Here is a 118291-nt window from a genome sequence, read left to right as displayed (position 1 = left end):
GAATGATTCTATTTGTGACTTGTCTGGAACTCGCCCGGGTATAAATTGAGTCGGGCCCTAATTTGGCCAACTTTGAAAAGGAGCGTTTTGGTCTTTGTTTTGAAATCAGTGGTCCTAAGTCATCCGTGACTGGAGAGATGGAAATATGATATTCATTGAAACCTAACGAATCCCCATTTAATATAAGACCACTTTGACAGTTTAAGTTCGTAACTATCACAAAATGAGCCATTAGTTTTGCATTACCTTTATTTTGATAAAACCTGTATCTTTAACATTTTTTGTTAAATTTGAAAATATTTGTACATAACCACTTATTGCTGTGCCGTTTTGATACCCATATCAATTGTAGATACATGTATATATATAATATACAATTTTGACATTTTTATGTAAATAAATCGATTTGGTAATTGAAATCTCGTAAATCTTGCATCGTTTGTTGTTTTGTGAAATTGATCAATAAAACAATTAAATACTATAAGATCGCCCATAGAGGAACAGCTGACGATAGCAAAACGCGCGTACCGCTATGCGGGCGACCATATCAATAAAATAGGAAACGCGCGTACCTCTAGGGGCGACAATTAATAGTCGCCCGTAGCGGTACTGGCCGCTGGGGGCGCCCATTAATAGTCGCCCCTAGAGGTACTGAATGACAATAGAAAAACGCGCGTACCGCTGGGGGCGACCGTTATTGTCGCCCCTAGCGGTATATATTAACGCGCGTACCGCTGGGGGCAACCATTTTTGTCGCCCCTAGCGGTAGTACAGCTGGGGGCGACCATTATTGTCGCCCCTAGCGGTATATATTAACGCGCGTACCGCTAGGGGCGACCATTATTGTCGCCCCTAGCGGTATACCGCTGGGGGCGACCGTTATTGTCGCCCCTAGCGGTATATATTAACGCGCGTACCGCTGGAGGCGACCATTATTGTCGCCCCTAGCGGTAGTACAGCTGGGGGCGACCATTATTGTCGCCCCTAGCGGTATATATTAACGCGCGTACCGCTAGGGGCGACCATTATTGTCGCCCCTAGCGGTATACTGCTGGGGGCGACCGTTATTGTCGCCCCTAGCGGTATATATTAACGCGCGTACCGCTGGGGGCGACCATTGTTGTCGCCCCTAGCGGTAGTACAGCTGGGGTGACCATTATTGTCGCCCCAAGCGGTATATATTAACGCGCGTACCGCTGGGGGCGACCATTATTGTCGCCCCTAGCGGTATATATTAACGCGCGTACCGCTGGAGGCGACCATTATTGTCGCCCCCAGCGGTATATATTAACGCGCGTACCGCTGGGGGCGACCATTTTTGTCGCCCCTAGCGGTATAACGCTTGTACCGCTGGGGGCGACCGTTATTGTCGCCCCTAGCGGTATATATTAACGCGCGTACCGCTGGGGGCGACAATTATTGTCGCCCCTAGCGGTATACAGCTGGGGGCGACCGTTATTGTCGCCCCTAGCGGTATATATTAACGCGCGTACCGCTAGGGGCGACCATTATTGTCGCCCCTAGCGGTATACCGCTGGGGGCGACCGTTATTGTCGCCCCTAGCGGTATATATTAACGCGCGTACCGCTAGGGGCGACCATTATTGTCGCCCCTAGCGGTATACTGCTGGGGGCGACCGTTATTGTCGCCCCTAGCGGTATATATTAACGCGCGTACCGCTGGGGGCAACCATTTTTGTCGCCCCTAGCGGTAGTACAGCTGGGGGCGACCATTATTGTCGCCCCTAGCGGTATATATTAACGCGCGTACCGCTAGGGGCGACCATTATTGTCGCCCCTAGCGGTATACCGCTGGGGGCGACCGTTATTGTCGCCCCTAGCGGTATACCGCTGGGGGCGACCGTTATTGTCGCCCCTAGCGGTATATATTAACGTGCGTACCGCTGGGGGCGACAATTATTGTCGCCCCTAGCGGTAGTACCGCTGGGGGCGACCGTTATTGTCGCCCCTAGCGGTATATATTAACGCGCGTACCGCTGGGGGCGACCATTATTGTCGCCCCTAGCGGTATAACGCTTGTACCGCTGGGGGCGCCCTTTTTCGCCCCTAGCGGTATATATTAACGTGCGTACCGCTGGAGGCCACCATTATTGTCGCCCCTAGCGGAAGTACCGCTGGGGGCGACCATTATTGTCGCCCGTAGCAGTACTGGCCGCTGGGGGCGACCATTAATAGTCGCCCGTAGCGGTACTGATCGCTGGAGGCGACCATGAATAGTCGCCCCTAGAGGTACTGAATGACAATAGCCTAACGCGCTCACCGCTAGGGGCGACAGTCGCCCATAGCGGTACTGACCACTGGGGGCGACCATTAATAGTCGCCCGTAGCGCATTGCATTACCTTTATTTTGATAAAACCTGTATCTTTAACATTTTTTGTTAAATTTGAAAATATTTGTACATAACCACTTATTGCTGTGCCGTTTTGATACCCATATCAATTGTAGATACATGTATATATATAATATACAATTTTGACATTTTTATGTAAATAAATCGATTTGGTAATTGAAATCTCGTAAATCTTGCATCGTTTGTTGTTTTGTGAAATTGATCAATAAAACAATTAAATACTATAAGATCGCCCATAGAGGAACAGCTGACGATAGCAAAACGCGCGTACCGCTATGCGGGCGACCATATCAATAAAATAGGAAACGCGCGTACCTCTAGGGGCGACAATTAATAGTCGCCCGTAGCGGTACTGGCCGCTGGGGGCGCCCATTAATAGTCGCCCCTAGAGGTACTGAATGACAATAGAAAAACGCGCGTACCGCTGGGGGCGACCGTTATTGTCGCCCCTAGCGGTATATATTAACGCGCGTACCGCTGGGGGCAACCATTTTTGTCGCCCCTAGCGGTAGTACAGCTGGGGGCGACCATTATTGTCGCCCCTAGCGGTATATATTAACGCGCGTACCGCTAGGGGCGACCATTATTGTCGCCCCTAGCGGTATACCGCTGGGGGCGACCGTTATTGTCGCCCCTAGCGGTATATATTAACGCGCGTACCGCTGGAGGCGACCATTATTGTCGCCCCTAGCGGTAGTACAGCTGGGGGCGACCATTATTGTCGCCCCTAGCGGTATATATTAACGCGCGTACCGCTAGGGGCGACCATTATTGTCGCCCCTAGCGGTATACTGCTGGGGGCGACCGTTATTGTCGCCCCTAGCGGTATATATTAACGCGCGTACCGCTGGGGGCGACCATTGTTGTCGCCCCTAGCGGTAGTACAGCTGGGGTGACCATTATTGTCGCCCCAAGCGGTATATATTAACGCGCGTACCGCTGGGGGCGACCATTGTTGTCGCCCCTAGCGGTAGTACAGCTGGGGTGACCATTATTGTCGCCCCTAGCGGTATATATTAACGCGCGTACCGCTGGGGGCGACCGTTATTGTCGCCCCTAGCGGTATATATTAACGCGCGTACCGCTGGGGGCGACAATTATTGTCGCCCCTAGCGGTATACAGCTGGGGGCGACCGTTATTGTCGCCCCTAGCGGTATATATTAACGCGCGTACCGCTAGGGGCGACCATTATTGTCGCCCCTAGCGGTATACCGCTGGGGGCGACCGTTATTGTCGCCCCTAGCGGTATATATTAACGCGCGTACCGCTAGGGGCGACCATTATTGTCGCCCCTAGCGGTATACTGCTGGGGGCGACCGTTATTGTCGCCCCTAGCGGTATATATTAACGCGCGTACCGCTGGGGGCAACCATTTTTGTCGCCCCTAGCGGTAGTACAGCTGGGGGCGACCATTATTGTCGCCCCTAGCGGTATATATTAACGCGCGTACCGCTAGGGGCGACCATTATTGTCGCCCCTAGCGGTATACCGCTGGGGGCGACCGTTATTGTCGCCCCTAGCGGTATATATTAACGCGCGTACCGCTGGGGGCGACCATTGTTGTCGCCCCTAGCGGTAGTACAGCTGGGGTGACCATTATTGTCGCCCCAAGCGGTATATATTAACGCGCGTACCGCTGGGGGCGACCATTGTTGTCGCCCCTAGCGGTAGTACAGCTGGGGTGACCATTATTGTCGCCCCTAGCGGTATATATTAACGCGCGTACCGCTGGAGGCGACCATTATTGTCGCCCCCAGCGGTATATATTAACGCGCGTACCGCTGGGGGCGACCATTTTTGTCGCCCTTAGCGGTATAACGCTTGTACCGCTGGGGGCGACCGTTATTGTCGCCCCTAGCGGTATATATTAACGCGCGTACCGCTGGGGGCGACAATTATTGTCGCCCCTAGCGGTATACTGCTGGGGGCGACCGTTATTGTCGCCCCCAGCGGTATATATTAACGCGCGTACCGCTGGGGGCGACCATTTTTGTCGCCCCTAGCGGTATATATTAACGCGCGTACCGCTAGGGGCGACCATTATTGTCGCCCCTAGCGGTATATATTAACGCGCGTACCGCTGGGGGCAACCATTTTTGTCGCCCCTAGCGGTATAACGCTTGTACCGCTGGGGGCGCCCTTTGTCGCCCCTAGCGGTATATATTAACGCGCGTACCGCTAGGGGCGACCATTATTGTCGCCCCTAGCGGTATACCGCTGGGGGCGACCGTTATTGTCGCCCCTAGCGGTATATATTAACGTGCGTACCGCTGGGGGCGACAATTATTGTCGCCCCTAGCGGTAGTACCGCTGGGGGCGACCGTTATTGTCGCCCCTAGCGGTATAACGCTTGTACCGCTGGGGGCGCCCTTTTTCGCCCCTAGCGGTATATATTAACGTGCGTACCGCTGGAGGCCACCATTATTGTCGCCCCTAGCGGAAGTACCGCTGGGGGCGACCATTATTGTCGCCCGTAGCAGTACTTGCCGCTGGGGGCGACCATTAATAGTCGCCCGTAGCGGTACTGATCGCTGGAGGCGACCATGAATAGTCGCCCCTAGAGGTACTGAATGACAATAGCCTAACGCGCTCACCGCTAGGGGCGACAGTCGCCCATAGCGGTACTGACCACTGGGGGCGACCATTAATAGTCGCCCGTAGCGCATTGCATTACCTTTATTTTGATAAAACCTGTATCTTTAACATTTTTTGTTAAATTTGAAAATATTTGTACATAACCACTTATTGCTGTGCCGTTTTGATACCCATATCAATTGTAGATACATGTATATATATAATATACAATTTTGACATTTTTATGTAAATAAATTGATTTGGTAATTGAAATCTCGTAAATCTTGCATCGTTTGTTGTTTTGTGAAATTGATCAATAAAACAATTAAATACTATAAGATCGCCCATAGAGGAACAGCTGACGATAGCAAAACGCGCGTACCGCTATGCGGGCGACCATATCAATAAAATAGGAAACGCGCGTACCTCTAGGGGCGACAATTAATAGTCGCCCGTAGCGGTACTGGCCGCTGGGGGCGCCCATTAATAGTCGCCCCTAGAGGTACTGAATGACAATAGAAAAACGCGCGTACCGCTGGGGGCGACCGTTATTGTCGCCCCTAGCGGTATATATTAACGCGCGTACCGCTGGGGGCAACCATTTTTGTCGCCCCTAGCGGTAGTACAGCTGGGGGCGACCATTATTGTCGCCCCTAGCGGTATATATTAACGCGCGTACCGCTAGGGGCGACCATTATTGTCGCCCCTAGCGGTATACCGCTGGGGGCGACCGTTATTGTCGCCCCTAGCGGTATATATTAACGCGCGTACCGCTGGAGGCGACCATTATTGTCGCCCCTAGCGGTAGTACAGCTGGGGGCGACCATTATTGTCGCCCCTAGCGGTATATATTAACGCGCGTACCGCTAGGGGCGACCATTATTGTCGCCCCTAGCGGTATACTGCTGGGGGCGACCGTTATTGTCGCCCCTAGCGGTATATATTAACGCGCGTACCGCTGGGGGCGACCATTGTTGTCGCCCCTAGCGGTAGTACAGCTGGGGTGACCATTATTGTCGCCCCAAGCGGTATATATTAACGCGCGTACCGCTGGGTCGACCATTGTTGTCGCCCCTAGCGGTAGTACAGCTGGGGTGACCATTATTGTCGCCCCTAGCGGTATATATTAACGCGCGTACCGCTGGAGGCGACCATTATTGTCGCCCCCAGCGGTATATATTAACGCGCGTACCGCTGGGGGCGACCATTTTTGTCGCCCCTAGCGGTATACCGCTGGGGGCGACCGTTATTGTCGCCCCTAGCGGTATATATTAACGCGCGTACCGCTGGGGGCGACAATTATTGTCGCCCCTAGCGGTATACAGCTGGGGGCGACCGTTATTGTCGCCCCTAGCGGTATATATTAACGCGCGTACCGCTAGGGGCGACCATTATTGTCGCCCCTAGCGGTATACCGCTGGGGGCGACCGTTATTGTCGCCCCTAGCGGTATATATTAACGCGCGTACCGCTAGGGGCGACCATTATTGTCGCCCCTAGCGGTATACTGCTGGGGGCGACCGTTATTGTCGCCCCTAGCGGTATATATTAACGCGCGTACCGCTGGGGGCAACCATTTTTGTCGCCCCTAGCGTTAGTACAGCTGGGGGCGACCATTATTGTCGCCCCTAGCGGTATATATAAATGCGCGTACCGCTAGGGGCGACCATTATTGTCGCCCCTAGCGGTATACCGCTGGGGGCGACCGTTATTGTCGCCCCTAGCGGTATATATTAACGCGCGTACCGCTAGGGGCGACCATTATTGTCGCCCCTAGCGGTATATATTAACGCGCGTACCGCTGGGGGCGACCATTTTTGTCGCCCCTAGCGGTATAACGCTTGTACCGCTGGGGCGACCGTTATTGTCGCCCCTAGCGGTATATATTAACGCGCGTACCGCTGGGGGCGACAATTATTGTCGCCCCTAGCGGTATACTGCTGGGGGCGACCGTTATTGTCGCCCCCAGCGGTATATATTAACGCGCGTACCGCTGGGGGCGACCATTTTTGTCGCCCCTAGCGGTATATATTAACGCGCGTACCGCTAGGGGCGACCATTATTGTCGCCCCTAGCGGTATATATTAACGCGCGTACCGCTGGGGGCGACCATTTTTGTCGCCCCTAGCGGTATAACGCTTGTACCGCTGGGGGCGCCCTTTGTCGCCCCTAGCGGTATATATTAACGCGCGTACCGCTAGGGGCGACCATTATTGTCGCCCCTAGCGGTATACCGCTGGGGGCGACCGTTATTGTCGCCCCTAGCGGTATATATTAACGTGCGTACCGCTGGGGGCGACAATTATTGTCGCCCCTAGCGGTAGTACCGCTGGGGGCGACCGTTATTGTCGCCCCTAGCGGTATATATTAACGCGCGTACCGCTGGGGGCGACCATTATTGTCGCCCCTAGCGGTATAACGCTTGTACCGCTGGGGGCGCCCTTTTTCGCCCCTAGCGGTATATATTAACGTGCGTACCGCTGGAGGCCACCATTATTGTCGCCCCTAGCGGAAGTACCGCTGGGGGCGACCATTATTGTCGCCCGTAGCAGTACTGGCCGCTGGGGGCGACCATTAATAGTCGCCCGTAGCGGTACTGATCGCTGGAGGCGACCATGAATAGTCGCCCCTAGAGGTACTGAATGACAATAGCCTAACGCGCTCACCGCTAGGGGCGACAGTCGCCCATAGCGGTACTGACCACTGGGGGCGACCATTAATAGTCGCCCGTAGCGGTACTGACCGCTAGAAGCGACCATTAATAGTCGCTGAAGGCGATTAATCAATCAATATTTGTTGTATTGAAGTGAAATTATATCTAATGGTTGTTCGTTATAGGTCACATAAATCTATTGAGTTAAGGGAGAAATGATAAACAAAAATATTATAATCAAAACAATGTAGCGTGTTAAGCGCGAAAAATGCAAGGCAAAATATCAGGATTGTTGTTTAAGTTAAACACTAAGTTCTTTCTGTCCTATTATATTTCCATTGAAAAAAAGTATAGTATTAAACCGCTGGTACTGGTAGAAAAGAAAAGTTTAGTCGAAAGTGTTTGGGTAAAATGCCCTTAAAAAAAAAGTCAAGCAAAGGATGTTCTTTGGAATTTCTTGGGTTATTGCACAATTTTTTTTAATGGAAAATAACAATTCATAATATGGTTTATACAAGGGGCTATACTACCTATACTCGGTAGTGAGATCAAAAATGCACAACGCATGCAGCCCTACATTCTTTCTTTCTTTCCCCACACAGCATCACCGCCGTACACAGCGCTTAAACAACGCGCGCACACATTGACCGCCATACGCGTCATCCAAAATGCCGGAAAACGTTCGGCGAATCATTTATACGGTAAAACCTTTAAAAATTCATAATACTTACAGTGCATGCTCGGCAATGACATGAAACTTATCTACATGTATCAAGGAAAAGGCTGATAACAACGAAATAAGGAATTGAATTAGATAAACAGCGACAAAACGAAGCAGTTGGGGAGCAAATGTTGTACTTTGGTGACGCAGAGAGCACACGTACGGAAGAGGCCGAAAAGTTGTGCTCGGGCGAATTACATCAACGCCTATGTAATTATTCCGCCACCAATTATATATTCATCGCCTTCAAATTATAAACAAACCTTTACAAAGAAATAAATGTGGACCGAAGACAATCTAACGAATTGCTTAATAATTCTGTGCCCGTACAATTATCTATAAATGATAATATGGACCTACATTGTGTAGCGTAGCAACAAAACCGCCGCGCAAACAAATCGGTGTGACGAGCGAATGCAGACCCAAATACGATAATTACTGGGTGAGCTAGATAATATGAACCAGAGGGTCGTGTCCCAAATCAGTTGTATTAAATTTAGTGTTTAAGAGTTTCTTTTGAAATTAAATATGCTTCTTTATGGCATAACGACCAATCAACAAATACAGTTTCAATTCATCACATTAAGTATTTCTTGAGTTATAGTGCCCACGAGTTCGATGTTTTTGTTCCAAGTAAAATTGACTTTAATTTGGATAGAATTTTTCGGTCTGACTCAATTTTGGTTATATTTAATTTAGTGTAGAATATACTTAGAATGGCATAGGTACATAGGGACCGTATTTTTGAGTCCCCTTTTATTTAAATTCTGCAAAATATGAACATTCTCAAAAAAAAATAGTTATACTTTTCAGAATTCAAAATTTGAATATTCTCAAAAAGAATATTTCAAAATTCAAATTTGCAAGGGATTTACCTTATTTTTTTTGTGTTTAAATTTACATTCCCCAAATTTCCGATTTTTGTCATCTTTCTTATTGTTTTGTGGACTTTGGACTTAAATGTAGACAAAAAAAAACAATTGAAAAGAAAAACCCTGGGAAATGTAGACATTTCATACACATCGATTTCGTCACAACAGATATTATTTCTTTACAAGCACCACTTGATTTATTCAAATCTAATTCAAGAGAAGAGACGAAAATGTTTAATTTGCATAATAAATACACCACAGTGTGAGGACTGCTTCCAGTGCTGTATCAATAAGGCCCACAAATGTTTTAAACAACTGTTTGTGTCCATTCATTTCCCAGTAAATAAAATTAAAATACATGAAAGGATTGAAAAATTGCGAACAAAACAAAGGCTTTCCTGCAAAAGCCAAAAACAGGAAGACTGGCAGCAATTGTGATTAGAAATTGCAGTCAATGTGAACAAAATCTACAAATTAGCCTGATGACCATGTCCTAAAAATGAAGAAAAGAAATTACGCTTTCCTTAAATATTTTAACACCAAATAAGTAGTCATTGCCTACAGTTAAATATTCCTTTCTCTGTACACCATGATTGTTATCAGCTAAAACACCTCCAGAAATACTGTCTCAAGCTTAGAAACAATTCACAAATGACAAATTGGAGGTATCAGACATCTTCTAAATCACTGTGTTGAGCGCGAAGAATTACCACCTTAGGAGTTGACAAATATTTTTTAAGCCTGTGAACGGTAAAATTTGGACTCTGTGGAATACGGACTCCTTAGTTGTATTGCGAAGTGAAGATATTTACAACAGTGACACATGTGTGTAGTCTGTGGAATATCCCCTTGCACTGCAAGGGTCTATGATATGTGAGCAGATTCGGCGATTAATTATGCAAAACAAGACTGCATCTTGACCTCAAGATTCTGACCATTCAGCGGGCGCCTTGTATATCGGGTCTCCAGTAACTCATTGTCATAGACATGTAATAATACCTAGACACAACATCTATTTTTAATATGCTTTTATGTCGTGAATTGTGTTAGCAAAAATACGCTGCATCACGCAGCCTGTAACGATATGTTACACGATGTGCGAATGTCCTGTGCTTCGAAAGATCATCACATACTTAAATAACACGCGTAATGCGAACGCCCTGTTGTGCACCCATGTCACGTCCACGATGAGCGTTCGCGTCTACACACGCCACATTTTGCTAACAGTTTTGAGAGCCAATGTCGTGTCTAGGTTTTACTAGATCTCTATGCCCGTTCTTGTATTACAAAAACATGGCATCCAAATTGACCAATCAACAGCTAAGTCCACATTTCTGATCAAATAGACGTCACAGTTTTTGTAAAGTCGTCTCAGAGTGGCTGGCACGCGGGGCCGCATAAATTTGCATGCTTAGATGTATCAGACGTTGGACCGTAGACAGAGATGGCTCCATCGGACAACAGGTGATACTCAGACTATCACATGTGAGGTTGAGAGTCAATAAGTAAAAGAGACAAGATTTCATAGAAGTCCAAATTACATATGACACCGGTATGAACTATTTGGCTACCGCTTGTGATACTACATGCGGCTATTGAAGCGGCTTAAGCCTTTTCCCATAGCCCATGTGTTATGCCTAGCCATAGCCGAGTTAAGTGCCCTTGTAAAACCAGTTTCACACATATTCATGAGGTTTTCATCAAAATAATTTGCTAGTATTTGATTAAATAGACCATTGATATCCAGCAGCATATATTTTTGTGAAATTTCATTTAAAAACACAAATTTAAGCACAGTCATTTTAACCAGACAATTCTACAAAAATAACCTTCGAATCCCTACTTTACATTGAGAACAATTACCTAGTGTCATTAACGATGCTAAATTGTAAAAAGTAACATTTTCTCATACAAATGAACAAAAAATAAAGAAATATATAAATACAGGTTGAAAACCCAGTACAGAACTAAAACAGAGAATAAAATAATATTATCTACTTTTATGGTACAGTAAACGTTTTGAACCGTTACTATTGTTTAAAAAGCTCACGACACGATTTGACCAAAAATTTATACGACATAGTTTTGCCTTAGTTTGTAGTGAATAGTTTTTCTTTTAAAATGCAATATATCCCAAGCTGTTTTTGCACGATAATTTGTTTTCATTCAGGAAGCAATATCTAAACAAAGAGTGACTAAAAAAAATAACAATAATTCCCCCAAAAGTCAACGAAATATATTAGCGGTGATACTCAGGAAATCTGACAAACAAGGGAACATGTATAAATAACCGTACAACAATATTAAGCGTTGGCAGTGTTTATCGATAGATCCATCCCCGTTACTTTGCGTCTTTTACCAACTTTCGTTTGATCTTTTTTTTATCACTAGAAATAACTTGAAATGATCAGATGTACAGTGACCTTAATCTTCTTCCATGATTTCATCTTGAAAAATCCATAAAAATATGACTCCTGTATATGTTAAATATTTGTAAGACTTATATCAATTAAAAAACAGGTGTATTTTTTCAAGTGTACAAGTATTTGCAGAAATCAACATCTGTTTTTCAGTCACTTCATACTTTATACTCATACACAGTTATTATTCAGCGTTTCATCAACCCTAACTCCCTAGGCATTTTTTCTAGGATGCTACCTCAATCCTCAAAAATCCTCCGACTGCCTTTATGCCAAAATTGCATACAGCCTCAATCCTGCAAAATCCTCCATTATTTGAGTGTGGTACTTGGAGGGGTGACCACTGCCTCAATCCTGCAAAATCCTGCAGCAATCACTGACAATATGTAGAGGCAGAGCCAGTGACATCCTGGAGCAGTGCGGAGGATTTCCAGTATAATCTAGGCCTAAAATTATGCACGGCTGAGCATGAACAACACAAGGTTCGGCCCAAGACCTTGACACAGTGCATCCTCCATAATCAGCCACACACTTGCAGAATCCTCAATTTTGCAAAGAGGATTTTGGAACGTCAGTGTTAAGGAAGCAATTCCTGCTTTTCCTGAAATGTGTTAGTTCCATGTTTTGTAACGAAAAATAGGGTGGATGTCATTCCTTAGAATACTGAAACAAGTCTAGGGTCATGCACTTTGCCCTCTGACCCCTGACCTAGTTCCATTTGAAAATTTAAAAATATTTCTTCACCGAGAACGAATATCAGAAACTGACAGCATAAATATGTTTTATCTCGATCCCTCGCATTACAAAGAAAAAGTAGACTTTCCTAAAAACTACTCCTACTTTATATTGTAACATTAAATAGAATATTAGTTTTAAATACGATAAAACTATTGTTTATGCTAAAATCAACATATATGTCATGAAGTGTAATCCACCATCTCATTTCGTACTCAAATTAAGCCTCCATATCCGATTTTAAAAGAAAGAAATGATAAAAACTTGGCGATTAAAATGCGTATTCCCTAAATAGCACCGCTGTAAAACAAACAAATAAGGTCTTTCGACCTTAGTACCATAAACACATACATTTGTCATAATATATATAACAATGTCCCTTGAAAAGATAAATCCACCCCCCCAAAAAAATGTTTTTCACCTTGCCATGGCAAGACATTCTTCCATTCATGATTTTACTTGTTAGTTGGAGAATTTCCAGTCGCTTACCAGAGCGACAGAGTTTTTAAGAAAATAACGATACTTAAAAACTTCGCGGCTGAACAGAAACTTACCAATTAAAACAATTATGTACAAAGTGACTTGCAAATGTCCATGTATCTTGCTTCGTTTAAAATAAACTAGTTCCACATTTTCACACTAATCTACATGAAGTTGGACATCGCTAAATCTCAAATGAAATTGTTTAATCTTAAATCTTTCATTTATCTCCGATTTCAAAAGTGAATGAGAAAGATAAATTGCAACTAATGCCCTTGCTTTCAAACTTGGGGCTTTAATAGAATGATCAGTTTTATATATTGGAATAAACAGTTAATTTGTTGACAAACAATATACATGGACACTTTTGGAGACCTGCCGGTCTTAAACCCAGGTGTCTCCCATTGAAGACAATACAAACTCTATGTACTGTAGCACCACCCAGCAGTCTATAACCAGGGCCCTGACTATACATCCACAGAAAAAGCAGAAAAGAATTTTCCAACATCATAAATTAAAACAAGATCACAACAAACTTTCAAAAATGAGTGCATTTCAGACCAAAAAATGAGTTTAATTCGAAGCTGTGACTAGAATTCTTTCCACCGGCGTATAGATAAGAGCCCTCGTTAGATCATTAAAATTACATTTAAAACAAAGTTTGTTTATTTCTTTAAATAAAACAAACTTAAACCACAATAAAAACCTGCAGTAGGATAATACACAACATTTAAGAGTAAAAGTTCCTATCTTGATAGGAACGAGTTTCTGAAAAAAAGGAAAATTACTCCAGGTGATGAACGTGTGTTTTGCCGTCTTATCATCAAATATGCCGATTTTTGGGGTGTTTTTTCCGTTCCTTCCGGAGGGATTTCAACTGCAAGAAACAAGGAGAAATGACAAATTAAAAGTGAAGATAAAATGCAAAGAACAGACAGTGAATACCACCCTGAATAAGTGCCGGGAAACATCACTTTAAAGTTTCCTCACTCACAGCAGAAGCTGAGTTGCAAATGACGCGGATGCAACGTGGCTGAGCTGAGGGACGTAAAGGTGCCTCAGGCTGCCACCATACGACCCATTGACCTACTTGAGATCTGGCGGATACAATAAGAGGGTGCTGTTTGATTTGAGTCAACTCTTTCGTACATACCCTTACTGAACAGCGCCCTCTATTGTTCCCATCATATCTCAAATAGGAAAACGTCTGACCACAGAGCACAGCCAGAGATCGAAAGTGTTAATTTTAGCAGAGGAGGAAAACTGGAGAAATCCGGAGAAAAATCCTCGTGGCACAGGAGAGACGCAACGAACAACTATACTCATGTATGTTCCGTGCCGGGAATCGAACCTGGGCCACAGTGGTGAGAGGCGAGCTCTTTACGCATAGCGCCACCCATGCCAGGAAGTGGGTTTCCAATTTCCATTTGGAGATACAGGCAAACATAGGGCCACTTCATCACATCACTTCATCACACATCTTGGTGTTCCAAGTTCCATAATTTTTGAACTAAAGATGGTACCAGCATGCAGTTTTCACAGCAGTAGTGCTGAGATTGTGCTCTTTTCAAATTTGTAATATAAAACAAATTGACCAGGGTCGACTCATTTAGCTTGATCGCATCACAAATACTCAGAACGATGTTTTCAAGGCTGCTTTTTTGACATAACAGAGATGACCTGAGCAGCTATTCTTACCTGCTTAGACATTTCACTGATCGTTGATTGCATGGTCTGGATGGTGTCTTGTAGATCAATCACCACGGTTTCCAGATACGTCGTCCTCTCATCCAGGTCAAGCTCCTCCAGGATTGTGGTCGTCGTTTCTTCTTCAGTCGCCGATGCTTTCATCCCTGACGGAGCGATGAAGGATTTGTGGCGGTTCTTGTCTGGACGGTGGTGTTTTGGGGTCGAGGTGTTGGTCCATTGTGAAGGAGCAGAAAACTTGTCCACGGAACGACGTGATCGGGACACGCTACCAACTGTCAAACTGGACACAACCAGATCTAAAGAAGGAAGGAAAAAGATAATCTTCAGTAAAAATATGACATTTCTATTGTAACTTCAATTTTAAATAATATCCTATAACAGACACATGATGTTTATTTAAAGGTAACATACAACGTTTGCTTTTGTTGTAACTTTTCAGAAATGGATGGATTTGAGGGTTGGTATTTTATAACACGTGTGGTCTAGCGGTGGAGCACAGGATTCATGATCGTGAGATTGTGGGTTCGAGCCCCGTCATGGCCATGCGTGTTGTGCCCTTGAGTAAGGCGCTTTACCTCAATTACTCCTCTCCATCCAGGTGTTAAGTAGGTACCGGCATTATTCAATGCTGGGAAGGTAACAGACTCGCTGTGGAGGAGGTGTGGCGATCCCCCCACAGCAGCATATGAGTCTGGCCCAATCGCTAATGAAAGAGAGATGGGAACTCCGTTCCTGTGAAAACAGGTTCGTCCCCTTTACCTTTACCTATTTTATAACAAATATTGTTACAATGACTTGTTTAAAGTTTTGTGTTCAAAGATGCTGGAAAAACCAAGAATAAAATGCTGTTCTTGTAGTCTGGTTCCCTGACCCTACTTTAGAAAAAACGGAGCAATTTATACACGTCGGGGAATTGTCAGATCAGGGAACCAGACTAGCTGGCTTGCCCCGTTCACAGATGTGTAACCGATTGAAAACAAAATGTGGACTAACTAAATTTGGTAAATTGAGGGCAGTATTTGAAGAAACTCAGTGTTTTTTCCAACAACGGCCGGTTGACCATCGTTGGATTTTGATACAAAAATTCAACTTTTCTTGAAAATGACAGCACACCAGGTGCTATGATTTCACAGGATGCTTGAGACTATTATTCACTTACAGTCAAGTAAGGTTTTTCATAATAATTTTGGTAGTTTTATTTTTTGATGTTTGCAAACGTTGTAGAATACCTTTAACACAAGACAATCGTTAAAAGAATCAAAGGAACCAGCATAATGCTGTTATTGAAAAGAACTGGAAAGAAGGTGACAGTCAACATTTTGTTTACAAAACTTAAAGGACACAGATATGAAGTGAAGCATGTGGCTTACACATGTAGTAATAACAACAAACAAAACTACCAATGGAAATTATGGTAAGTGAGTACACCATGCAAGCTTTACAAATAAGCTTCATTATGCATTTTTTGGGAAGCGTATTGTGAGAATTTTTTCTTTAGTTATTAGCGTTAGCACCCAAATAAGTAAGTAAGGACTTAACGCATTCTAAATTCTCTCTCATTGAATGAGTTTAAAGGCAATATACAAAATTGTTTTGGTTCAAAAGTGAAACAAACTTTATATAAATGGAGCTCATTCTTGAGGTAGACATGATTTTTCACTGATAAATTTGTATTCTTATTGAGTCTGATAAGTGTTTTAATTATTCTTAAATGCTCTTTCTTTGGTACCCAATTTTTCGAGCTTAGCTGAATTTTGTTCAAGTACACACACAAAAAAGCCTGATATTTTGATCTTAGTAAAATCTTGTTCAGGTTCTAAATATTTAAGCAGATTTCTTGCAGCAAAACTTCCAGGATTTCTAGATATGGCTGTCCTGAATATACCGAGTATTCGAATATTCGATCATCAACTGAATATTCGACTAGCTTTTTGTTGCTTTGAATATTTAAAAACAAAACAAATTATGCACATACACACACACGATTGTGATGAACTTGATCATAAAGTTGCGGCGTTTGATTGTCAGGTGCCACTTTTTTTGTCAACGGTAACTTTCTTGTCGACAGCGGTTCAGTGTCCTTTTAGCAGGTTAAAGCCCTTGACAGTTATAAAATACTTACTGCAAAACACTCCATATCGATCGCCGCACGCAAATTTCAAATGGCGCGCTCTGCATGCAACTTTTGACCGGAGCAACACGCAGCTGCAGCTGGCAGTTTTGAATATCCGAATATTCGGTCAAATAATTTTTTGAGTAAATGAATACTAAATTATTCGAAAGTGGACAGCACTAGTGCTGGGTGGCACTTATTTGCAACATATTTGATTATGAGTAAGTTGTGGGGCCAGACTAGGGAAATCCGGTCATTGAAATGACCGCCTCGTGTCGAACTGAATCATCACGAGGATCAGAAAGGATCAGAATCGATGGAAGGTCAGAAATTGTATAATTGGTTTCCGAGATGACCAAATATAGACTGAAGATGATACCTAGCTTGTCAGGATGTTCTTTAGGGGGTGCCACCCTGGCAGAGACTGAAATTTCCTCAAATAAGGCCATTGGGCACTTGAGAGCAGCCCCCCCTCCGGCACACCTCCACGCAAGTGTGCATTTGCCTGCAATCCGAGACCTCTATTGGCCCTCTTTTGTTTGTACTTCAACTCATTTCAGGAAGACCTCCCATATGTTTTGTACACAAATCCAAATAGGGGATCTCTCGGGAATTGGGGACCCTATTGTCCTCTATTGTTTAACTTCCCCTATTGAATGCAGAAACACACTCCCCCCTGCACACCCTCCCCCACCCCCTCCCCTACTCAAATGAATTTAGAAGCCATGCTTGCAGCTTCAAATGAATTGATTTGAATTAATTGATAAGATTTCTGTCAAAAGGCTAATACGAGTGGCCAGAAAAGAGACCCCCCCCCCCCAAAAAGTTATGGGGGTGTGGCCAGTATGCAAACTGGTGAGAATGGACAATAACTTGAATCAAGTGAATAAAAAAATATCCACAAGAAAAAATGGCCACACTACAACAAACATGTTCCATAGACTTAAGACAAAAATCTAAAAAGTACATATACAAGTTTCAACCCCCCTTCCACAAATTTTGTTTGTTGTTTTTTAACAAGCCTAAATAATGAAAAACCATGGTTATTTTAAGAAATACCGATTATGCTTGGCGAAACTAAACCACAAATAAGATCTTTTTTTTTCGTGACTGAGATCAAATCCCAACCAGCCGGTAAACAGGAAGTCATGGTGAACCATACTCAACTAGACAATCTAACCACATAACCGCCCATCGGCCACTAAGCCGGCTCGTCTATTATGACATAACATCCTCAATTCGGGGACCCTCCCTACGTTTACCGGGGCTGGAGGGGGCGTGGCTACCGGAGATTGGGAGGGGGAGTGTGTATGCATTTCCGTGGTGTCTGACTCTGACGCTGAATGAAACGACAGCTTTTCCTGTCAATTATCTCTGGACAATTAAGCCTTTTCCTTGAGTGTGTAAAACCATAACCTGAGGACTTAAATCTAAAATTAGCATGTCTCCAAGCACACCTTATTGTAATACTAATAGCACCCGACAGAGGTGTTTGTATCGATGGAAAAACGAAGAAAAAGAAAAGACTTGAGATACTTTTTGAAAACAGGAAATGGTTAGTTGGTGGGAGGACTGGAATTGTGGCTGATGTTTGGCCACAAGTTAAAAATAAAATGGAGGGTTCTGTTCTTGAACAGGCACAGTATGTGTAATGCCAAAGCTTGGTACTTATATCAAAATAATGTAAAAGTTGTACAAAGCAATTGGGGAACTGCCATTATAGGGCCGGATAGCTCAGTTGGTAGAGCCCCGGAACGGCAATCCGGAGGTCCAAGGTTCAAACCCTGCTCCAGTCAATTTCTTTGTTCAACTTTTAAAATATTATAATGCAGCTAGTCAGTTTCCCTTTGTAAACTTGAAGAAACCAATATGACACCCAAAAAAGAGAGAAATATTTGCAACAGTTTATAAAAAGACAACATTTTTAGGAAATTGTTGATGCAAAAACTTTCGAATATTTCCACACAGGGCAAAGTGCAGTGAGCAGAACACAGCTGACTTGGGTTGTGCAGGTTGTGAGTTCTCCGCAGTTGTAATTTTATGGTGGAAATCCACCAAAATGAATGCTATCAACTTCAGAAAAAAGTTGTGCTTCTTTATACTAAAAGAAATATACAACATTTGCTTTTGCTGTAATTTTCACAAATATGGATTTGGGGGTTAGTATTTATAGCAAATATTGTTACACTGACATGTTTGAAGTTTTGTGTTCTTGAATGCTGGAAAAACCAAGAAAAACAATCATGTTCCTTTAGTCTGGTTCCCTGACCCCACTTAAGATGAAACAGAGCAATTTATAGACGTCAGGGAATTGTAAGGTTACGGAACCAATGTAATCACATGTGTGTAATCAATTGCAAACAAAATGCGGACTGGATATATGGTAAATTGTGGCCAGTATTTGAAAAAAACAGGCCAGTTAAAATACCACTTTTCCTGAAAATGACAGCACACCAGGTGCCATGATTTTACAGGATGCTTTAGACTGTCATTCACTAACAGTCCAGTAAGGTATTTTATAATAATTTGGTATTTTTTTTATGTTTGCAAATGTTGTATACTCTCTTTAAGAAAAAAAGTTATGCTTCTTCAGAAAATACCTGCTATAACGACTGCTATTAGCAGCAAATTTACATTTATTTTATGTATTATAAAAGCCAGTACCATTTCACACAGAGTAAACGAAGCACAAAAAGCATTTATTTTATTTGGGTGTTGCAAAATGCAAAGCTGTTAAGTAAATGAATCTGATGCACCAAAGCAACCAATGAAGGGGTGTAAGGCAATCCCCGCCCCCATTTCACCCCTCTCCTTTACATGAATGGGTTTTAGAATCAACAACTGAAACAAAATAACACACAATGTGTTAATGAAATTAAACATTATTTACCGAAACCATGATTATATACTTGTTAAGCTGCTGACTGAAAACTAGCATGCCTTGTGATTTTACTACAACTAATAATTATCAAAAAATAAAAGTTACCAAATGATTCATTCGTTTTACTTCTAAGAAAATATGAATAAATTCTAACTTTACAATGATATATTTTCTAGTGATTTCAGGCATGACTATATATGAACAAACTATGGAACAAAATAAGTGTGAAAATGAAGATTAACAAAACTAATGTTTATTATTGCACAGCCACCACTGAAAAGAAATATGGACTCTAGCAAAAATAACACTGGAAAATTTATATCACCATGGAAACGTGGACTACGCTGAATAGTTCCGGCAAGTGCTGTATCTGTGAGTGAATTAACATGTGGAGTTGACTAATATAAGTATGACCGAAATCTGCTAGTACTTATTCTTGAGAGCGTTTACAAGGTATTTATAACTTGAAGTGAATTCCTGCTTACTAAATGAAACCTATCTAAGCATAGTGGGCCAAAATATTAGATTGTAGAATTATGACATTGTTTAATAAGACTGTGTTCTGTTTTCTACATTTTGGTTCAGTTCCCGAGCCATAATTAACTCACATTTTCAATAATGTCATTAACCCTCCTATGCAAACATACATTCTGTGCAAAGTTGTCCTTTCAGTCAAAATCAATCAAGTGACTGTTTTCAACAGTTAAGAGCTCCCAGCCTACATAAAGCAGGATTGAATGGCTGTGACTGTTTGTGTAACTTGATACAGCTATGCTTTGACTGTAGGTGATTGATAAGCCAGCTGTGCCTACCACTTGCCTGCCTTTGTCTGTTGACTAAATTTGACTAGTCACAGTGCTTGCTTGAAATATGATCTGACTGTTGGTGACTAGCCTGGGTAAAAGGCATGGCAGGGGAAGAGGATTGATTTTTTGTGACTGTCTGTGACTGTTAGAACATCGGGAGGGTTAAGCAACAACCCCAACCCCTTTCTGTTTTGTTCAGATATTCATAACACACATAAATGTAAAATCGATGAACAATAATTATTCCATATCTTTTAATCAACTCTTACAACATAAGACCATTTTCCCAGCGACTTTTCCCAGGTATTACGCCCCTCTGAACGAGCGGAGATTTCTGTCACCGGGGTGTGGTACATGAACAGCCACATGAACAACCGAACGGGGGAAATATATCATTATAACGAGGGCCACACTATCAAACGCAGCACATTCAAGGCCAATTCATAGCATACTTGACAAATATTTTTAAGTTGAGGCTGTTTTGTGAATTTCTCTGATAACTTGCTGAATCATAGAGTGACTAAGGTACTTTTGCTAAGTGGGTCATTCTATAAATCCAGGGTCCAAAGTGTGGCATTTCTATCCTGTCCCTGTTACCTTGGTTTTTTTTGTTATATTCAGGTATCATTAGAAATAAGTTCAAGCTTATTTCTTGGGTAGGTCGTCTGCTTCACATAATTACTCTTGGAGAAAGACTGCATTAAGGAGTGCATCCAGAATTTGCATAATCATAGAGTCATCAGTCTTTAATGCCCATTCATAAATGCTGTTTTTCGTTGAAAAGTGTAATAATGTAGGAAAATATCTGTTTTGTAAATTTTCAATTCTTGTCACTTGCTCAGGCTCTGTTTCGAATTCATGATGGGTCCAATGCATTTCTGAGCTTCGTACAGATGGATTCCTTATACTTTTTTGAGTTTCACCTCCCAAAAAAGATTATTTTTTTTCAATCGCTATTTATCATTTTCCTAGCAAAATATTTTAAATGAGATATCAAACGAAAAAGCCACAAACGTTTATATTGAATTCTTTCTCTGCAAAACTTGAATTTAAAATACACTGAAAATTCAATTAGAAATTTCTTTTGGGGAAGAGCACAGAGCACGCATCTTAAGCACAAGAACCACTGTTTCTTGGCAAACAGCCTTAACTTGTCAACACTTTCCAAATTCTAGGTCACTTGGACAGAAGCTTGACATTATAAGATTTGACGTCTTGGCAAACTGGGCTAAGGATGATTTTTGAGTGTGGGTCATACACAAACTAGGGCTGGCGTTGACATAACAACGGCAGCTAAAAATAAACGACGAGGATTTACATCAAGGAAACTGCCATACCCTGGGGCCATAAAAATGGCACAACAATCTTGCACTGAAGGATTTTTTTTACACAAACGACGACATATATTAATGAATATAGAAATACCTGGAATATAGACAGATTTTTAAAAGATGCAAAAATGAAAATCCGGATTTGTCTTCAATAATTGTTTGTATTAACTTATCAATATTTTAATTTTTGATTTTTAATTTTTTAATTTTTAATTTTTTAATTTTTTAATTTTTTAATTTTATTGTAATGTAATTTTTTTTTTGTAGGGCGGGGGTCGGACACTTGCAAAATCAACAGCAAAAATACTTTAAACATTCTTCCAAATACCTAATGCTATATTTTCTGATAAAAAAACTATTCCAAAGATATTCGAAGGAACACTACCAATCATGGATTTAGATTAAATAAAAAAGTTTTAATTTTATGCCATAAATTCAGAACAATTTTATCAATTGAAAAGAACTGAGAACGCAAAAGATACATAACTTGCCACATTTTTGGATGAACTTGATTTTATAATTGAGCATAATAACTAACAAAAACACCTCGTTCTTTGTCTAAAGAAGAAAATAGTATGTCTTACCTTCCGGGCACTCGGCCCACATTCTGAGGTCGATGGATGGAATATCATGGCATTGTCTGAAGTCAACCGGGTAGTCGTTCTTGTGAAAGAGATCTTCAGGAATATTGTGGAGGTAATCGGCGTTGTCGCAGACGATACGAGCCAAGGAAATCTGCTTGATCTGCGTCAACTGATCGGGCTCAAAGGTACCTGGGTTCTCGTACCAGAATCTGGAGAAAAATAAGGCAAAAATAAGGCTTTAGGACAAACTTTACTTGTTAGAGGCACATGACAGAGAAATAGAGCACTACTTTTTTTTTAAATGTAGGGTAGATAATTTGTAATTTGCGCATTTTGTTCGTTTGAAGCAACAAAAGTGCACAAAATCTACAGACAGTTGTTTAACAACTAACCTGATGAACTTTAAGCTCAGAGAATGCTATATATTCCGAAAAACAATATTCTAGGATCCCGATTTCAATTCAAAATTGCTGAGTCATGATTTGAATTACCCCCGAAATCAGCATCTGGGACACGTTCTCATTCAGCCGATTGCAGCTACGCAATGTCATGCACGCACTCAACTGACGAATAATAGCAACCAGGTGCGTGTGTGTCGTGTCAACGCTTGCGTGCACTCATTCATAGATTCGCCGAATTTCAAACCAACTACTAACTGAAATTCCCAAAAATGCGTGCTTGACGCATCTTTGGAAATGACCTTCTTTTATTGTTAACACCACAGAGAAACTGTAAACACCACAGAGAAATTTAAAATAAAATTCAAAGAAGCTAAAGCTATTGAGGTTGTGTCTTTGGCGTTTAAATAATATTGACTTCCTTTTGAATGGGCCCAACAAAAATTGTCCACCTAATTTTTTGACGTCGCATTTTGTGAGAGGCATTTACCCCACGTCTGCCTAGTAAACAAAGTAAATGCATAGATGTCTATTTAAAACTTTTTGCCCACTGCACTTCCACTTAATTTAATGTAAAAATTAAGACGCAGTCATTGTGATGTCATGAAAATTAGGTTTATAACATCAAGCAAAGGAAGGAAAGTTTAAAAAGGAGCTTATCAACTCGACATGATCAATTAATAAAAATTTCATTTTGTAAAGCTAAACCGATTGCTTGAAAAGGAACAGAATTACATGTAGTTGAGAGAATATGGAATGCATACCTGTCTCCCGCACGCAGTCGTTTCATTTGCAATGCCAATATACAAGTGAACGTGGGACCTAAAAGGGCGCCCTCTACGGGATCCTCAGCTAAACCGGCCACGAAGAGATCCACGTTGCCCGGGTGATGGTAGAGGTTCTCCAACTTGCTTCTGACGTCATCGTTGGAGATTTCCTCGCGGAGATCATCAAAAGTCTGAGCGGCGGACATGTTGCAGAAGACTCGCCAGTCGTTGTAACCGGGCAGGGCGTGGTCGCGCCCCCTTTGGATGTTCAAGGAGGCGAGGTCAAGGGCGATCTCGTGGGCCATTTGGAAGAGACGTTCCGTTAGCTCCGTGTTCATCATCTCATCAGGTTTAGGTTCCTTGAGAGGAGAGGTGTAGAGTCCCCGCAGGATGGGGTCGATACCGCCTTCCTCTACGATGCGGTAAGGAGAGAAGAACGCTTTGTGTAAGGGGAGATCTCCCAGCTCGATGGTCTGATACGTTGAGTTTAACCTCCTCAGGATAGGCTGGATTAAACTGTGTCCAAATCGGAATGCTGCCGTTGCGAAGACGTTGACAATTGCAGCATTGGTCTTTGGATTGTAACCGTTGTAGGAACCTAGTAAGTCCATACCCTGTGAGCCGAGGACCTTAGGTAGCCAGTGACTGTACGAGATGTGTTGCATGGAAGCACCGATGATTTTTCTGGTCTCCTGGAAGATTTTCTCGCCGTCCCAGTGTGGGTTGATCTTAAGGAGTTCATCGGCGATACGGTTGTGCTCACGGAACCACAGCGTGTGTAAGGACAGTAGGCCGAGTTGTTCGTTGTTACGGAAGTCACCGGCGAGGAAACACGGGATGGGGCTTTCGTTCACATCACGCTGGCAATCGATGGGCGTATCGCGATTGAAGGGAAGAAGACGTTTCCCGGATGATTCGACAATCGGTCCTGCTTTGAGACGGCCCAGATTATTAGTGTAGTCCCTGAGATTATCAGCTTGTCCTTTCGTGCTGCCGTAAACATTAGAGCCGTCGATGTACGACGTGATTTGATTGATCTGCTCGCGCGGCATGACGGAATTAAAAAACACCGACGTGCTGCCGCTACCACAAACCGCGCTAGACCGCGTAAACTCCATACACTGCATGCGTCGGATACGCGGATCATCGTCAGGTACGTTGATCGGGAAACACGGTGGCTGGTTCTCGCAGGTATCCTTACACTCCACGCCGTCGCTGAATCGCGCGCGACTCAGACTGGTCACGGTGAAATCCATATCATGGTCTAGGAACTGACCCCACTGCATCAACATATGGGAGAACTTATCGCTGTTCGTAACCGTCGCTGTGGACATAACCTCCAACGATACTTTGCGGACACTAGGCTTGGGGTGACCATTATACAGATGAGACTGATTCCAACCAACAGGTGTGTTAAACCCGTTCTCGTAGATGGGTCTGAGGAGTCGTCGGAAGGGTGTCAGCGACGCCCCCCACTCAGGATTCTGCAGGTTGTTACAGGTACCGTCGTGGGTACGGTACTTGCGATGGTAGCAGATGTCTGAGCAGTTGACGATCTTGGAGTGGGTGGTGCAACCGGACAGGTTGGCAATGAGATTCAGAAACGGCCGAGATACCAAGTCATCATAGGTGTACTCTGTAAAGTGGACGAAAGAGAGTGAAAAATTAATGCGAAATTGGTGTTAGAATCACCAAAACTACAGCGCAATATTATTGTTACTGAATATAGGCCATGTTACATTTGTTTACAAAGTTGGATGTTGCGGCCAGATTCTCTTCTGCACTGCCTGTATATCTCTTGAAAAGTGATTGGTGTAAAAGTGGCAACATAAACTGTTTAATGTGGGCAGAATAACATGTAAAAGATGCTGAAATGTTTAAGTTGCCTCTCGGTTGCCCGTCAGTTGCGTGTTGGTATGATGTCACAGGACATATGTGCGGCGTGCTCTGGCAAAATGAGATGGAACTTGGCACAGGCCATAGTGGACAAAAATGAAAAAAAATTTGTAGGGGCGATTTTTTTTTGATTTTCAGATTTAATGATATTTATAACCTTTGATATGTCTAGTACACATATTTTATAGAAATAGTATAAAAATTGTTGAATGAAAGTGTTTTAAAGGTAAACCAAATGGCATCTTTCACTTGCAGGACTACAAAACTTGAAACTTTCAGGGCCGTTTTCTCAGTATTTTACTTTTTTGACATGTCAATAAGTATTAACTTTAAACAGCCATAACTTGTCAATGGAATGCCCGATTGAAGTGCAACAAACAGTATTGTAAGGAGAATTATATTCTCTTTCCTAATACCTGCAAACCCTCATTTCTACCTCCGCCCAGTTCTGTCTCATTTTGCCAGAACGCCCATGGTCTGTACATGGTTAAGTTAAAGACATTTCGATACACGATTTCCACTAAGAGTGGAATCTGTTCTTAGGAAGAGAAAAGAATACTATCCAATATTCCAGATGGAGTTGTGTTACAATGTAAAAAAACCCTCAAAACCAATTTAACAAAAAGTATAAAGGAGAAGAAAAGTACAACCAACCCAAGAATAATATTGGCAACCCTGCATCTGGCAAGCAGATGTACACTTGGTTCTACACTTGAACAATAAAAACCTTGACAAAAGCACAGTAGGTGGCCGGAGAGATTTTACGTCCACACTGAAAACAAGGAATGATTTTTATGTTCACAGTGGCACCAAGGAAAACAGAAGATGTGACCCTTGAGAGGCACCTCAATTTTTACAGCTTTTTGGCTGGAAAACCAATGTGTGTGTTTTTAAAGGTAGAGTACATCATTTGTAGCTATCCAAAAAGTAACTGACAAAAATTATTGTTGAAAAGCATACTTGGTTTAAAGATAGTAAAGGGACTAAACTCCCTGTGAAATTATTGTTTCTGGCATGCTGTAATTTTGAACAAAACAATAAAAGGTCATTTTTAAAGATGCGTCTAAAGATGCATTTTGGAAATTTCCAATAGCAGTTCGTTTTTAATTTGACGAAGCCGTGAATGGGTGCACGCAAGCGTTGACACGATGCACACGCATGCATGGTTGCTATTATTTATCGCTTTATTGCGTGACATCCTTTAGCTGCAGTCGGCTGCAAATGTGAACCTGTCTGGACACTGATTTTGGGCGCAATTCAAAACATGACTCGGCAACTTTTGAATTAAAATCGAGATCCTAGAATATTGTTTTGTCGGAATATACAGCATTCACAGAGCTTAAAGTTCATCAGGTTAGTTGTTCAGCACCATTCTTTAGATTTTGAGCACTTTTGTTGCTTCTAACGCAAAAAAATGCACAAATGACAAATGATGTTCTCTACATTTAAAAATTAATGTAAAAGACTAAAATAACAAAACCGCTAACAATGTACCGAAAAAGTCAAAATATTACTCATGAATACCCAAATGGGACTAAGTCTTTTGATGCTACTGTGAATGAATGAGAGATTTGGATTTATAGAACCACCCAGACTCAAACACTAACACTGAGGTCAAAGGTCGACTGAAGGTCAGGGGTCAACCAGACCTGGAGACACAGCTACAGATTTATGTCAGAGACAGTAACGGAAACAATCAAGGAACTAGCTACTTCCTGGGGAGTTGCCGATACTGAGACGTTTAATAGTCAATCCTGATGCACCATCATGCTGAGAGAATTATGCGAAGAACCGAAAATTGAACTTGGCATGCTTTTATCCCCTAATGTGATCCCGATAAAATGAAGGAAACGTGGACATTATCTGTGACTAATAACATTACACAAAGATGTATCTTGCAAGCAGAAAAGGAACTCACAGAAACACTCATCACTTGTAAATGTTTCCTGTCATGCATGCTACATGTACGTAGATCAAAAAATGAACTTCTTGACCACAGAAACAAACTGAAACACAGAAAGGAAAATATCAAAATTTCATTTTCAATTGAAAAGAATTCCACCCACCAAACTTATCTAGAAAGAAAGAGAGCATGCTTTAAACCATGAAAAATAAATTGATGATGATCGTGGTCATGGCATACATTACCTCAGATACTCCTTTAATTGTTATGAGTGACAGTGAGAAGAAATATTAAAGCCTTAAGTTATTAAAAGCTAAGTTTTGTGTGTATCGTATGCATGTCTATTCGTGTACATTTTTCATTCTTTGTTTTAATCAGTGAGAATGGAGCTGACATGCACTCTCTTTCTACAAATAGTATAGGCGATATTTCAAGAAATGTTGCATGAAGATGCATTTTTGGATAGAAGTTGCTAACCTAGCTTTTTTTACCTATTAGGGTGCTGAATCCGAAAATGATGGATACCAAGCAAAAAATGCCTGTTCTTGCCCTAAATGAGCCTTTTGGAAATATCGCCTGGACTAAAAGGGGAGGCTATGATATTATTTCCCCACCAGTGAAGAGGGGGTGGGGTGGAGGGTGGGGTGGAGGGTGGGATGGGGGGGGGGGGGGGGGGGTTCCAGGAGGTTCAGGACGTTCATCAAAATCCCCCAGCCACCACCACCTGACCACCTCCAAAAGAAGCCGAGGCCCGTTATTCTTGTCTTGTTGTTGTTGTTTTGTTAGTTAACTTTTGTTTTTTAACCATGCTTCGAACCATGTCCAGCCCCCCCCCCCCCCCCTCAGATGGGATCAAACGATCCAAGATAAAGAGTACATATAAGCTTGTGGGATATTTAATTATTTATTTATTTAATTCATATTTTAACTGGGTAGCCCATTCAGTGGAATCCACTGATCTCCCATTGGGCCCAGTAAAGAGAAGACAATGTGAAGAAATTACAGTTTTAGACATGGGAGGAAAACCCCAGGAAAATATTTCAAGGAAAACCCACGGAATCAGGTAGGGACTGAAAACCCAATCCACATATTGGCCCAGGCGGGATTCGAACCCGGTCCACAGCGGTGGAAGGCGAGGAAAGTACCGCTACGCCAGCCTGACTTTCCAATATGGTAGTAATGCTATGCAATGAAAAAAGTTTAATCTAACAATCTATAACTGCTTACCAACTCCGGTTAAGTTGACTTTCATTCCACTCTCAATGTGACCGTGGATCAATTGCAGCGTCTGCTCAAATACCTCGGCAGCTCTCGCGATACTCATCGCCTCCATGGAGGGGAAGCGGAACAGCGTCAGGAGATCGCTGGGGGTACGCGGCTTGGAGCGATCAAATAACTCGCGTCTCGTCTCGTTGATGGCGCGGTCCACGTTATTAATGGCTTGGGTGATGGAATCACCTACGAATTGGTCCCCTTCACGATCCTCATCAGGGGCATCTGCACCAAGAAAAAAAAGGAGCAAAATTCCCGATTATTGGATCTACATGTGCTTTAATCAGAGACCAGCTAAATCCACATTAACCTTAACTCCCTAGGCATTTTTGCTAGGATGCAACCTCAAACCTGCCAAATCCTCCAAGTGCCTCCATGTAAAAATTGCATACAGCCTCAATCCTGCAAAAGCCTCTGTTATTTTTTTAATGTGGTCCTTGGAGGGGTGACCACTGCCTCAATCCTGCAAAATCCTCCAGCAATCACTGTCAATATGTTGAGGCAGAGCCAGTGACATCCTGGAGCAGCGCAGAGGATTTCAAGTACAATCTACCGGTAGGCCTAAACTTATGCACGGCTGAGCATAAACAACACAGGGTCTTGGGCCGGACCTAGAGTGTGTCCTCCAAAATCAGCCACACATTTTTGCCGTATAGCCTTAATCCTTGAAAAATGCTTTATTTTGGGTTGTCTTTGAACTTCTAATGAACTAGAAGATCTAGCTGAAATATTGTCGGGATGAAAATTATTAGAAGTTGTAAAGTAAATATTCCATGACTACAATCTTGTGTTGGGCCAAACGATCGAGGAGGTATGCAATGACATCCGGGGTGATCCTGCATTCCTTCACAAACTTTCACGTGATCTGAAATTTTGGTTAAATTCCATTGGTAAACAACAGAGTTATTTAGGATCAAAAGTAGGACCTTTTTGTAGGACATATTTTTTTTGACATGTTGACAAGTAAAATGTTCAGCAGATTTGGCGATTAATTATGCACAACAAGACTGTGTCTTGACCTCGACATTCTGACCATTCAGGGGGCGCCTTGTACTGAGTCTTCCATTACCATGACAGCCAAATTGACCAATCAACAGCTCAGTCCACATTTCTGCCCGAAATTACATCACAATTTTGACTTCGATTGGCAGGCACATGGGATTTCATTAAATTTGTATGCTCACTTATACCAGACTTTGGTTACAGACAGAGGGCTCCGTTGTTCACGGATGATACTCAGAATACCCTTTAAAGCCAGAGTCCATCATTTGCAGCTATCCCAAAAGTAACTGGCGTAATTATTGTTGAAAAACATACTTGGTTGAAAGATAGTAAGTGGACTAAACTCCCTGTGAAATTATTCTTTCTAGCAAGGTGTCATTTTGAAGAAATCAACGAAAGAAGGCCTTTCCAATGGTGCGTCTTAAGAAGCACCGTTGGAAATGTCCGTTAGTAGTTCGTTTTTTATATTCGGCGAAGCACGCGCAAGCATTGACACGATGCACACGCGTGCGCAGTTGCTATAATTCGTCAGATCAGTGCGCGGCATCGCGTAGCTGCAATCGGCTCAGTGAGAACGTGTCTCGGATGCTGAATTCAGGCCCAATTCAAAACATGATTCAGCAACTTTTGATTTGAAATCGAGATCCTAGAATGTTGTTTTTCTCGAAATATACAGCTGAAGCTGAGCTGAAACTTCATCAGGTTAGTTGTTCAGCACCTTTCTTTAGATTTTGAGCACTTTTGTTGCTTCAAACGAACAAAATGCACAAATTGCAAATGATGGACTATACCTTTAATATGCCGTGACCTATATAAACCATACAAGTACATATACTCCAATGCTACCGGCTGGAGTTTTTCTGCGGTTGACATTTCGGCTCGAATTTCACTAATAGGATTAAGCTTCTGGGCCAGGAAACAATTAAGATTAGAATCGAGGGCCTCTGACTCCTTGAACTTCCTCCCTCGGTGGAGTGTGGATCGTAGCGAGGTGGAGTCAGGGTGCAAGACTGCAATCAAATGGGTCAGCGGAATAACGAACGACGTCATAGTCTGTTGATTTCAAGAAATGTCAAAGAAACCATCTTGTCCTTGCAGGTTTCCTTGTCTTTTTGTGTGTAATCCCTGGATAGATACATGTAGCATATAAGGGTTTTCCCTTGCGAGTGATACATGTACATGCGACCCATGGATATTTAGGTAGCTAGATTTTGAGGTACATATAATGTACATGTACATGTATGTGTACTACTATGAACAGGGTGCCCTCAAAAAAGTTGTGCAAGCAGATTTCCTTTAATTTCCCAAAAACTTCTTAACATGAGTATTTCATCTTGATGGAGCATATTAATTATACTCTTGTGTATAATCAGTGAAAATGCCATGGAAATCCGTTCATGCAAACCAGAGATCTAACAGATTGTAAAAGGCTATGGGTTTTTCCAACAGGATGGGGTTGACACAGTTAACTATTTACATCAGAGTGAAAAGGCCCGTGCCAAGCTGATGCACTGATAACAGTAACTGTGTAAATCCCACTGGAATGGGTGAAAAATTCATAGCCTTTTATGATCTGTTACAACCCTGGTTTGCATGAACGGATTTCCATGGCATTTTCACTGATTATAAACAAAAGTATAATTAATATGATCCATCAAGATGAAATACTCATGTTAAGTAGTTTTTGAGAAATTAAAAGATATATGCTTGCACAACTTTTTTTGGACACCCTGTATGGTGGTAAAAAGCTGCAACTTCAATTCGCAGGATCATGTAGGCATTCATTCATTAGCACCTAGTCAGTTTTCGTTTGTGGTTTATTTGATTATTTAATAATAGTAATAATGTGCGTGACTCATATATCACTTTCCACTAAAGCTAGGTCTCAAAGCACTTCACAACTATTACCCAAGTTCATCAGGCCATGAGACCACTTTCTGCAGCCCAGATCAGCGCAATCTGGTCTCTACCTTCACAGGCACCCATTTATACTCCTGGGTGGAGAGAGGCAATTGTAGTAAAGTATCTTGCCCAAGAACACAAGCACCATGTTCCCCGTCAGAGTTCAAACCCATGTACCATGGCACTTAGGTCTAACACCGTAACTGCTGGATCAAGGCATCCTCTCTGAGTGATCCCCGTTTGCTATTTCCCAGGTTTGCAGCATTGCTAATGTTGCTTGCAGCATTGCTAATGTTGCTAGCATCGTGACTTTGGCTGGATCCCTGGCTACATGGCACATATGGCTTCATTGTTTCTGACTAGCATCCCTTGAGTAAAGACACAATGGGGAACCACCAACATAGGGCTGGATAGCTCAGTTGGTAGAGCACTGGTACGCCTAGAGTCGCAGGTTCAAACCTCGCTTAAGTCAATTTCTTTGTTCAACTTTACAATTCAATGTTTAATAAGTCATAGTACATGTTTTTTATCATTCAATTTGTTTTCAAATGCAAGGAAGGAGTTTGTATTATCTTCTCATGATCCCCCAAAACATATTCATGATATTTAACCTCAATCATTAACAGTTACATGAAGTAATATAACCATTTTCAGTAAACGACTACATACCGTAAACCATTATTACTTTGATCTCACTACAATTTTCAAAGAGGCTCAGAAATCAAGAAATACATGTTAGTATATGACTCAGTTCCTAGGGACTTCCACCATATATACATATAGAAGTGACTACACACAAGATTCTTTATTTGAATACATCTGTGGTGTCCGAAGTTAATTGGACACAGGAACCAGGTGATTAATGAATTGATGATCGGACCAGACAAAATCAAAACAGGACGGCAGGATGGCAAATTCAGACGGCACTAACGATGGAAACTTTCCGACAAACGTTTACCGGTTTCAGTAAATCGGGGGAGTTTCCTGCGAATGCAGACACAGAGACTGGAAGTCATTCCGTTTATAACGACACCGGTGAAAATAATTAATGGCGTGGATTGACAGCTGACATTGGTTGTGTTCTGCTGCTAAAAATACACTACAGTTCGTGGTGGTGCACATAATTGGCTTGAAATTGAAATTTCCATACAGTGTGGAGTTTTCATGCTTAGTTTCTTAATTAGAAATGTGTGGAGGGATAATCTTTTCATTCACTGATGGACTGTCAGCATTTCAGGCCTTTCTTAATATTATTGTCTTGGCTCCAACCAATAACCCTATACACAGAATGTAATTATGTCATCACAAGTCAATCATAAGTCATCACAAGTCAGTCATAAGTCAATCCAAGTCAGTCATAAGTCATCACAAGTGAATTATAAGTCATCACAGTCAATCATATGTCGTCACAAGTCAATCACAAGGCATCAGAAGTCAATTGTAAGTCATCACTAGTCAATCATAAGTCATCACAAGTCAATCATGTCATCCCAAGTCAATCACAAGTCAATCATAAGCCATCACAAGACAATCACAAGTCATTCATAAGTCATCAATACTCAATCATTAGTCATCACAAGTCAATCATAAGCCATCACAAGTCAATCCTAAGTCATCGCAAATCAATCATAAGCTATCCCAAGTCAATCATAAGTCATCCCAAGTCAATCACAAGTCATCACAAGTCAATCATTAGCCATCGCAAATCAATCATAAGTCATCACAAGTCTATCACAAGTCAATCATAAGCTATCACAATCAAATATAAGCTATCACAAGTCAATCATAAGTCATCACAAGTCAATCATAAGTCATCACATGTCAATCATAACTTTCATCAGTCAATCACAAGTCATCACAAGTCAATCCCGAGTCATCACAAATCAATCATAACTTTCATCAGTCAATCATAAGCTATCGCAAGTCAATCATAAGTCATCACAAGTCTATCACAAATCATCACAAGCTAATCATCAGTCTTAAAGCAACTTGACTCACCCACAGTAAGCAGCATACTGGTAGCAGCATAACCGATACTATTCCTGGCTGCACATTCAAATCTTCCCTCGTCATCAGGACTAATGTTATGAATGACCAGATGGCCTTCGCTACTGATGGTGTATTTGTTGCTCTCTGGGATCTGGATCCCGTCTTTACTCCACGTGATGACGGGCGTAGGGTCACCAGAAGCTGAGCAGGGGAGGCGGATAGTAGCCCGGATGACTACCTGCAGGTCACTGGGCGACTGGGTGAAAACGGGTGGAACTGGGTACAAAACAAGTACAAAAGATAAAGAATTAGATTTAAGAATTCTCAAGTTAAGCAGTAAATTAATAGTAGCCTTGGCAACTTCCTGCAGGTCACTGGGCGGCTGGGGTAAAACGGGAGGCACCGGGTACAAAACAAGGAGAAAAGATCAAGCATTGAAATTAGGATTCTGAAATTAAGTACGATGAACAAAATGTTGCCCAAGTGATAACCTGCACGTCACTGGGCGACTGGGTGAAAACGGGTGGCACTGGGTTCAAAACAAGGATAAAAGATGAAGTCTTAGAATAAAGGATTCTGAAGTTAAGCAGAAGACGAATAGTAGCCTGAGTGAAATCCTGCAGGTCACTGGGTGAAAATGGGTGGCACTGGGTACAAAACAAGACTAAAAGATCAAGCAGTAGAAACAGGATTCTGAAGTTAACCAGCAAATGAAAGTAACACAGGAGACCGTGCCACTGGGTGAAAATGGGTGGCACTGGGTACAAGAAAAGGCAAATACACGAAGATGGAGGATTATAATCACATGTAGGTTTCTGAAGTTGAGCAAGGTGGACAAAAGGTAGCCCAAGTAATCCTGCAGCTGAGCTGAGTCACTGGGCGACTGGGTACAATGGGTAGCAGTGGGTGCAAAACAATGCAAAAGATCAAGGTTTAGAACTGTGTACTTCTGATTTGAAGGTCTTTGGACAAAATTAAAGCTTTGACAGAAATAAATTCTAACTCCGACTTGGCGAGATATCTTACCCCTTGGTCTGACTTCAATCTGTGCTGTGGTTTGTATGCTGCCCGCCGAGTTGACTGCGTAGCAATCATAGTTGCCTTCATCTTCACGGGTGACTCGTACGATGCGTAGTGTGCCGCTGGCCAGGGACAAATACCGACGACTATCTGGTAACAAACCACCTAAAAGAACAATCGAGGCAAGATTAACACATTATACTACATTGTATTACATTGTATGAATTCCCTAATTAATCCATATGACCGTAGATTGCTTGTTTCGTTTTGGACATTACAGGGAGTAACTGGCAGGGCAGTTTGGGGAAGTGGGGAATTGAGTTTGGCATGGCACCTTGCCGCCCTATCATCATTGCAAATGGCAGTAGCACCGCACTGTTCTAAACGCCGTGCCAAACTCAATTCAATTCGAAGTTGGGGCAAACAATTGAGGAATGCACATGCTCACAATACCCTCTCTCGCGTCCGCATCGCGGGGAGTTAAACTGGTAGTACATATTTTGATCGCGCTGAAAGTTCATTGAACTGCTTTAATCTGGCCCATTACTCCAGATGCATTAAGGTTCCACTATTACATTCGGCGTTTACAGCAACTGCCGTGCTGTAGACGAGCTATTGCCACACTCGTTTAAATTTGTTTAGAGTGGCAGTAACACGGCGTCTAGAACGGGCCCCAGTCAGTCAGTTAGTTAGTCAGGAGACAGTACGCTACAAATATCAGAAACCAACAAACATTTCAGACAGCAACTTACCATCTTTACGCCATGCAATGACGGGGAGAGGGTAACCAGTCGCTTGACAAAACAACTCCACTGTGCTGCCCTCTATCGCTGAGAGGAACTGGGGGGTCACTTCAAAAGTTGGAGGAACTGAAAAATTCACAATAAAGAAAAAAAATATCAATCATTTAAAAAAAATCAAGTACATTTATGGTATGAAAATAAAACTCAAATTTACATCTAGGGCTGCCCATTTTCGAGTAATTTAGTATTTGATAATTCAAAACTGCACTTGACCGAAAATTCAATTATTCGAAACTCGCTGATCTAGTTTTACACACGGCAGCTGCAGCTGTATTCCTCACTGGTTAAAAGTTGCATACAAAGCGCGCCTGTTCAAAACTGCATGCGTCGATGGATATTATGGGCCACTGTAGTGTTTTGCAGTTAGTACTGTATAACTGTCCATCGACTTCACCCAGCTAAAAGAATGGGACCAATAAATTGGTGTCGACAAGAAAGTTATACTTATGATGTTTCCCAAACTGGGATCCCTCCATAACATGGCTAAACAGCCCCACTTTCGGACCCCATTGCATCTGAAATGCTCAGAAGTGGAAGCGCCAAGTCCAGGCCAGAGGTGCAGTACATGTACCCGGTATGTCTTCAATCTCCTAATTCCATGACTCTCGGAACTCTCTTACAAATAATAATTTGAATGTATAACAATTACTCATGAGCTCGGCGGGCAGATTTTTGGCCTATTTGCTTGGTTGCACTCATAAATGAAAGTAATGAAACTTCACACTTCAACTGTAACACAGAGAATTTACTCACAAATATGAAAAATGGAAACATTTTAACAATATTGAAGAACAGTTTATATTGTAACTCATCAAGGTAATGCAATGGGGCGGCAGGACGGACTGAAGGGGTCAGGGTATTATGAGCAATAGGAACAAGTGTCTGAATCAATGTAGATTCTGATGTCTAGACACTGAGTCACACAAATGTCAAATGATTCAAATACTGGTACATTATAACATTACAACCACATGAATGATTGATTCTACACAATAGGCCTATGTCCCCAACTTATATAACATACTGTACCACATGTGTTGTCTACTTCAGCAATGGTACATGTATGTAAATTTATACACAAAATCATCAAACTTGTGTATGCTTTTTAACCTCTTGCTATTTAAGCAGTCACAGACAGGTGAAAGTCACTTATACTTCCCCTGCTATACTTTTAAAAAGGCTAGTCACCAGCAGTCAGATCATATGTCAAGCAAGCACTGTGACTAGTCAAACTGGGTGAACAGACAAAGCAGGCAAGTTGTGGTCACAGCTGTTTTATCACTCAACCAGAGTCACAGCATAGCTGTATCAAGTTTCTTAAGCAGTGCAAGGCAGTCAATCCTGCTGTATGTAGGCTGGGAATTCTTAAGGGTTAAAAACAGTCACTTGATTGATTTTGACTGAAAGGACAACTTGGCACAGAATGTATGTTTGCATAGGAGGGTTAAAGGCATATAGGATTATTTGCATTTATCCCAAAAGTAACCTACCAAATTATTATATAAAAGCTTACTTGGATTAAAGATCGTACTGGTACTAAACACCCTGTGAAATTATTCCGTCTGGCTTGCTGTTATTTAGGAGAAATCGAGAAATGTAGGTGATTTCCAACGATCAGTCAATGGACTGATTTTTGGAAATAAACAGTGATTTGGACGAAATCGTGTTTCGTGATCAAAGGTTGTGCATGGTTTTTCAATATTTACTCGAAAAAGTGTAATATCCACCGAGCAGAAACTTCAACAGGTAAGTTTTGAACATTCTTCTTTGGATTTTGAGTGGTGTTATTTTTGGAAATGAACGAAATGCATGAAAAGCAAATGATCCTATAAATCTGTTACTCATCATATTAAAAGAAAAGTTCTGATTGTCATCATAGTTGATTCTTTGTGTGTTCCTTTGTACATGTGTTAAGGCTTTCAAGCTACTTTGCTGTAATAGCCGTGTTCAAATTGATTGGCTACGGCTACCTGTTACACACGTGTCTATGGGAAGTGGCTTTCAGATGCTTCCATAGGCGCATGCATCATTGCAAGCCGCAGCCGTTGATTCAAACATGGCTTAAATGTGGTCCAGACAACTCCATTTGGGCGGAGTAACAGTCAGATACCGTCTAACCACTTACTAGGAAGTTCCTGGATAGAAGGCCGGGGCAAAGACCCGAGGGTATTGCTTCAAAATGTTACAAGTTCAAGGAACACACAACATTAATGTTCACATTTTCAAGTCAAGATTTGTTACGAAGGCAAAAAAAAAAAAGACGGGAAATGACATTTACCGGTGACGCTGAGGGTAGCGGAAGCAGTTCTAGAGCCAGCTTGATTTGTAGCGGTACACGTGTAGTCGCCACGATCTGGCGGCTGCACGCTGCTGATGTGAAGGGATCCTGACGCAAGGAGGGTAAAGCGAGGGTCGTCAACGACGCTTTGTCCGTGTCGTGTCCAGACGATGGTTGGACGCGGGTAGCCGTTGGCTGAACAGTCAAGGGTGACTGTTGTCCCTTGCTTGACCTCCGTGTCAGTGGGTTCTTGGCTAAAGGTGGGGCCCTCTGAGAAACACAGAGTAAAACAATGAAAACATCTCAATATCAATACACTTAAAAATCTAATTTTAAAGTATAAACAACATTACAGCATTCTTCCTCCATTGTTAGTTGTGTTCAGTTGTGATGTCCTTGCTTCGTCCTACCAAACTAAAAGGATTCTACAAGTTCATGCTCTCGTACTTTTCTCAAAATAACGTACATCCCATCTCAACCCCTAGAGATCCCATTTATATATTTCACAACAGCACAAGAGTAAACCTAGGGCCTTCTTTGGACAAACTTTTTAAGAAATCTTAATTTCACAACTCTGAAAAGACTCAAAAGATCAAAGTTTCTTTCGCTTGAACTCACTTTGAAATGTCAAAGTTTCCTTTTTAATTTGCAGACTAGATAATTTCTGTTAGGAGCTTTAATTTAAGATGAAAATAATCTTTGTCTGACGTTCCCAACTGGAGATACAGACATTCAAAGTTATTATAAAAGTTCAATGGTCAAAAGTTCAACGACCTGTTATTAACAAACTGTGTGAGCAAAAAATTCAGATTTGGTTTTGGGAGTTTTCTCATATGACGAAACAATTTCAACAAATGAAAATCCAAGAAATTGAGCAATGGAGATGTGACAATCTGACATGGAATAACCCTTCTATGAAATATAATATTATTGGGCAGCGCAGGATTACATCAACCAGTGAAAACATCTTTTCATTATCACATGCATTCTCACTGGTTGCTATGTGTTACCATTCAGCACTCCTAACTCAAGAACCATTCAGTTTTATGAAAATGAGTCTGGGAATAAGACAAGGCGAGTTGAGAAGTTCCTGGATGTCCGTGGCTCAGCGTTGACATATATCACTTACTTGGAGAACCGAAGTATCGTAGATTGACCCTCTCCGATGTTGTTTCTCCGACGGCGTTGCGCGCCGTGCACTCATATTCTCCCTCGTCATCACCACTTGCATTCTGGATCATCAATGTGCCATCGTTTAGAATACTGTATTTACTGTCAACGGTGTTCAACGTTGCGGCGGTAATTTCTACGCTGTCAAAATAAAGTGTTACAAAAGTAAGACCTCGTTTTCCCTGAGTTTTGTTGTATCGAGCTGCATTGGGTGACTAAATAACTGTTAGAGGTGCGTAGGATAATTAGATTTTTGAGCATTTTTTTTTTGAAATGAAGGTACAAAACTGCTCAAAATCTTAAGCCGGGTGCGTAACAACGAACTTGTTGAATATTTAACTCAGTGGCTACAATGAAATTTGAGACAAAAAAGAGAAAACGCAAGCATTATTTTTGAGTCGCGTAACTGGATTCCATTGCTTAAAGCACGTCCAAAAGTTTGCCTGCTGACACACTTTTTTTTAAAACCACCTTAACCTTCCTAGGCAAACATACATTCTGTACAAAGTTGTCTTTTCAGTCAAAATCAATCAAGTGACTTTTTTAACAGTTGAGAGCTCCCAGCCTACATTAAGCAGGATTGACTGGCTCTGACTGTTGATGAAACTTGATACAGCTATGCTTTGGTTGTGGGTGATTGACAAGCCAGCTGTGCCTACCACTTGCCTGTTTTTGTCTTATGACTGAATTTGACTAGTCACAGTGCTTGTTTAACATATGATCTGATTGTTAGTGACTGGCTTGTGTAAAAGGTATGGCAGGGAAGAGGATTGATTTTTTTCTGACTGTCTGGACTGTTCAGACATCAGGATGGTTAAATAAAGATTGATTTCTTCCGAAATGATACCATTTTAGGCGGAATAATTTCACAGGGTGTTTGACCCCAGTCCTAGCTTCACTTTGAAGCAAGGTTTATGTCATTAAAATCGGTAGAAGTAGGTAATAATATCCTTCCGTTCCTCTGACAAAATGTTCTACATTAGACTACTTATCACTTGTATTTCCGGTCTACGATACCAATTTTTTTTTTTACTATGAAACAAGAAGTCATAAACGGAAAACATGCCTTCCGAATTGGCAGCATAAATCTTTCAACACTAAACAGATGTTTAGAATTGTTGCCGTTGGAATGGGGGGGGGGGGGGACGTTTTCAAATCTTCAAAGCAGACGGCGAGGTGGTAGTTTCCTTACAGATCTGAGACACCATATAACTTCAGGACATAATAAGAGTAAGAAATAGCAAGCTTGATGACTGCACCCCCCCCCCCAGAATATCGAGGTATTAATCACTTCCTTCGGCCAGGAAGTTTTCAAGTTGAAAACTGGAGGCAATTTAGTCTGCGATGAGTATGGGGTTACTTCAAGGCGATCGATCTCCATGCTTGGAAGGCAAAAGTACAGTTCAGTCAGGTTTAGGGCTGTGCAAAATATACTGGTATCTGAATATTCGTTCACCACCAAATATTCGTTCATCCACTGAATATTCGTTCATCCACCGAATATTCGCTCATCCACCGAATATTCGTTCATCCACCGAATATTCGCTCATCCACCGAATATTTGTTCATCCACCGAATATTTGTTCATCCACCGGATATTCGTTCTAATGTCCAATGTTGAATGTCCAAAAAGCACTTAACTAAAAACGATATTTGAGGTGCCAGACGAAGATGAAAAACATCTGTGATGTTATTTTATTCGTATAAGTTGAGAGGTTTTATTATTTGTAAAATTCCACATTTTTGTGACAGCCACTTTAAATATACAATTCGAGAGCTTCTGCCAGGAATATCAGCCCTAATTTTATCTTAACTCTGTCGTCAGTTATCTCAAAAACCAAACCCTCAACCCCCCCCAAAAAAAATACCCCCATCCATGCATACATGTACGTGACATTCCTGAAACATTTTTACCTCAATTGCACTGGTCTAATATTCGATCAAATTCATGTTCCAATAATCAAATACTAAATTATCCGAAACAGCACAGTACTAGGTTGGAAAAGTTCAAAGTTAAGCTACATTTCGAATAAAAGTACCTGTCACATCCTTTACGAGGCAATAACATTAAAAAACTGTCAGCGGCCCACAAACTCTCAGTCTTTGTACTCTATTTCAGAAAGGAAATGCACTCGAAAGTGCATACACCTGCAAAATGTTACTATCTCGAGAAGTAAACAAAATAACTCATTGATGATTGTTATGTAAACATGTCGAAGTCACATTCCACCATGACAGTGTGAAAACAATATAATACTATCAACACAAGAGTTACAGATGAAAGTACAAAATTTGAGCAAGACAATTTTACTTGAAGTTTCTTCTTTTTTTATGGCATGCAAAGTACTAGCAGACCCTTGCATGACCCGTGTCGTGGGAAGGAAATCACGGAAGGAAGGATCCGCAATGTTTTGGTCAAAAATAACAAAAAGACTGCCGCTGGATTTTCCTGAAAACCAACCGACCTTAAACAACATCCGACACCTGAGGTCAACTTTGGCACGACAGCGGATTGATTTGAATGAAACATACAAGGATTAAAAAGGATTCTGAGACTTGCGTGTTGTCTTTCAGGAAATTAATTGTACAAGATACTACCGGTTTTTTTTGGAGGTCTTGTAGGCACGTAGGCTAATGCTGTAATAACATGAGAGAAACAAACACGCAACTTAAATCTATATTAAAACATTTCATCCCTCCATCCCTGGGAATTTGTTAACCCTTACCATGCTCAATGCAACAGAAAGCAACAAAGGTCAAAAGTAGTTGCATATTGTTGCATTTAGCAGGCAACTCAAGTCCCTGAGCTTGTTGCATCTTGTTGCATTTAGCAGGGTAACTGCTCATAGTGCCAAGGAGATACGACATACATGTAATCCACTGTTGCATTTGGTTGCATTTAGCAGGGTAACTGCGCATACAACAGAATCCACTGTTGCATTTGGTTGCATTTAGCAGGGTAGCTGCTCATAGTGCCAAGGAGATACAACAGAATCCACTGTTGCATTTGGTTGCATTTAGCAGGGTAACTGCCCATAGTGTCTAGGCAATACAACAGAATTCACTGTTGCATTTGGTTGCATTTAGCAGGGTAGCTGCTCATAGTGCCAAGGAGATACGACAGAATCCACTGTTACATTTGGTTGCATTTAGCAGGGTAACTGCTCATAGTATCTAGGCAATACAACAGAATCCACTGTTGCATTTGGTTGCATTTAGCAGGGTATTAAACTGCCCATAATGTCTAGGCAATACAACAGAATCCACTGTTGCATTTGGTTGCATTTAGCAGGGTAACTGCTCATAGTGCCAAGGCAATACAACACAATCCACTGTTGCATTTGGTTGCATTTAGCAGGGTAACTGCTCATAGTGCCAAGGAGATACAACATAATCCACTTTTGCATTTGGTTGCATTTAGCAGGGTAACTGCTCATAGTGCCAAGGCGATACAATAGAATCCACTGTTGCATTTGGTTGCATTTAGCAGGGTAACTGCTCATAGTACCAAAGAGATACGACATAATCCACTGTTGCATTTGGTTGCATTTAGCAGGGTAACTGCTCATAGTACCAAAGAGATACGACATAATCCACTGTTGCATTTGGTTGCATTTAGCAGGGTAACTGCTCGGTGCCAAGGCTGATATGCACTGGGTTCACTGCACAATAAAACAGAATCCACTGTTGCAATTGGTTGCATTAATAGCAGGGTTCTTATTTCAGCCAAGTTGCATTTTGTTGCATTTTGCATGGTGCCTAGAGAAAACCTGTTGGGGGTTATCTGCACCAAACTACAAACCAATATCTCAATGTCTGTAGTGTAACAAAATTAGTAATGGCTACCATGCACATACTCTCCACGGTGTGTATGGCACTCTGTATGATAAGGCACTAGACTAATCCGGTATTTCTTAAGATGGTCAGATAAAATGCCTGATGATTGTGCGTCATCAGTGCTAGCTGGGAGAAAGAAAAATAAACCTGCCAATTTTTTCCTCAACTCATCGTTGATAAAGACTAAACCAGATCCAGTTTTTGAGTGAAACATGTTATGGTTAACCACACTAGATGGCTCTTTGTGCCATTCACCCGTCAACCAGTGCGCGCAGAATGCAGCGGTGCAAGAAAAATCTGTTTAAAGCCAGTCGATGTTTTATCTACCATTCATAAATACCTCAGACAGTTTAGCCATTCCTATTGGTCGAGAGCCCGTCACGTGGCCGGTATTAAACGGATGATAAAGACATGGCTAGCTGGTCTTAAACACTTTTCCAGTGTCACAATAAAATGTGGACTCCTAAAAATCCAGTGCCTCTTATCGTTTCATTGGTTGAACGTTCACAATCCTCACGTAGGCATGCGCAACACTACCAGGGAGTTATAATTTTATAGTTCTAAATTCAAAACGCAACGCGCCAGGTGCGTTCTGCGCGACATCGCATAGAACATGATACGCGCGCGTCAATCTCCATAAAAGGGTTGTTTTCATCTTACTCGCCAGCTGAACACTCCATTATTTTGCAGGAGGGATGATTCAAAAAGCATAAAGTGAATTTGTTGAATAAAATCGGGATGTTTTGAACGAATTATATGATTTTTTTTACCGAAAAGGTATTTATGAATGGGAATAAATATGTACTCCGTCAGTATTTATCACTCTGTTTAATACCACTTAGAGTCTGGGTGCTGATAATTACCCTCGCCTCCGGCTCGGGTAATTATCAGCACCCAGACTCTAAGTGGTATTAAACAGAGTGATAAAAACCTCTGGAGCACACATTTATTCCCTTATTTAAAACCACATTTTACTTTGGATTACATTTAATACAATTTAATACAATGTGATACAATGTAATACAATGTATTACAGGTGCTAATTGGTTATTAGCCAGATGTGTACCTGTTATGCAGCCAGACTATTTCTGGTTCTGGGTCGCCCATGGCTCGACAGCTGAAGTACACGTTATTACCTTCAACTGCGTCAACGTCACTAGGTTCTACAACAAAATGAGGTCTTCCTGAAGAAAAAAAAAAGTCAGACGAGAGTGATAATATTAGAATCACTTCAATGACGCTAAAAAGCTGAAATATCTAGTAGCACGAAACGACTGAGAATACTGTATTTCTATTCCCCCTGGCTGGGATGCTAGTCCATCACAGGTTACTCCCCAGCTAATGCCGGTACCCATTTATACTCCTGGTTGGAGAGAGGCAAGTTGGGGTGAAGTGGCTTGCCCAAGGACACAACATATGACCAGCAGCTGGATTCAACCCCTGACCATCTGATCATAAGTCACGACCCCTAACCACTACGCCACACTTCCCACAACACATACATAGTACCACCCTAATATTCTCATGTAACTCACCGACCTCTCCAAAAATTCCTATACAAACCCCTCCTCATAATTTACTTCAGACCTCCTCTGCCACCTTCAGTTTATCTTAAAAACCATAATTTCCCTTTCAAACTCAATTTTAACTTACTGCAAACCTGGTACATCACTTTCTCGAACACCTACCCTAAAAGAACTTCCTTTTGCACGCACCATCATAACTAACAACAGACACCTTCTTATCCCCCATTCCCTGCTCCACATCCTCCAAGACTTCAAATCTGGTCACTTTCTCAAACACCTACCCAGGAATTTCCTTTTGCACCCACCATCATAACTAACATCTGACCCCTCTCTAACCCCCCTCTTCCCTACCCGAAATCCTCCGAGCCTTTCCCTTAACGCCCTGCGTCGTAACTTACTACAGTTGAGTTCCTCTGGTGATATATCCATCAGGTTTCTGGAGCGTAGGTTCCGCGGATACTCGCAGGTCGCGGCCGCCTGCGTGTGTCGTTGATGACTAGCCTGCTTCAGCATTTCAATCAGCCATATTAGCTTACAGTTACACATCAGCTTGTTTGCATCTAACCGTCTGCCAACAAGACAAAAACAAATATCAATTGGAAACTATTATTCCAATATACATTTCTATTTTTACCCAAAAAAAATTGATAAAAGTTGCGCAGGGGAGGATGGTTTTCAACGTTGGGTTAGCCCTTCTATTCACCGAATTCAATTTTTATGAACATTGCATTGAGTAATTCGGCGACAACCATTTTCTGCAGTGGCACCAGGGTCATGCGAGTCGTGTGGGCCTAATTTCACGGCGCTGCTAAGCAAAAAAATTGCTAAGCACAAAAAAAGTCTGGCTTATAAAAGCAGGTTACCAGCCAAAACTGATTTTCATGCTAAGCAAACAACAGCTGAATACTAATCACGAGCAATATACATCACATGGAGTTTTGGCTGGTAACCTGCCAGAAATTTTTGTGCTAAGCAATTTTTTTACGCTTAGCAGCACTGTGAAATTGGGCCCCTGGTTATACGCACGTACTCTGAGCTCCTTCGACAATAGAGCTACCAAAATGCACGTGCCTCGTCTTTAAGAATGTGTGCGGCGTGCACACGGGCGTGGTACCACTCCAAAATTGGCTTCTAATTTGGTTCGGCGAATTATGCTACACTCAGTGTTGTCTGACAACTTGGAAGAAACAATTCACACTTACTCAGGCGAGACCGACCCACGACCTCTAAAAGCTACGAGTTTGAGTTGTAAGACCTCTGCACTACTAAGCAGGAGGTTGTGGGTTCGAGTTCCACCCAAGTTAGCTTGTGATTCTTTTCTCGCAAACCCATGGACAACACTGAGTATACAGTGTTTGGTAAAATTTTGTCGGTGGAGGGCAAAATGTAATATTGAATACTGTAAATATGTTAGGGTCGGATAAACCTTGAAGAGTATAGGAACCACGGAAACAATGAAGGAAGGTTTTAGCTATAAAACAAGACTGCTTTGGTTAACTTGCTAGTTAACTGCAAGTGCATTTTATGCCGGTTATTTTCCCATGCAATCCGGTGCAATTAATGTTAGTAAGATTAGTTGAAAGCCTAATGCACGGCAAGCAAAAACAAGAAACATTTTGTACACAAAGTACCATAACATGCCCAAATCAACTTTCACAACATTTGTATTTCTGCATGAACCTTTTTCAAACACTTTATAATTCAAACCCTCCAGAGCAAACATACATTCAGTGCAACGTTGTCCTTTCCGTCAAAATCAATCCAGTGACTGTTTCCCACAGTTAAGAGCTCCCAGCCTGCGTAAAGCAGGATTGACTGGCTGTGACCGTTTATGTAACTTGATACAACCATGCTTTGACTGTAGGTGATTGATAAGCCAGCTGTGCCTACCGCTTGCCTGCGTTTGTCTGTTGACTGGATTTGACTAGTCACAGTGCTTACTTGAAATATGATGTGACTGTTGGTGACTAGCCTGTGTAAAAGGCATGGCAGGGAAAAGGATTGATTTTTTTGCCTCTCTGTGACTATTCAGATAGCAGGAGGGTTAAACACAAGAATTTCAGTGATGTAGGATGAAATGTACATGTGTAAAAATGTAACGTTCACAGTTCAGTATGGCCCTACACTGAGCGAACGTCCAAATATGGTAATGGATAACTAGACAGACAATGGGTCCCCGAAGTGGTACCCACTATCTTTGTATTCAGGGCGGTTACCAGCCAATGTAATGCCTTCACCTGCACTCAATTCTAGAGTAGTAGACAAGAGAAAGATTTTGATCGTGGGTGGGGGGGGGGGGGGGGGGGGGGAGGGGAGGGGGAGAGGATGTTGAAAGACTTGGTTTCCTGCTTGGGTATACTCAAAACTGGAATTTGTTGATTGAAAGAGGATTTTTGAGTCTAGACGAAGCCTCCACAGTGTGTATGGCACTCTGTATGATAAGGCACTGGACTAACCCGGTATTTCTTAAGATTGTCAGATAAAATGCCTGATGATTGTGCGTCATCAGTGTTAACTTGGAAAAAAAACCACCTTTTTTAACAACCCTTTCTGGATTCTGACTAGCGCCCTTGAACAAACACATTGAACAAATGGGAAACTGCCAACATAGGACATGATAGCTCAGGTGGTAGAGCACCGGAACAGCAACCCCGAGGTAGCAGGTTCCAACTTCAAACCCCTCTCCAGTAAAGTTCTTTGTTCAACTTTACAATTAAAACAGTAAAAAGACAACAACTTATGGTGCTTAAATTTTATCCTTTCCCACCAATGAAAGTGTTTTCAAATAACTAAGGTATGGGCACGTGTTGTCTAGCGGTGGAGCACAGGATTCATGATCGTGAGGTTGTGGGTTCGAGCCCCATCGTGGACATGCGTGTTGTGCTCTTGAGTAAGGCGCTTTACCTCAATTACTCCTCTCAACCCAGGTGTTAAATGGGTACCGGCATTATTCAATGCTGGGAAGGTAACAGACTCGCTGTGGAGGAGGTGTGGCGATCCCCCCACAGCAGCATATGAGTCTGGCCCAATCGCTAACGAAAGAGAGATGGGCACTCCGTTCCTGTTTACACAGGTTCGCCCCCTTTACCCCCCTTTTTAAGGTATAATAGATGACACATACAGGGTATTTGCAGTTGTACAATACACGCACGTCTTTCTACTCATTGTTAAACTCTGTGACTCATGCTGAAGATTAATGACAAGTTTAATCGCCAACAGCGATGGAATTGTCATTGTGAAATACGCCTCAACTTTATTGATGGTCTGCACTATCTTTTTTATTCTCCCTGTGGTTGTGGCACTCCTTTTTTTAAAAGCCAAATCTATTTTTGTGGATTTCAAAAACGAAGTCAGTAAATCATATCTTTGTCAATGAGTCTCATATTTCAAACTTTATGTCTGTCTGGATAACACTTCAGGCAGTGTGTGCAACTGTTCATGCAACTGGGAATTTAGAAGAAACGAGGACATTTAAAAGCACACAAGACTTTGTACAGTGTTTTTCAATTTGTAACATTGGCATTCATGAGAAGTAAAATATGAGGACATCATTGGATCCGAGGAAAAGTTGCATGTCTGGCAACAACCAATAGCTCTGATACATTTCAGGCAATGCTTTATGTAATGCCAGACTATGATTAACCCTAACCCCTAGGCCCTCTGGCTAGGATGCAACATTAATTCTGCAAAATCCTCCAATTGCCACCAAGAAAAAAAAATGGGATTCAGCCTCAATCCTCCAAAATTATCCGTTATTTTCTTGAATTTAGTCTGTGGAGGGTGACCGCTGCCTCAATCCTCCAAAATCCTCTGCCAATTACTGCTATGGTTTGAGGCAGTGCGAATGGCGTTTAGAAGCAGTGCGGATGAAATACGAGAAAAACACAGGGCTGATTGAATGCCTGGCTGAACATAACCAATGCAGGATATGGCCTACTGGCTTGACATAAAGCATCCTCCACACAAAAAAGCGATACATCTTTGCCACTCATCCTCAATCCTCTAAAATCATCGAAAACTGGCAGGAGGATTTTGGAGGATTGAGGAGGGTGAGGGTTAATGTCTAATCGTGAGGCCTTTTCAAGCTATCCTACCCGTGTTGAAATCGAAACGGGTCTGCCGTAAGCGGAACCGGTTCCAACGAACACGGGTAGGCAAGGCGTACTGTGTTCACTTACACCAGACGTACACAGGTCAGCTGTAGATTATGGATTCTCTACCCGGGTAGAGCCTCTTAACCCTGGTCCTACCCAGGGTAGGATTTTACCCATGTAGAAGCCGTGTTAGACCCGTTTCCAAAATAGAGACTTTGGATAGTATGAAAGGCCCCAAAATGCAACCTGTAGCAGATACAATTTTGTACCCTCTTTTAAATAGGCTTTACAGGAACTTAACAATTCTTTTCAAAATCCACGTATACAACTCAACAACAGACACACACCTTTGTGGAATCCATTTCAGTTCAAGCATTTGTGCTATTCTTTGATTTTTTGTTGGATATATCAAGTTCATACAAGTCCAACGACCATCCGAGTTCACGGAAAGGACACTGTGTTTTTGACAGTTGAATATAATGTGCACAATACACACATGTGCGTGATGTACTGAATAATGTGCCCGTGGGAAGTATTGTGCTGGAGCCGCACAATGTGTCTGCCTACGATGATGAATGTACAATTGTCAGGACTAGTTCATTCCGGGCAAACTTTTCTTCAGACAAACGTATGAAAAAACTCTGAATCCAATTTGATTCTTTATTGAACTCCAATTTGTTTACAGCTGCTTCTGTCATTTTCCAAAGCTTGCCGTAGGCTTTCCATTTTAGGAAAAGCTTCTTTTTTTTTTTGGAAAGAAAAGATTTACTGTAACAATTGATTCAGATGTCAGCCTACTGAGGATTGATCTGTTTTGCCTCCGGCTTATGAATTGGACTTTTAAACCTGAAATTCATCCCCCAACTGGAGAATCCATTTTCAAAAAAAAAGGAGAAAAACCTTTACTTCTTTTAAGTCTGTTATGTCCGCTTGTCCAATACCCCATTCTTGTAAATTTTGAAAGAATTATATTGATAGACAAGCATAAAGTCTGCATGTTTGATTCTGTGTCAAGTTGTCCTTTCAGTCAAAATCAAGCAAATGACTGTTTTCAACAGTTAAGAGCTCCCAGCCTACATAAAGCAGGATTGACTGGCTGTGACTGTTTATGTAACTTGACACAGCTATGCTTTGACTGTAGGTGATTGATAAGCCAGCTGTGCCTACCACTAGCCTGCTTTTGTCTGTTGACTGAATTTGACTAGTCAAAGTGCTTGCTTGAAATGTGATCTGACTGTTGGTGACTAGCCTGTGTAAAAGGCATGGCAGGGGAAGTTGATGAAATGTTTGACTGTCTTTGACTGTTTAAATAGTAGGAGAGTTAAAGTGAAGTTTAAAATATACAATGGGTGCTTGAGTAAATACCACTCTGCAAAAAGTCAGCAAGTTTTGAGAAATATCAGGAAAAGTGCAGCAGTTGAACTTAAAGTTAAACTTACCCGGTCAGTAACATGAAAACATGATTTCCACAAATCACACAGACGGGTGCATGAATCTTGGTATGAATAATGTGCAGGACACACAATGACAAACATAGCTGAATAATAGAGACACACTACAATCTACAACGCAACTACCGTAGACAAATGTTGAAGCGTGATGCAAGCAACAAAAGCACAGGCTTTGAAAAAAAAACAGGCCATAAAAATGCTTATTACTTCCTCTTTCCTGTAAACTTCTGGGGTTTGGGGTGGAGAGGGTGCCAAATTTATGAGAATTGAAGGTTTTTACAGAATTTGAAATCAAGAGAAGGAAAATAGGGAAAGATAGGGGTGACACATGAAATGCAAGACAGCAAGGCGGATTGAAACAGAACATACATGTACATGTCAAGGATCAAAACCTGAGAGGACTGACATATGAACTTTGTAAAAGGAAAGAATATGCAAGTTGGAAGAAAGGGGGGGATCAGGGATAAGAACTCAGGATCGACAAAGGGATGAAAAACTTTGAACAACCAGTCTGAAGAAACCTTTAAGCATAAGATACTTATTAACCAAATCCTTTTGACAAGATGTCCAAAACACAGGAGGCTTGAGTTATTTTTTTGGAACCTGTCTAAACATGCACAAATATACTTCAAAGTAAAGAACATTTTGTGAAAAATTTTGTTTTGTGAAAAATTTTGTTTTGTGAAGCTGGAGAATTCCAACAAAAGTCTTTTGTCACAAAAATACAGATTAAAGCATGCATTTCTTAAGCATCATGGCTCTGTGAAGAATTCCGTAGTTTACGGAAGCTTAAAGTGACCGTCTGCTTTTTCACGTTTCTGAGATATTTTATTATGGAAAGACGGAATATAATAATAATGTGGTGCTTATATAAAGCGCTTTATACCAAAAGTCTCAAAGCGCTTCACAATTATTACCCCTGTTCAGCAGGCCATGAGACCAGTTTTTGCAGCAGCTTGAGATCAGCGCATTGGTCTCTTCCCTCACAGGTACCCATTTATACTCCTGGGTGGAGAGAGGCAATTGTAGTAAAGTGTCTTGTCTAAGAACACAAGCACCATGTTCCCTGTCAGGATTCGAACCCACGGCACATGAGTCGAACACTGTAACCATTGGACCACAGTGCTCCACGATATTTCAGACGTGTTTCCGCGATAGTATCGTTCATAAAGACTTTTGTTCAGTGAAAACGCATTTCAGAACTTAAACACCTTTCTCAGATATGATATCACCAAAAGACGTCTTTCTCAGATATCATATCACAGAATCAGGGAAAGGCATAGTTTTGTTCCGACTTATATCAGGGAAAGACATCTTTCCGAAAAACGATGTCACAGAAAAACGTCTTCCTATAGCGACCAATCTAGGAAAGATGTCTTAAATATCTCAGTATTCCATCTTTTTGTGATAATTTATCAGGGAAACGTGGAAACGTGGGTAGTCACTTTAAGCTTCTGTAATCTCTCTATATGTGCAAGCACAAACTTCCAAGCTTTTTTTTCAAGTTTACCATGCATGAAATGATTGATAGCAATCAAAGTGAAATGACGATTTGCTCTCATGGAACCCTTGAGATGTTGATGATCAGGCACTGTGTGAACGCTGTTTGAGAGGGCTGAGGATGGATGTATGACAAAAATCTCAAGGGAGGTGTGTTTTTGGACATCGTGTGAACAGGGTAAAGATTACAGACATGACAAGCATCTAAATAATGCAACATACATGTGCAACCATAGAGGACAAAGACAAAGATTCAACTCATGCTACTAGCACTACCATACAATCTACCAACAGGACACAGGCACCATTGCAATCTACGTTTACGAACAGACTTACAGCCTTTTTAGCGAATCAAGTCCTTGGAAGGTGCCGGTGTATATGGAGGTCAAATTGTTATTGTTCAAAAACCTGTAAGTTGGACAAAAACGAATAGAGAAGCAGAACGGAAAGGATGAGCTACGTCCAGCGCATGCACGCATGCAGCACAGAGCACCTAGTCCGTACAAAAAAAAACAACTAAAGCTGACGAACTGAAGACACGAAGTAGGCAGGGAAAAAGACGTGGGAAACAAAATGGTAAAAAAGCAAAGTGAACTAAAATGCACTGAATTTCAATAAACTAAAACAAAGAAATGTTTTTTTGTGTGATTATTGAAACGGACATGTGTGTGTGCTGGAATTTTAAGCAAAATAAATTGTGGCATCATTAGAAAATTGTGCAGAGCCAAAAGTACTTTTTTTTAAATCGTAAATCAAATTAATGCAGTCTTGGTGGAATACTGAATTTTGAGGCGTTGTGGCAAAATGAGACGGACCTAGGCAAAGGCTGAAGTGGAGAAAAATGAAAAAAAAAAAAAGGGGAAAAAAGTGGTAATTTTTTCCTGTTTTTCCATTTTTGTTGTTAATCTTTGATATGTCTGCTACACATATTTTCAAGAAATGATAAAAAAATCGTGGAATAAAAGTGATTTTAAGGAAAAACAATTGGCATCTTTCATTTTTATGAATACAAAACTCGAAACTTTAAAGGCCTTTTCTCAGTATTTTATTTTTTGGACATGTCGATAAATGTGAACTTTAAACGGCCACAACTTGTCAACGGAATGTCCGATTGAGGTGCAACAGACAGTATTGTAAGGAGAATTTTATTCTCTTTCCTAATACCTGCAAACCCTCATATCGACCTCTGCCCAATTCTATCTCATTACGCCAGAGCGTCTCACAAATAGCATTTGCGTTGGTTGACGACATGTGCAAATATGCATTTTAAAACTCAGGGTGCACTTAAGAAATTGCAGCTAGCACTACTGACCTGCTGTGACTAAGACGCTTTAAAATCTTTGATTATTTTAACAAAGTAAAATGATTACAAGTGAAGCTGATTTTCAAAATCTACACATTTTCGGTTACGTGAGCAAGTTTTGGGTGAAAACAGTGATTTTGTTTTACATGTAGATTTTGGGAATATGGATGATGTTTTTTCCTAAAAAAATGCAATCTCAGCTCAATTAAATGCAAAATAACAATGAAAATTGCATTGCTTTGTTTGAATGCTAAGAATCGCAAATTTAAAACAAATGGATAAAAACTTGCAAAATGAGTAATGAAAGATATGAATTAAAGGAGTCAATTTTATGAATACTTAAATCTTAGATCAATTAAGCAGAATGTCTTCATTAAGGACCTTTTGTTTTATTCTTTTGTTTTGTTTTAATATCTTTCACATTCTCCCATGATTTGGAATTGCCAATTACGTCCGACTTACCAAGCTCTACAATGGACATTAAAATAAGTCATAGGGAACAATGTGATTGATTATACAAGTACTTATCAAGGAGCAATTTCAATCAAGGACCATAGTTAACCATAGTTCGACAAACTCTGATCTGAACGTACGCTAGTCGACAATGGTTGGACTAGTCTAGTCGACTATTCAGGACTAGCGTACCGCGGCTGGTCGCGCCACGATTAATAACTGGTTATCAATAGCAATTTCTCATAGCTTAGTGCAGAGGGGACCAACTATCAAAAACGGCGGAAAAATGAAAACTGTGTGTGAGTGTTAAATTTCATTTTCATTGCAAAGTTTTTCCATGTTAGTTCACGATTCTGTCAATTTGTCACCATTGTACAATAATAATGGCGATTATGTGAGGTGTCCCAAACCACACAATCACTATTATTTGAGTAAATAAACAGAACATCAAGTGTTGAACAATTGTTAAGCCAATGTGCGACCACCAGTTTTCTCACAGTATTTGACATGACAATAGTTTGACTAGAGTCGTTCGCACTTCAACTTCAGTGCGCATTCGCTAGGTACGTCACAAAGCAACCACTAGGTAACCATTGGTCCTTGATCCAACTTGCCCAAGGTGACTGTTGTTTTTCACATTTGAAGACTGACAAAACAGCATTTTGAAGAGGCAAGCTTTGAGCAACTTACAGTCTCTCCAGCATGGGCAGGTTACTAAAAGTTCCCGGCTTGAGTTCCTGAATCTCATTGGAGTACAGATACAGCTGCTCCAGGTTGACTAAACCATCAAAGGCTCGACTGTCAATATCCGTTATTCTATTCTTGTAAAGATAGCTGCGGAATAAAAGAAAAAAAAAACTTTCCGGTTCAGCTGTGGCAGCTGGACAACTGTCGTTCTTTTAAATGCTTTAAATGTAACTAATTCACTAAAAAAAAACAATGATGTGATGTTATTGTTCTTTTCTCATAATAAAACACAAATGATTTTCCCATTTTAACCAATTTAACAATGTAGATGTACGAAGGCCTTCATTCAAGCAATAACGAGGAATTCTTGGAGGGTGTTAGTAGGTTAAAACACTCGGTAGCACGCAGTTCATGGGCACCCACGAATGGCGCGATCCTCATGTATACAAACGCTACATGCATGTATGAGCACAGGCGTATCTAAAGTTACAAGTACAAATGCAAGGGGGTATTTTTTTTCGCGTTGTTGTATTATGTATGGCAGCCAATTGACTAGTCAACAGCTTAGGCTCGAAATGACGTCGCAATTTCTAAAGTTGACTCCGATTGGTTGGCATGCAGGGTTGCATAAAATTTGCACGCTCGTATATATCTGACGTTCGTAGTGTGGCTCTGCACACGTGAATGTCTGATCTTCAGACTATGTACCCCATGCCTCTGAAATTTTTTTACAGAGTCTTTACTTTTTGAGCTTTTCTGAAGGGACTCGGAGAAGAATGTACATGAAATAATAGTAGGTATAAAGTTCAAGATTACCCTCAACCAAATCCTCCTCATTATTTAACATGTTTGAACAACTGGTAAGACATCATGACCAATGCTATCAAACTTGAAGTGGGTATGCTTAGGAAACGCGGACTTCCTCCAGGTACCAACACAGGAACACGATTTAAGGAAAATTAGATCACTTGGCTAAGGAGTGGTACAGAGAAAAGGGAAGTTGGGACAGGAAATTTGTTAGGTGGGAAGACGAAGGATGAGTCAAGTTACCGGAGAGGTTTGGTATCCAAGATGATTAAGCTGTTGGAATAGAGTTATCAAACAGCTAGTTCGCGCTCCTTTGACCTACATGTAGGATTTCAAATTACATACACGCTTCAAATTAATGGTAGAGTAGATCTTTTGCAGCTATCCAAAAAGTAACTGACAAAATTATTGTTGAAAAACATACTTGGTTTTAAGATAGTAATGGCACTAAACTCCATGTGAAATTATTCCTTCTGGCATGCTGTCATTGTGAAGAAAACAATAACAGAAGGTAATTTCTAAAGATGTGTCTAAAGACGTTTTTTTGAAATTTCCGTTAGTAGTTCGTTTTTCATTCGGCGAAGCCATGAATGGGTGTGCGCAAGCGTTGACACGACGCACACGTGCGCAAGGTTGCTATAATTCGTCAGTTCAGTGCATGCCATCACGTAGCTGATGACCTATTTTACCAGCAAATCGTGATCGTAGTGGAGCCTGTTATTGCACAGTTCTTAGAGTTGCCGCACGATTCCAAAGAAAGTCACACACAAAAAGTTTTCAAAATGGTGGGTGGAGGGGATTCAATGACTGTTTCATGAACGAACAAAATCGTACACAAACAGCCATCGTAATTGCTGCTATTATCCTTGTCCAAGATGTTTAGATTATTTGAAACGTTGCGCAGCTATGCCAAGTTTTGTGAAATTGATCGTAATTTACTGCGCAGCTGCGCAACAAATTTGTGTAAGTTACACACTGTTTCGTGAAATCGGCTGCACGTATGAGAGACCTGGTAGATCAAAAATTATGCCCAACTCGTAAATCCTCCCAAGGTCTGTTCACAGAGGACCTAGTAACCTGAAAGGATCTTAATTTGCCTCTCTTCCCCTTCAAGCAAGATGTCAAAATAATCACCTCGGCAACTAATTGATACAACCTTTCTGTCTTACACGACCTGTGGAGTGAACTTTTAAACTCTTGTCTCAGGATTACAGGTGGATATGTATGCAGACAAGTGTTAGGTAAAGATATGCGCGACCAGCCAAGTTGCTTCACTCTTAAGACTACAAACAAGCTGCTTGAACATCCGGACCATCACAGGAATTTAAGATGCTATTTTTAACCTGCTGTTTAAAGTTCCCCATGCCCCAATTATTTTTCCCCACCCTAACTCCCTTGGGTGTTTTTGCAAGGAACCATCCTCAATCCTCCAAAATCCTCCAAAATTTTGTACTTATGTTCAAATGAAGGATACCCAGTGCCTCAATCCTTCAAAATCGTCAGACAGTCCTGCCTCAAAAAATGCATTCATCCTCAATCCTCCAAAATCCTCATGTGCTTCAACACCATTTATCCTCAATCCTCCAAAATCCTCCAAAACCACCATGAGGATTTTGGAGGATTGAGTCTCCCCATGCTACATAATGTTTCCAGGAATACAACAGTTATTCACTTTTGAATGAGACAATGAAAAAATAAATCTGTCTACATTTAAATATGGAATAATTACATGTAATTTACATTTTTTTTTTTTCATCTATGTTACTTGTGACTGGACTTGCGACTGGACTTGCGACTGGACTTGCGACTGGACTTGCAACTGGACTTGCGACTGGACTTGCGACCGGACTTGCGACTGGACTTGCGACTGGACTTGCGACTGGACTTGCGACTGGAGTTGCGACTGGACTTGCGACTGGACTTGTGACTGGACTTGCGACTGGACTTGCGACTGGACTTGCGACTGGACTTGCAACTGGACTTGCGACTGGACTTGCGACTGGACTTGCGACCGGACTTGCGACTGGACTTGCGACTGGACTTGCGACTGGACTTGCGACTGGACTTGCGACTGGACTTGCGACTGGACTTGCGACTGGACTTGCGACTGGACTTGTGACTGGACTTGCGACTGGACTTGCGACTGGACTTGCGACTGGACTTGCGACTGGACTTGTGACTGGACTTGTGACTGGACTTGCGACTGGACTTGCGACTGGACTTGCGACTGGACTTGCGACTGGACTTGCGACTGGAGTTGCGACTGGACTTGCGACTGGACTTGCGACTGGACTTGCGACTGGACTTGCGACTGGACTTGCGACTGGACTTGCGACTGGACTTGCGACTGGACTTGCGACTGGACTTGTGACTGGACTTGTGACTGGACTTGCGACTGGACTTGCGACTGGACTTGCGACTGGACTTGCGATGGACTTGTGACTGGACTTGTGACTGGACTTGTGACTGGACTTGTGATGGACTTGTGACTGGACTTGTGACTGGACTTGTGACTGGACTTGTGATGGACTTGTGACTGGACTTGTGACTGGACTTGTGACTGGACTTGTGACTGGACTTGTGACTGGACTTGTGATGGACTTGTGACTGGACTTGTGACTGGACTTGTGACTGGACTTGTGATGGACTTGTGACTGGACTTGTGACTGGACTTGTGATCCATCACAAGTATTTAACAACAACACTGTTAGCGAGGGGAGATACTCACAGATACTTAAGATGATGCAGTCCATCGAACGCTCCTCTGGGTATCCTCCTGATGTTGTTGTGATTCAGGAGGAGAGTGTTGAGTGCTGTCAGACTGGAGAATGCACCGGGCGGGATCTCTGCGATTTGATTGAACCGCAAATCTCTGGACAAAAAATGCACAAAAGAAGAAAGTAATGATCATTCTAGTAAGAATATTGCTTCCTCACATCAATCTCAACTGTTTTGTAGCATCAGAGCGTCAAATTGCAATTACTTTATGAAATTAGTGTCACATGGTTACTTTGGTGGGACTCGAACCCACGACCTCCTGCTTACTAGTGCAGACATTGTACCACTCGACCACCGAGCTTGTTGGGGTCAGCTGACTGGTTCAAATCTGATATAGCAGCAGGTACCACAACCAATCACAATTTTGTATAACGGAATAAACGAAACGGTTCCATAGTTTGTGGGGAACAAAACTGCTACAGGTAATGTAGCTAAACTCTTTTAATGATCTAAAATATATTTTGTTCACGAATGTTTAAACGAAGTTTGTCAAGACATGAAACAAATGATCTGCCGTTTGTTTTACAATACAGAAGCAATAAAAGTAGGCTAAGCGTATATTTTACAGTGTTTTATTTCAAGATTGAGAAAGTAGGTCTTCCCGTCTGTAAGGAAAGTACCCATGAAACATTTCAGACTTTCGGAAGAACGGTAGTCGCTAGGAAAACTAGATCCTGATGATAAGTTGACAAATATATTAGTGGAGAAAGGGTATTGACAGTTGACATTTGAAATTTGGCAAGTTCATCGGGAATTGAAAGATTCCGCACGTTAACTTCAAAGGTCACAAACTGTCTACATAGGCAACTACATGTACATACATGAATGTATCAATAACTCACTGTCAAAATTCATTCCCTAATTTCATTACTAGTCTAGAGCCCTGTATCCTCTCACACAGAAACAAATGAGTGACAGTTCTGGGTTACTTCAGGACCCACTGTTTCCATGGCGATTAAGTAACCTTTCCAATGATGCCTTGCAGCATGTGGCACTGTCCCTACACTGCCTTCATGCTTTTATGGACGCAAACATTTGCAAAGGTTTACTACAAAACTCAAAGGGACTAAATATGTGCTTGGCCTGTTTTTAACAAGTACATTTGAAACCGGCTTGGAGTCTGGACGCTGATAATGGCCTGAGCCATTATCGGATGTGTAACCAATTGAAACAAAATGTGGACTAACTGCATTTGATAAATTGGGGGCAGTATTTTAAAAATGTCAGTTTTTTTCCAATGATGGTCAGCTGACCATCGTTGGAAATTGATACAAAAGTTCCACTTTTCTAGAAAATGACAGCACACCAGGAGCCACGATTTCACAGGATGCTTGAGACTATTATTCACCAACAGTATAGTAAGGTATTTCACAATAATTTGGTCGTTTTGTTTTTGAAGTTTGCAAATGTTGTATAATACCTTTAATTAGTTTCAGTTCAGTTTTTCCAACGATGGTCAGCTGACCATCGTTGGAAATTGATACAAAAATTCCAAAAATTGAACATGACAGCACACCAGGTGCCGTGATTTCACAGGATGCTTGAGACTATTATTCACTTACAGTCAAGTAAGGCATTTCATACTAACTTGGTCGTTTTGTTTTTTGATGTTTGCAAATGTTGTATATTACCTATAAGTTCTAGTTGAAGTTTTTTTTTTCAACAATGGACAGCTGACCATCGTTGGAAATTGATACAAAAAATTCCAAAAATTGAATATGACAGCACACCAGGTGCCATGATTTTAATGATGCTTGAGACTGTTATTCACCAACAGTCAAAGGTATTTCATAATACTTTGGTAGTTTTGTTTTTTGAAGTTTTCAAATGTTGTAACTTTACCTTTAAGTTCTAGTTTATCTAGAGGTTTATCCAAGACGAGATTGCATGCAAGTCTACAACACCAGTTGACCTCAACTTGACCCTGCAGGTCATTGACATACATTACCTCCATTTCATACCCGGCTACCCCCAGGCCCCAATTATTTTAACAGAAACTCTTGATCACTTCAAATACACAAGAAAAGAAAAAGCAGAACACTCGAGCCGTAAACCTCCTAATGCTAAAATTGATTTGCAATCTAATTAAAAATCGGCCTTAACAGCGGTGATCAGTGTGACACTAACTACATACTCCAGGCGTGACACTTGACAATTTATCAGCTCGGGAGTGAAGCGTGACAGGGTCTGGTAGAGAACTTGTTTTGATGTTACTCCAGGGATGCCGTTTTTACAGTCAAGTTCCTCAAAACCTTTCAACGACCAGGCTGAAATCTGAAAACGTCTCAACTAATGCCTTATGGCTTTGTCCCAATTGTTGGACTTTTTACTCTCTTTCCCCTGACGGCGATAAAGAAGTGAATTTATGCGAAAAAACAGTTGTTCAAACAAACTGCACTTGTGTGGGGAAGTTAAGGTTACACCTTGTCAAACAGGAGCTGGAAGGAATTAAATGTGCAAGTATGGAATAATTTTGAGAGTAAAACATGTCCTGCCAACTCTTCAAATTTTAAAAGCGTTTGAAGAAACATCACAAAATATTGTTTTAGATAGAAAGGGCATCTCATTACTAACAAAATGCTTGATTTTATTTTTTGGAAGTAGCTTGTCGCATACAGACCTGCAATTTAGTTTAAGAACTTACTTATATTAAAGAAATAAGGCGAGTGGTAAATGTATCTTAGCCCTCACCATCACAAATCCTCCAAAATTCTCTTTGCAAAATGGAGGATTTGGCAGGATTGAGGCTATGGGAAAAATGTGTGGCTGATTTTGGAGGATGCACTGTGTCAAGGTCTTGGGCCGGACCTTGTGTTGTCTATGCTCAGCCGTGTATAAATTTAGGCCTAGATTACATTTAAAAACCTCTGCACTGCTCCAGGATGTCACTGGCACTGCCTCAATATATTGACAGTGATTGCTGGAGGATTTTGCAGGATTGAGGCAGTGGTCTTACGTGGAGGCAGTTGGAGGATTTTGCAGGATTGAGGTTGCATCCTAGCACAAATGCCAAGGAGTAAAACTTCAAAGAACAAGTGAGAATTTTCCGAAGACGAAGAAAACAGGAACCCTGTCTTGGACAGGCCTCACTTCACCCAATTTGCAACTTCCAACTTCGAGACTTCCGGAACTTACACAGGACAACCTGTGTTGCAGTATCCTTTGGGATTAAGGGATTAAAAAACCTGGCTGTTGTGAACAGATTGACACTGTTGCAAAATAAGCCGCTCGCTGCAAATCACAAAAATCCGGACACTGTGCTCCGGGCAACAGTTATTATAGCTGCGTTATTGAATCTTATCAAAATTGCAGATCTCGTCCAAGGAAAGTATTTGGCATGATGGTTATTACAGCCGACAAGACACCCAAATCAGCCCATTTCTGAATTGTTAGGAATACAAAATATACAGCGCATAAATTGAAAAATGGAATTACTTTAACTTTGCTTGCCGTTTGTGGTTTAGAGGATCCTTTAAATTTTCAATTAGACCACTCACTGGTTGGCCCAGCTGGAGTTAGCCTTAATTTAGACAATTCGGTTCCGCTCGTGTTAGTAAATGTCACGTTGTTAAAAGCAGCATTTACCGCAAGTTGGCCGCGGTAATGCCTTTAAATCAAGCGTGCCATGCCTGCACATTCCCCACCATTTCAACCCCTGTGTGAGGTCGGAAGGTCAAGTGCATACAGCATACAATGTGCATCCGTCCCTGTGATTTCATTGTTCTGTAGTCATTCATAGATTTATTTTTGAACTCTAGACCGACTCAGTTTGCGACCCAGCTGAACTACTGATACAAGTGATGCAAATTGCACTTGGAATTTGCTGTGTGTTTACATACATGTACATAAATTTTTCAATAATTTGATTAATTTGATAGTTTCAGATATTAAACTGGACAAGAACAGGGTATCTACAGGGTAAGTAAAAAAGGAAACCCACACGGCGCCCCCCCTTTTTTTTTTTTTTTTTTTTTAAAGAGGTCTACATGTAGCACTTTTCAGAATTAGGATATGAAAGCCCAATTAATAAGCTTTCTTTTAGAATCATTCATATCGCTCATATAGTTTTGCAGTTATGGACTTTTAAACAGAAACACAGTTTTAAAATTTTGTCCATGGATCACAATGGAGTACGGAAGTGAATACGTCACGCGCACAAATTGTGTGTGAAAGACATAAGCGCGTAATTCAGCCCGTGAACAACACGCGCGCACACTCCATTTGTTTGCGCTAGACTTTCTGGTTCTAAATGACGTCACACTTCGGTACTCCATAAAGGTAAGTGATATTTCTGCAAAACGAAAACAATTCTCATAGCCAAAACAAAACAAAAATCAGAAGACTCTCATAACCATGATACCTGGCACTTATCATAACCTTTATTTTAACACCTTCTGCTTCCAATGTTAAAATAACATGCTTTATAATGTCAAGAGTTTATAGTCTTGCCCTGCCTTCTACTTGGCTACCCGGAGACGCATGGGATTATTCTGATATCATTTTCAGGATACGACATGGTTTCATTTTACTGCAGTAGATGTCGATGAGTGATTTGAATGATTATGTTACTACAAGAAAGCTTATTAATTGGGCTTTCACATCCTAGATCGGAGAAGTGCTGCATGCAGAAGTACTTAAAAAAAATAAAAAGGGATTTCCTTTTTATTTGACTCACCCCAAATGTTCAAAGAGCCTTGCTTTCTAAAAATGAATCCATAGCCTTATTCAAACTCTCGGATATTTTGTTCAAACTGACAGAATTAGTCAAGGCAAGGTACAGAAATACATAGATATGACTCTCATAATATTTTAATAGATCCCTAGACTTGACCTAGTCCTACAAATCCAATTATCCCAATTTCCTTACAAGAAACCCCTCCCCGGCTAAATCTGCTACAACCAGTAACCTTCAACCCATTTTACACAGGCTTATCGTCCTGTAACCAATGCACCATTAAATTATTCCCATACTTCTCAAGGAACTGGAACTTCCAGCTCGGCCAGACGTAAACTTCCTAAAAAGTTCTAAAAGAATTCTAATAGTTATGACACCTGGTTTTAACCTGTGCTGTTCTTATGCCAAAAAAGATTTCACCCACGAAAGCTTTGGATAGAGACCAAAATAATATAGTTTACAGATGACTCGAAACTTGGAAGAAACCTCGACTCAACGGAAGAACCGATGACCTTCTTTCTGGAGAACAATTTCAGGAAAAGTTCAAGGAAAAATCACGGTTTGATGTTTTGGCTTAGAACAGAGACTCACATGGTCACACAAGGGACACGTTCAATTCCATTCAACATACAACAATTTAATGTACCTTGCTCCAGTGTTAAGAAATTGTTCTCTTAATTCTACCTTAAGAATGTGCCGTGTGATCTTTACTGGTGAAAGTTTTATTTGTATTTGATAACAAGAACATATTTATTTCATATGATTTCAAACTGACTACGCACATATAATAATCTTAAAAGTTGAACAAAGAAATTGACTGGAGCCGGGGTTTGAACCAGCAACCTCCGGATTGTCGTTTTGGTGCTCTACCAACTGAGCTATCCAGCCCTACATGTATGTTGGTGGTTCCCCATTTTGTCAATGTCTTTGTTCAAGGGGCGCTAGTCCAAGAAGCCATAAACCTACAAATGATATAGCCAGGCATAACGCCGATAGGTCGCAGGTTCAAACCCCGCTCCAATCAGTTTCTTTATTAAACTTTTAAAAACAAATTTATTGGCATGTTTGACAATCATGTAAGACTTAAATTGAAATGTAAGACATTTATATACAAAGAACAAAGGAAGAATGTTTTCAGTTAAATATGCGAAAAGTTATATTGTACCCCAAAGACCTTGAACAAAACATCCAACAGATCGTAAAGGGAGTTCCCCTGGAAGGAAACAGATGGGAACAGAAAGTTGACAGTCCCCAAGAAGCACATGGGACACAGGGGACGAGACATTGTGGAGAGATTAAGAGTTTGACATTCGCAGGAAGGAAAAATGATTTGGCTGGAGAGTTAAACTCAACCGTCAGTTTCTGATCACACCCATGGGCGACGTTAAATTAAAACGTGAAAAGGGGAAAGGGAGTTTGGGGTGAAAAATGTATTGCCCAGGTTTGGTGCGGCAATGTACAGATTCTGGGTTATCTGTGATGTACAGTTTCAAGCATTTGGTTTCAGGGAAGGGGGGGGGGTTGGAGGGGGACGGGATTGTGTGGGGTGAGGGGTTTGAGTGGGAGGAGGGGGGTGAGTGGGGGAGGGGTAGGGGTGTATGGGGAAGGGCTATATTGGAGAGCCCAATTTTAACAATGAACTCATAGTGCAACCAATGAAAGAGGTTGAGACGTAACAATCTCATATCCCTCAATTTTGACACTTTTTTTTTTAAGTGATCATACAATGTATTTTTTAATGCAATTCTTGAAACTCCCCCTTTGTGTCCCATTTAACCTTATTTTCAATTTTTGGTTTGCCATTTTCAAGGGTATTTTGGCCTTTTTGTTTTTATGCTAATGTGGATTTCCATATTTCATGCGATGTCATTTCAGGCAAAAACCTCAATGTTAGTTGTTACAGCTATTTCAGCACCAAAAAGTTGCCAGAATTTTGGTTATTTTGCGGTCGTACATTTTATGTTCTTTGGTAATTCATTTTTTAAAGAAGTGCACTTTTCAATAAAATTAACCAAAAAGGCATGTCAAATAGTTTTTATATATTTAATAGGAGTAGAATGTTGCACAAATGTATTCCCAAGAAAAAGTCATTTTCAGGGACGCTTTTACTAGGGCACAATTATTGTACATGTACATGTAAGTCCAATGACAAAGCTTATTACACACCCAGCAGCTTATTACACACCCAGGCAACAAAGACAACTGTAGTCCTGGGTTCTATCGTCCCACTGACTGACTTCAGCATAAGCTAGGACGACATCAAGGTGAACCAAGGATCCCTGCACATGACGTCTAGGTCAAGGTCATGATGAAACCAGACAGCCCTTCCCCTACTGAGTCGGAAGTGCACGTGTATGACTATGAATGTTTACGAAACCCCGGCTTCAATACCAGCTTAAAGTGCACATCTATGACTATGAATGTTTACGAAATCCCGGCTTCAATACCAGCTTAAAGTGCACGTCTATGACTATGAATGTTTACGAAATCCCGGCTTCAATACCAGCTTAAAGTGCACGTCTATGACTATGAATGTTTACGAAACCCCGGCTTCAATACCAGTTTAAAGTGCAGGTCTATGACTATGAATGTTTACGAAACCCCGGCTTCAATACCAGCTTAAAGTGCAGTCTTTGACTGTAATGTTTACGAAACCCGGTACTAAAATCACAAAAGCTTGGAGCTGAAACCTGGCGCTAAAATCATGAAAGCTTGGAGCAGAAGCTGAAGGCAATGCCAGGATTTCGTAAACCTCCTGTGATTAATGAGGGTCTCTGTACAGATGAGTCAAGTGACACATTTTTGGAAATTTGCTTCAGTAATCTGTTTGCAATTGGGTGAATCCATCAATGGGTACACGCAAGCTACAAACATGCTCCAGAGTGAAATTCATTTCATGGCCCATTTAAGCTAGTCAGAAATCTTGTCAAACTGGATTTAAAAAAAAAAGAAGACTTTCCTACCCTTCCAGTAAAATGCTACAGCACCTCATGTCTTCAAGTCTGACCAAAAAAAGTACTTTATCGTCAGAGCAAAATTGATCCTGACAATTCTTGCTACCTACATACACACTCTTTAACAACCAATCATGGGCCATAACATAGCAACACAATCAAACTAAACCAAATCTATTCTGTGGGCTGATTCGGTTAAAATAAAAATCAATTGACGCCAAACTTGATTTTCGTCTGGTAAGTATAGTCATCCCCCTGTTGAAAAGCCTGAAATGCTGACTGACAGGGCATTTTGTTGGGATCACGCTGGAGAAATTCCTTCTCTCTAGGTGGTGAAGTAGCTTGCTGAGTTGCAAACATCATAAACCAATGATAAGTTATGTGCGTCTGAAAGCATCACACAGAAACATGACAACAACTTCTGTTTCACTTTCCGTGGCTAACGTTCTAAACTTAGAATGCTTGCATAGCATCATGTTAACTTTATTACCCGAAGTGAGGGACATACAATTTGTTTACAAGTTGCGGAAAATAACCGTGTCTAGGAACGATTCTAAATTGATCACGGCCAAGCGTAAAACTTGTAAATCACGGTGGGACATCACTTTGCAGTTTACAGATTTGAAGTTATGCGAGATGTGACGGTTACACGACATTTCGAGTGTTTGTTCCTGGAATCATGCTGATCAAGAACAGCTGTTTCCAGGTGCAATATCTATAAATTCTCTCCATCCTCAAATTTAGAAATCAAGTAAACAAACGATTAATTTCTACTTTACTGATCGACTCCTGAAGCACTTTTGCAAGGAATTTTTAGCTTCCTGATCCTCTGCTTTGCAATAAAATGATAACACATTCTTGGTGCTTAACTTTCAAGGGCATCAAATCCAATGAAGAGTAAAAGTGGAAGGGTTTTACCTTAATCCAGAAATTCCACATCCCTCGCCGATTCTAAACAATCTTTAATATTATTGCTCATAAATAAAACTTAGTGATAAACCTCCAAGCAGATTGACATTTTACTTTCAAGACTATAAGAGCAAGAATTCCTAACACTGTTTTAGATTTAGCTCTGTGATTGTGAATGCTGTTTATTCTGAGAAAACAATATTCTGGGATTTCGATTTCAATTCGAAAGTTGCAGAGTCCTATTTTGAATTGCGCCTGAAATCAGCATCCGGGACACGTTCTCATTCAGCCGATTGCAGCTACGCGATGTCACGCACTGTACAGATGAATAACAGCACTGTGTGCGTCAGGTCAATGCTTGTGCGCACCCATTCAGGGATTCGCCCGATTAAAAATTAACTACTAACAGAAATTTCCAAAAATGTGTCACTCGATTCATTTTTGGAAATGGCCTACTTTTATTTTCTTCAAAATGACAGCATGCCAGAAGGAATAATTTCACAGGGACTTTAGTGTCATTACTATCTTTAAACCAAGTAAACTTTGTAACAATAATTTGGTCAGTTACTTTTTGGATAGCTGCAAATGATCTACATGTACCCTACCTTTAACAAATGAATTGTTATTGTTACTCAATCACCTGATAAGAGAGTAAAATGCTATGACAGCAATTTGACAATGATATATCATCGGATAATCTTTCGACTGTTACGTGATTTATTCACAATCATTAGTGCTTTTCTTATCGGCCTAATCGCAGGACATTCTTTCGTCACCATTTGCGTTGACGAACACCTGGGTGCAAATACCTCATGCCGTTCTTGCGTTGATTGCCATGCGACCGACCACATTTCTACAAACACGTAATTATTATCCCACTGTACCGGTAACTACGTCACGGCTGATGGCAACATTTTTGACTTGTCACACAGTGTATATTTTAAGAGCGGCGGGAATGCGTGGCAATATTTATTGGTGTTTGTGGGACCCAAAAAAATCAACAATGGTGAGATGTGGAGTGCAGACTGTCATGATATAATGGAAGGCAATGTCAGTTTATTTCTTTTCATGCAGACGGATGTCTAGGAATAGATTGGTAGTCTAGTAGGCGATGAGATTTTTACTGGGCGGTTTAAGATTTACTGTCTTGCTATAAAAGGTCTGTTTTAGAAAAATCACAATTTTGTAGGGGAAAAAGTGTATTGGACTAAAATAGTGGATGAACAGGCATCATTAATGAGTTACCATCGGAAAGAAAATTGTTCTGTTTTATACCAGTACACCATCAATGATTCTTATATACTCTCCTACTCTACAGCTTATTCGATGTTAGTTTCTCTTAAAGAATTTTCATCTATGTAATTTTAACCCTAACTCTCTAGGCATGTTTGCCAGGATGCAACCTCAATCTTGCAAAATCTTCCAACTGCCTCCATGTAAAAATAGCATACAGCATCAATCCTGCAACATCATCCATTATTTCTTGAATGTGGTCCTCAGAGGGGTGACCACTGCCTCAATCCTGCAAAATCCTCCAGCAATCACTGTCAATATGTTGAGGCAGAGCCAGTGACATCCTGGAGCAGTGCGGAGGATTTCAAGTATAATCAAGGACCAAATTTACGTATGGCTGAGCATTAACAACACAAGGTCCAGCCTAAGACCTTGACACAGTGCATCCTCCAAAATCAGCCACACATTTTTGTGATAGCCTGCAAAATCCTCCATTTTGCAAAGAGCATTTTGGAGGATTGTGAAGGTTAGTGTTAAATATAAAAGACTAAAAACTGAAAAATGACTTTGTCTAACTTTCACAACTCCATCGCTACTAACGGCCGACTTCAGCTTTTTGGCACCGAGATATTCAGCCCCAAACCAGCGACAGGCCGATCTTAATTGTTCCTGTCCGATTGTTCATTTGTTGACAAATCATCACTTGTTGACATTACTAGATAAACCTCGCACCTCCACACAATGTAGACCTTTAGCTGTATGTACATTTACCCACTTCAGGGATTATTGTGCCCCCAAAACAGATTAACTTTCTGTTTGGCAACTGTGACAGTTTTATGGGACTTTTGCCACCTGAGCACACACACATGCTGAATGGTGCTTATTAACCTTTCATACACTTCTATCTAACAACTGTTCAATCATAGAGCTGTTCCTAGCGCCATAAATGTGACCAAATGTGACTACACGTACCTCCGTAAATAAAGGCCACACTTCCACCATGTACAAAAACATGTTGAACTTCGTCAAATTTTGATTTTCACATTAATTAGGCTTAGTTTGTAGTTTATTTTTGCTTTAGAAAAAGAAGCATACTCATTCTCTTTATAGGTTAATCAGAAAGTGCCGCCTTTTTCAGATGTCTGTTTTTTGTAAAATTTCCAGATTCGTTTGCAAACGTTTGCGTATCAAAATTTCAACATGAAATTTCACGAAAATTAGACATCTGAAAAAGGCAGCACTTTCTGATTAGCCTATAAAGAGGGTGAGTATGCTTCTAAAGCAAAAATAAACTACAAACTAAGCCTAAATGTGAAAATCAAAATTTGACAAAGTTCGACATGTTTTTGTACAAGTGTGGCCTTTATTTACGGAGGTAGTCCAGTAAATTGGCCACATTTATGGGGCTAAGCTGTTCCTTGCTAATACAGGCTACAAGTACCGGTAGGTCCCATGAGAATATTCATATTTGTTTTCTTGAGTTATTTTCTCTTAATTTCACAAAATAGTGAAACTTTATGCCATTTGACTAAAAATTCATTCCATCCAACCAAAACTATAGGGACAACGATGAAAGGTTTCTTTCTTTTTTTAAAGTATTTGAATATTAAATTAATGTTATTTTTCAATAATCATCTTGTTCAGGAGTTCACTCTTTGAAAATTTGATAGTGCTGCAAATGAACATAATTTAGAAAATTGTAACAAAATTAATCAATAACTAAATGTGAGCAGATTTTTTTCGCTTGTGAATAACTATTGTGTCACTGGAAATACAAAAATTTAAAAAATATAGAAATATTTTTGGGCTGAAATTTGAAAATTGCAAAAGGAGAACAACATGAATAATTTATTCATCAATCTTGTTTAATAGTGGGGAGTTAGTACAGTCATATGGCCTTCTGACAGTATTGCAAAGTACTGCTAGTTTAATACAACCATACTTTTCACAATCTTCCAAAAACAAAGCACTGAAACACATGATGTAAAAATTTGTAGAGTAAAGATGAATGTACGATAACCTTTCATCGACTTCTGGCCCGAATAATTTGCAGTGGCACGTTTTACAGAACAAGCGGTACAGAAATGAGAAACCTAATCTTGCGTTGCAGGTAACGAGTTGCGTCGATTTAATCCATTGACCTCTCTGACCCGCCACACATCTCCAGTGTCGGACTGCCCGCTAGCGATAACACTGATCGCTCTCAAAACCCTCCTTGGTATTCCAACGACCTAAAACTGAAACTATCCTCCGTGGAGATATTTTGTTTCCAGCATTCCCAACTCACCAGGAAGCTCTGGGATTGGTACGGTTGCCCGGGATTCTGAAAAGCTGTTCCCAAGATCAACTTTTACAAATTTGCTGGCATGCGATGCAAACATGCTTGTTGTTAAACTGATGATAGGACTTAATCGTGTTCGATAACTATATTTTCCAATATAAAAAAATCGGCAAAACGATATCACAATATTCAATATTATTGTCGGATCACACAAGCATATAAAGTGAATACTTCCAGAACTGCAAGGTTTTTACAAATCGTACAGATAGACCAAATATATAAAGTTGCTGGGCAGACAAATGTCAATATTTTTTAACTCCTACCACTACCAGTAAGTCTCCTGTCACAGAACGTTCAGCCCCAGTATTTCACATCATCTTGGCATGGCTAGATACCTACAGGGTGGGTTCAAATCCCTGAAATGTCATACGAAAAGGTGAAATTTAAGAGAATTTCGTTAACCAAGATCAAATGATTCTCCACTCGGCTGTCTGTCATCCTTGGCAGTCGCTTCAACTCTTCTTGACCAACTACGCCGCATTCATTTGATGGTATGGGAGACCCAAAAAGCTTGTTGAAGCTGCGCTGTAGTTGATCACGAGAGTTGAAATCAACAAGGCTCCAACACAGGGATTTTGGACATTGTGAAATTGCCATAATTTAAAACTGTTAGTAGCTTTAAAGTGTAATGTGAGAGTCATTCTACGATACTCATAAAATGAAGGCACTGAATACAACCAAATTTGAATGTGCTGTATTCCATTCAAACCAGTTGGTCCAAAACTTGTAATTTATGAATTATGATTTTTGATAAAACATCTAAACATCTCATTATATGCCGCTTCAACTCTTGAACCCAACTGCAAAGGAATGTTCTCCCATATACACACTGTGGCCCCACACTGCCACTTTACAAATTACTGGCGCTACAGCACATGTATCAAGTTAAGTCTCATGGTTGCAGGCCCTAGAGGATCAACCTTACAATGAACCCTAGGTCAGCTAGCAGGTGAATGCTACTCTGCAAAGTGAAATGACACTGCCTAGTAAATCATAGGCGATGAAATGCACTCAAACAAACATACTTGTCATATCTTGCCGTAAATAATCGCCACCTCCATCAAGGTCGGACCAAAATAAAACCGAGGTCGGGAATTGTGCATACAATATTCCTGACTCGGGTCAAAATGTGCATACAATGTACTATTCTATGTAAACTTGGGTCAAAATGTATACAATGTATCTTTTTTTAATTTGTTTTTTATTGTTAACTGATATGCATACAAAGCAAGGTCAGCAGCATGTGTGAATGTAATCTTTTTGATTGTAATACGACAAGTTGGGAAGGCAATGCATATTTTCACACTGGAGCCTCTCAACTGGGGTGCTGTGGTCCAATGGTTACGCTGTTCGACTCGTGTGCCGTGGCACATGGGTTCGAATCCTGACCATGGGAACATGGTGCTTGTGCTCTTGAGCAAGGCACTTTACCATTATTGCTTCGTCCTTCGGATGGGACGTTAAGCCGTAGGTCCCGTGTGTTGTGTAATGCACGTTAAAGAAACCAGTAACACTTATCGCTAAGAGCCTTAGGGGTTTGCCCCGGTGTTTCTGGCAGTGGCTGCTTTTAAATGCGCCGCAGCACCATGTAAACCCTTAAAAAGGTGCTACATAATGGTTCTCATATTTTTCTGATGTACTTCATTTACCTGTCTCTAATAATAGACATAATTTCCAGCGCCTTGAGTACCTAATTGTTGGTAGATACGTGCGCTATATTAGACTTCATTATTAACCCGGGATGAACTTATCCCTCTCTACTGCTCCAAGATGTCACTGGCTCTGCCTCAACCTATTCATTGCTGGAAGATTTTGCCGGATTGAGGCAGTGGTCATCCCTACAAAGACTACATTCAAGAAATAACGGAGGATTTTGCAGGATTGAGGCTGTGTGCAATTTTTACATGGAGGCAGTTGGGTGATTTTGCAGGATCGAGGTTGCATCCTAGCAAAAATGCCTAGGGAGTTACCGTAGGAATAACGATCTTTCCAAGTACATGTTTTTTTAGGGCCCAAAAGAGGACACTTTGGTTCAAAATGTTCCTTTAAGGTCTGTCCATGAAATAAGGAAACTTCAGCACAATAACAGTTGGTAAGTCCAAAGTCTGCGGGAATTTCAACATTAGTAGGCCTTGTATGGTTACCTGGTAGCAATCAGTAATGGCTACAATACAGCTATAACTTTATAAGGCCAAGGTTAAAAAGCCAAGCTACAACATCAGTTGATTGAATCCAGTCAACGCAAACAATACGGAATTAAAAACACATGTTTAAAACAGATTTCACTAACAATGACCGAGGCCGGCAAGTGACCCTGGTGAAATAACAGCGAGCGCTCATTCATTTCTTATTCCACAGTCAAGGCATGTAAATCGACAAAGGGCTTGAGGTACAAAATGCATACAAAATTCAGTCAGTAATACTATCCTGCGATGAAATTTCATCATGTAAATGAAATTTCAGCAGAAACTTTTACTTTGCTTGTAACAGAATCTGGCTGTTTTTCTGGCAATAAATCAAATCATGCATGAGGACAGGTCATTTTAGATTCTAAGTTGAAATGGGAAATATAGACCCTAGTGGTCTGCATTTACTAATAGTACTGGAACTGCGTACCCTATACACGAGTACCTGTGTACCCGTACAAGAAACGTCAGGGAGTCAGGTTGGCGTAGCAGTACTTTCCTCGCCTTCCACCGCTGTGGCCTGGGTTCGATTCCTGCCCCGGACCACATGTGGATTGGGTTTTCAGTCCCGACGTGATTCCGTGGGATTTCCCCAGAATATTCTTCTGGGGTTTTCCTCCCACCTCTAAAACTGTAATTTCTTCTCATTGTCTTCTCTCTACAGGTTTCTTCAGGCTTGTGAGCTACAGTGCCTGGGGCGCTTTTGAGGAATCCTTGGTTTCATTACCAGAAAGATATCTTAAAACTGTCAAATGTACTGCTCATGGGAACACAACTCCATTACAATACCTGACAGCATTGTGTCTAAAATTGAGAATTATTGTATCATTCTGTCAACCAATTGGCTTTGTCCGTCCAACGAAACTGTTGCAAATCTTCAGTTTCAACGCTTGAGCGATCCACAACTATGCGTATTGAAATGATGCGTTATGAATCGCATAAGTGTCTGAGTAATCCTTCAGCCTGCAGGGACAGTAGGAACAATTGTCATGATAACAATCGGGAAAGACTAGACCACCAAAAGACCTTCAAACAACCAGACAGTTAATAGTCAGAGAAGACCCTCAAAATATTTGTTTTGCTGATTTCTCATCTAAAAGTATTTACTGCAGCCAGATGACAGTAAAATGAAAAAGTCAGGATTTCATTGAGATTACAGACATTTTTGTAACAGCTGGCAGGATTGTAAACATATTGTAAATCCAGGTGTTACTGTAAACTTGCGTCACTTGAGAACCGTCGACAAGTATTTTTGACTGACAGCAAAGGTTGTCGCCAGGCATTGAATGGATTCTCCACGTTCTTTTTAAATCTTCATGTACTTGTCAGATCTCCCCTTGCTTCAATAAGAACCAATAAATCTGTGGTTACTGTGGTATGGAAGTTATGGAGCCTCTGTAAATCCCATCCCAAACCACAGAATCCCAGCAAACAATGCGGGACACTTGTTTTTCTGAGTTGGAGAAAGTGTTTACCAGTGCAGTGGCGAAATCTACCTGTGGTTGTACTTTTTACTGTCTTTGTGCCAGGGTGGGAGATTTATTGGGTGAACTCTGAGGTATTTTGGTGCAGTAATTCCTTACAAATTCCTACTACAATGCGTTTTTGGAAACAGTCTAGTAAACAGTGATTTTAATGGGTGAGGACACGGAACACTTGTCAAACGGACAAAGAGTTTCAACAACCCAAATGGACCATTACTTCAGGAATGCCTAGATTGCTAGCTGTCATCAGTCCAGACCACTTTCAATCCAATGTTTACTGCCTTGGCAAATTGAAGAGAAAATTATAATTACCATTCAGTTGACTTGAAGACTAAAGCCGTGTTTCGCACTGGACTTTTTTGGGTAAAACTAACAGAGACTGTGGTCGACTTTACCAAATTAAGTCCAGTTCAGATAGCCATTAAACTTCCCAAATTGTCAAGTGTCAACTGCCAATTGTAAGTTTAATCCGTAACGGTAAGTTTTACAGGGCCGAAATTAATTCACATGTGGACGCACAGTAGAATAACTGCAATGAAATGTTAACAGTCACTCGCGGTAACTTTTTCAAAATTTAAGTCCAATGAGAACGCGGCTTAATACATCTGGACTAACAATGTTATTCTTCCGCGACCCAGTTAGCCCTGTAAAACTTACCGTTGCAGACCATAATATTTACAATCGACAGTCTACACTTGACAATTTGGGAAGTTTAACTGCTGTCCACACTGGACTTAATTTGGTTAATTTGACAACAGTCTCCGTAAAGTTGACAACAATTTCTGTTAGTTTTACACACACAAAATAAGTCCAGTGCATGCAAACTGAGAGGCAAAGTTGCAGTACGTACACATATGTTGTAAAAATCTCTAACTTGGCGATGAAAATGTCTGATTTTGAACTATTTTACAAGCAATAACAATCCTTCCCTTGATAAGTCTTGATCCCCTTTTCCACACTGTTGCAGCATCTGACCTGCAACATTTGAACAGTGTATTTTTACACCAATACCCTACCAGGATCCAGGGTTCAACTTGATTCCAAAGGTGGAGTTATTTCCTGAACTACTAGTCTGCGTTTTTTTTTTTACTCCATCAATAACTTGCAAGCTCAGAGAGCCACACATTCAACATTGTAACTTCCCTGAAAGACCTGAAAATGTCCATAGGGACATGTTATTCACATGACATGTATCATGCCTACAAGGGCTGGGGCCGAACAGTCTGTAATGTGAACAGGCCCACAGGCTAAATGCAGTCTAAATGGGCCGTTGGATTTCCGAAATTTCATCTCCAGAAATTGCCAACGAACTTTTACCAGAAAATGATGTAGGTAGATTTTTTTCCATGACATATGTGAGGCATTCTGGCAAAATGAGATGGACACAGGTCGTAGTGGAGAAAAATGCAAACAACAACAACAACAACAACAACAACAACAACAACAACAACAACAAAAATGAAAGGGGGTGATTTGTTTTCTTCAATATTAAGATCTATTCATGTCTCGTCATGACTTGTGATGGACTTGTGATTGCCTTGTGATGGACTTGTGCTTGTCTTGTGATTGTCTTGTGATTGCCTTGCGTTGATGGGGTTGACATAAGTATGATGGACTTGTGATTGATTTGTGATTGATTTGTGATTGACTTGTGATGCTCTTGTGATAAACTTGTGATGGACTTGTGATTGTCTTGTGATTGCCTTGTGATGACCTGTGGTTGACCTAAGTATGATGGACTTGTGATTGTCTTGTGATTGTCTTGTGATTGTCTTGTGATTGCCTTGTGATGGACTTGTGGACTTGTGGTGGATTGTGATTGACTTGTGATGGATTGTTATTGCCTTGTGATGGACTTGTGAAAGTCATATGATGGATTGTGACTGTCTTGTGATGGACATGTGGTCCATGTACCTCACTTCAACACATACATGTTTGTGTATGGTGGATCGTTCCATTAAGGAGACAGGTGAAATCTAATTCTTTGCCCCCTCCTCCTCTCCCACCCCTTCCTTTATTGGTACAGGTAAAGACTCCCCAGCCACTCAACTTTAGCTTATCTAGGTCATTGGTCCTGTACTCATTGTCCTTCAAGCTATCTATTTTGGGGATTTCTTTGTATCTTTGTTGTGGTAGACTCCTTGCTGTCTGACACTGTGAGTCATTTCCTGAATTGGTGCAACCACCATCTCAACTTTAAAAGGAAAAACCACAAGGACTGTCTCAATTAATGAGACAGAAAGCCCTGTGTGAATACAATGATCAACAACCACAGTTGATGACCAATTTTACAAATAAACCTTAGGCTAAACCAGAAGACATCTGTGCACCATGTGTTACCACAGTGCAGTAATTCTGCATGAAAAAAATCTCCTTCCCCCCCCTCTATTTTTGGTGTCTGCAACCTCCTGTAAAAAGGCTCTGATATTTAGTACGGCAGCGCAGATAGGTGATGGGATTGTGCCTTTGATGATACAAGCATGGCATTTGGCACACAGTCAGAATATGTCATGAGAAAGATATCTGGCTATAGGGTCATCGCAGATTTGTCCTTTGAAAAAAGATAGGTATAGAATAACCAGCACTGCAGCCATTTTGAAAATTGTTAAAATTCCCCCCCCCCCCACTTTTAAAGTTGGATATCATATCGTTTGTCCCCCAACTTTTTTTTGTACCCGAATAAAAATTGTAGTGTACTATAATGATTCTTATCATTCTACAGCTCAGAATAGCTGATTCAATGACTCCAAACTCAAAAATGATGTTTAAAATGTCCCCCCCCCCCCCACTTTTGAGAAGCGATTGACGCCCTTGAACAGGGGCTGATTTTTTCAGTCGATGTGTCTTTCAAGAATGTACTGCGAGAAAAAAATAGCAACTTAGAAAAGGAATCAATTTTTGGGGGATGAAACTCCAAAATAGCTTGGGGAATGAGCTTTAAAGTCTAAAGATGAATTATACGCCTTCACACTTGGATTAAGAATTCACACTGCAGTATATTATTACATAGCTCCTGACTTTGAAGATATGATCAACGCAAATTGAGATACTTGTGATAAACCCTTATGTCATTTCAAACTGCACCTGCGTATTTTGTAGCATACTACTGTACATGTTTATCATCACTACGTACGTCACTGAAATTCCATCTTGAAGTAGTCTCAACTAAGTGCATAGCTAGATGGCATGATAACTGATGGCATATCAGTTATTCCAAATCAACTTCTTTAGTCGATTAAATTAACTCTGCACAACGTGAAACACATGGACTTTGTACGCAACTGGAACAGGCAATCGTTGATATCATACTGGGAAAAAAATGAAAAAAATTAATTGGACAGGTAAAACAAACCTATAAGACTTAACCCTCTTTCAGGCTAAGTAAAAAAAAAAACCTGTTTCACGTCCCTGCACGCTTCTTTTTCCCAGAAGACTCCTTGTTTTTTAGTTTGTTCAATCATTGATTTGCAATATATGTTGTCTGTTTTATTTCTTTCCAGCAAGTTCATAATCTGGTTGAAAGGGTGATGGTTCCTTGGGACACAAAAATATCAGCAAAAGAGTCCAGAAAATGGAAGAAAGCATCCACCACTTTGGAAAAACCACCATCTTGGAAAAAAGGGCAACCTCCATCCTTTTTCAAAATGCCCAGATGAGAAACTATTTTTTTGTACTTAATAATTTACAATAATAACATTTATAACACGCCTTTTTCCAAAGGTTACAAAGATACCAAAGACTTGAGAATTCTAAATTTTCAGCAAAACAAGTGAAAGAGAGAACAGAGATGTTTTCTACATTCTGTGCCAAGTAGTCCTTTCAGTCAAAATCAATCAAGTGACTGTTTTCAACTGTTAATGATTCCCAGCCTTTATAAAGCAGGATTGACTGGCTATGACTGTTGATTTGGCTGTGGGTAATTGATAAGCTAGCTGTGCCCTGCTTTGTCTGTTCATGGTCTGTTGACTGAGTTTGACTAGTCACAGTGCTTGCTTGACATATGATCTGACTGCTGGTGACTAGCCTGTGTTAAAAGTATATGAATATATGTAGCAGGGGAAGTGGATGGAAATTTTGACTGGCTGTGACTGTTTAAATAGCAGGAGGGTTTAAAAAAAAAGGGAAAAAAAACCCCACTTCACCCGAAAAGGTCTACACTTTATGAACTAGAGGTCAAAATTGTCCATACCAATCAACCAATCCCCCAAAATATACAGCCAAACCCCAACTCCTCAAGCATCTATTTGAATACAGTAACAAGTATTTTCCTAACTACTTTAAAATACAGTCCACATCATAAGCGGCTTATAGAGCGAGCTGTAGGCATGACTGGAGGTTGCATCAAATTCCAGCCGCGACCGAGACCACTGTGTCAATACAGCTGCCACATTGAGGATAAGTCAACTGTGATGGCATAGCTTGTTGGGAATACAACATAACACTTTAACATAAGCGCAAGTGGAACACGACATAATGTTATGCGTTTGTGTTGGCCGAGTGGTACCGGTATGTGGGACGTAGACGCACTACATTTCTAGTGTTCCACGAGCGCGAGCATGATAACAACTTTATCTTCAAGCAAACTTGACGCGCAGTAAAGATGGAACACTCATGCTGTACACAAACTTTTTAGCGGTTATCCTACTGCGTGTATACAGAAGGAACGGCGCGCGCATCTTGGAATAGCGTGAAACGCAGAATGCGATATCGCCTGTGCTATTACACGTAGGTATAATATCACACTGCTGTTGCCATGGATCGACCAATCAGGATCGAGGATTCAAGTTTGCTTGAAGATAATGGCTGTTATCATGGTGTTATGGGTAACATTGTTAATTAAGTTCACCAACTACTGTGCCAGTTGGTTAAAGCTGCGCATTTTTAAATACGTGTATATTAGTATTACAAACTTTTGACTCGATCGAATACTTGAATATTCCATTTTGAAATGAACTGATCAAGTGAACCATGCTCCCGCCTTAATTGGTTCCCGATCGTGGTTTGCGTATACATATACCTGCGTTTTCTGAAAATTGACGACGGCCTTATTAAAAATAAAGAAGAGGTGGCAGAATGGCTGATATTTGATCAATTTTAAGAAGAAATTTGAGCTAATGTTCCTCATGGACGCTCTCAAATTATGTGCGAAAGTGGCTTCAACAAAAGTGTGTCATTTGACAACAATAAAACCAAACAACTTATAGGTTTTTCATCGTCTCCTTGAGATGGCACACATTTCCTAAATATTTGAAAGAAAAAATGTTATTCGAATATTTGGTTGATGATCTAATTATGCAGTATATTCAACACAGCTTTCCAGTGACTTTGTATGACGCGAAGTATGCATTATGACTTAGTTTATTTTGCATGGCACAAAGCCTGAGTGTCAGGTGTTGTCTGCAATGCGCTCAAATGTCCCTCCCAGTTCATTGTACGAGGCATACTGGTTGGTACATGTACATGTGCACCACTATTTCTTTGCATACAATAAACAGACAGGTGAATGGCCAGCTTGTCTAATTATCCTTGTACACACTACACCCTACAATAACAACCTGTTTACCAACAAATTCATTATAAGTTTGCATCTGTGAAGATTTCGCAATTGCTGAAACAATTCAAATACTGAAAAAAACTGTCCTATATGTTCCGGATTTTGAATTCCTGATATACTCAATTTAGCTAACACAGACTATATTTTGGCATCGATTTCATATTTTGAAAAGTTGTTGATAAACACTTTATGTTTTTTTTGCTCAGACCAATTACAGCGGAGCTAATCCTGCAAACAGACAACAAAGGCTGTTTATCCTGCTCATCACCTGTGCCGGACAGTCCCCTGGACCAGATAAACAACCTGTTTACGCCGCGCACCATTGTTGTGGTCTCTCCGGTACGCCAGGTAACTTTCGGTTTAATTGGGCTGGAAAAACAACCCAGGATTCATCCAGGAGTCTGCAAACAAAAATCTTACACTAAATAGTGAAACAGCCAGGCAGAAGCTACACACAATACATAATGAGCATTTTTTTCCCCCTTGCTGTATGATGAGTTGAATTCTAGCAGCTAGGTGAAAACTTGCCTTACGTTTAAAGGGGCATTACGTCATGGAATGCGCCCAATTGGGCTACAAAACGCATTTTAAACGAAATGATGTTACTTGGAAAGAGCATTTTATAATAAATCTAAAAATTAGTGTGGCCTGACGTTGCGAACTTAGCAAGTTCTTCTTCAGAGGCTAAAACAGAAATGACAGAGGTACATACATTAACATGGGGGTGCACACAAACATGCAGGGCTGTGCACCCCCATGTTAATGTATGTACCTCTGTCATTTCTGTTTTAGCCTCTGAAGAAGAACTTGCTAAGTTCGCAACGTCAGGCCACACTAATTTTTAGATTTATATATTTCAGGTCCATCCAGTCAGTAAGCACTTTGCAGCAGTCTTACTTTTTTTCATTTTATAATAAGATATAAACGTCCCCCACAACCATCCTTTAAAACTGGGTGTTTTTGTTTTTTTCTTGCGAGAACCATGCGAGAACGAATTTCGAGGGGGTCAAAATTTCGACTCTCAAGAATCGAGTAGTTGCGGGCTAGTTGTGAATCCTGACGCACAATGCATCGCATTCTGCGGACGTGCAAAAAACAACATTTGTGTATTGGTGCTGTGTGTATTATGTGACACATACTCAACGAACGTGTATCATACATTGAACGGAAACGGCTGGAAATATGCGTATGCGTACACCACAAAATATCCGCTGCGTCCCATGTATGTATGTAAACAACACATTTTCCCCCATCTTTTCTCTGGAACGGTATGACATAAGGTTAGTTTCCTTTCAACCAGACCTTTGAAATAGGATAAGTAAACAATCCAAAACATAACATTTTTGGGGATTTCAAGCTGTAATGCCCCTTTAAAGGGAATATACATCATTTGCTTTTGCTGTAATTTTCAGAAATGGATGGAATTGGGGGGTTGGAAATATATAGCAAATATAGTTACACTGACTTTTTTGAGGTTTTGGGTTCGAAAATGCTATAAAAACCAAGAAAAACAATCATTTTCCTGTAGTCTGGTTCCCTGACTCCATTTAAGAAGAAACAGAGCAGTTTACATATATTGGGGAATTGTAAGGTCAGGGAACCAGTCTAGCTGGCTTGTACCCGTTCATAGGTGTGTAATCGATTGCAAACAAGTGCGATGGTCAATTGGGGCCAGTATTTGAAAAAAAGCCAGTTTTTTCCAACGCTGATCGGCCGATCAGCGTTGGAAATTGATACAAATATACCACTTTTCTTGAAAATGACAGTATACCAGGTGCCATGATTTTACAGGATGCTTTACACTGTCATTCACTAACAGTCCAGCAAGGTATTTCAAAATGATTTGGTAGTTTTATTTTTTGATGTTTGCAAATGTTGTATTTTCCCTTTAAGCTTGTACAAAAGAACACTAGGACAGGGAGTCTGAATGAAGTTGAGAGATTCACACGTCCCAAGAACAGCCTGGCAGACATGGGCGAGACAGCAATAGGCCAGACGAAAATTGCTCGCTCTCTGACACTCATGGAGGTAAAAATTATTTCAGGATGTACGCTTACTTATTTTTAGAAACTGGAAGGGATTTTAATTGGTTCTAGCAGGATAAAGGGGAAAGAATGGAACTTTATGTCAAAGCTCATTCATGAGGCATTCTAGCAAAATGAGACAGAACTGGGCAGAGGTCGAATTGAGGGTTTAGGGTATTAGGTTAGAGAATAAAATTCTCCTTACAACACTTTGTTGCAATTCAGTCGGACATTCAGTTGACAAGTTATGGCTGTTTAAAGTTTGCATTTATCGACATGTCAAAAAGCAAAATATTGAGAAAAAGGCCTTTAAAAGTTCAAGTTTTTTATTTGTGAAAATGAAAGATGCCAATTGGTTTCCTTTTACACTTGTATTCCACAATTGTTATACTATTTCTTTAATTTAAAACATGTGAAGTAGACTTATCAAAGATGACAAATATCAATAAACCTGAAAATCAAAAATAAAATAAAATTAAACAAAAATCAACCCCATTTTTTTTTTTATCATTTTTCTCCACTACGGCTTATGCCCAGTTCCGTCCCATTTTTGCCAGAACGCCTCACATTAATTTTGTGCAGAATTGAAATCTGCACAAATGTCTTTCCTTATGAAGTCTGCACGGCTCTTTGAAGCAAATTAGTTACATCGATTGACTGACTGACCGACTGACTCCCCGACTGAACCCCCCCACCCACACACACACACTGACAGACTGACTGACAGACTGACTTGTTGCGGGCTAGTGAAGAGGTGAAGAGAGGATTACCCCAAGTACCAATGAATGGGCAAAATCTGGCCCACTGTAAACCAGATGCATGAAAAGACTTCCGGTGAATAGCCGTTCACTGAATCATTGAACAGAATTTTGAGTGCTCTGCTTTAGACTGGTTTCGGACCAGCCTTACTACTGGTAGGGTTACCTTGCCCTTTTCTTAAACTTTCTTCATACTGCGACATAATACACTTCTAAAGCAAGAGGACTTTTTTGCACATTTTTATCCAACATGTCATACTGCAATTTGACAGTTGATTTGTCTTGACCAAGATGGAGGGACACACTTCAAATCTTGCAGATTACTTTTTAGTGCTGCAGTAAACTGGAATTAACCACCAACATTTTTTGTGTCCTAAAATATATCCATATGTTTATCATTTAGTTATCACACAGTACAAATATACACATGTCTCCATTTATCATTCCTGGTGGGTAATTAGGAATGGCTTTTAATCACTGATGGGCGGGTTTAACCTTCTGTTATCAAATAAGAAGCTTTTTTTTATACGGCAAAGTAAAACATTATGTCAATGGTACAACTGAGCTGACAGTGAAACACAAGATCATGATGAGTTTAATCTTTAGAAACTTTTGGCCCTCCTATGCAAACGTATACATTCTGTGCCAAGTTATCCTTTCAGTCAAAATCAATCAAGTGACTGTTTTCAAGAGTTCAACTGGTCAAAAGTTGCACGCAAAGCTGGTGGAAGTGCGCGTGCGACAATCGATACTATGGGACGCTGGAGTGTTTTGTAGTTAGTATTTTATAACTGTCGAGGGCTTTACCTGTTAAAAGGACGAACCGCCGTCTACCGGTTACTACCCTTTCAAAGTTTCACGATGAGTTATCATGAGTTACAACTGCTACCAATTGGTAAATTTAGCATTCAGTACACCAAAAATCCCTCCAGTCCAAGGTTCCAATATAACTGTCATTCACAAAACTCTCTCTACTATTAGTATTAACCTTACACCTATATTCGAACTCATGCAATGCATCTTTTCAGCATTCCCAGGTTTCAACCTTCAACTGTTTCTCTGTTGATCTAACACTCCCTCTTTCCACATCGATAAATATGAACAACTTTTTTCTTTTGAACAGTGGCCGCTAAAAGGTGTGTAGCCAACACTGCGTTTGTTCTACTCGACAAAGAACTCCCAGGTATGATCAATAAGAACATCCGGCGTTGGTTCGTTTAACTGGACGGTTCCCTGCACAGGGTTCCTGTATCGAGCAACCTGACTAGGGTCCGTGAACCGATCGAGCTACGGATGGACTGAGTACAGCTGAGGGTCCTTTGTACTTTACTCAATTAAAAAACTACTTGTGAAGTTGTGTCGACAGACTGGGGCTTTTCCTGTAGACTGATGAAAGAGCTATCAAGTACTAGAATTAGGCCTCCATTGGTGGCAATTCAACGTCCTTGAGCTGCACTAGTAAGCTGTTGTGCACAGCTAAAAGGCCATGAGATTCTGACTATTATGGCCATAGCTTCAATTGTCCATTTTATGACCTATTCGGGTTCAAAACAACTATGTTGCTTCAAGGGAACTGCGATTAAAGGTTTTCTCTAGACACAACGGGTATTAATCAAACTTTGTTGGTGAGAGAGTGGAACTAACACCTTATTTGCAGATTTCTAAAGACCAAAGAGGTGTCGGAAAAGGCGACAAATTGCAATGCATGTACTGCGAAATAAATTGCTTACTGGAACTTCATGGAATCAAACAGTTATTATTATATATTGTTGTTTATTTCTGGTAATGAAACCAAGGATTCCTTAAAAAACCTGAAGAAACCTGTAGAGAGGAGACAATGACAAGCAATTACAGTTTTAGAGGTGGGAGGAAAACCCCAGAGAAACATTCTGGGGAAAACCCACGGAATCAGGCAGGGACTGAAAACCCAATCCACATGTTGCCCCAGGCATGCCAGGTGGGATTCGAACCTGGGTCACAGCCATGGAAGGCGGGGAAAGTACCGCTACGCCAACCTGACTCCTCGTTCAAATCTACAGGTCATACATTAAAAGCAACTACATGTACTAACACAATGATACTGAAAGACGAACACCTGTAAATGACCCAATTCCTTGGTTTTCAATCATCTCACTCTACACCCTCCCCATGCACACCACTTCATCTCAAAGCTGATCTAACTTTTTGACCCCAAACTTATTTTAAGGTACATCCAGCTCGACCGTCAGACCAAACAAACACCAACTCCAAAATGCCAACACGAAGTTCTGGAAAGTACAGGCCTATACAAACAGTTGAACAGCTCAGTTGAACAAGCGACATGCACATCTATAGGTCAAATCAATAGCCACCGTACAAATCAATCGCACTGACAATATTCTGCATTAGGATTCAAAGTGGGCACTTTGTGCATCGGTACTTCTTCTGTTCAGCATGACTTAGCTGTCAACTACATGTCAACTTCTTTGGGAGAGCAACACAACTACCGGTAGCCTCCCAAAGAATGAACAGGAAGGACCGAAGTTTTTATGGATCAGGTCGACTGGAAACAATTGAAGACCAGAAATCTGTTGAAGATCGGTTGCTGTTATCGAGTTGTTCCGGAGATCTATAAATGATTCCGGTGTCAGAAGCGTCGGTGTCCCCTAACAATAGCGGAATTTGAAGCAGGAGATCAGACAGGAATTAAGGCGGATTTTCTTTTTAAAGCAAACCCAGGCTACGATACTCCTTGGAAAAAAGAGTGAATCCTTATGTCCATCACTGTGACCTGAGATAATCCAGTGCAGATTAAGATTAAAGATAATCTCTTTATGTATCTCCCTATTTAGTGTCTTCAGGCAGCCATATGAGGATTGGGCTTACAAATATACCAAAATCTTCCTTCTTCAGTTACTTCAAGGATACAATTTGTTGAAAACTACTCAAAATCGTTCAGCACATGAGGTATAACACTCAATACAAGCAGATACTTCTGGAGGTCCCACACGTTCTCAAGCACGACCTACCGGTACATGAACACACAGTGCATGTTATTTTTTGCCCTGACATCATTTGGGAATGAAGACTTAAATCGCACGCAAGGTCTTCACAAGGACACACAGGAGGATTCCTGACTGCTTCTACTTGACAATACTCCCCCTGGGTACATGAAGCAATAGGAATGACGAACAGGCTAAAGATCAACCCTTCAACATTACACTAATGGCATTTACTCCTGGTATGGGCACTCAATCCTCTGTCCCACTTCTTCCAAGAAAGTCACCTTGTTCAGACAATTCTGGGGCTGACTTCACGAAACGCTGAGACGCGTCTTAGGAAAGGTAACTCAGTTTAAACTCATGACTGGTTCTAGAATTGATTTCACCAAACTTAAGACGTGTTCTACACATCATAACTTCCTTAGCAACGCAGCTGAATTCGTCTTAACTTAAGACCGGTCTTCGAGTCATCATCTTATCTGCGCGAATACGTATGCAATTTTTTTTTTTTTAAACAATGGCGCTAAAACTTCTTGCTGATCGTGAAGTTTGGCAGGCAAGATGGGTCGTAAGATAAGACAAATTTCGTGAAATCGGCCCCTGAATGATGTCTGATGGACTTAAACTGTTACTTTCTCATCATACAAAAGTCACCACCAAGACGCTTCAAATGGTTCGGACAGAGGTCTCTTTCCGTTATTAAGGTACATGTGTAATCTTTGCTTCATGTCTCACCTATAATGTATCCCTAAGTACCCTCTTTAATCCAAAGTCATATAAGAATTTCGAGATGAGCTAACCGAGTAAAGGGTTTTTCAACATCCGTTATAAAATGTCATGACCTCTGGTTTGTATAGATCTTGACGGCAGACACTCCTTCAATTGCTGAGGAGTTCCTGGAGGTAATCCAGCCTCAGCAAGACACAGGAATGATTGAAACTTCATATCTATTACTCCGTACTTATTACTTTAAAAATAAAACTTTACAAAGGTCACGGAATAAACAGACTTGAGTAGGATCAAAGAAAGGATTCCTAAGTAAAAGAGGCACAGCTTTATCAGAATAGAATCTAGTGAATTGCACGGGAAATGAGATAACCGTTACACTGTCCATGCATGCTAGAAATATTACAAAGTTTTAAAGGTAGGGTAGATCATTTGTCATTTGTGCATTTTTTTCCGTCTGATGCGACAAAAGTGCTCAAAATCTAAAGACTTTAGCTTAACAACTAACCTGATGAAATTTTAGCTCTGTGAATGCTGTGAATGATCTCGATTTCAATTCAAAAGTTGCCGAGTCATGTTTTGAATGGCGCCCGAAATCAGTGTCCGGGACACGTTCTCATTCAGCTGATTGCAGCTACGCGATGTCATGCACTGAACCGACAAATTATAGCAATCGCGCGTGCACCCATTCACAGCTTCACCGAATCACAAACCAACCACTAACGGAAATTTCCAAACATGTGTCACTTGACACATCTTTGAAAATAACCTTCTTTTATTGTTTTCTTCAAACTGACAGTATGCCAGAAAGAATAATTTCACAGGGAGTTTAGTGCCATTACTATCTTTAAACCAAGTATGCTTTTCAACAATAATTCCGACAGTTACATTTTGGAGAGTGGCAAATGATAAACATGTACTCTACCTTTAAATTAAAGGTACATCTTACAACCTACGTGAAGATGTATTCTTATTCGATTGATTCAAAGTGGCTATTCACTGGAAGTCTTTTCAAATTTCATGCAGGGTCTAGGGATAGATACATCATTGGTGTTATGGGTAATCCTATACAACAGCACTGCCCGACTCACAAGTGACTGTCAGTCAGTCAGTCAATCAGTCAGCGTGATAGAGGCCACTTGCCTGACTCTCTGGGACCAGCAAATATTCTTCTGGGAATATTGGTATTTCACAACTAATATGCACATTTGTTAAAAAGTTACTATCGGCAGTCTTCTCAGAAGCACAGGTTGCAAGCTGTCACTGATTTGAATGATTGAATTCAAGAACCTTGAATTTCAGCTTGGGTTTGTAAACTTGTACGTTCTTACACCTGCTGAAACCATTTCGAAAAAAAAATGTGATATCAATATGGACAATGAATATTCCTTCTGGTACAAATTGTGAGAATAAATGATCGGAGGACACAGTTGCCAAAAGGTAAAGTTCAAGACTGTTGCTGGAGTTTTTATCGTCTGGGTTTTGGATGTAAATCTTGAGGTTCAGTGACGTGAACTTGTGATCACCATATTGTAAACATGTCGAGGCGTACTAGCGCAAACCATCCCGAACATCAACATACAATGCATCGGTTACTGTGGCTAGCTAGAGACTTGGGTCATACAGTATCAATCATTTTTGCACACTGATAAACTATTGTGTCAAATGTTAGAGGGATGATCTGTGTATTGTAAACATTCCCACTATATGCAGATTGCAGACAATTGGTTTTATTGATGTCATCAATTTGATGATCTATTGTCTTTGTTTTAATAGAGATTGAACACCAACTAAACTTATCCATAATACCTCTATGAGAAGAAAGACTTTTTTTTTGTAATCTGCCTTTTCGCAAAATGGAAAATGGAATTACATTTTTAAGGCCGAGTAAAATAAATAAATGTGATGCGATCAAGCCAAATGAGTCGTTTGTCAGGATTTTTTATTTGGAGATGCAGGCCAAAACAGGGCCACTTCATCACATCACTTCATCACATCTCTTGGTGTTCCGACTGCCATAATTTTTGAACTAAAGATGGTACCAGCGTGCGGTTTTCACAGCAGTAATGCTGAGATTGTGCTCTTTTCAAATCTGTAATAAAAAAAAATTGACCAGGGTCGACAAACGACTCTCGTGTAGCGTGATCGCATCACAAATAGTTTCTTCTCTGGGCTTTTTGAGAAAATGAAGGAAGCAAGCGTTTTTTTTCTTTAGTGTTTTTTCCCCCAATACGACGGATTTTCCAAGATGGCATTGAATTCTTCCATTTCTTCGACTTTTTTGCTGATATAAAATTGAGTCCAAAGGAGCTAGAACCATTTCTACATACCGGGGTAGCTACAATTTTGCTGAAAACAAATAAAAAGACAATGTGCAAAATATATTGCAAATGTGTGATTTGAAAAAAGAAAAGAAATACTTCCCCACCTTAAAATTCCAAAACCCCAGAAAAACCTACTGACCTGGGAATTTTATGACAATGGTCTTAGCCCAACCCCTAAAACATCTGCCAATCATCATCAGTCCATTCAGGAAATCCACATATTCTGTTGAGGTCAAAAGGTCAACCAGGCACCAGACATTACCTCAGACAGCAAGCATTTCGGTGATGTCACCGTTGAATGGGTCAGGTTGTGAAACTGACTTTAGGGCATCCCATAAAAAGATCAGGGCCCAATTTTCATGGCCCTGTTAACCACAGAATTCCGTGCTTAGGATCACCATTCAAACCTTGCTAGCAGAAAATCTGTGCTTACCCTGTAAGCACAGAATCCTTAGTTACAGGACATGCACATAAGCTAAAATTCTTTGTTAACCTGTGAAATATGCTAACCGTAAGCACAGAATGTTCTGCAACACTAAGCAGGTATTTTTTTCGCTAACGGTTGGCAGAGCCATGAAATTAGGTGTAGCTTTATTGTAAAAAACTAAATATTTAAATCTAAATATTAAACAGAGTTTTTGCAGTAGGGGAATGCATCGGAACCGGGTACCCGGGTACCAACCATTGATGTCAGGAACCGGTTACAGATTATGGAATCGGGAACCCATAACCAACTTTACAAATTACTTAGTAAATTCTCAGACAATCAAAAAGAAAGGTTTGGAATGTCATTTGTGGGGAACATTAAAAATAAAAAACCATGCCACACATGGAAAATAAACATATTTCATGTTTATGACGTTCGCGAAAGTTGGAGTTTACACCACAAAGTTACAAAACTCACTGTATACATTGTATCTTGCTGTATCCATGCACAGATGTGGTACTAGTATTATCGTGCGGACCTTTATAAACAATCTGAACAGCAGCTTCCGAGATTTGAATGTTGGGTTGGGTTTCTTTAACGTATATCCGGGTACCCATGTTTTTTTCAATTGGGTACCCGGTTGCTGTACTACACGTAAATGCACACCACTAGTTGGCAGTCCAGACAATGGAAAGCAATCTCATAACATTACAACTGACTCTAGACCTATGAATTAATTTATCTTCTGAATTTATTTACCTTCTCCGGGGAGGGTTTATTATCTGATACAGCAAACGGAGAAGATAAGTTGGCTGACAATGCAACTAATTGTAAGCAATAAGTTCAAGAACTCAATGTATAGCGGAGTGAGTCATTTAACAAACTTTCATTAAAACCTTTCCCTTCTAAAATTGTGTGGACCTTATAAACTGGAGTCATGCGTTGCACATTTTGAAATGCTCTTGTGTGAGTTTACACATGGCACAGGCATTCCATTCGACAACATGTGTTCATAGGGGAACATGTATTGTTTGCTCCTATGCAAAGACATGTTACCAGATAAACAGAAGGCAAAGAAATTCAACAACGTTTCCTTTATGCACTGTTATGCGAGTCAAAGCACAAAGGAAAGCTTCTTTCTGAACCAGGTGTGCCCCAGTGTGCCTGCTGCGTGTTTGCCGTGCAACTAACTTTCTCTGTGGGAGTTTTGTGGCTTTAAAGTCTTCGAGATCTCATGCCTAACATGTCAAGCAAAGGATTTATTGCTAAGGTCTTGTTTTTTTTAAAGTCGGATTAAAGCTCAATCAATACGACAAGTGCTTGAGAAAGTACCCTCAGAGTGGAATTTGGTACAGTTGGCTCGACTGGTAGAGTCTAGTTATAGCCGGTACACAAACATTTTGAAAAGTTGATAATAAATTAACGCAAACTGCTCAGAATTGATAATAAAAGTCACATGACGATAACAAGGAAACCTGTATGGTAGCCACCTGTTTTGGGACAGGATAGGTACGAACACATGACCTGTAGTGGCTAGCCATCAGTTGTTTGCAAATTAAAATTGTGAACCCTTTATTTTTTCCAATATCCCCAAATCCATTGTTATCTTGTACAGAAATATATGGACAATGCAACGTCTACAACACTACCGTACACATACACATGTAGGTGAGGTTTGCTCGACAATGCACAAATAATTTGTAAAACATGGTCTTTGTTATTTCAAAGAGTTATGTCAACCAGAGAAATGCTTGACATTTTGCATGCATGTACATATTATATAAAAAGTACAACTGACTAATGTATGGCGCTACACTGAAGTACACTGTATTAAAGGGAATATACATCATTTGCTTTTGCTGTAATTTTCAGAAATGGATGGAATTGGGGGGTTGGAAATATATAGCAAATATAGTTACACTGACTTTGTTGAGGTTTTGGGTTCGAAAATGCTATAAAAACCAACAAAAAACGATCATTTTCCTGTAGTCTGGTTCCCTGACTCCATATAAGAAGAAACACAGCAGTTTACATACATTGGGGAATTGTAAGGTCAGGGAACCAGTCTAGCTGGCTCGTACCCGTTCATAGGTTTGTAATCGATTGCAAACAAGTGCGATGGTCAATTGGGGCCAGTATTTGAAAAAAAAAGCCAGTTGTTTCCAACGCTGATCGGCCGATCAGCGTTGGAAATTGATACAAAAATACCACTTTTCTTGAAAATGACAGTATACCAGGTGCCATGATTTTACAGGATGCTTTACACTGTCATTCACTAACAGTCCAGCAAGGTATTTCAAAATGATTTGGTAGTTTTATTTTTTGATGTTTGCAAATGTTGTATTTTCCCTTTAAATTTGTATGCAAGTTCAGTTGCAGGCTAGGCTAACTAGTCAATTCAGATGAATGCATTACATAAAAAAAACCTGACACATAGGGGGAGGGGGTGTTTTAGGACAATATTTCCAGCATTTTTGGGGTGACTCTATGACATTTGAAGTCTTTGTTAAAACTACAATACTTTGGGTGAATCACGCATATCGGGGTGGTCGGAAGGGGTGTACTTTTATTCCGTTCAGCACTGACCACGTTTTATGGTCCACAAAATGAAAAAAGTTATAGTTCAGTGCTCTTCATTCTTGCATGAAGATACACGGGTCTTATCTCTGTAAAATCAGGCAGATTAAACTAGTCACTTATGTATAAACACAGACTTGTTTCGTAGTACATTGTATTGATAGTAAATTGACCACTCATAACATGGCATTTAAATACTGGAGGTGCCATGTTTCTTCGGCAAGATAGTGGGCCTTTCAGCCGAGACCTGTCTGGCGCCGGTCTCCAAATACAGACAGCTATCAATCAATTAGGGATTAGGAACTAGACATAAAATAACTGCAAAGTTATCCAAATGAATTGACACTCAAAAGATGAGTGGGTTTAGGGGCAAAGGTCAAAAGGATATTTCAATGGGAGGGTGGTAGCATAACTTTAGTGGATTGTTTTGGCTGATTTTCTATCAATTGTGGTCAGTCATCGAAGGGCTGTGGTGAGTACATTCTATGGGTTTTATTGCCTAATAAAATTGAAGGTCGTATGAGCCCATTTAAAAACACTGACCAAGAACTTTGTAAAAAAAAAATCCTGAAAAGTTGCCAGCCCCAAAAGCAAAACAAAACAAACAAAACATAACAAAAACAAACAACCCTTCGTAGTCACAACAAAATGTATACAGTGTTCCAACTAATGTTGGCATAATGTTCAAAATTGTTCATCACTTCATGATACTGCCAACTTCAATTTCCCTGAAAATTTATCAAAACCACAAAAGATTTACATCACAAGATTTGAGTATTAGACAAACATTTCAAAGAACTACACAAGTTCAACGACTCCGTCAATGAAATTGTAATATTTGTAGGTTGTCTTTGTGTGAAAGAGGTGATTTCTTCCAAAAATTCTTCATAATTTTCCACCACGGCTTAAAAATAACCCGACAAAGAAAACACTGACTGCTTTTAAAAAAAAAGTAAATTACACTTTTCACAAATTTATTAAAACACAGATTTTGGATATCATGCAGTTTAGGAGTATTCAATCCCAAAACATAAAATATTTTTGGTTCTCTTATAACTACACGATTACCAGGACATATTAATTAATAACTGTCAATTTCACACCAACCTTAATATTAAATTTAATATTCCAATACAAAGAAAGTTTCTTCTGCAGAAAAAAAAATACTTACAAAATCTTGGTTTCATTATCCACTTGGGGAATCCTCGTGAGTTCCAGGTGCATACACCTCACGGTGGTCCGGAAACACAGGCAGCCTAGAGGACAAGCCTGGCAGACAGCTGGTAAACACACGCTCAAAACTCCGAGGAGTAGTACTAGAAACCTCGAGTCCATCCCCATAGCTCCCCCGTCAGACACGGCCCGAGACACTGCGTCCGACCCGCTCAGTCCAAATAACTCCCGTGGAAAAAAGTTCCCGTCTGCAACGAAGTGCCCTCCACGCAGCACAACTCAACTCTGTTTCACCCCGTTTCTGGCAGCCACACAACTCCAGGAAAGAGACAAAGTCCGGATGTTACTGTGCTTACTTGCCTGAATGGTAGTTATCCCTGGCTATGGCGACAAAAACAGAAGTTTCCGTACAAGAATCAGACAAGGTTTGTTGACAATCGATAGACCTACGTGCATGCGCTATGCGTACGTGCACCAATGTAAAGGGTCGAAGTTTGGAGTGCCACGCGTTGAGCCGGTTACTTTTATTCACTGATTGGCACCTTGAACGTACCCCCTAGCCCGCTAACTTTTTACCCTTTGTTCAATGTGCACGCACGCACATGTCAAGGGCAAACCGATTGTTCCACTTGCATGCACTCAATAAAGTTTTAATGGGGCTAAATCTTTTTACTGTCTGACTATCATCTAAAAAGAAAAAAAATACATAAATTAAAGAAAGAAAGAAGTTTTATTTTAAGAAATATTTGACTCAATTTCACACAAAACAGATGTTTCACAAACAAAATTGAAACACTGATGTAAAAAAAAATCATAGTTTTCAAAAAATTAAATGTGGGAAGTTTGTGCATTTTTACCATTCGGTTATTCTTTGTATAAAGAGTTTTACATTTTAATATGAAGCAAAAGCACACTACTGAACATTCAGTTCAGTGCATTTATTTCAATTTAATTCCACAGTGTTCACAAAAACATTGTTTATAAACAAGCAATTATAATGATGAGATGTAATCACAGCCCATGTCAAGCATTTCACTAGCTAATTTGTCTGTAAAATATAACCGAAAATACACAAGTTCATTAATTCGTTTTAGAATCCAATTACATACTTTACCCACTGGTTATGTTCACCGGTTATCACCCCTTTCATTTCGAGAAACCCCGCCCCTTTTGGAGAATTAAAATCCCACCTGCAACAGAGGGCGCTCTTTCATGTTTACGGTTGTGAAATTATTTCGCAAGATGGCGACTTCCATGGACAACACGAGTTCCCGATCAGATCAAAAACATCGGCGAAAGAAGATGAAAAATAAGCCCAAATCAGAGACAGACAAAATCGGGGAATCCGATTTGGAGCTGAAAGGAAAATGGAAGGTTGCCAATGTGGATTATAGTGCTCTCAAGTTGGACGAGCTCCGTGAATTTATGGGGATCGAGGAGCTGTCCATGGAGCATGAGATCGTCACGTCAAAGCCGGCATCGTCGCGCTCAAGAAGCCGCAGGCGACGTAGGGTGAGTACGGTACAGTAAACTACATACTGTGAGGAAATGACGGACTATTTACAAATAAGGAAGTAATGTTGCAACCCGACGCCACTTCAGCAGTAATGTACTACAAAGTCTATCATGTCTATGGAGAGTCAAGACAATTTCTAAGTATTTCCTAACAAAATTGTAAATGTTTCTCAGTTCCCGATTCATGTCTACTCTTATCATGATTTTTGCAATGAATGACCTTCATTGAGATGATATATAAAGAAAAAAGTGGTGTCAGGTTGCAACATTCTTTCCATAAATAAAAATAGTGTGTACTTGTGTTTATTCTTGAAGACTCTCGGTAAGATAGTCTTAGGATAATTCACTTTTGAAATAGTACTTAGATTATAGTACTTTAATTTTAATGTGATAGATGATGTTACATCAATTAATTTAAATTAAGCCTTTTTATTCGGGATGGGCATGATGTAAGGGGATGCACGATATAGACTAGTCCGAGTATCTAGTCTACAAATCACTTTTTTAAAACAATTTTATTTGGTCATGGTCTGGCGATTAGTAGCCAGACTATGACCAAATGTTAAAAAAGGTGACTTGTCAGTGTTTGTATAGTAAAGTTACTCAGACTATTGTGTGTCATTAAACTTTTGAATAAATTTTGACTAAATTTTGCAGAAAGCCACAAGAAATCAGCAGATGAGAGAGGAACAAGAAGAAGACCCCACTGAAGAACACCAGGCATCTCCTCTCAAGAAGCAGAAGATGAAACAGAAGAAGAAAAGTACCTCACAAAATCTTGGCAAGGCAGCAGGAAAGACACAGCAAGAGGCAAAAGATGAACCAGAGGAGGAAGATGTAAAGGTTGCCATGGAGACCAAGACGAAACAGACAGATGCTGTGAAGATGGAGGAGAGGAGACACCAGAAGATTGAGAAGGCAACAAGTTTCACCAAAGGCATCCCTGTTCCCAAGAAAGACAGCAGTAAGTATGGCTCTGTGGGTTACAACCCTCCTCACTCCTCCAAAATCAACCAGGCGAATTTTGGAGGATTTTGCAGGATTTAGGCTGTGTGCCTTTGAGATGCCCATTGATTTTGGAGGATGCATTGTGTCAAGGTCTTAAGCAGTCTTTCAAAACGTCATTTACTTTATGTCATCCATGACTCGACATTCATCCGACTTGTTTTCTGATCTTTTCTAGATGTGAGTTTGCCGGCTTGGAAGAATCTCCACGTTCCTGCACCGATTCTTAGAGCACTTCATGATCTTGGCTACAATGAGCCCACTCCCATCCAGAAAGCATCCATCCCTTCTGCCATCCAGGATGGAAAAGACATCGTTGGTGCTGCTGAAACGGTACATCAAAGTTCTGATTTTGCTCCTTTGCAGTACTTATGTTTTCTTGTAATGGATCCTTCCTGCCTGTCAATCAAACAGTGTGCATTGACCAATCAGATCACAACTTATGGTCAGGCGACCAGGGTGACCAAAGGTGGGCGAGGCTATTAGGTTTTCTTGAATGGATACTTGCCTGTCAATCAAACAGAGCGCATTGACCAATCAGATCACAACTTATGGTCAGGTGACCACGGTGACCAAATGTGGGTGGGGCTGATATGGGTTTTCTTGAATGAATCCTTCCTGCCTGTCAATCAAACAGTACGCATTGACCAATCAGATCACAACATTTGGTAGGTGACCACAGGCACAGTGACCAAGGGTAGGTGGGGCTAATAGGTTTCCTTGAAGGGATCCTTCTTGCCTGTCAATCAACTTACGCATTGACCAATCAGATCACAACATTTGGTAGGTGACCACAGGCACAGTGACCAAAGGGTAGGTGGGGCTAATAGGTTTCCTTGAAGGGATCCTTCTTGCCTGTCAATCAAACAGTGCGCATGGACCAATCAGATCACATTTGGTAATGTGACCATGGTGACCAAAGGTGGGTGGGACTGATAGTTTTTTCTGGAATGAATCCTTCCTGCCTGTCAATCAAACAGTGCGCATTGACTAATCAGATCGCACCATTTGGTCAGGTGACCACGGTGACCAAGGTGGGCGGGGCTAATGGTCATCTGGAATTGCCCATTGGTTTTGAGATTGTTTAAATCTTACTGAATTCTTAAAAAGTATCACATTATTTGCCTTCATTGGCAAAAGTATTGTGGCAGCTTTTGTTTAGATAATCCGTCATCGGGTAGTTGCTTGTGCAATAGTGTGCACAATGGTTTCACCATTGAAGGGGCCTCGTGAGTGTACAGTGAAACATGCTGGAATTGGTCTACAGAGTTTCATCAACTTTTTGTCAATTTTTCGTTCACAGGGAAGCGGAAAGACCCTTGCATTTGGCATTCCAGTGATACATAACATCCTACAGCACAAAGCAGCGCTACAGCGAGAAGCAAGATCCAAAGCCTTCAAACAGGCAAACACTGATCCTAAGGAGCCTGGAACTTCAAACATAAGCACCATTAAAGCGACTGCAACAAGTCAAAAGAAAGAGCAAATGAGTCTGGAGTCATCCCGCAGTGATACATCTGATGTGAAACCATCAGGACTAAAAAAGAAGGGGCTGAAAAGTAAAATGAGAGAAGAGGTGAAGATGGGTCAGGGAGGAAGAAAAGGAAGCGAAGAAAAGGATAGCCGTGAAGTGGAGGAGGAGGATGTTGATGAAAATGAAGAAATTGAAGACGATTTTAGTGATGAAGATATTGAATATGATTTTGATGATGATGATTCAGACGATGATGATGAGGAGGAGGAGGATATTGATTTTGATGACATTGACGACGATGACAGTGATGAAGAAGAACTCGAAGATGAAGATGAACTTGAAGATGAAGATGATTTTATTGAGGCCAAGGATGGAGAACTGGGGGACGCGCTTGATGATTTTACAGAGGCAAAAGATGATGAAGATTCTGTTGAAGATGATGATGATGATGATGATGATGATAATGATGATGTTGAGAAATATCGAAAGAAAAAGACAGTCCTCGAGAAGTCAGAAAAGACGTCTGAGGAAATGGACGAACCCGCTGACAAACCCCCTAAGAGACCCAGGGGCAAGAAGGGACAAAAGAAACGACGATTCCGCATCCATGAGCGCAAGATGCTGGAACTTGACGGTGCGGAGTTTGAAGGCGTCGAGCTCATCAACAAGATGGACAAGCGCGGCTTTGGCTGCGTCAGAGCCATCGATGACATCTCAGATGCCGAGTTGTTGACCCAAGTTGGTCTTGGCGAGGCGGTGCAACAGATGGAAGATGCGGGCGACGGTTCCCATGACGACGGACAGCTGTATGCCATGATCCTGACACCAACTAGAGAACTTGCAGTTCAGGTCAAGAATCATTTAGTTGCCGTGGCGAAGTACACAGATGTCAAGGTAATGATTATAAAAGAATTCACAAAATAACCTTCGGCTCGGTTAATAATCGGCATCCAGACTCCAACCAGTCTTAAACATAGTAATGATACTAAACTCCCTGTGAAATTATTCCTTCTGGCATGCCATCATTTTGAAGAAAACAACAAAAGAAGGTCATTTCCAAAGATGAGTCTAGTGACGCATTTTTGGAAATTTCCATTAGTAGTTAGTGTGTAATTGGGAGAAGCCACGAATGGGTGCGCGCAAGCGTTGACACGACGCACACATGCGCGCGGTTGCTATATTTGTCGGTTCAGTGCGTGAAATCACATAGCTGCAATCGGCTAAATGAGAGCATGTTCCAGATTCTGATTTCAGGCGCAGTTCAAAACATGACTCTGCAACTTTGAATTAAAATTGAGATCCTAGAATATTGTGTTCTTGGAATATACAGCATTCACTGAGCTAAAATTTCATCAGGTTAGTTGTCAAGCACCCGTCTTTAAATTTTGAGCACTTTTGTTGCTTCAAACGAAAAACTCCACAAATGACAAATGATCTACTCGACCTTTAACAAGCTTTACATGTGTGTCTCTTAATTGTATCAATACCTTTGTCCACAGATTGCTGTGATTGTTGGTGGAATGTCGGCGCAGAAGCAGGAACGCGTTCTGAAGAAACGGCCTGAGATAGTGGTGGGCACCCCCGGAAGAATATGGGAACTTTTCAGAGAGGTACACATTCATTTCTTTATTTTGTAAAAAAACTCCCATGTCAATTTTGTTTTCTCCCGAGATGCAACTCAGCTTCAAAACCTAAGCTTGAATTTGCATCATTTCTTGAGCAAAGCCGAGGGTGGAACCCCTGATCATCTAATTTTGCATCCTCCCTTGCTCATGTGTAATAGTAACTATTGAAACTATTTAACTTTCTACAGGGGGAGCCACACCTATCGACAATGTCAGGAGTCCGGTGCCTTGTTCTGGATGAAGCAGACAGAATGGTTGAGAAGGGACACTATGAACAACTGACTGAAATAATAAGGCATATGAATCAGTGAGTTTCTTTAAAAAAAAATTGGTGCTTTAAATCCAAACTGAAAAGAGCCGAGATCTGTTTATTGCCAAAACTGATAGGGTATTCAGTCAAATATTGTTAATCTATGTTTAACCCTAACCTTTCCAAATCCTCCCAAATTATCTCTGCAAAATGGAGGATTTTGCAGGATTGAGGCTATATGGCAAAAATGCACGGCTGATTTTGGAGGATGCACTGTGTCAAGGTCTTAGGCCGGACCTTGTGTTGTTTATGCTCAGCAGTGCATACATTTAGACCTAGATTATACTTGAAATCCTCTGCACTGCTCGAGGACGTCACTGGCTCTGTTTTTACAGTGATTGCTGGAGGATTTTGCAGGATTGAGGGGTCAGTGGAGTGAAAACTTTTGTTTCCTAAAGAGAAATTGTTCACGAACTTTAATGGCATCAATTTTGTTTTTTACATTTTTTTTTAAACATTTATAGTTCACCAGCAAGTCTTCAACGGCAGACGTTTGTCTTCTCGGCAACGTTAACCCTGGTGCACCAGGGATCAGACCGGAAGAACTTGGGCAACAAAGCCAAGAAGAAGACCCCTAAACAGGAGAAGAAAGACAGGAAAGACAAAATCAGTAAGCAGATATGATATTATACGCTTAGCAATATTGAAATTGTAATTTACATGGCCTGGCATGGGTGTCGCAGTGTTGCGTTAAGCACTCACCTCTCTCCGTTGTGGCTCGGGTTCGATTCCCAGCTCGGGTCATATGGGAGTGGAGACAATACAAAGTCTGAATAAACTGAAGAAAATTTCAAGAAATATATCTTGCCGTTTGAATTCAAGCAGGCAAGTTGATTGTCTCATTTTTGAGATGTTCTTAATTTTTTTTGGTAGATGCTTTGATGAAGAAAGTTGGGATACGAGATGACCCAACGGTCGTTGATCTGACGCAGAAGCAGGGCACGGTAGCCAGTCTAATGGAAGCCAAGATCATATGTGATGTTACTGATAAGGTAATATACCGAAACCAGACCCGAAACCAGACCAGGTCCGAAACCAGACCCACATAATAGATGGATTTTCCAACACACATAAACGACTTGTGAAGTAATGCTGCAATATTCTTTAAAATGTAATTTGTTGAATCTTTCCAATCGGATAAATATTTATTGAGTTATGACCAATTAAATATTAGTACTGCTTTTTCGTTTTGTCCATGCCGACTTATATTTTGACTGCTGTGATAAGAACACGGTCCGAAACTTGCATTTGTGAAAAAGGCTACCAAGTGGAGGGCAGAGACAAAGCAGCACAGTAAACATCTAAGAAGTTAACCTAACAGTTCTTTTCAGGACTACCATTACTTCCAAAAGGATAAATGACCATTGTTTCAATAAAACAAAACCAAAAAAACTAATAAAGAAAGAAATATTAAAACATTGTAGAAAGCAAAATTACCCTTGCCCCAAATCCATTACATTCCCAACAAATGACAACTGAGAACGTGGACAGATTGAAAAATCGGTACTTATTTTGAATCGGCCATGAGTCAATAAATATTTACCTGATTGGAAATATTTTGAAAAGCTAATGAAATATACTCTCTAAATGTGTAGCAATATTTGCGATATATTTTTGTAAAAGCTGTGAAAAAAGGGAGTTTTGAGGGTTCGGCTTTTGCGAGACACCCTGTAGAATGAAGTTGTTGAAATCTTTAACCCTAACGTACCTGAATCCATCAAAATCCACACCCCTGTTTTTGAGTATTTCAGCGGATTCAGGATACCTCCATATTGAAAAAGTTGGGGGATTTTGATGGATTCAGGACAGTAAGCCTAGCGGTACTGCAGGATTTTGATGGATTCAGGATACCTCCACATTGAGCAGTTGGGGGACTTTGATGGATTCAGGATCTCAACAGTTTATCTCCTTGGATATATGTTTGGTGTGTACGCGGTATATGTACAATGTACTACACTGGTGGATTCTGATGGACTCACTGGTGGATTCTGATGGACTCAGGACACCAACATTTTTTTGCATGACAAAATGTGTTTTGGCGGATTCAGGATCCTTTCTAGTAAAAGTGCTCAAGGGGTATTCCACAATACTTTCGTTTCTTATCACAGACGTATTCAGAATGAATAAAGTTTACCTAAAAATCGTCTTCTTTTTTTGCAGGACATCTACCTATATTACTTCCTGCTACAATTTCCCGGCCGGACGTTGGTTTTCTGCAACAGTATCGACTGCATCCGTCGATTGTGCTCCATCCTGACGTTGCTAGCCTGTAACCCACTGCCCCTGCATTCATCTATGCATCAGAAACAAAGACTGAAAAATCTGGACAGGTGTGCAGGCTATGTGTTCCTAAAATTCCAATTATTGAAATTTCTATGCCTTTTGCCTGTTTATGTGATCTTTTTATGTGTCGGTGCATTTTTAGTGGAGTGCTGTTGCCTTGTGGTCTGGAGCATTGAATTCAAGATCTGCGGGTAATTCTGCAGGTTGTGGGTTCCAGTCCAGCCTGGGGTTGTGGTGCGTGTGCCCTTGGGCAAGGCACTTTGTCACTCATTGCTTCTCCCCACCCAGGAGTAAATGGGTACCTGTGAGGGCAGAGATGGTTATTGTGATTGATTTCAGCTGCTTTGCGCCAAAATGTCAGTATTGAGCTGTACACTCCCCAGGGAGCTGAGATTGTCTTTGGAATGTTTCATTGGCCCAATGAGCAGGGGTAATAATGATGTAGCGCCTTGAGCACCAATATTGGTGGATATGTGCTCTTTACAAATTTGCATAACTATTAAAAGTTTGTGCCATTTCTTAAAGGTTTGCCTCCAACCCCAAGGCTCTGCTCCTAGCCACGGACGTAGCAGCGAGAGGATTGGATATCCCTGATGTGGAGCACGTCATCCATTACCAAGTGCCCAGGACTTCGGAGGTAACAAGATTACATCTCAATCTTCAAAGATTTAAGTGCGTTCTTGGCAACAGTTTTGTGGTCAAGTCTGTCACAAGTCCAGTCACAAGTAACAGAGAATGAACAATAACATAGGACTGCTTTTGTCACGGTTCATTTGAATGACTGCAGAGTTGACTGTGGACCGGATGGTTTGCAAAGGACTTGTTAGAACATGAGGACTCGTAATGGATTTGGCTATAAGGATGTGAAGTTTACACATTTAAAGAAAACAATTCCAAATCCATTTACAAATTTCCCAGAACTTTTAAACAAAACCAGAATTATAAAAAAGGGACCTACGTTCATGTGGTTTTCCTTTGAATTAAATATACTTGGGCATAGTACAAATAATTAACAAGGTTTTCAAACCTGTTTAATATACAAAACAATTTTTTAAAAGTTGAAGAAAGAAATTGACTGGAGCGGGGTTTGAACCTGCGCCCTCCGGATTACCGTTCCGGTGCTCTACCAACTGAGCTACCCAGCCCTATGTTGGCGGTTCCCCAATTTGTCAATCTTGTTCAACCTTAGTATCACCGAAGTGCTTGATTACTTTCGGGGTACACGTTAACTTTTTTACGTCTTCAATGACGTAATTTTTATTGTCAATCATTGTTGAGTTTTCATGACAATCACGCAGGTCTGCAGCCATAATGGGCAGGCATGAAACGGCTAAACGTTTAAACAGTTCTTAAAAACATTTGCTAAACGTTTACAGAATGAAATGCAAAGTCACATCCTTGCTTGACTGCAACACTGTCTGTTGAGGTTGAGTAATGGAAATTGAAATAATGTACATCGTTTGATTTCTTTGGTTCTTGGTTCAGACTTACATTCATCGTAGCGGACGTACCGCCAGACAAGCCAAGGAAGGCATCAGCGTCATGTTGGTCTCTTCATCTGAAGCTCACTTCTTCAAGAGAGTCTGCAAGACGTTAAAAAGAGGCAAGTTGAATTCCCCCCAAACTTTACAATTTAAAAATCCCAAAACCCAGCCCAACTTTTATCATTAACCTCTTGCTAAAAACCTTCCTAATTCTGCACTAGTCAAATTAGTTCAAAAAGTGCATATCAGCTTATCTTGTTGGGAAGATTCTAGCCAAAAGTGCACAAAGTGCCTCATCTACTGACTGAGTTACTCACAAGTACAAATGATGGCTTAAACTGCCTGAAAATTCCACATTTGCAAACATCAAAAAGTGAAACTGCAAATGTTGCATATTACCTTTAACTCATTTTAATAATACTTTGCATTTCAGATGACATTCCAAGTTTCCCGGTAGACCACATGTACTACAACGCTGTTAAGGAGAGGGTGGATTTAGCTCGTCTTATCGATCAAACGAATCACCGTGTGGAGAAGAAGAAACACGCAAATGAATGGTTCATCAAAGCAGCGAAGGAACTGGACGTTGACCTGGATGAAGATTTAGTGTATCCTTTCAAACTACTGTAGAGAGATATACTATTATTGTTATTTATTTTCTGGCAATGAAACCAAGGATTCCTCAAAAGTGCCCTCTACAAGGTAACTCACAAGCTGAAGAAACCTGTAGAGAGGAGACAATGAGAAGAAATGACAGTTTTAGAGATGGGAGGAAAACCCAGAATAATATTCTGGGGGAAACCCACGGAATTAGGTAGGGATTGAAAATCCAATCCACATATTGGCCCAGGCAGGAATCGAACCCGGGTCACAGCAGTGGAAGGCGAGGAAAGAATCACTACGTCAACCCGACAGTTAATACAAACCCTGTTACGACAAAATTATGGTCGTGGACTCGGTGTGCAAGTACCCTCTCAACGGTAAGAAGGGAGAGTTGGGGAGACCACTGGGAGAGACATTTGAACGCATTGCTGACGATGCCTGACGCTCACGCAGAGATGTTACTGTTTGTGCACATTCAGAATAAAATTAGTTGTGCTAATTTCGCGTAATACGCGCGCGAACCAGTAATTGCAATTCAAGCAAAGTCCGTCCCGAGCCAATGCCCATCAGGCCAGTGTTTATGTCCGGTTTCCTTGACATGAAACGACTGAGAATATTTCTGTTCCCCCTGGATGGGATGCTAGTCCATCGCATGTTACTCCCCAGCTAATGCCTGTACCCATTTATACTCCTGGGTGGAGAAAGGCGAGGGTGAGGTGGCCTGCCCAAGAACACAACATATGGTCAGCAGCTGGAATTGAACCCCTGACCCTCTGATCATGAGTCATGAACCGTAACCACTAATCATGAAATGACAATATCTACTGCTGTTTCTATCATTGCTGCTGCTGGTGGCGTTGCATTGTGACAGGAGCACGTTACTGCTTCAGCAGTTTAACAATCTCAGAAACTAATATTTAAATGATACACAAATTAATTCTTAATGTCTGTTATCTCAGCTTACATGATCTAGGAGATGCAAGAGAGCAAGGACAACATGATAGGAAAGTCCAGCACATGAAAGGTAGCGATAAGGCTCCTTAGCTTAACAGAAATTTGCATTTAAAGCACTGTATGGTTTGATCGATTCTTCAGTGAATGAACACAATGTAATACAATGTAATACATTGTAATACAGGTGTTAATTGGTATAATTGACATGTTCTTGCAGGGGAATTGAAGTCACTTCTGAAACGTACCGTCTTCCCTCGTGGCTCATCGTGGCTTTATCCAACGGCGGCTGGCAAGCTGGTCACCCCACTCACACAAGGTTAGTATTGATCATTGGTATGAATATCATAATGTACATTAAAGGCACATAGCATTATTTGCATTTTATCCCCAAATTAACCTATCAAATTATCATCAAAAAGCTTACTTGGATTGAAGATCGTACTGGTACTAAACACCCCGTGAAATTATTCCCTCTGGTATGCTGTCATTTAGAAGAAATCAAGAAATGTAGGTGATTTCCAACGATCAGTCAGTCGACTAATTTTTGGAATAAAGAGTGCTATTTATGAACATGTTTCGCGATCAAAAGGTTGCGCATGGTTTTCACTGTGTTCTCGAAAAGTGTAATATCCACTGAGCTGAAACTTCAACAGGTTAGGTTTTGAACGTTCTTCTTTGGATTTTGAGTGGTGTTTTTGGAAACGAACAAAATGCACGCAAAGCAAATGATCAGGTATGCCTTTAAGGTAATAAGTTCAATGGTACAGTTATATACATGGGATTATACACTAATATTCCAATCTCAATGAACTGCCACATGATGCAATGCTATAATTTCTAAGAAAACATTGCGTATGTTCTTGTGCAGGTACCAGCAACGCTTTGAGCATCGTCAAGCAGAAGGTCGGCAAGAGGAAACAAGATGGCGGCCAAGTACAGACAGAACCTGCAAAGAAAGTCAAGAAATCTAAGAACAAATTCAAGAGAGCTGAGGTAGAGACAGTGTAGTTCAATAAATGAATATTAAGTTGGAGAAACTTAACCCAGTTCATGCTTCATGCAATTGTGAAGCGAATTTGATGTTATGAAACATTCGCTGTGAATTTGCCCGAGTTGAAATATGTTCAACTTTGACGAATTCGCAGCGCGACTGCTTGCTCTGACGTCACAAATTTGCGTTTCCTTTCGTTTTCGTGCTGAGTATGAACTGGCCTTAATTTTGAACATTTGTCAACCTCATAATTTTTAGAAGTTTTCTGAACTATGGGAAAATTGTTGATATGATATTTGTTATCATAATTACGTATATTTTTAATCTGACCCATAATTCGGATGTTAAAAGTTTGAATTTTACTTTCATAACATTGGTCAAAATGTCAGAAATGCTTGTAATTATAATGGCAACGGACCACATGAAATTTAAAATTCAAGCATATTATGTTTAATTTTTTCATTAATTCAATCTTGTTTTAACCAGTTCACGCTGGGATTATTTTGACAAGAACGGAACGAGGCGCGGGATTACTTTTCACTCGACCTCACGCCTGGCGGGTTGAAGCCATCACCCTCGGGCAGCACACTCATATTTCTGGCCTCACTCGTTGTGAGCGGGTAGCTGACAGATATTTCCGGCCTCGCTCCCTGCGTGTTTATCTGTCATCCGTTCCAAATACCGCAAACTTTTGCGTGTATACACAGCCTCCGGCGCAAACTGGTTAAATTTATTCCATGGCACTCAGTAATACATGTATACATAAAACCATACAGTGGAATTTTGGGAAAGAATGTTGCATCCCGACGCCACGTTTTTCATCATATATTATCTCAATGAAGGTCAGTTGTCGCAAAACTGTTGAAAAGACATGAATCTGGAACTGAGAAACATTTGCAATTTTGAAACATTTGTACAAATAGACTTTGTACACCACTACAGAAGTGGCGTCTGGATACTACATTCTTCCTGAAAATTTTATGTATACTTTTAGTTTCGTTGATTTTTCAGAAATAAACAAATCAAATGTATAATTTATTGCTCATGAAATTTCGTACTTTATTTTTAACAAAATTCAGCCAAGAAGTTGGCATTGGACTACACCATTATTTTAAGTTGCAAATAATTTCATTTTTATAGTAAATTTGTTGAGTCTGTGTTCAGATAAAACTGGAAGTACAAAATGCCATAAAAATTGTCAGAAAAATTGTGTTTTGAATTAATTTCAATTTAGAAAATTTTAAAACGGTACTTGCTAGCTCAAACACACACAAGCACATACAATTTTAATACAAACATCCAAGCAATTTCATTGCGATACAAGATTTGATACAATTAATACAAAAATCCTCATGAAATTTTACGTCATCATCGCATGATTCACACATTGTTATACAAGAAGTTATTTCGCAAAATTGCTGGAGAAAAAGTGATCCGATAAATACCTCATATTTTCTCTCATCTTAAACTCGGGCGAAAATCAATTTCTGAAATCAAATTCATAGTAATAATAATAATAATAATACATTTGTAATCTGGTGCTTATATAGCGCTTTACACCAAAGGTCTCAAAGCGTTTCACAATTATTACCCCTGTTCGTCAGGCCATGAGACCAGTTTTCTGCAGCAGCTCGAGATCAGCGCATTCTGGTCTCTACCTTCACAGGTGTCCGTTTATACTCCTGGGTGGAGAGAGGCAATTGTAGTGAAGTGTCTTGCCCAAGAACACAAGCACCATGTTCCCATCAGGCTCTAAAACCACGTACCACGGCACGCGAGTCGAACACCGTAACAACTGGACCACAGTGCTCATATCCGACTTTAAATTTAGCTTTTCCAATACACTTTTTTGAGTTGAAACATTTCTGAATAATTATAGTTTGCTTACACATTTCAAGATATTACTATTTTGGTGGCTTTTACCCATCACACTTATAATTACTGATACATTTGTAAAGCATATTTCGATTTTGTTTATTGAACTGGCAAAATTTACAAGATTAGCACTGATTGGCAGACTTATAAAAGAGAATACAAATATGGTAAAACTTGAACTACTTGTTCCAAAACTTTTACAAATTGTGTAGAAATGTCAATGATCAACATTGACAGACACATTTTGCGTGTCAAAAACACTGGCCACAGTGGCCAGGCGACCACAATAGACAGGTTGCCACAGTGAATGCAAGTAAATACGGACAACCAATTTTATAAATCCCATTCTATATATACTGGAAATTATTCCGAAACCAATTTTAAAAATCATCATCTTTATTCCGTGTACGAAAAGATTTCATTTATAAAACTATTAACCCTAATCTACGGAAAAAAAAATTATTGTAAGAAATCTGTTTCACAATTTCACTTTGTAAAATTTACAACCAGTAATTTTTCGAAATCGCTCTTAATCTCAGTAGGTCTGGCATTCAGGCTACTACGAAGGATTCTACACACTTGTATTATATTTAGCAACACACCATGGTAGCCTGGAAACCACACCAATGTAAAGGAGCTAAGATGGTCCGAAACTCCTCACATACTCTGACTTTACTGACTCTACTTGAGGACGACGTAGCTTGCATCGGTCGCCACGCCACAATTGTTGTCTTTTTGGTCCATCAGGATGTAGCCGTTGTTGCCCCAGTAGGTGGACCAGGAGTTCTTGACGATCCAGTAATTAGTGGGCTCGGTCTGGTTCCCAACCTTCTCGGAGCCATAACCCACAAGCAGCACTGCATGGTCAAGGTCCTTAGGCTTGTTGCCTGCATAGATAAAACAATAAGTAAAACTTTGACCAAAATTGCACAGACTGTAAAGTATTTCACGAAATGTTTTTCAGGACGTAAGCCTGACACCTTCGCAACACATTATGAGGTTACTTACAGTTATGTTAGGTGGCATTAGCTATGACGTACCCATATTTTAAAATGGCAACTTTACTGATTTTCGTGTTCGCTGTAAAACCCATCACTGTCCAACCTATAAAGACTTTGAGAAGTTTGTTTATTAAGAGGTAAATAAAATGCTTCTTTACTTCAGGCAAAGAGTTGCATGCTCGTCTACTTGTGATTTTGAGAGTTGCCACCTGATTCCAAAGAAAGTCTGACAAAAACTGTTTTCAAAATGGTGAGTGTAGGTGATTCAACGACTGTTATCTTGACCGATATGAAAGCTTGAACAACAACAGCCGTCTTTCAGCTGTGGTTATCCTTGTCCAAGATGTTTCAAATATTTAAAAGTTGCGCAGCTACGCCAAGTTTCATGAAATTAATCATAAGTTTAATGCACTGCTTCGCGACAAACTTGTTTGGCATGTTCTACGCATGGCTTGAGGGGCCGTGTGATGAATTTCTGTATCTGCATATTATAGTCGGTAAAGCATCCCAGGGGAAACATCACACCAATAGAGAGAAGACAATGAGAAGAAATTACAGTTTTAGAGGTGGGAGGAAAAGCCCAGAAGATATTCTGGGGGAAAACCCACGGAATCAGGTAGGGACTGAAACCCCATTCTGTATCTGTATCATCTGTATCAATATAGTCGGTAAAGCATCCCAGGGGAAACATCACACCAATAGAGAGAAGACAATAAGAAGAAATTACAGTTTTAGAGGTGGGAGGAAAAGCCGGGAAGAATATTCTGGGGAAACCCACGGAATCAGGTAGGGACTGAAAACCCAATCCACATATTGGCCCAGACGGGATTCGAACCCGGGTCACAGCGGTAAAAAAGCCAAAACAGTAAAAGTAAAAAAGCCACAACATCATCGGGGCAAACTGCCCCTTAAAGTTATGCAATGTTTTGTGAAATCAGCTACTATTTCGGGTCTTACCACAGTTCTTGTCAAAGTAGATCCCGGAATCATAGAAGCCGAACGTCTTAAGATGGGCATCGATTCCAATAGTGATGGGACCCTTGTTTGCCACAGCTGCCACCAAGTCTGTGATATTCCCAGACGTTACGTTCACATAGTTCATGAGTTGAACAGAAGCTTTCTTAGGATCATAGTGACAAATCCCGTTCTGTAAACAAAGACAGGTTATATAACATTCCAAATCAACAACTGTAATATTCATATTTACAATTCATCGTATCGCCACGAGGTGACGTATCGTGTGCACAATGTCTATAGACAATCCATCACTTCATGGTGTACTCAATGAATTGATTTAGAATGGAAATTCACTGTTAGTCTTTCGGCTTTTGCAGGCAGAGTTGTAATGACTCGAGTCAATGACTCGACTCGAGTCCGACTTGAGTCACAATGTTTGACAACTCAATACGACTCGAGTACCAACAGGTATTGACTCAAATCCCTCATAAGAAGACTCGACTCAACTCGAGCTGAAGGCTAATAACACTTGAGTCCAACAATGTGCGAAAGTATGTTTCCAGTGACTTACGATACAAAGTTATTTTTAATCATGTACTTCACCACTTATCGCGCACAAATTTAAGCCGTATCACAGACTCCCACCTCCTGGTTTTATAATGTAGCGAACTATTATCCCGGAAGCAGACTCAAAACGTATTTCCCAATTCATTGGCTTCAGGCGATTTCTTAAGCCCTTGATGGAACTTAGGCTAAAAAAGCAATTGGATATATTTCTATACATGTATAATCAGAAAAAGTTTTGTATGTCGCGTTAAATGTTACGTAGATCTTAGGTAGAAACGTCCAGCAGAAGCTGTCTATTGGGTACCATGCAGCATATTTTAAGTCTTTGGATCTCTACAATAAACTGGTGCCTTCTTGGTGTGTTCCTTCTTGCATTCTGTATTTACTAGATGGTGTTCAAATATCAGTGACTCAAATTGACTCGACTCGACTCGACCACACAATGTGACTCGACTCGACCTTCTTGACCTAATGACTCAACTCAACTTGAGTCACTTCCTTCCATGACTCGACTCGACTCGAGTCACAACATTCAGTGACTTGTTACAACTCTGATTGCAGGTAGTCCTATACAAGAGCACTGCCCAGCACTCTTCAAAAGCCAGCAAACAGGCTTACGAGTCATGTGTGACAGCGAGTCAGTCGGGGAGTCAGTCAGTCAGCCGGTCCAGTGGCGCACCCAGAATTTGGCTTGGGGGGGGGGGGGGGGCCTCACAGTTTTTTTTGTAGAAATTTGAATTTTGTTAAAAAAATGTTGCCCAAAACGTTTGGCCGCGGAAATTTTTTTTTTGGGGGGGGGGGACGACGGACTAGTTTGACAGTGGCGCTATTATACTCCTCGTAAATAGGCCACATACATATCACCACGGTCAAATTGTGGGACTAAAAAATAAGTAAGTACACAGAGACACCAAGCTAGCACTCATGATACGAGTCAGCAGTGTTTACCTGTCCCATGTAAGGCCCGTAGTCTTCCTCTGACATCAAGCCATTGTTTTTCATAATCCATGAAAACGCCCGCCATTCCTCGCCCCCATCACACGCGTTATCACCGTAACCCCAGCTGCAGTCCATCAAATTCTGCTGCGAAAATCGCACCATCTTCTTGTTCTGTTGAAGGAAAAATGGGACAAGTCCAAACAATTTTTAAAATTGACAAACTGAAATGTATTGCAAACCATTTTGGCAACATGGTTTGAAGGCGTTCAGACAACTAACAATAAAAAGTGCGAATTTCGAATACAGTGAATAAACTCTCAATAGAGCCTGAAAGTTTACCCCTGGTGGCACACTTCCGGACCCTTGAAAAGGAAAATTAATGTGTAAAAGTCTGAGTTTCAAAAGAAAATAATTTGCTACATTGATTTCTTCAGAAAATCACCCTGGGAAAAGGCCTTTGTATCATTGTTACTAGCATCTCAATTTTTTTGAAACTGAAAATCGTATGATGTGAAAGAGAAATATCGTGCCAAAAATTGACCTCTCACTTGCGAAAGTGTAAAATACTTGTGGACTAGTGGAACTTGGTGCATTGGTACAAAGATGGTGGTCATTTGGTGAAAACAGAAACTTCAGTAGGAGACTAACTTGGCTAAGCCGGCCCAGCGTGCGTTTAAAAGACATGTAGTTCTGGTGTGATATAAGTGTGCAAACAAATGTAAAATGACCGCTGATGAGAACTGTATTCAAGCAAGCCCGACTAAATCTAGAATCTATCGGATGTAGGTAGGTAAATGTTCGCGTCGTTATCACTTCGTTCTCACGCAGGTACCCGATATGAAAATAGCGTGATCGAACAAGGAGACCTAGATACGAAAATGCCGGATGTGAAAGGACGTAAGTAAAATTTGTTTTTACCCATCTCCAACTAATTTCTCATCAATTTTTCTTGTGGAATGCCGAGGTAAAATTTCAACATGAATATTTCTTGGGGTGATTACGATTGGAAATCATTCTGTCAAAAATTATAGCAAGAGAAAGGGCAATCCCGTGTAAAATGACAGTAGAAGGGTCGCAGAGGGGTTCGGAAGCTCAAAGAAAAAAAATGAATACTTTCAGACTCTATCGACATCCATTCACCTATGCCATGTGATGTTTCAAACGAATCACAGCCGAGATTAATATCTGACAAAAGTCCAACACATGTATGATGAACATAATGAAGTGTCTAAAACATACAGTGTTGCATTGGAGGGGGGCGGTAAAATCAACAACTTTTTCAGCAAAGCTGACGTTGTTTATACCTTCAGAAAGTAGGCTCCTTCGATTGTCTCTGCGGCTCCGAAACTCCAACAGGAGCCACAAATAGCCTGATCCTTGACTTGGGACACAGCTCCTGTATAGGAATCAACAAGACAAAGCTAGGCTAGTAAAGCTGGTCCCAGAGTGCACAAAACTTCTATGTAATTTGGGCGATTCACAATGCAGTACGCCACCAAGAGTTTGCCACGGAGAGTTCATTTTTCCCAGTGCATTGTGGGAGGTCGACAAATTCGCAGCGCAGGACTTTTGAAATTGTTAGTTTTACCGGTCAGTAGTTTCGTAAACGTCTGATTCGAGGATCTGTTTGCCCTTTTCTTTTCTTTCTATCAATAAGGTGTTTTTGTAAGGCGGCATGAACGCTATGCCCCAATCTATAACAAATTAGCTCAAGTTGTCTACTGACACTCATTCAAATGGGCCATGTTTTGTCGACTGTAAACTTGAAAAATGGACTCTCCATGGCAAACTCTTGGTGGCGCACTGCATTGTGAAACGCCCAAATCGACTCAGAATGACTATTTACTGGAAGTCTTTGATGCATGTGGATGAGATGGGCCGGATTATCATATTCTGTGGTTCATCCCAACACATACGGTGTGTACAACTATAGCTCTTAAAAATCTCATAAATATGTATCCATATCTGCGATGTATATTTGTAAAGGCTGTGAAAATGAGAGCGCTTTGAGGGTTTTGGTTTTTGGGGACACCCTGTTGATACAGTGTCAATGAGGATTTGAAGTGTGACGTTCCATACCTTGAAGACGCCAATCCACAAAGCCTGGAGGTGCTGGAGCGTTCCGGAACTCAGCATGAGGGAAGGGTTGGCCACCGTTGTAACCAGTGGAAGTACGCCGTCCACGCATCACACGTAGCTCATCATCAAACTGATCGGCTAGGTGATTGACTCCTAGCTTGTAGCTCAGACCTTGACGATTCACACCATGGATGAATCTAAGACACACAAAAAATACTGAGTTTTTTTCGAAGGGCATTCCATTCCCTACTGGGCACTTCGTGGTATCTCAAGCAGCATTGTCAAAAAGATGTGTCAAAATCGATATATAAAATAAAACTCAGTGATGGACACTTGTACAATTTTTTTGGGAGAAAGTATTTTTGGGGGGGGGAACGGCAACAATCTTTCATAGGCCATCAGCCTGGGGGTTTGGTCAGTATCAAATCAGGGCATAAATGATTATAGTGCGTATGCGCAAGGTATACCGCCCCTAGAGTGGTAACAAGCATTTTCATGGACAATTTGAAAAAAGGGTGATAACACCCAAAAAGCTGCCACCGCTGCAATGCTATCACATATTTTCCAACTCTGGAGGTGTATACCTTGCCAAAAATCGCTATGACGATTATTCCCCTCATTTGATACTGGTGGCCAACATTTTGGACCGAGGCTGATGGCCTATGAGAACTGATTTCAAGAATTTTTAAGTTCTGAAATTTTGAACAATTAAGCAATCAATCAGTGAGAAGCAAGTTTTGTTATGGACAAAAATGGGTTGAAGTTTGAAAACAGGTTGTTGTAATGACTTTGGGGAGTGTGGCCTAGTGGTTAGGGTTCGGAACTCATGATCAGAGGGTCGGGGGTTCGAATGCAGCTGCTGACCACATGTTGTGTCCTTGGGCAAGCCACTTCATCCCCACTTGCCTCTCCACCCAGAAGTATAAATGGGTACCTGCATTAGCTTGGGAGTAACCTGCGATGGACCGGCATCCCATCCAGGGGGAATAGAAATATTCTCAGTCGTTTCAGGCCACGAAAACTAGGAGATAAACGCCGGCATGATGGGCCGTATCGGCTCGTGACAGACTTTGCTTCTAACTTTATTTTGTGATGTATTTTATTTACCGAACGTTGTGCGTAAACTGCGTCTTCCTCTGCACATGCTCAACTTCATCCATGTATTTCTTTCCGTGAGTTTCCTTGAATTCTGAGAACATCTGATGGTAACGATCTCCATGTTCTGGGTTGATGAGTTCTCGGTAGGGATTAGCGACGATGTGATGCTCTATACCCGGACCGGGGAAACTACCACACTTGATCCCTGCACAAAATAAAACAGTCAACGTACTTTAACTGCATTCTGATTTGGTGAAGAGATCTGACATTGTGCATTGGTTAACTCAAAATTGGTTGTGCAAAATCATTTTCTCAGACACTTTTTATGTCGCATTTCAGGACAAGGTTAAATCTTTGACTTTTGTGTGAAACATCCTGGCAAATTCCAACACCATATGGGAAACCGCACACACATATTTCTGACTTTGTTTCTGGAGGTGTGCCAACCCAATGTAAAAGACTGTCAGTTTAGGGGTACTGTACCCATCCCGACAGATTCCAACAAGACATGCCGTCAGGGTTTGATGGGTTGAGTTCTATTAGGGCTAATATAATATACTAGGGTTAATAATTAATATATAATGTATTATTGTTCAAACGCAAATATAAAACCCAATTAATTAACAAATATGTGGTAGAATAATCTCATTTTGTAAGACCAAATAACTCTAGTTTTATTTCGTATAATGCTAGCTCTGTACCAATAGTTTTTGTTATTTAACTCCTATCGTTGTACTTGTACTTGTAATTAATTGTAACTGTAATTGTAATTGTAATTGTAATTGTTCTTTATTACAGTGGGGGTCTCCACTCGACAAGCTTATGCTTTTTGGAGACCTCCATCCATCCATACACAATAACTCAAATGTTAAGTAATATTATATGTACATGTATGTGTTGGGAAAAATAAAAAGATTTGATTGATTGATTGAATATAAGCAACATTTGTTTTAAGGTACGTTTCAGGAAATGGAATATGACAAATACTTGCCTTTCGGGGTGTCAAATGTCGACGGAGGAATAAACGTCTTGTTGTCAAAGAAGGAATAATCGATGATGTACTTGTCAAAATGTGAACCCAATAGCGAGTCAAGACCAAACATCTCGTAGCGCATTGGGACACCAGGTTTCGTTGTCGACACATAGAAGGAATATTTGTTGATCTTTGTACTGCCGTTGACAGTGACGGTTTGCTTCCAGACATCGGCCATCTCTCCATCAATCATGTCCTGTCCTCCATACTGTATGAATATATGAATAAATGAATATATTATATCAATGAATAAATGAATATAAAATATGACGGTTTGCTTCCAGACATCAGCCATCTCTCAATCAATCAGGTCCTTCCCTCCATACTGTTAAATATATGAATAAATGAATATATTATATCAATGAATAAATGAATATACAATATGACGGTTTGCTTCCAGACATCAGCCATCTCTCCATCAATCAGGTCCTTCCCTCCATACTGTTAAATATATGAATAAATGAATATATTATATCAATGAATAAATGAATATACAATATGACGGTTTGCTTCCAGACATCAGCCATCTCTCCATCAATCAGGTCCTTCCCTCCATACTGTTAAATATATGAATAAATGAATATATTATATTAGCAATGAATAAATGAATATATAATATATGACGGTTTGCTTCTAGATATCAGCCATCTCTCCGTCAATCATTTCCTTCCCTCCATACTGTTTGAATATATAAATGAATATATTATATCAACAATGAATAAATGAATATATAAGAATATAACAGCTTCCATACTTCAGCAGTATGTTAATCAATTACTGCCTGTCCTTTATACCATAGATATAAACTTAAATGAATATATTATATTCATGAATAAATGAATATGTTATGACATTTTTTTTTCAAAACATCACCAATTTTTCGACCAATCATCTCCTGCCCACCATAGTATTAGAATATATGAATAAATGTATATATTATATCAATGAATAAATGAATATGTAATGATTTTTTTTTTCAAACAGCAGTTTCTGTACCAATCATCTCATGCTCTCCATACTATTGGAATATATGAATAAATGAATATATAATATAAAACTTTTCTATTTGTAAGGAGTCATTCCATCAATTATCCCCTGCCCTCCATATTATTAGAATAAATGAATGTATCATTAAAGATGTTGCGGATTGCTTGAAGACATCTTCGTCATTAAAAAAAAACAGACCATCGTTTCTATAATGAAATTAATACGAAAGGTATTTTTAAGAGCTGTTTTTCATGTCCTGTTTCGGCCCGAAAGTGCAATTTGTGTGAAGTCATTGTTGGGCGCAGCAAACAAATCATATCAAAAGCATGACGTCATAAACAAGACTCCCGACGCAGTGTAGTTCCAGTGAAACTTTTTGCAAATCACTCCGCGCAACTAGAGGCTCTTGTTTACAATACTCTAAGCGACATTTTGTATGGGCAGCCACATGCGCCATTAATTCAAATGTAGTGGGTAACAGCTTTTACCCCCAACAAGTCTCATTGACAAGTTCAATATTTAAAGTAATAATTGTTTGGAAATGCGACCGTACATACCGTGAAGTGAGTCAGATCTGGGATCATACTCTGGGGCATCACAGGTGCATCTTTCGTGCCGTTGATTTGGAAGCAGGATACCGGGTTGACGATGGTTCCTTGACCCATCACGGAAGGTGAGATCTTATATGTATTCCCATAAGGTTTCTGATCACCACGATAGAACACCTTGTCCAAACCTAGAGAGATTCAATATTCATGTAATATATATTTAGATTAATCACAAAGTGTTGCTGTTTCCAGTAAGCTAAAACTCTTACAAATTATCAACTTTCATAATTCAAAACCCAGATTATTTTCCTTTGGACCTCGTGTTTTTCTTTTACAACAATAAATCAAGTAATACACTTTTTAAAGGTAGAGTACAGATATGTCACTTGTGCATTTTTTTTTTTAACAAGGTTGCTTTACAACTAACCTGATGAAGGTTCAGCTCAGTGAATGCTGTATATTCTGAGAAAACAGTATTCTAGGATCTTCAACTCGAAACTTACCGAGTCATGTTTTGAATTGCGCCTGAAATCAGTGTCCGGGACATGTTCTCATTCAACCGACTGCAGCTATGCAATGTCAAGCATTGAACTGACGAATTGTAGCAGCCACACACGCATGTGCGTCCTGCTAAAGCCTGCGCGCACCAGTCGCCGAATTAAAAATGAATTATTAACAGAAATTTCCAAAAATGCATCACTTGACACATCTTTGGAAATGACCTTCTTTTATTGTTTTCTTCAAAATGACAGCATGCCAGAAAGAATAATTTCACAGGGAGTTTAGTGCCATTACTATCTTTAAACCAAGTAGCTTTTCAACAATAATTTTGTCAGTTAGTTTTTGGATAGCTGCAAATGATGTTCTCTACCTTTAACAGAGTTACAGTAAAATCCATAACGAATCCTTCATTCTCATGTAAAGTCACAAATTATTCAAATTAACTGTTACAAAAGCATTTCTTTGTCTAAGTTCACCACTTGATACTTGTGATCAGAATGGTGAAGGCCTTGTGATGGTGTCGACTACAATTTTGTTCTATTAAAGTGAAATAAATGCAATCTTGAAATACCATTGTAGAAATCAATTCTTCCCCAATGTTGGTGTGCTTTGTAGAAGACTTCGAATGGTTCATCCAGCTCGGCGTAAGGCAGCTTGACGCGTCCCCTGGCATGGTAATCATTCCCAAAGAATGGAGGCTTGTGAGCTGGTGCTGCTGTGGTTTTTGGGGCAGTAGTTTTGGGGGCTGCAGTAGTTTTTGGAGCTGCAGTAGTTTTTGGACGTGCAGTGGTTACTGCGGCTCCACAGCAACCTAGCAATGAGAAAGATGGAAATTCAAGAAGTGGTTTTAATTTTTAAAATGATTAGGGATCTATACCCCTTCGGCAAAAAAAAGCCAAATTAAATTAAATTCAATCCAGTAATCTTTTTAGTTTTGAGTTTAATATTGTAAAGTTTATAGTATCCGTTGTTAAGAATACAACATCAATGAGGTTATGAGTAGGTAGGGGGAGGGGTGGACATACGGCAAATGCTGAAAACTGGTGGGCATTTGAAAAGATGTATTCATCGAATGACATCACTCAAAACCTCAGTGATGGTTGATCATGTATATATGTTGACAAACAAACAAACCGACCAACCAACCAAAAATGAATTTGGAAACAAAGAATCAACCAACCAACCAAACATGAATTTGAAAATGGAAAAAGTGATTTAGACTTTTTGTTATTACAAAGCCTTGCTTTCTTGGAAAAAAAATTGGAAATATTTCTCAGACCCGAATTCACGTTTTCTGCAATTACTGACCATAACTGAAATAATACATATATGGAAATTGTGGCAGGAGGAAACAGTATTTGTTTAACTATTGAAGTTTAATTGAGAAAAATGAATAAATAGGTCAAAGGTCACTGATGCATAAACTTATCCCTGTGCGTTTTTTTCACAACTCGATAAAAAATAGGCAGTGTATATTTTGCCGGAGACGGCAAACCTTTAGTAAACGTTAGTTTGCCGATATGCACTGAACATGCGCAGTTACTGTTTTTTTGTATTCACAAGATGGGATTCAGACCATTTTATAATTTCGGACTTTATTTCCCTTTTAAAAAAAATCCTCCAGAGCCACAAATCTGAAAAAGAAAATGTAATACTCTGCAAAAAATGTTTGAGACATGTTAAAATAATAAAAGAAGAATATTCTTATTTATTTGGGGATGAGAAAAAAAACCATAAAAATGTGGTGCAGTCAGAATCGAACGCGAGTCATCCCGCTTACTAGAGCCTTTGCTTAACCATTACACCAAACGTGCTACACAACTTTTGGTGGGAATTTAATACATCTTATAATTCAGCCCTATTTTAAAGAGTACAGCGCCCTCTGTTGATATGGATTGCCGCCGGCAAACCTTTAGTAGGCCTAATCGTTAGTTTGCCGTCATTACCTCCGGCAAAATATCCACTATCTAAAAAATATTTTACTTAGCTCATTCGTCAGAAATAATGCGATATAAACACGTCAAAAGGCTGACAAAGTAAGCTTCATAATTCGATATACTAACCCACAAACGTAACCACTGCAAGAACCACGACGAAACGATGCATTTTGGCCACGAATCTTGCCTTTGAATGGAACACGAATTTACAAAGGCGCTAGGCGTAGCTGGATGGGGATGGTCCGGTCCCCAAATCGTATGTGTACAAATCTAACTGTACACAACTGGCGTGGTTGCAGAGCCCGACTGTCTGGTGACTGGTCACATGATTTGTCCAAAGTTTGAAGGGCACATGATCAATCTGAAGAGGGGCGGGGTCTGGATGAGGGGTGCAAATAATTAAAACGAAATATCGATAGAAAAAATTGATACATTGAAATTGTTACATATTTCTATAATGCACCAACAATCGATTGCTGCTAATTGTATTAATTTAGAATTCCACCTATATGCACGACTATTTCATGATTGCCACCTAAATTAAGTGGTTGGTCGACTTATTAAGAATATTTTATTCCTCCATTGGCGCAGCTAACCATTGTTTAGCCATACAAATGGTCCGTTAATTGGTCAGTCCATCGTTTGTTTAGTTAGCGGGTTTACTTCGTTAGTTGGTTTGTCTGTTGGTTGGTTGATCTGTGAATGCTGGATGACTGGATTGTTGATTTTATGGTGTTCTATGGTTGATTGGTTCTGTGGTAATAGTTTGTTCCAAAAATATCAACCAATAGAAAAGTTTTTCGAAGTTCGCTCACTTTGAAGATTATGGAAATTTATATTGTTGATGTACCCTAACGTGGCGCGGCCCCTAACGTGGCGCACTTTGATTTTTCGCCTGTAGCGCCTAGCTAGAGCAAAAGTTTTAACTGAAATTTCACAGAAAGTGAAATTTCATCAAGTTATAAACACTCCCGTTCATAAATCGCGAATTTATTTACCCGCTACAAAGTTAAAAGAAAAACTTATTTTGGCGTGATTTTCCGATTTTATTTTCAAGTGCAAAGTGAACCCTTTGAAAATGCCCCGAAAAATAAGAAAATAATTTTGTGACA

At 40.6% G+C, this 118291-nt stretch overlaps 3 protein-coding genes and 1 non-coding gene across 6 annotated transcripts; 1 reads left to right on the top strand and 3 right to left on the bottom strand.

Moving 5' to 3' along the window:
• Window positions 1-12593: 12593 nt before the first annotated feature.
• Window positions 12594-91956, bottom strand: LOC119728508 (peroxidasin homolog). Of its 3 annotated transcripts, XM_038200773.1 has the most exons (17): window positions 91412-91955; window positions 57038-57181; window positions 53506-53649; window positions 51396-51467; window positions 44413-44582; window positions 43555-43672; window positions 38611-38792; window positions 37482-37751; window positions 35153-35269; window positions 34407-34565; window positions 33390-33656; window positions 28443-28712; window positions 23414-25052; window positions 22252-22460; window positions 19856-19900; window positions 14525-14832; window positions 12594-13703 (listed from the first exon to the last, which is right to left on the bottom strand). In XM_038200773.1, exons 1-17 carry the CDS (start codon window positions 91579-91581, stop codon window positions 13650-13652), a joined length of 4338 nt encoding a protein of 1445 aa, XP_038056701.1. In that variant the 5' UTR covers window positions 91582-91955; the 3' UTR covers window positions 12594-13649. The 3 variants fall into 3 exon arrangements, with proteins under 3 accessions (XP_038056701.1, XP_038056703.1, XP_038056702.1); XM_038200775.1 differs by lacking the exon at window positions 51396-51467 and having other exon boundaries at window positions 91412-91956; XM_038200774.1 differs by lacking the exon at window positions 19856-19900 and having other exon boundaries at window positions 91412-91954.
• A 671-nt stretch (window positions 91957-92627) lies between these two features.
• LOC119728507 (ATP-dependent RNA helicase DDX24-like) lies at window positions 92628-104245 on the top strand. Its single transcript, XM_038200771.1, has 15 exons — window positions 92628-92925; window positions 93586-93892; window positions 94112-94266; window positions 95237-96301; window positions 96907-97017; window positions 97221-97339; window positions 97807-97952; window positions 98216-98334; window positions 99503-99672; window positions 100151-100262; window positions 101111-101228; window positions 101543-101717; window positions 102672-102736; window positions 102884-102982; window positions 103535-104245. The coding sequence occupies exons 1-15, from the start codon at window positions 92656-92658 to the stop codon at window positions 103672-103674; spliced, it is 3171 nt and encodes a 1056-aa protein (XP_038056699.1). The 5' UTR covers window positions 92628-92655; the 3' UTR covers window positions 103675-104245.
• Window positions 100698-100770, bottom strand: Trnat-ggu. Its single transcript has one exon. It is a non-coding gene; the product is annotated as a tRNA-Thr (tRNA).
• Window positions 104246-105536: 1291 nt separating the features above from the next.
• Window positions 105537-117543, bottom strand: LOC119728506 (digestive cysteine proteinase 2-like). Its single transcript, XM_038200770.1, has 10 exons — window positions 117306-117543; window positions 115814-116053; window positions 114751-114929; window positions 113165-113414; window positions 112183-112378; window positions 111076-111272; window positions 110301-110392; window positions 109006-109167; window positions 107491-107680; window positions 105537-106419 (listed from the first exon to the last, which is right to left on the bottom strand). The coding sequence occupies exons 1-10, from the start codon at window positions 117346-117348 to the stop codon at window positions 106214-106216; spliced, it is 1755 nt and encodes a 584-aa protein (XP_038056698.1). The 5' UTR covers window positions 117349-117543; the 3' UTR covers window positions 105537-106213.
• Window positions 117544-118291: the final 748 nt, after the last annotated feature.

This window comes from Patiria miniata, unplaced genomic scaffold, assembly GCF_015706575.1.
Source record: "Patiria miniata isolate m_02_andy unplaced genomic scaffold, ASM1570657v1 HiC_scaffold_20, whole genome shotgun sequence".
In the NCBI taxonomy this organism is placed as follows: Eukaryota; Metazoa; Echinodermata; class Asteroidea; order Valvatida; family Asterinidae; genus Patiria; species Patiria miniata.
Note: the sequence above shows the minus strand (reverse complement) of the source record. Positions and strands in the feature narration are given on the sequence as shown.

Coding starts and splice junctions, on each gene's coding strand:
- LOC119728506 (XM_038200770.1), bottom strand. CDS start 117,348: ATGCATCGTTTCGTCGTGGTTCTTGCAGTGGTTACGTTTGTGG. Junction 116,054..117,305: donor TGCAGTGGTTACGTTTGTGG/GTTAGTATATCG, acceptor TCTCATTGCTAG/GTTGCTGTGGAGCCGCAGTA. Junction 114,930..115,813: donor AAGAATTGATTTCTACAATG/GTATTTCAAGAT, acceptor GAATCTCTCTAG/GTTTGGACAAGGTGTTCTAT.
- LOC119728507 (XM_038200771.1), top strand. CDS start 92,656: ATGGCGACTTCCATGGACAACACGAGTTCCCGATCAGATCAAAAACAT. Junction 96,302..96,906: donor CGAAGTACACAGATGTCAAG/GTAATGATTATA, acceptor CTTTGTCCACAG/ATTGCTGTGATTGTTGGTGG. Junction 102,737..102,883: donor GAAAGTCCAGCACATGAAAG/GTAGCGATAAGG, acceptor ATGTTCTTGCAG/GGGAATTGAAGTCACTTCTG.
- LOC119728508 (XM_038200773.1), bottom strand. CDS start 91,581: ATGGGGATGGACTCGAGGTTTCTAGTACTACTCCTCGGAGTTTTGAGC. Junction 57,182..91,411: donor GATAATGAAACCAAGATTTT/GTAAGTATTTTT, acceptor TTTTTTGTCCAG/AGATTTGCGGTTCAATCAAA. Junction 13,704..14,524: donor TCAGTGAAATGTCTAAGCAG/GTAAGAATAGCT, acceptor TGTTTCTTGCAG/TTGAAATCCCTCCGGAAGGA.